At 32.9% G+C, this 113,620-nt stretch overlaps 17 protein-coding genes and 1 long non-coding RNA gene across 29 annotated transcripts; 13 read left to right on the forward strand and 5 right to left on the reverse strand.

Moving 5' to 3' along the window:
* The first annotated feature begins 1,916 nt into the window (after positions 1-1,916).
* On the forward strand, positions 1,917-5,508 carry LOC124931553 (probable inactive receptor kinase At5g58300). Of its 5 annotated transcripts, none has more exons than XM_047472045.1 (3): positions 1,917-2,089; positions 2,178-2,243; positions 2,914-4,957. In XM_047472045.1, exon 3 carries the CDS (start codon positions 2,951-2,953, stop codon positions 4,796-4,798), a length of 1,848 nt encoding a protein of 615 aa, XP_047328001.1. In that variant the 5' UTR covers positions 1,917-2,089; positions 2,178-2,243; positions 2,914-2,950; the 3' UTR covers positions 4,799-4,957. The 5 variants fall into 5 exon arrangements, with proteins under 5 accessions (XP_047328001.1, XP_047328000.1, XP_047328002.1 ...); XM_047472044.1 differs by having other exon boundaries at positions 2,178-2,236; XM_047472046.1 differs by having other exon boundaries at positions 1,917-2,083.
* Positions 5,509-8,985: 3,477 nt separating this feature from the next.
* LOC124930193 lies at positions 8,986-12,798 on the forward strand. Its single transcript, XM_047470549.1, has 3 exons — positions 8,986-9,179; positions 9,964-10,162; positions 10,276-12,798. Exons 2-3 carry the CDS (start codon positions 10,042-10,044, stop codon positions 12,477-12,479), a joined length of 2,325 nt encoding a protein of 774 aa, XP_047326505.1. The 5' UTR covers positions 8,986-9,179; positions 9,964-10,041; the 3' UTR covers positions 12,480-12,798.
* A 565-nt stretch (positions 12,799-13,363) lies between these two features.
* Positions 13,364-37,036, forward strand: LOC124931930 (E3 ubiquitin-protein ligase SHPRH). 2 transcript variants are annotated; one of them, XM_047472513.1, is made up of 20 exons: positions 13,364-13,512; positions 13,598-14,414; positions 14,512-14,718; positions 15,466-15,527; positions 16,204-16,708; positions 18,595-18,795; positions 19,623-19,878; positions 22,600-22,840; positions 22,918-23,084; positions 23,223-23,774; positions 24,547-24,713; positions 25,912-26,128; positions 26,215-26,415; positions 26,899-27,015; positions 27,388-27,630; positions 27,766-27,964; positions 34,355-34,563; positions 35,200-35,351; positions 35,811-36,075; positions 36,440-37,036. In XM_047472513.1, exons 2-20 carry the CDS (start codon positions 13,603-13,605, stop codon positions 36,719-36,721), a joined length of 5,055 nt encoding a protein of 1,684 aa, XP_047328469.1. In that variant the 5' UTR covers positions 13,364-13,512; positions 13,598-13,602; the 3' UTR covers positions 36,722-37,036. The 2 variants fall into 2 exon arrangements, with proteins under 2 accessions (XP_047328469.1, XP_047328470.1); XM_047472514.1 differs by having other exon boundaries at positions 19,668-19,878.
* A 7,445-nt stretch (positions 37,037-44,481) lies between these two features.
* LOC124931030 (protein NRT1/ PTR FAMILY 5.1) lies at positions 44,482-48,888 on the forward strand. Its single transcript, XM_047471418.1, has 4 exons — positions 44,482-44,847; positions 45,233-45,450; positions 46,513-47,069; positions 47,894-48,888. The coding sequence occupies exons 1-4, from the start codon at positions 44,742-44,744 to the stop codon at positions 48,783-48,785; spliced, it is 1,773 nt and encodes a 590-aa protein (XP_047327374.1). The 5' UTR covers positions 44,482-44,741; the 3' UTR covers positions 48,786-48,888.
* Positions 48,889-55,190: 6,302 nt separating this feature from the next.
* On the forward strand, positions 55,191-56,546 carry LOC124930864 (peroxidase P7). The gene is made up of 3 exons (XM_047471233.1): positions 55,191-55,439; positions 55,560-55,751; positions 55,820-56,546. Exons 1-3 carry the CDS (start codon positions 55,206-55,208, stop codon positions 56,378-56,380), a joined length of 987 nt encoding a protein of 328 aa, XP_047327189.1. The 5' UTR covers positions 55,191-55,205; the 3' UTR covers positions 56,381-56,546.
* Positions 56,547-57,655: 1,109 nt separating this feature from the next.
* Positions 57,656-58,367, forward strand: LOC124930866. The gene is made up of 2 exons (XR_007098683.1): positions 57,656-57,867; positions 57,969-58,367. It is a non-coding gene; the product is annotated as an uncharacterized LOC124930866 (long non-coding RNA).
* On the reverse strand, positions 58,343-60,014 carry LOC124930865 (two-component response regulator ARR17-like). The gene is made up of 5 exons (XM_047471234.1): positions 59,502-60,014; positions 59,090-59,166; positions 58,897-58,974; positions 58,737-58,807; positions 58,343-58,651 (listed from the first exon to the last, which is right to left on the reverse strand). The coding sequence occupies exons 1-5, from the start codon at positions 59,653-59,655 to the stop codon at positions 58,561-58,563; spliced, it is 471 nt and encodes a 156-aa protein (XP_047327190.1). The 5' UTR covers positions 59,656-60,014; the 3' UTR covers positions 58,343-58,560.
* A 5,438-nt stretch (positions 60,015-65,452) lies between these two features.
* On the forward strand, positions 65,453-67,838 carry LOC124932525 (U-box domain-containing protein 62). Of its 2 annotated transcripts, none has more exons than XM_047473174.1 (9): positions 65,453-66,181; positions 66,276-66,388; positions 66,469-66,581; positions 66,656-66,737; positions 66,809-66,866; positions 67,112-67,203; positions 67,272-67,370; positions 67,449-67,519; positions 67,595-67,838. In XM_047473174.1, the coding sequence occupies exons 1-9, from the start codon at positions 65,740-65,742 to the stop codon at positions 67,761-67,763; spliced, it is 1,239 nt and encodes a 412-aa protein (XP_047329130.1). In that variant the 5' UTR covers positions 65,453-65,739; the 3' UTR covers positions 67,764-67,838. The 2 variants fall into 2 exon arrangements, with proteins under 2 accessions (XP_047329130.1, XP_047329129.1); XM_047473173.1 differs by having other exon boundaries at positions 65,456-66,181; positions 66,460-66,581.
* A 57-nt stretch (positions 67,839-67,895) lies between these two features.
* LOC124932524 lies at positions 67,896-70,001 on the reverse strand. Its single transcript, XM_047473172.1, has 6 exons — positions 69,634-70,001; positions 69,508-69,553; positions 68,660-69,421; positions 68,527-68,589; positions 68,237-68,436; positions 67,896-68,161 (listed from the first exon to the last, which is right to left on the reverse strand). The coding sequence occupies exons 1-6, from the start codon at positions 69,700-69,702 to the stop codon at positions 68,003-68,005; spliced, it is 1,299 nt and encodes a 432-aa protein (XP_047329128.1). The 5' UTR covers positions 69,703-70,001; the 3' UTR covers positions 67,896-68,002.
* A 909-nt stretch (positions 70,002-70,910) lies between these two features.
* On the forward strand, positions 70,911-72,293 carry LOC124932173 (50S ribosomal protein L20-like). Its single transcript, XM_047472788.1, has 2 exons — positions 70,911-71,212; positions 71,954-72,293. Exons 1-2 carry the CDS (start codon positions 71,027-71,029, stop codon positions 72,158-72,160), a joined length of 393 nt encoding a protein of 130 aa, XP_047328744.1. The 5' UTR covers positions 70,911-71,026; the 3' UTR covers positions 72,161-72,293.
* A 2,222-nt stretch (positions 72,294-74,515) lies between these two features.
* LOC124930914 (chalcone isomerase-like protein 2) lies at positions 74,516-75,936 on the forward strand. Of its 3 annotated transcripts, none has more exons than XM_047471282.1 (5): positions 74,516-74,752; positions 74,833-74,919; positions 75,013-75,171; positions 75,279-75,514; positions 75,620-75,936. In XM_047471282.1, coding segments are annotated over exons 1-5 (645 nt in total). In that variant the 5' UTR covers positions 74,516-74,751; the 3' UTR covers positions 75,782-75,936. The 3 variants fall into 3 exon arrangements, with proteins under 3 accessions (XP_047327238.1, XP_047327239.1, XP_047327240.1); XM_047471283.1 differs by having other exon boundaries at positions 75,279-75,509; positions 75,618-75,936; XM_047471284.1 differs by having other exon boundaries at positions 75,279-75,506; positions 75,618-75,936.
* Positions 75,937-76,374: 438 nt separating this feature from the next.
* On the reverse strand, positions 76,375-77,565 carry LOC124928609 (RING-H2 finger protein ATL74). Its single transcript, XM_047468849.1, has one exon. The coding sequence runs from the start codon at positions 77,036-77,038 to the stop codon at positions 76,484-76,486; it is 555 nt and encodes a 184-aa protein (XP_047324805.1). The 5' UTR covers positions 77,039-77,565; the 3' UTR covers positions 76,375-76,483.
* A 9,695-nt stretch (positions 77,566-87,260) lies between these two features.
* LOC124929200 (expansin-A8) lies at positions 87,261-88,566 on the forward strand. The gene is made up of 3 exons (XM_047469501.1): positions 87,261-87,429; positions 87,557-87,869; positions 87,967-88,566. Exons 1-3 carry the CDS (start codon positions 87,297-87,299, stop codon positions 88,268-88,270), a joined length of 750 nt encoding a protein of 249 aa, XP_047325457.1. The 5' UTR covers positions 87,261-87,296; the 3' UTR covers positions 88,271-88,566.
* A 135-nt stretch (positions 88,567-88,701) lies between these two features.
* Positions 88,702-90,909, forward strand: LOC124929199 (macro domain-containing protein VPA0103-like). Its single transcript, XM_047469498.1, has 7 exons — positions 88,702-89,067; positions 89,170-89,218; positions 89,297-89,399; positions 89,471-89,566; positions 89,644-89,718; positions 90,282-90,351; positions 90,628-90,909. The coding sequence occupies exons 1-7, from the start codon at positions 88,708-88,710 to the stop codon at positions 90,703-90,705; spliced, it is 831 nt and encodes a 276-aa protein (XP_047325454.1). The 5' UTR covers positions 88,702-88,707; the 3' UTR covers positions 90,706-90,909.
* Positions 90,910-91,864: 955 nt separating this feature from the next.
* LOC124929201 (superoxide dismutase [Mn], mitochondrial) lies at positions 91,865-93,964 on the forward strand. Its single transcript, XM_047469502.1, has 6 exons — positions 91,865-92,252; positions 92,667-92,713; positions 92,792-92,917; positions 92,987-93,043; positions 93,456-93,533; positions 93,678-93,964. The coding sequence occupies exons 1-6, from the start codon at positions 91,967-91,969 to the stop codon at positions 93,771-93,773; spliced, it is 690 nt and encodes a 229-aa protein (XP_047325458.1). The 5' UTR covers positions 91,865-91,966; the 3' UTR covers positions 93,774-93,964.
* Positions 93,965-94,060: 96 nt separating this feature from the next.
* Positions 94,061-98,493, reverse strand: LOC124929198 (alpha-galactosidase 3). Of its 2 annotated transcripts, none has more exons than XM_047469496.1 (15): positions 98,210-98,493; positions 97,831-97,889; positions 97,514-97,618; positions 97,386-97,420; positions 97,076-97,179; positions 96,903-96,975; positions 96,585-96,643; positions 96,409-96,474; positions 96,232-96,315; positions 95,937-96,001; positions 95,761-95,843; positions 94,890-94,980; positions 94,641-94,699; positions 94,403-94,543; positions 94,061-94,331 (listed from the first exon to the last, which is right to left on the reverse strand). In XM_047469496.1, exons 1-15 carry the CDS (start codon positions 98,413-98,415, stop codon positions 94,227-94,229), a joined length of 1,335 nt encoding a protein of 444 aa, XP_047325452.1. In that variant the 5' UTR covers positions 98,416-98,493; the 3' UTR covers positions 94,061-94,226. The 2 variants fall into 2 exon arrangements, with proteins under 2 accessions (XP_047325452.1, XP_047325453.1); XM_047469497.1 differs by having other exon boundaries at positions 97,514-97,570; positions 98,210-98,490.
* Positions 98,494-103,453: 4,960 nt separating this feature from the next.
* LOC124931696 lies at positions 103,454-109,155 on the forward strand. Of its 3 annotated transcripts, XR_007098704.1 has the most exons (14): positions 103,454-103,697; positions 103,811-103,975; positions 104,529-104,627; positions 104,716-104,850; positions 104,943-105,011; positions 105,084-105,180; positions 105,308-105,410; positions 106,615-106,825; positions 107,110-107,223; positions 107,934-108,065; positions 108,250-108,330; positions 108,637-108,753; positions 108,902-109,085; positions 109,124-109,155. XR_007098704.1 is itself a non-coding variant. In XM_047472223.1 (13 exons), the coding sequence occupies exons 1-13, from the start codon at positions 103,587-103,589 to the stop codon at positions 108,983-108,985; spliced, it is 1,518 nt and encodes a 505-aa protein (XP_047328179.1). In that variant the 5' UTR covers positions 103,454-103,586; the 3' UTR covers positions 108,986-109,155. The 3 variants fall into 3 exon arrangements, 2 of the variants coding, with proteins under 2 accessions (XP_047328179.1, XP_047328181.1); XM_047472223.1 differs by having other exon boundaries at positions 108,902-109,155; XM_047472225.1 differs by lacking the exons at positions 108,902-109,085; positions 109,124-109,155 and having other exon boundaries at positions 108,625-108,759.
* Positions 109,082-110,858, reverse strand: LOC124931697 (phosphoglucan phosphatase LSF2, chloroplastic). Its single transcript, XM_047472226.1, has 4 exons — positions 110,590-110,858; positions 110,308-110,513; positions 109,595-109,765; positions 109,082-109,489 (listed from the first exon to the last, which is right to left on the reverse strand). Exons 1-4 carry the CDS (start codon positions 110,807-110,809, stop codon positions 109,292-109,294), a joined length of 795 nt encoding a protein of 264 aa, XP_047328182.1. The 5' UTR covers positions 110,810-110,858; the 3' UTR covers positions 109,082-109,291.
* Positions 110,859-113,620: the final 2,762 nt, after the last annotated feature.

Consider the following 113,620-nt stretch of genomic DNA (forward strand, 5'->3'; position numbering starts at 1 on the left):
TATAAGTTCAACTTTTTAACTAACTAATCTATATATATATAATGATGCTTAATTTTGAAAGTGTCCGGATTACCGGATTGAGAGTTGTGGTTAATTTGAATATATATGTGAGAGTAAATGGATACTTGGGTCGGATTGTGGGTTGACCCGTCCATAAATTTAAAACGGTTAAAAATAAAATTAAAAATACTATCACATTTTTACCGTAATATTTTTTTCACGGTTTTTTATATTATTAATCGTGCGCTAGTTAATAATAATGTTTGTATTTTCAAACATTAACATGAATATGAATGCTCTTTAATTTGCATTAATGAACAGGCAGATCAATGACAATATGCAAATGGAGAGTCTAATAATAAGGTTGACATGCTTTTAGTTAATAATAATGTTTGTATTTTCAAACATTAGCATGAATATGAATGCTCTTTAATTTGCATTAATGAACAGGCAGATGAATGACAATATGCAAATGGAGTCTATGGAGAGTCTAATAATAAGGTTGACATGCTTTTATTGTGTTTTTAGTAGGATGTCAAATGACTAATTATTCTTCTTCATTTTAAATTTTTATTTCTTTAATAATCTAAAATAAATATGTTTTTGAAAATATTCATTATTGTAAATTATTGTAAGGTTGAACTTTTATTCATCATAATCTTTTTTTTGAGAAATGATTAAGTAAGAGAATTTAGTGGCATAATCTTATGCTGAAAAAATCAAATAATTTCTCTTTTTTCTCAATCCCTCACCAAATTCTCTCATCAAATTCCCTCTCTCTATTGCTCCTTTTTTTTATCATTTATTACTGTGAATTTCATATTTTATAATGAAAAATTAGTTCTTAGTGGGATTAATTAGTGTGATAAGCAGGTTGTGCAATCTATGCATAGGTCTTATTTTTTAATATTTAATAATTTTATATTATTTTTTATTTTTTATTTTTTTTCTCTTTTAATATTAACTATATATATATATAACTATAATAGTATTATAATATATTAACCATTATATCTCATTTTATATTATTAAAATTTAATTTTTATTATTTTAAATATATTAAAGGCCCCAAAATTTAAATTTGCATTGAACCGAAATTCTTAGAGTCGACCCTAGTGATAACATGAGAGTAAATTTTATATAATTTAAAATATATATCTGTATATAATAAAAATATAAAATTAAAAAAAATAAAACAATCCACTAATTCAATAATAAGAGTTAGTTTAAGAAACCAAAATGTCTGGTTCAATTTCTATCTATTATATTTTATGTTAGAGTGAGAGTGTGAATGTCATGTTATATATATATATATATATATTATCATGGTGTGGAGTAAACTAACAAAGCTGAAAATTAACCAACTCCACTAATTAACTAAATTTCACTGCTAACACTTCTTAAAAGGACGGTCACAAATAATGGATTATGTAAAAACGAGTTAGGGTAAAAAAAATTAAAATATAAAGTATTATAATATTTTATGATGTGAATATGAATAGATCTAACATAAGAATATATAGTGAGGGATTTAAGATTAGTTATAAAAACAAAAAAATGAAAAGGCATTAAAATGAGAACGGCAGGCCTTACTCATTAAAACTATTTTCCTTGAATCAATCAAACAAAATGATTGAAATGGTATAATAATAAAATAAGATGAATTTAATATATTAATTAATATTGTAAACCAAACAAAATGATTGAAATGAAACCTTGGGCCTTGTGTGGTAGTGTAGGTCAAAATGAAGAATGATGTTCATTTGAAATAGTTGATGACTCTATAGAAATGGAAATGATGATGCTCTTTTTACCCACCTCCTTTATTTCCCTCTCTTCACTTTTGAAATTTTGGAATTATTTATTTTTTTATTTTTATTTGTTATGCAACGGTTAGTACGAATTGGCGCACTAATTCTGCATTCTGTTTCTTCATCTTCTTCCTCCAATTTCTTTCTGGTTTCCTCCGTTTCTCTCTCTCTCTCTCTCTATATATATATATATATATCACTCTATCATGTACGCAGTACGTTGTCCGGCACCGGCGGCGCGTTTGTTTTCAAATCTCAATGCGAGACAGAATGTATTTGTATATATTCAGCCTTCTTCACATCAGTAAATCATTCATTTCTTCGTTAATTTGACCTTTTTTTACTTCTTCTTCTTCTTCTTATCAGAGCAAGTTGAATCTGGAATCCTGCTGTTGTTGATGTTGATTACAGTATAGTTCACACTTGTAAGTTGTAAGCGCCTCTCTTCATACTTTTATTTGCTGTTTGATATGAATATCATATGAGAGCAATAAGGTCAATTCTAATGAAATTAAGTGGAGATGATTGGCCTGTCCGCTTTCTAGCCTCGAATTTTCTTTTACTTTTCGGAAGAACAAAGGGAGCGAATTAATGGAGTTTTTTTTGCCTTTATTTTTTAACCCCACCAATAATATCTATCTATCTTTTATTATACTGTGTAATGGCTCTTTTCTTCTTCTTCTTCTTCTTTTTTGGCCTGGATTCTCTTTATCCCTTTGTGAGAAGAAGTGGATAAGCTTTTTCTAAGTGGATCACATTTATTTATATGTTTCGTGAAAGTGTGATCTCTCAAATCTATAATGGAAAATTCAGTCAACATGCACTTTTCTTCTGCATTAAGTTTTTGGTTAATTTGAACTCTCTACTTTTCCTGCAAACCATATTACTTACTACTATAAGACCACAAAGATCAGTTGAAGTTACTCTCAAATCCGTTGTCATTAAAGTAGAATTCAGAATATGTAACCAAAGATTTTGCTATAATAATAATGCCAATTGAATTGAGAAGGGATGGATGGATGGATGCCCTTTTTATTGTAATTGTTTCATCTTCTTTTAATACGTTTGAGTCTGGACTGGCTAAGTGCATTTGTTTTTGCAGCAAAACAGGGCTTCTTCTGGTTCAAATACGAATTCCAATGAAGCGAAAAAACTTCAGTTTTGTCTTCTTGATCATTCTCCTCCTAGTCTCAGTAACGCAGCAAGCTGATTCTGATTCTGATTCTGATCTGAATTCTGATAGGCAAGCTCTTATCAACTTTGCTACCTCCGTCCCACATGCCAGAAAACTCAACTGGAACTCAAGTATCCCAATCTGTAGCTCTTGGATCGGTATTACCTGCGATGAAAATGGGACGAGAGTGATTTCCATTCATCTCCCAGGTATAGGTCTCTTTGGTCCAATCCCAAATAATACTATTGGGAAGTTAGATTCTCTTAGAATTCTAAGCCTCCGTTCTAACTACCTTAATGGAACATTCCCCTTTGAAATAGCTTCTCTTCCATCCCTCCAAGCCATTTATCTTGAACATAACAACTTCTCTGGTGAAATTCCAACTTCCTTTTCTTCCTCTCATCTGAATGTACTAGATTTGTCTTTCAACTCATTTACCGGTTCTCTTCAACCCACAACTATCAATAGTCTAAACCATCTAACCGTCTTGAACCTCCAGTTCAATTCCTTTTCGGGTTCCATCCCAAACATGATCAATCTCCCAAGGCTCAAGCAACTCAACTTGAGCTATAACATGCTCAACGGCTCTGTTCCACTTTCTCTAGCAAAATTCCCGACATCTTCATTCATTGGAAACAATTTTCTATCTGGGAATTCGAAGAAGAAGCTTGGGAAAAAAGGTGTTATCATTGCAGTTATAGTTGCAGTCTCTTCCGTTATAGTACTTCTGGTTTTGGCACTTCTATTGGTCTGCTACTGCTGCTGCTTAAAGAAAAATGGGGAACCAAAAGATCAGAAGCCCGCGAATGGGAAAGGAAACGAGAGGTCTGAAGAGTACTTTGGTAGCGGAGTAGAAGCAGCCGAGAGAAACAAACTGATTTTCTTTGAAGGATGCTCGTTTAACTTCGATCTAGAGGATCTATTGAGAGCATCAGCCGAAGTTCTTGGTAAGGACAGTTATGGAACATTGTATAAAGCAATTCTGGATGAGGGTATTACAGTTGTGGTTAAAAGACTACGAGAAGTTTGCTTAAACAAGAAAGAGTTTGAGCAACAAATGGAGATCATAGGGAGGTTAGGCCAGCAGCAGCACCCGAATCTATCGCCTCTTCGTGCTTATTACTATTCAAAAGACGAGAAACTTCTAGTCTATGATTATACTAGCGTTGGCAGCTTGTCTAGCCTCTTACACAACAATAGGGGATCATCTGAAAGAACTCCTCTAGATTGGGAATCAAGGATGAACATCTCTATAGGAATTGCTGCAGGAATTTTCCATTTACATTTGGAAGGTGGTGTTAAATTTATCCATGGGAATATAAGGTCTGCTAATGTTTTTCTTAAGGAAGATCTTACTCCATGCTTAATGGATTTCGGGTTGGCTGGTTTGGTGACATTTCCAGGGTCATCTACATTGCGAAGCCCCGGTTATGATCCTCCTGAAGTGATTAGTTTGAGGAAATTTAGTCAAAAGTCAGATGTGTATAGCTTTGGAGTAGTGATTCTGGAGATGCTGACCGGAAAGTCTCCGGTGAAGGTTTTGGGAGGAGGAGAAGAGGCGGTTGATCTTCCGAGATGGGTGCGGTCGGTTGTGAGGGAGGAATGGACGGCGGAAGTATTTGACACTGAGCTGATGCAGTATAGGAATGTGGAGGAAGAGATGGTTCAGTTGCTGCAGATTGGTCTTGCCTGCGTGGTTAAGGCGGCGGAGTTACGTCCTAGTATGGATGAAGTTGTAAGGATGATGGAGGATATCCGGCAGCCGGAGATTGATGTAGACCAAACATCGTCTGAGGACAGTAAACCATCCTAGAGTAGAAGGTTTGTTGTTCCTTAATTTCCATGTAGTTTGGAAATTAGTTAATACTGTTAATTGATTTACTTGCTATCATATGAATTGTCCATTTCTTTTATTCCAATTGTAATTTTAAATAACTTCATGTTAATTATGATAGAGTAAACATTTTATTTATTTATTTTTGTCACCCGAGATTTATTTAGACGCGTTTTAAATTAGAAGGTTCTTCCTCAGAAATATATAAGTTTAATGAAATACCGTCATGGCCTCTTGTTCAACCATGGTGGTATCTTGTTGGCGAAGACAATGACTGTTTGAGCCTGGATTGTGTGGATTAAACATGGTGGCCTAGTTTTCAAGCTAACCATATGGAATTAGTGATGTGATGTAGACTGTAATAATATTGTATAATTTGAGAGTCAAGGTTAGATATAGATGGCTATATAAAATGGTAAATATTCTTGGTTGTATCCAATTGATGATTTAACTCAATCCCATATCCAAACTGCTACGCGTATACAATCTCATAAAAATAATATTCATCTTTTTTTCTAAATTATAATAATCTCCCCAGATGTGATGGTTTTAATTAATTTTTTTGGGTGGCTAGGGCATGATGATGATAATTGGTTTGGCAAGAGTGTGGCTCTTCTGGTGGATCGGCGATCTCGTAGATATGGGAATATTTGAGGTAGCTAGGGTTTGACTTGACCAATTCTGGAATTAGGGTTCGAGTATTTGAGAGGTTTGACATTGACTAATTCTTTCATAGACCTTTAACTATTTGTCTTGAATCCATTTTTAGTTTTAAATTAATCTCACCAAGAAATTTGTTTGGTTGACTTTTGGGATTATGGTTATAATTACTTTCTAGACACTTTAATTTGATTATTGAGAAATATAATAATCTTCTTTTATGACTTGGAGGTTGGAGCTTGTTTGATGTTTTTAAAAAAACAAATTGTTAGATGAAAATATGAGATTTTATTCTTAGTATAATATTATGAGGCAATGAGTTATATGTATCTTATTACTTATATGATCAAAGGTTGTTTTTACATTTAAAATAATCATTCATTTTAAATGTTAACTCTAAACAATATTTTATTTATTTAACTTAATATTTTTTATACGGATTAATAAATCATATATTATATCTAAATAACCTTCAACCCTCTAGGATTGCAGCTCAAAACCCCATTACATGCAGAAGATTTTCTAATATTTTTTTTTTACAAACTAATCATACAAAAAAACTGATTAGTTTCCCTACCAACGTCACCTATCTTTCTGAAAGAATCTTAAAAATGTAATAATAATATTATGAATAATACGAATCAAACAACTATGATCATTAAAAATTCAACAATTTTTTTTCATCTAGATAATCTACCAAAACATAATTAGAGTAAGTGCCTAAAATTTAGGTATGACATATCCGTCGTCTCAATTCAAACCTCTCAATAATAATCTCGATTAATGATCGTAGATTCTCAACAAGGATGATTAGCTCCCGAACGAAATCACAAATTTTTTCAAATAAATCTTATAAATCGTCGTAATAATACGTATCAAATTATTACTATCATTGAAGATTCATAGAATTTTTTCAACAAATAATCTGTACCCAAAGATATAAGTATATCATATATGTCTTTAAATTTTTCAACAAAACTATCTATATTTAATATATATATATATAATTTTTTTTATAAAGATAAAATAGAAACATTTCACCAAATTTGTTTGTTTAATTATGTAGATAGAGTGATAGACTCTTCATCAAATAATGTCTAAAAATTGAACTAATAGTTTAATTTATTTAAATTTTTTTAATGAACACCTTTTCATTTTCAACCTTTTACTTTACATACCATCGTATTTTAAAAACATTTTCGTTGAATATGTATCAGCTTGTTTGATTGGGGTTAGTTGAGGAAGTTCAGTTTGATTTTAAAATATGGATCTGTTCTTATTTGGCTTCATATGATCAACTAAATTATTGTTTATTAAATTAGTGAAATTATTCCATTTTTCATTAAACAATAATTTCTAAAAAAATTACATAAAAAAAAAAAGAAGCCATTAAATTGGTGTGTGATGGCGTCACATAGACGTCAAGATGACTATATGAGGTTATTGTTGACGTGGGACCCATAAGGGTCGTTATTTTCCTTGGGCTGCACTCTCTCTCTCATATTTATTTTCCTTTCCTGCCCTTTACGCTGGGGAATTGGGTAGCTGGAGTGGGACCCGCCTTCATTAAATGCCGACATAGTCTCCGCTGTCTTCATCATCCGGTCAACAGCTGACACGTGCTCTGATCCCTGCCTTACCCTCGTTTGGTGCACACGCGCCGATTTTCTTTTTGTTTGATTTTTTATATTTTACATTTTTTTATTAAATTAAAAAAAAAACATTTTAATAATTTGTCATATAGAATTTCAAACAATCTAATCTTTTTATTATTTAAAAAAAAATATCTATAAAAACCCAAAAGATCAAACAAGCTTCACAAAACCCATACCCCGGCTAGAAAAACTTGAACCTATAATTAAATTACAAATCTAATTATTTGTTTCAAAGAATCATTAAATTAAAAAAATAGGCTGACAAAAATTATAAATTATTATTATTTTTATAAAATGAAAATTTGAAGTTGACTGGAATGGATTAATCATTCGCCACGCAATATAAGAAACAAAAAATAAGCTCAACAAGAACAATGTGTTGTTGATTGATATTAGTGCAATTAGTTCTTACCTATATTCCTCTAGGACCATCAAACTGGTCCAAAAACATGTATGATAATAAGGATATGTTTGATTATATATAATTAATATCTAAATAATTGTTCTTAGTATTTTTTAGCAATGAAATTTGGTAGTAATTTATATGGGGTTAGAACATCAATCTTGTTTGATATAGAGTTATATGAAAACAAAATTTTGAATTATGATTTGAAATTTGTTTTCAATGAAAAAATGGATTGTTTTATAATTAATATTATAATTTCTTAAATAAAAACAAAAGTAATTTAGATTAAAACGAGTTTGTTTCAATTCCTTTATCCAAGGTTTGTTTGATGCTGTTTATTTAAGAGTTTTATTAGATTAAAAAAATATACTGTTTGATGAAGAAGTATGTTAATTTGGTTTTTAATTAATTAATTATTATAATACTTGTTTGTATTTTAAATTTAAATATTGTAAGAATAAAATAAATGTGTTTTAATATTTTTGATTGATTAAAAAATTATTTGATGATTGAAAAGTAATACAATAGAATAAATGCATTTTAATTAAAAATCCTAAAAATAACATTTAAATGATGGATTAATATATATATATATATATATATATATATAATTATAAAGTTAACACAATATTTCAACCTAAGAGGTTGTTAATATAAATTGAACCGGAAAGTATTCAATTTTAAATAAAATTCTTGTATTTTAGCGAGTTTTTATTATTTTTTAATAAAAATCCACAAAATATCAACAAACAGAAACATTAAAAATTATTTAGGTTAAAAAATCATAAGAACAGCTCAAATGATTTTTTAAATAAAAATCCATAAAAATATCAACAAACAAAACATTAAAAAAAATTAAATTAAAAAATCATAAGAATAGCTCAAATAAAAAAAAAGATGTATTATATGATATAAACATTCATATTGTGTAGTTAGGGTTTAAGGTACTATCATTAATTTTTTTTAATACGAGAGATACAATCAATTGGCTATTAATAACAAATAGTTAACAATTTTTAATAAGATTATTGTCACAAAAATAATAAATTAAAATGGGAGTGAATGTTTGATGTAAGCTATTAAGAAGTCCTTTATATAAGAGTTATTTAGGTAAAAAAAATCTTAGATATAAATATATAATATATTTATTTAAAGAAACAAATAATACTTTACTACTCTAAATAGTATTAATACAATCTACATGTTACAAAATTACAACAATATAAACTCACTTACTTCAAGTTTAAACTTAAAATTCATTCATTGTCATATTATATATTAATTTAATAATTAAATTGTTTAAATAAAATATTCTTATTAACTCAAATTCAAATTTTAAAATAGAAATAATTTGAAATAATCCAAAATCAAACTAGGTTTTATTTACTCAATTAATGTATTTAATGAAACACGCTCTTGACTAATGTGATATCGCTCATTTTTCTTCTGTGTGTGTGTGTGAGAGAGAAAGGAGATTTCAGTGAGTTGAAGAAGTCTCGCATGTTAATATTGAGAAGCTTTTTTCACACGGAAATTGAGAGATAAAAACAGAGGCGGGAGACTGAAGATAGAGAGAGAAAGAGAAGGATCGAGGAGAAGAAGTTCGTCGTCGTCGTGAAATTCCTTCAACCAAGCTAGGGTATTCTTTCTAAACTACATTATTAGCTTCATTTCTTATCTGTTTTGTCTTGTAATTATACAGAACCACTGCACATTTGTGCTAAATCTTTCATCAGTACCAGTTTTTCCATTGTATACATCTGTAATCGTCGATCTTGCCTTCTTTAGGCTTGTCAAAAACCAGCTTACATGTTTAATTTCGCCACTGAGCTTCAAACTGATTCAAAATCTTGAGTAATTTCATCTATCTCGCTTCGTTTTGTTTGGAAACCGCCCCCTTGATTACTTAATTTGACATATTAAGCTGTTAAAACCTAGCGAGTCTGAATTGCTATTACTATTGTTTATTTCTGTGATCCATTTCTCTTAAATCCTATGGTAATCTAGAATCTCTTTATGTGCTTGCAACCGATTGGTGGTAGTTCGCCTCTAATTCATGAATTTGATGCTTAATTGGATATGTAACACTAACATAACAATCAATTTAGGGCTAGAACCATTAACTATTTGATAAAAGCCATATTAGGTTTTGGTGATAACAGTCAGAGCTTTAGTAATCCTAGTGGCTTCTTATTGGTCATTCTGCATTGGAAGTTCTCAGAATTTTCATTGCACACATAAATTTTGACCGTCCATTGATGAAACATTTTGAAGAGATATTTCACATATAAACGGTTCTTTCTGGTATTCACTAGAATGGTTGATTTGGGGATTCAGCGTCCAAAGAGTCTAGACTTATTTTAGGTTATTTCCTTTACATCTGATCTGACATGTGACCCTTTTGAACTCATTATTATTTTCAGATTTGGAGAAAGTTCCAGTTTTTGCATGAAGTAAGCATATATCAACAGTTTAAACTTATCCCATTCAATTTATCAAGCATGACGAATCAGACTGCTCAAAAAGTTCGACTGGTTAAATGTCCCAAATGCAAAGAAATTCTTCCGGAGTTGGCAGCTATTCCTGTATACCAGTGTGGAGGATGTGGGGCTTTTCTACAAGGTAGGACGATTTGTTTTGTAATTGCTGCTCATTTGACAAGCAAAATGTGATGTTTCGGTTTCAACTGATGGATACACTTGTTTATGATGATATTTTTTTTCCGTATCATTCAGCTAAAAGACCGAATCACATGATCAGGGAAAGACCACGCAAAGATGAAGCCAATACAATCTCCGAGAACGAATTGGAGTTGTCGAATGACAAAGAGGCTCAGAGTTCGAGTCAAGCTGCGATTTCCACAGGAAGAATGATACATCCTACGGAGATTGAGAACCATGGTATTGAAGAGTCATCATTTGACCCCGAACCTGAAAAGGTAGTAGATCAAGAACATACAGTTGATAATGAAAAACTACTAGCAAATATCAACCATCCCGAGGAAGTTGTTCCTACAAATCAGCAAAAAGAGGGTAACGAGTTCCCAGATGTGGCCAGCAATCAAAACGAGAAGCAACTTGAAGATGTAAAATGTGAAGTTGCTAAGTCAGCTGAGTTTGTTCAGCAAGAAAGCGAAGAATCATCGCCGCCATCGGAGAATTACGATGAAAGTTCGGCCACTGACGAGAATGATGAATTATCACCGAATATTGGAATTACTGTCAATGAAGAGGAGGAAATTGATGTGCTATCGAAAGATCTTATATTAAAGCCTAGTGGAGATAGTAACTGCACTTTTGAAGTTTCTCCACCAATTAAGTTATCACAAGAAACTGGTTATGATGAGTTTGGAAGAGAATGTGATAGAGATGCAAACCCTTCTGTCATAATTGCCTCCTCTGAAGATCCATCTCCAACACATGGAACAAATACTGATCTTGACCAACATCCAAGCTCGAGTGACTCATCCCTTTCTGTTTTCAGGCTTTCAACTGATACCAACCTTGAACCTCCCTACGGTCTCTTGAACGATCAGCCTGGGACAATTGCTCTCCGTAGTGTACATAGCATAAGCTCAGATGAGACAATAGGAGATACAAAAATCCCTCCATTAGATGCTCCTGCAGCCTATTTTTCTTACGAAGGCAGTGTATCATCCTTCGATGGAATTGAGGATCAAGCTCCTCCCCTTTATCCTCAGAGACGACTGCATGATCAGATGAGGAATTTCTCATCACTTGAAAAAGATCACGCCATGGAATGCAAGAAGTTGCATCAGTATGAATTGCCTGAAGATAGAAGATATGGCTATCCTGTGAGAATCCCGTATCGAAAAACTGAGCATCGTTCTGGACTCTCTACTCATCCAAACAACTACCGTTCTTTTGACTATGGAAGCACATCCACTTGTGGATGCAACGACTTGAACCACAATCGGAGGAACTTTGATGTAGTCAACCGAGTCCAGTATGCTGAAGACAAAAAAATGGAACTCCTTGAAATGATCAATGAACTGCAAGATCAGCTTAATGATATTCACGTACCAATGGAAAATGTAAGAGGGAAGTTAACAAACGGAGGATGTAATACAAATAGAGAGCGTAGACCCCCATTTTACGATCCCATATTAGCTGCAGAAACATATTCTAGATGTGAAGTCCATTCTCGCAAGTGCCAGATCTCGCGAACGGCCTTTTCAGCCGAGTCCCCTTACAGTAGACATCAAGCTGATCCTCGGACTAGGAATTATTCTGCTGAGTTACCTCCATGCCAAATGGGTCGCAACTATCGTCGGCCTAGCCGTTCAGGCCCCCAGAATTTCTACAGGTCCGATTCTTCGCTATTGAGCTCTGATTGGAAATATGACGACATTTGTCATAAAAATAATAATGTCATGAAGAATCTCATTAAGGACAGGCTTCACTCGGGTAAGAAGCAGGTTCGACCGACAGTTGGAGGAGCCCCTTTCGTTGTTTGTTATCATTGCACAAAGTTGCTACAATTGCCCACAGATTTTGTGGTTTTCAAGAATAAGAAATCTCATCGGCTGAGATGCGGTTCTTGCTCGCATGTACTGAGGTTTTCCTTTGAGAATGATAATTGCATGCTTCCTAAGATCCAGAGCCCTTCCGGTGTGGTTGCACCACCACCTAGTGAAGTTAATGTGCAAAGTGGGGTTCGCTCTTATGCAGAATCCACACGTATTCGTATTCGGGCAACCAAAAAATTCTCAACTGGCGCTGAGTTTGAAGAGTCGAGAGCAATTTCGCCAGTGGTGGAAAGATCCAGAAATGTAAACGAAAAAGGAGTGCCATCGACCAATATTGAGAAAGCAAAGCCAGCATCAAGCTCGACTCTTCATAAACTCATGGGATATTCTTCTCCAAGCCAAGTGTTCTTCCGTGGAAAGAGTACTCGTCTGAAACAAACCCTTTCATAATCGTCGTCCCCCATCATTTTATAACGATTCCTCCTGCAACTTCTTTTCTCTCATCTCTGTTAGTTTGAAGAACGCAGGAGGCATCAACTGCAGTACCAAGTCATTAAGTGGTTACTTTATATCCAGTTCAAGAATTAAGGCTTACTTTGTAATTTCACTTCATATGCACCCTTGTTTTTATATGTTCATATTCATATATTTCAGAATTTTGTGATAAAGTTGAAACCAAATTGTTAATTAGTTGTTTGATCTAGGTATTGAAATTATATGATATACTTTGGAACCTGCCAATTTACTCTATAAATTGAAGTATTTTGTGAAAGGCTTTGTCATAATCTTTGTTTATATATATTGTCTGCATAATGTTACAGATACGATTTTCTTTTGAAAAAAATGTTAACTTTTAGCCAATAAACTGATTTTTATAATAAAAGTTTCTTTTGAGTATTATTACTTATTTTTTTTAAAAAAATTAAATAATCCCGTTTCTCAACCCTTAATTTAAGGGTAGCTTTTCTTCCGTAACAATAATAAGAGCGGATATCCTCGGCCTTCTGAGTGAGTTCCGTTAAGAAGTAGAATTAAATTCAACTTTCTAAAAGAAAATAAAAATTAAGGTTTGAAAAGAAAATAAAAATTAAGGGTTTCTTTGATCTTGGTTATCTGATGTTATATTAATTATTATTTTTTTATATAAAAAATAAATTATTTAAGTTCTTAATTATCATAATGTTATTTTTTGATTTAATATTTAAAATTTGTAAAAATAAAATAAAATGCATTTTAATATTTTGTTTGATTAGTTTAATGATTAGATAATTTAAAGCAATAATGAGATTTGGGGTAAAAATATACAGTTTTTAGTTCCGACTTCCGAGGGCCGAATCGGTTTTGAGCAGTAAGACAGGGTGTGGAAGAGTAGCTCCGAAGAGGGACAGACCGATTTCGTTCTACATTTGACGCTCGAACGTGCTGTAAATCCAACTTAGGTTTTCGATGCAGCCTGGGCAATCCTCTAATTAACATTATCAAGGTTGGAATTTTCAGAAACTATCTTCCATGAAATTGTAATGTTATTTATATCGCATATTAGTAATTCTGTATGTTTTCTGCTGCAGTTATAATGGGTAGAAGAAAACAGCCCAGGCCTCATCATTCTGTTGGAACTTTAAGTCGAGAGGCTGCCGGTTTAGTTTCAAAAGACCAAACTGAGGATATTATCACGTCAAGTGATGAACTTGGTGGTACTATTGACAAGCTCTTATACGTGGAGGTTGATAGAACTACTTGGGACTCGTGCGAACATTTGGATATCTCCGAGGTTCTTTTGTCAAATTTGAGTTTTTCTCCAGGAATTTCAAACTTCAGCTATGATGGAAGCTTTTATCAAGATTCAAAGCATTCTTTAAGGTTTAGGTTGAGTAACCTACCACAGTTTTCTAACTGTACGAAGTTAGGACGCTGGCCTCTCTTGTCTGCTAGTGATATTAGGTTGGAGTTGATGGAGAATAGCATAGTTGATGATACAGAGACAGTTTTGGAGATTTTCTCTGGGAATCTTGATGGACCTGATGAGGGCATTTCAAGTCTTGTTCATCTAGTCAATATGAAGTTTTTTACTTTGAGACCAGTTTTGGGATGTGAGGTGTCGGATGGCATGCAATCAATTAGATTGAGAGTAGAAATACTAAAGAGTGCTTTTGAGGTTTGTGGTTCACTTCTAGATAATACAAGGGAACTTTGGAAAAGGAGTATGATGAATGTCATGGCTTGGTTGCGTCCTGAAGTTATGACTTCAGAGGCTAGATATGGATCATCATTATCAATAGACACGGGAAATGATTTACATGGGAAGACAGTGAACAATTTAACTATCCCAGGGAAACCAACCGGGTTTGATGCTGCTGGGTTTTATGAAGCCATCAAGCCGTCGAAGTAAGTTTTGTCTTCTAACAAAATCTTATCCTCGTTGAAGCAGCTGGAAATGTTTGGTTTATAGTTATTTATTTGAATTTGGTCAATATTGATTTAGGGATGATCCACAATTGGAAGATGAATTACTTGACTTGATTCCAGAGCTCAGACCATATCAACGTCGAGCGGTTCTCTGGATGGTTCAGCGAGAGAAAGGAGCTTCTGGATATGTGAGTGAAAGTTCAAGAAGTCAGATCTTGTCTCCTTTATGCATGCCAGTGAATTTGATAGACACATGTTCAACAATTTTTTATAATCCCTTTAGGTATGAATTTTTTTTATCGAAGATTTGGTCATTTTTCAAGTGTCTTAAACCCGAAAAAAGCCAAAAGGTAAATGGCAGTAGATTTACATCATACATGTCTTGGTCCTCCATTTACAGTAGTAATTCTTTTTCCCATTGTGTGTATAGAAAAAGCCACAAGTGCTTATTTTAATATTTCTGCTCTTTAGAGAATGTTCTCAAGCAAGTTTGTACGATTTGATTTATTACATGTATACTTAGCACATATGCCATTTGGTAATAAAAATCTCATTAATTACTGAATTTTGAGAGGTTCTCACTACACCTACCTGCATGTTTTACTTGAATTGTACATCTCTTAATATAAAATTATCTCCCCCTCTCTTGTACCATGTTCCCAGCTTATATTATGACATAGAAAGGAATATGTGCACGAACTTGTTAAGAATTACCTGCATTTCTTTTCCCCTACCCCCTTTCTTGTATCTTTACCATGATTTGTCGTTGATCCAGTCTTGGTTATGAGATGGAAACTATAAATTCTTAGCAAGAAGTAGAACAACCTTGTCTGTAATCCTGTCAATCTTGATGGTCTAAACCTTGTTTGACGTGTGCAATTAGATGACCAGCATACTGCAAATTTTCTCCTGATCTCACCTTTATAGTAGTTTATTTGATCATTTGGTGTTTTTGAATGATCTCAAGTGCACTAAATTTTTCTGTCCTCATTATTGAGTAATGAATTGGGTCCCTGTCTACTATTTCCAGCGGAAGTGTTTCATTGCATCAGGAATATGATGTATCACATGTCTTTGGTGGTATCCTTGCGGGTAAGTCTAAATACAACTTGCATTGGATGTGTCTTGTGATTAAGCGCCATATCTTCTTTAGTTGGATATGCCAATCTGTTTCTGCACATTTTTAGTGCTTCAAATGTTTGGTTTTTGAAATCTGTTGCTATTGTGACAATTGCATGTGGTCGGTGATGTAAAGTTGAAAGAGGTTGTGGGAGATTTTCCCATGATTGACTTTATTGTAAGCAGTAGTAGCATACAATTTAATTTGTCTAAAGATATAACATGGTTTTTAGTCAAATTGTTTTTCAAAGTCTAAGTTACATTAAAATGCTAAACATGCATATTCCCTCCATCCCATTTTATAGAAGCCTTTAGTATTTGGGGTGAGTTTTAAGGAAGGAAGGTGTATAATTTCTTTTTGAATAAAATATCCTTGAAAAGGGCAAGACTATTGGTAGGAATCGGAGTTGTGATGTCCCACATTAAGAAATCACTAGAAGAAGAAAGATATAAATTTCGGATCTGTCCCAACCTTTACGACAAACCTTTAATAAACTGTTTTATTTAAAAGGAATATATTTAAATGCTAATGAGAGGAGATATTGTTCCCCACGAATAAAATGAGTTTGGTATTAGACATTTCTATGAAAAATGTTATCGTTGTGCATACCTGTTTTCAATTGACATGAATTATTGACTGCACTAATAGATGAGATGGGCCTGGGGAAGACAGTTGAGCTGATTGCTTGCATCTTTGCACATCGAAAAACAACATCTGAGACAGACAACCTGTTGGTTACTAAGAAACCAGTTGCATCATACCAGAGAATAAACCTCAAAAGGCTGAAGAGAGAGCGGGTTGAGTGCATTTGTGGGGCTGTGAGTGAAAATTCTCGATACAAAGGGCTGTGGGTGCAATGCGATATCTGTGATGCTTGGCAACATGCGGATTGTGTGGACTACTCAAGTAAGGAAACTTTGTCAAAGCATAGAGAAGTCTCCAGTGGACAAAAATATAAGGAAAAAAGTGCTGGGAGCAAAAGAAAGCGCGCAAGAAAGAAAAATGAGCCAGAAATTGCATTGACAGATGGGGAACACATATGTCAGATGTGCTCAGAGCTGATTCAAGCTACTGAGGATCCAGTGACCACGGGAGCTACTCTTATAGTATGTCCAGCTCCTATATTGTCTCAGTGGTATGCTGAAATAATTCGGTAAGGTACTGATTTGATTTCTTTATATAGGTTCTTTTGGTCTTGTTATAATATGTTATTGTTTTCTGTTTCATCATTTGACAAATCATCTCTAAAAAAATGGATATGTTCATGAAGGTTTAGCTTAATAAAGACTTTTGACATAGCCTTTTGTGTATTGGATTAGACATGAATTTTTTTCCCTGAGTGCTAACAATCATAGTTTTCTAGAACCATTCTGTTACGAGAGACAATCTCAGGTTAGGGTTTACTCTACAATCAATGACTAAGATGGAACCGCAAAGAGAAGTAACAATCAAAGGCTACTCTGAAGGGATCAAGGAAAGGCTAGGATTAAAAGAAGATTCAACTGATGGGAAGCAACCACATAAGAAGGATAATTAATAATTAGATAGGTTTTATAGCAGCACATATCCACTTAGTTAGGATTCATAATATCTTTAAGAGTCATATATATATAGGTAATAGCATAGGGTTTACGGCATTCATTGATTCGTAAAGAGTCTATTCCCTTCTTAATTCTGCTGGCCTCCCCTCTCTCTCTCTCAACCTAACAATCAACTCCAATCACATTCTTAGAAATTGTAAATGACATCTAGTATAATTGTTTCATATGAAAAATGAGAAAGTATTGAGTAGGATTTGATGTTGCTCTCAACTTTCTTTTAGTTATTTATTCACTTATATGACTTGCCCAAAAATTTCTATATTTGGCGTATTTGCTCAGGAAATTATATTTGTTATATGATTTAAAACCAAACCTATACTCTTCACTTGTTTCTGTTTGTCAAGTTGAATCTTCAGAGTTCATGAAATCTTCCATAGTAAAGAGTTCTTATTGTTAGCTTTTATGTATGTGTTAGACAGTGTAATTGAACTATGCTTTTATTGAGAATAATAATGATTTTATGATGCAACATGCATGGAGCGCACATAAAGAGACAGAAGACAAGAAAAAAAAGGATAGACAAGTTTTTGGAATAAACAATCCCAAGCTCAGTAAATGATGAGAGATAAACATCATACAATTACCTCTAGTTTTGGATGATTAGAAAAAACTACCATTTCTCTCAAAATACTGTTTTGATGAGAAGGAGGATATGTTTATAATAATTCAACTTTCACCATCTCACGATTCTCAGTATGAATGGTCCACTTACCAACCAATCATGACAGTTATTGAGCTCCAGGAACTTGATTTGCCGCAAGTTGGATTAAGTCAGGCAAAGTGTTATTTTGAAGAAATGGTCCATTTTCCAATCAAAACTGACTCCTTACATACAAAAGCTCTTCGAGTTATGGTGCCTCTATGATTACTAATTATCAATCATGAAGTTATATAAATACTTATAATAGAATTTGTAAAAGTTTAAAAGGTTTTGCACCAAGCTGATTCACTAAAGCAGGCATTCCAGACAATCCCATTAAGCTTGACAATTCTGATCATAATCTTACAAAAAAGGCATGTTCCTTACTAAATAAAAGACACGTTCCTTGCTTCTTTGTTGTTCAATGCACAAAACAAATTATTAGCTATGGTGGAAACTTGGTACTTCTGTAGGTCTTTATTTTGATTGCTAAGACTTAATGGTTTGAGGTGTTTTCGCTTTGAGTTTAAGTAGGGGGCCATGACTGTGGGGTGTCAAGCTAGTTCTCCTTCATTAAAAAAAAATGGTTTGAGGTGTTTTGTTTGAAAGTATCACTGTTTAAGTGAATCTTGAAATGCTCTGGTTATTAAGTTTGAAATGATAATTTAAGAATGCCTATAAGTTTAAGGGTGGCTAAATGTGCTACATTTCCTCTGGATATTTCATGCATCATATGTGTGACATGAGATTATTATTTTATTCTTCAACTAGTTGTCTTGACTTTCCTTTCTCCTCTAGTCATACAAGGCCAGGTTCACTGAAGACCTGTATTTATGAAGGTGTCAGGAGTGCGTCCCTTCAAAATGTATATGCTGTGGACATGAGTGCTTTACTCAATGCTGATGTTGTTTTAACTACTTATGATGTACTTAAAGAGGACCTATCACATGACTCAGACAGACATGATGGGGACCGCCGCAACATGAGATTCCAGAAAAGGTATATTTACTACTGCAGGCTTAAGATAAATTTGTGTTCCTTCTCCAAACAATAGTTTCACGTCTCACTTTAGCTTTACTTAATGAAGTAATTCAACATTCTGTTTCTTAACTTATTTTTTCATGATTTTATAGTTAATCATGTGAGCCATTTCTATGTGATTTCTTTAGTCTTGTGATATGATATGCATCTTCACCTGAGTGGAAGCTTATACTTTGAACATGCAATGAGGGTTCATACAAGGTTTTAGGCTGCAAACACGAGATAGGATATTTCACCCCACAAAATTGAACTCACTACTAAATCTAGGATACTTCCATATGTGTAACGTGTACAAAGTTAAGATGTGTAGGGACTTTTAGCCTTTCCTGCAAGGAAATATTTGTTAACTAGATCTAGAATCAATGTCAATGGTATATGTAAGAATCAACATCACTTATCAAGTAATATTCAAAATCCTGCTATTTGTTATCTTATGTAAATTTCCATCTACTCTTGAGAATATCCTGCAAAATACAATCTTGTGAAAGTGAAGTTTATAGATGCCCTTTGTGAAAAGGATGAAGTGATAGGTATGATGCAATAGGCCTAAGCAGGACACGATTCAAGGAGTAACTTGAAGGATTCAAAACCAGCTTGATATTTTTTTTCATTTTAGAATCAAAGACGATGTTCGTTACTAGTCTAGAGTAGCAACCGAAATCCATATGTGCCATGATAGTAGCATTTGTTTCGACACAAATCCAAATGATCCATGGAGTTCATATTTCATAATTTATGGAACTCTTTAGGAGCATTATGGTCTCTGATTGCTCCGTTTTTGGCAGATATCCTGTTAGTCCAACTCCCCTAACTAGAATATTTTGGTGGAGGGTTTGTTTGGACGAGGCTCAAATGGTGGAAAGCAGTGTTGCTGCTGCAACAGAAATGGCTATGCGTCTCCATTGTAAGTTCTCTTGGTGTATCACTGGGACTCCCATACAACGCAAACTTGATGACTTATATGGGCTTTTGCGGTTCCTCAAAGCTAGTCCATATGATGTCCTTCGATGGTGGGTTGATGTTATACGAGATCCATATGAGGTGAGTACTTGTTTTGTGTTTCCAGGATAACCTTCAATATGTATAAATTGATGTTACATAACTTGCCCAAGAAAGACATGAGTTTCTTGTGTCTTATTTATATGTTTGTTATGTGTGCTTGTGTGCCATATGTAGATAAGTCATACAAATACAATATGCACATCTGCTGAAATTAGAGTGTATAATTCTGATAATTTTATTCCAAAGGGTAGTGCCCTTTAAATCCACAACTTACACAATGATTCTTGGGTAAATCTTCTACCCTGCAATAATGGATATTTAGGATAATTATCTCTTAACTTTTTTTTTTGAGAACGCTGGGTTCCGCTGCTCCTATGGAGTGCGACTAATCCCCGTGGGTTAAGCACATAGCCCGCAAACACACTTAACCATTTAACCAGGTGCAGAACTTGCCGCCTGACGGGCTCGAACCCAGGACCTCATGGAGGCCTGTGGGATATTCACCTCTTGTTGCTGCTAGGCTAGAAGAGGGGATGGTTGTCTCTTAACTTAGAGATAACTATTAATAAGATAATTGTCCTATTTACATTCCAATATTAGGTCAAACCTAATAATGCGGTAGCCGATAGCAAATATGTTTATGCTTATTGTATGTCTTTTCTATTCCTTTTTGCTTATGGTTGGTAGGGATATCATGTGATTATTTGTTACTTCATGATTACACTAGTAAGTGGATTTATTCCTAACTTTCTTCTTGAAAGGCAAGTTCATGATTCATCTTGAGAATTCCTTTGATCTCTTCTCTTTTATTTTGTTTGCTACTCTTACATGATGTGCTAGATTCTTTAGTTCTGGATCCACAGTGCTATATGAAGCCGTCACTGAAGTTTTTCCATTACCTAGAGTCATGTTGTTTGATCACCATACTGTAGTTGTACTTTCTTGCTTCTTTTTGTTGTGTACATGGTATGGAAATTAAAAAATTAATATGATCTTTAAGGATAAAAGTCATCACTGTGAATATAAGTGAGATAATTTGGTTGTGAAAATAACCGAACTTCTAAAGAGACCAGAAGCCCAAACAATTGAACTGTTGAAGATGTACCTGAAATGGAAGATGCTAAAATGCATGTCCTTGCCTCAGGAAGTTGGCTTGAAGATTCTTGTTGAATTATACCAGATGCTACACCGTTTTGTCAAGTTTCAAATACATTTGTCAAATTCTAGTCGTTTGTTTTCAGAAAGCTGGTTGTATGAGATTGTTTTGCTGATCTATCTAATATCTTAGCTTTTTAAACTTACAATGGAAACAGTAACAATTTCAATTAGAGGTGCATACAAAATATATCTTTGCTGTTATATTTCCTTCCATATCCCGTCATAATATCTTATATTTTAGGTTTATATATTCAATGTTAATTGATATTAGATTTCCTTTCTAGTTGAAAACTGTAGAAAACCAAAGACTACTTATATTATTGTGAATATGCTAATTTAATACCTCTAGGTAATAAAATCATAGTTAAATCCAATGACATGTCCTTATTCTTAATCATATCAGTATATTATACTACGTGATATTATTATAATCTCATAATATAATATCACATCTTATATTCCAAAACTCTCCATCAAATCCAAGTTAGTAAGCTTTATGACCGACTTGGATTTGCAATATATTTTTTTAAAAGGTCAACTTTTATTGAAAATAAAATGCTTGAACATTACAAAGAAGAAGGGTGAAGGGATGGGGAAAAAATAAAAATCAGAAATCAAAAGGATATCTTAGATGCCAATAAGATCAAAGAATTAAATAATTAATTAAACTCTAATTTTCAATTCTCTTTCCAGTTTTCTTTTTTTAAAAGCAACCAAAGCTAAGAAAGCACACAAAAAAAATTCAAAGCTAGGAAACTCTAATATATCTTTGCGGTTATATTACCTTCCATCTATTTTTTTGGATCTGCAATATAGTTTTAAGACTTTAACAATATATGTAGAAATTTAGATAGGCACACAAAAAATCTAGTTAGGAAACACTTATTAAGGAACCACACAAAATCCTTATTAAGAAAGCACATAAAAGACTAATTAGGAAATAGTCAGATAAATAATCTAATTAGCCTACACTGATATTTTCCATAGTAGTAGCAGAGTGACTTTGTCTCCAGCCCTTAGGCCTCGTATCATATAGAAGATAAACAACAAAAATATTACTTTTGATACAACCTAGTAGTTAATTTGCATTTTTCCTATTCGTGGAGTTTTTGCCATGATTATTGTGTAATTTGTGTGTTTACCTGTACCTGTATCATGAGGATGAAACTCCTGAATTATGCTGCAATTTTAAATGAATTTTCCATAAATAAAAGAGAGCATGAAACTCCCCCTTTTTCTTGTTTAGTGATTTTGGGTGATGACATGCACAACATAGAACAACACTATTCACATCTTTCTTGCTGTGTCTTGTCTTACCACATCTCCATCCTGACAGGAATAGGTGATGTATGTAAACTTACTGTGACAATATTTAACTTTTGTCTTTTCATTTATAGCTAATCCTTTATCTTGAATGTGGTTGCTAATAATAGTCTGGCCACCTTTGGTGTTCTAAACTTCAGTTCTGCCAAAATTGGTCCATTTTTGCATTAGATTTCCTTCCACACCATATTATGAAAGGTCTTTCAAGTGTCCACTTACTTTGAAGGTTTTTATTCATATTTTTCCCTGTAATTCACAATCCTAGACCTTGCTTTGCAGAAAGGTGATACTGGGGCTATGGCTTTCACACACAAACTTTTTAAGCAAATAATGTGGCGTTCTTCAAAACTTCATGTTGCAGACGAGTTACAGATTCCTCCCCAGGAGGAATGTCTCACTTGGATCACTCTCTCACCAATTGAGGAGCACTTCTATCAAAGGCAGCATGAAACTTGTTTGACCTATGCTTGTGAAGTAATTCGAAACCTCAAAGATGATATTCTCAAACAAGAAGTCACAGGTTACATTTTCTTGCAAAATTCTCCATTTACCAGAAACTGATTTGAAATCATTAAGAAAGTACAACCGTTCTTTTAGGTTCATCTCCTAATGATGCATCAAATCCTCTTATCACCCATGTTGAGGCTGAGAAATTATTGAATTCACTATTGAAGCTTCGACAAGCCTGTTGTCACCCTCAAGTTGGAGGTTCTGGTCTCCGTGCCTTACAAAAGTCTCCCATGACCATGGAGGAGATCCTATCAGTGAGTCTTCATTATTTGATCTGCATATTGCATTCTTATGCATCTTATCCCCCACATCCCCACCCAAAAGAAAGAAGACAGAGAGAGGATGCATCTCACATTGCAGGTTACACGAGGTGATAATATTTTTGTTTGTAGGTGCTTGTTGGCAAGACCAAGGTTGAAGGTGAGGAAGCTCTCAGGAAATCTGTTGTTGCGATGAATGCCCTGGCAGCTATATCTATAATCAAAGAAGATTTTGTCCAAGCAGCTTTGCTATACAAGGAATCACTAGGTCTTGCTGAGGAGCAATCTGAATCTTTTCGCTTGGACCCTTTGTTGGAAATTCACATTCGCCATAACCTTGCCGAGATTTTGCCACTAATTTCAGGATACTCAAAAGAGTTGGATGTAAATGGACAGTTGCCTAAAAAGTGCTCAAAAATACTGAATGAAAGTATGATAAGCAAGTTAGATAAATTAGCTGGAGAAGATGCTTTGGGTTCGGCAGCTAATGCTAATACTTCAATTAATCCTGTTTCCGCTTTAGCAGATGGTGACAGAGATAAGGAAACTAAAGATAACCTCACAGCTTTCACCAGTGATGAATGTTTAATAATGACATGCGAGAATCTAAAACACAAGTTTTTATCTGTTTTCAACACAAAACTAACACTTGCTCAGCAAGAATTCAGAAAATCATACACTCAGGTATGCATTTCCTATGTTTGGTGGTAAATGTGAACATGGTTATCTGATATATACACACACACACATATATATATATATATATATATATATATATATATATATATATATATATATATATATATATATATATATATATGTGTGTGTGTGTGTGTGTGTGTATATATATGTTATTCATTCTTCATGTTACATAATTTAGTAATCTGGATATTCTCTATATATCCAAATTAATTTATACTTTTCACTTTGGAGATCCTGATTGATTTTAATGTATTGTCTTTTATACTAATTTATCTAATATTCATTCATCATTTTACAGAAATCATAATGCAAGTGAAACTACTACTATAAATCTTTGACTAACAGCTAAAAATTCATTATTCACATAAGAGAATTACATACTGATAAAAATTCATTATTGACATCACATTTCCTAACTATTGTTCCATTCCTTTAGATTACAGTTTCTACAGGAGTAACAAGGAATTTTGGCCTGTAAATAATAATAGCAACAGCTTACATAATAATCTTGTTTGTCTTTTAATTTTGGTTGTCATCATACAAACTGTATACAACTTTTTATTTTCAAATACAGTAGCCAAACATATGATTCAGGAAAGCATAACTCACTAATACTTTTATTTCTCATTAGCACTATGATATTATGGGTCTAGACTCTAGCAGATGTCTTTCAAATGAAGTAGTATTGACTGTATCATGCAATGTTTTATTTCCCTGTATCAATGTTCTATTCATTTTTTTTTTCTTCATGTAGGTTTCTGATGCATTTAATGATAGAAAGAACATTGATATGGTTTGGTGGTTGGAAGCCCTTGATCATATTGAGCTCAATAAAGATCTCGAGAGTGAACTGATAAGGAAGATAGGGGAAGCTGTCTCTAGTTCGCTAAACACTTCTAGAACATCAAAGATTGCATCTTGGTATGTTTTCTTACCTTCTGATTCCACTTTGAAGTTTGTAGGTTTCATGTGTATCTATTATTCTCCATGTTGGCTTCAACTCCTTTGGTCTAGAGAAAACTAGTTTTTTCCTGGCCTCCTTTCTTATGATTCATTCCTGTTGTATTTTGATTAATGACTTGATTTGTCATGGTTTGTTATTTCCACGGCAGATGCGACTTTCACGTTTATCGTGGATCAATGGAAAAGTCTCACTTAAAAAAATATGAATTTAGTGTTCTATGATTTTTTCTTCAGAATCTCCCACTCTTATCCTTGCTATACTGGAAATCTATACAAGGCAGACATGTTTAGCATGAAGTTGTCCTCTTCTCTTAATGGGGAAAGAACTCTCTTAAAAGAGTAAAAGATCCCCTTATTGGATCCTAGTTCCTGCAGTTATTTAACTATCCTTATTCACCTCCTGGAAAAGAAGGTAATGAAGGAAAATAATAGGATGAAAGATTTTAGAGGACAATGGAGCTAGATAATATCGAGGGAAGTACAAGGTGCAAACATTCTGTAGCACCTTATGCTGGATGGCTGGCCTAGGTGCAGCATGTGAGTACTTCATATTAGCCATACAGTAGGATTGTAGGCAGGGAAGGACCTTTTTTTCTTCCATTTATCTCTTTGTTAATGACAACAGATATTTTCTGATGTTATATGGATAACTCAATGGTAGGAACAAGCAATAATTGTATATTTATCTCTTTGTTAATATGTGAGTACTTCATATTAGCCATACAGTAGGATTATAGGCAGGGAAGGACCTTTTTTTTCTTCCATTTATCTCTTTGTTAATGACAACAGATATTTTCTGATGTTATATGGATAACTCAATGGTAGGAACAAGCAGTATTTGTATACGAATATTGCACAGGTTGCTGATCATGTAGATCCCTTTTTTTGTAAGAAGATATTATGTGCTGAATATGAGACTAACAAGGAGAACTGTTTTGTTACCATTGAGCAGTATTGTATGCAAAGAAAGTCCATGGGAAATTGATATGGAGGATTGTGCCTAATTTTCAGCATTGTTAATTTAATTAGACATTTGACATTGTTTGCTTTCTAGGCAATTGATACTTCTTTGTATTCTTACCTATAAAATCCACATTACTTTAAACCACACAGTTGGTTATTACTATTCTTCTAATTTACACTGTCCTTAATCCAGCTTTCGTAGCATAACTGCACTGAAGTATTACATCCAGACTGGATTAGATTCACTAGAGGCCTCCCGTAAAACTCTACTTGATAGACTTTTGGAAATTGACAATACTTTGAGCAATCCAAAAAGGGAGGATGTTGAACGTGTTCGATATTGTCCAGTCTGCCAACCTAATGGAGATGGGTGCTTGTGTGTCCACTGTGAACTGGATGAGTTGTTTCAGGTTTATATTCAAGTAGCATTTTTGTTTGAGTTTACAATATATAATGGCAGAATATGGAAATCTTAAATCCTCTTTTTTCCCTATAGGTGTACGAGGCCCGACTCTTTCGACTTAAAAATATGCATAATGGAGGGGCCATTACATCTGCTGAAGAGGCAGTGGGTTTGCAGAAAAAGAAATCTGCACTTAACCGTTTCTACTGGAATTTGTCGAGGACTGACAAAAGCACACCCAATGTCTTAGAAGAGGATACAATTGGCAAGAGGGATGTTGGAGAAAAAGTTCTTGTAAGTCAAATTATATGTTCTGCTTCTTACATTGTTATCGAGGGGATTACATTTTATGTCTTGTCTATGGTTAATTTATATTATGAGATGAAGTGGTTCCATTTTTGTCTATAATGGTTTGATTTTTACCTCGTCCCATACCATCTTTATATATTTGCAGTCATGATGCGTTGCAACTATTTCTTTCTTACTATTTTGCTTCATGCAAAGTTTATGTAAAACTGAATAGGGAAGACGGAAAAAATTAATTCCTTTTATTGTTTGTATTATTCTACATGGATATAATCTTCTTGACAGCTGTCCCTTCCTCATCCATGGATGAATATTCTGTTATTGGTGGTTGTTAATATGTTCATATCAACCAAGAGCATTCTGGAGTTATTTAATTGTGATCAACAGAAAGGAGACAAGACCACAAGATATTTAATTGTTATTTAATTCTGGAGTTATATAATCTAACTTATTTTTGGTGAATAATTGCAGGTTTTAAAATCTTCTTCTGAAGTTGAAATTGCTATTGGGATAATAAGAAGTATCGCTAGGACTTTCTTAGATGGAAAACATATGGAAGTAGCCACAAAGCAGCTACTTCTTCTTGAGGTATAGCCAAAGAAGATAGAAACTTCTTAGTTATACCTTACTCTGATACTTGTCCCCAGGTGTATGATATTTATAATGCCCCCTTCGTTCTATATGAGGGGTTCTGTTATACATTTGACATTTGCTTCCTTCCAGTAGAAATGGTTGTTAGTCTATTATCTTTATCTTATGTAATTCAACCGACAAAAAAATCTCTTTGCTCATTTGAATTATGAGCTCATGCCAGTTTTCTTCTTTCCTTTTTCTTTTTCTTTTCTTCCCACGCCAGTTTTCTTCAAAGGTTTGTCTAGAAATGTATTTGGATTGTGATTAAATAATCTAAATCAAAAAAAATATTGTGTTTAAATAATCTGTTTCTTTTACTACTGCAAGGGCATGAGGAAGGAATATGCAACAGCAAGGTCCCTCGCCATTGCTCAAGCCCAAGTTCTCCGTGCTCACGATGAAATAGCTATGGCAATTTCCCGATTGCGCCTAAGGACAAATGACGATGACAATTCCATTGATGCCTTGAGTTCTGAAGAACTGGTTGCAGCCAGTGTTGAATATTCTGGTGAGAAATTCCTTGCAGTGGCATCAATATCAAGGATAAAAGGTCAACTTCGCTATTTGGAGGTATGTAAGGAAGGCCGTTTGGAAAAAAAATATCTAGTCTGTTTCATCTCGTGTCCACATTTTGAGCAAAAACTTGAAGGTGGGGAGAACATGATGTTTCGTTCTGCTTTTGCCTACTTGGTCATTTTCATGTAGGGTTTGGTGCAATCTCAACAAAAGCATGTAAATACTTCATGTAATCCATCAGAAGATACAGCTAGTTCGTTGACTTCAACAATAGAAACTGACAACAAATGTGCTGCAAAAGATGATCAAGATACATGCCCTATTTGCCAAGACAAGCTCAGTAGTAGAAAGATGGTTTTCCAGTGTGGGCATGTGACTTGCTGTAGATGTGAGTCTCATCTTCTGCACTTCCCAATAAGCATTCTTTTTCTTTCCTTTAAGTTATGTTATTATCTTTGGCCTTGAATTGAAGAAATACTGGATATGATGATAAATTATATTTGTCAAAATATCTATTTTTAGTAAACAGTTATAAGCTTCTTTAATAAGGGCATGTATAGGTCTACCACATGTATTTTCAAGTCCTTCCAGTGCCTAGACAACCCTGATTGAGGTCTATTACATAGATTCAAGCAGTCAAAATCAGGATTGAAGATGATCTTCTATAGGCAACTTATTTACATTTATGTTTTTGTATTTTTTCTTCTTCTTTATCTGGGTATTGTTTATTATGTTATCATTTATGTTGTACTCACTTCCCTCCTTTTGTGATGGTCACAATGTCTTTTTTTGTAATAAATTTCCCTCATTTTGGAAAAATAAAATAAACACTGCTAGTGTATAAATTTATCTGATCCAATTATATACATTTTTGGTTTGGTTTGTAGTTGATTAAACAGGTTTAACTTACACAACTTCTATGAATTTTGAACCACAGTATCCCATGCACTTATTATTTTTATCCAGAGCTCTCTTAAGGACATAGTGATATTATGAAAACTATACGTATACAATATAAAATCTAGGTTTGACAGTACCTTAGTAACTGCCGATAAGATGTGCCGATAAGATGAGAGATTAGAGGAGTAGAGAATGAGAATAATTGCAGATCTGCAATTGATAGGAAGAAGAGATTGAATTAGAAGAAGAGATTAGACAAGATGTAGAATGGGAATAGGAAGAGTTAATCAGGATTACCTGAAGAGTCAATTCATCAGTCGTAGTAGTTTCTATTCCAGTTCCGCAAGTATTTAAGGCAGAATCATTCACCTCTTTACATGACTCTCTAACTGCCTTTGCCAGCTGGCCTTGCTGTTACTGCTCATTATAACTAATGCAGTTACTCAACTCTTAGAAGACCTTTCATATGCTGTGTAACAGCTTATTCCAAACTAAAACCTGCTGTGTGAATACAGCTTATTAACAACGAAATTACCGAAATTACCGAACTTGCCGACTTCGTTAACAATCCGTCGACTTATTAAGGGTTAGAAAACCTAACCCTAAAATCCTCTCGTAACATTAGCCTCCCCATCAACACTTGTTCGCCCACGAACAAGTTGATTGAAAGAAGCTGTGTCTCCCACCGTCAACACAAATTGAGGATATTTTGTCATCAACCATGACTCTTCCTCCCAGCTAGCATCATCATCTGAAGCGTTAGACCACCTGATCAGGAATTGTCCCGTACTGACTCCATCCTTCCAAACAATTCTCTCATCTAGAATTGCCACTGGTTCCACAAGGCTGTCCTCTTGTAGGATAGGAATATGAGGATTGGCTACTGCATTTCCCACCTTTTTCTTTAGCTGAGAAATGTGAATAACATTGTGCATTTTTGCTGTGGACGGAATGTCAATCTTGTAAGCTACCTTTCCCACCCTTTCCATTATTTGAAAGGGTCCATAGAACTTAGGGCTGAGTTTGTGCATTTTTCCTCTCACCGAAGATTGTCTGTATGGTTGTAGCTTAACAAACACCCAATCCCCCACTTGGTAAACACAGTCGACCCTTCTCTTGTCTGATTGCTGCTTCATCCGATGTTGTGCCCGTTGGAGATGAAACTTCAAAAGTTTCAATGCCTCTTCCCTTGCCGACAAACTGCGGTCCACTGCCTCAATCCTTGAGTCCCCTGCTAAGTATGGATGATGAACTGGTGGAGGTTGACCATACACAATTTCATATGGTGACGATAACGCTGCCGAGTGAAAGTTTGTATTGTACCACCATTCAGCTAAAGGAAGCCACCTTACCCATGACTTAGGTTTTTGACCTGCCATACAACGCAAATAAGTTTCCAGGCTTCGATTAACCACTTCCGTCTGCCCATCGGTTTGTGGGTGATATGCTGATGACATGGCCTGCTCAATACCTTGCAATTTACACAATTCCTTCCAAAAAGTACTCACAAAGATTTTATCCCTGTCACTTACAATGGTCAACGGCATTCCATGTAATCGAAATATATTATCCATGAACACTTGAGCAATATCACTAGCAGAAAATGGATGTTTCAACCCAACAAAATGAGCCATCTTGGAGAGTCTGTCCACCACTACAAAAATAACAGAATACCCATTGGCTTTAGGCAGACCTTCAATGAAATCCATGGAAATATCACTCCAAATTGATGTAGGAATAGCCAAAGGTTGCAACAACCCTTTATACCCTTGATTCTCCCATTTCTGTTGCTGACAAATAACACAGTTTCTCACAAATTCTCTAACATCTCGTTCCATTCACCTCCAAAAATACGCTTGACGTAGTTTCTGATATGTGACCATTACTCCTGAATGCCCGCCCACTGCTGAATTATGCATTGTTGAAATAACATAAGTTCTCAGATCTCTATCACAACCCACCACCAAACGCCCTTCTTTACGCAGCTGACCTTTGATGAAGGAAAACCCTTTTACCCCTGACGGATCTGTCTCTAATGTTGAAATGATCTTCTTTAAGTTCAAATCTTGACTCCACGATTTCTCAATTTTTTTCAATAAAACTGATGAAAATTCTGATATTGCTGAGCAAAATCCCTCTTCTGAAATTCTCGATAATGCATCTGCTGCCACATTTTCTTTGCCCTTCTTATATTGTACTGAAAAATCGAATCCCACCAATTTGTATAACCACTTCTCCTGACTCGGGTGTTTAATTTTCTGCTCCAATAGATGTTTAAGCGATTCGTGATCCGTTTTAATCACGAATGGTTTAAACTGTAAGTAACTCCTCCATTTCTTAATCGCATGTAACACTGCCAACATTTCTCGTTCATATGTTGATGAGGCTTGAAGTCTTGGCCCTAACCCTTTGCTGATGAATGCAATAGGATGTCCTTGTTGTAATAAAACGGCCCCCACCCCTGTTTTACTTGCATCCGTCTCAATAACGAATTCTTCTTCGAAATTTGGCAACTTGAGCACCGGTGGTCTCATCATTAACCCTTTCAGCTCGTTAAAGGCCTTTGTTGCTGCCTCGTTCCACTCAAATTTTCCTTTTTTTAACAGCACTGTCAAGGGAACCACAATGGATCCATAATTTTTTATAAACCTTCGATAATAACCTGTGAGTCCCAAAAAACCCCTCAATTGTTTCAGATTACTCGGTTGTGGCCACGATTCAATTGCTGCGATTTTAGACATGTCCACAACCACCCCTTCTTGTGAAATCACATGGCCCAAATAGTCAATCTCCCGGCAAGCAAAAGCACATTTTGAATACTTCAAAACTAACCGTTGTTGTCTTAACAACTCAAAAACCAGCCTCAAATGCTTCACATGTTCATTCAAATTCCGGCTGTATATTAAAATGTCATCAAAGAAGACCAAAACAAACTTCCTTAGGTGAGGTTTTAAAACTTCATTCATCATCCTTTGAAATGTCGAAGGGGCATTGGTTAATCCAAATGGCATTACTACAAATTCATAATGCCCCTCATGAGTTTTAAAAGCAGTTTTACAAATATCACCTTCATGCATCCTCACTTGATGATAACCCGAACGCAAATCCAGTTTTGAAAAAATACAGCTACCATGTAATTCATCCATCAACTCCTCAATTAAAGGAATTGGAAATTTATCTTTAATGGTTACCTCATTTAATCGTCGATAATCAATGCACAATCTCCAGCTTTGATCCTTCTTCTTGACAAGTACCACCGGGGAAGAAAACGGGCTATAACTTTTTCTAATCACCCCTGCCTCTAACATTTCATTGATCATGCATTCCATTTCGTCTTTTTGAAGAGTAGGATATCTATAAGGTCTCAAGCTGACAGTCTGCGCTCCCTCTTTCAAACAAATTCGGTGATCATAGCTTCTATTAGGAGGTAAACCGGTTGGCTCTTGGAACAAATCGTTAAACTCATAAAGAAGATCCCTTATCTGATTCTCTATATCCGTCTCGGGTAATGAAGCCAGGAATGAAAACAATTCTGTATTATTATCTTCTTGATGTTTGATACTCAACATAGCCACCTTTGCTCCCTTTCTGATTGTAGTTCTCAAGGTTCGGCCTTCTAACATTTCCACTTCCTTGGTAGTATGACCGTGTAAATTCACCATTCTTCCTGATTGTTGAAAGGACATTACCAATCCATTAAAATCCCAATTTAGATTACCCAAGGTTGACAGCCATTCGATCCCCAAAATGATATCATATTTTGGTATGGACATCAGTCTTGCATTAACAACAAAATCCTCACCCTGGGAAGACCATTTCAGACCCCTGCATTCACTGCTTGTTATTAACTGATGCCCGTTCGCCACTGTTACAGTTAACGGTCTTGTAGGAGATGTGACAAACTCAGTACCTCGAATTGCCCTGGGATTCACAAAATTATGTGTGCTGCCTGAATCCACCAACACATATACAGTGTTCTTACCCACATTGCCTTTGATCTTCATTGTCTCAAATGTGGTAGCTCCTTCGAGGCTCACTGCCAATGCCTCTACTGTTATTTCTTCTGTTTCTGTTCCGTCAATATCATCCACTTGACTTTCAGCTTCCATCACTTCAATACTCATAACTACAGGCCCAGACTTACATCTATGCCCATATTCCCACCTTTCTTCACAATAGAAACATTGATTCTTCTTTCTTCGTTCATCCAAAGTTTTCTGGTCGATATTAAACCTTCGAGAACTCTGATTAGTGACTGCTGGTTTCGACACTGCTCCCTCATTAACAGCAGTAATAGAAGTACTCGTACCTGATCGATTATAGCCTCCCAAGTAGTTGCTTCTGCTGCCAAATGCAAGTTGCTTAGGATTGGGCAGTAGAGGACTCCCTTTATTTGCTAGATAGCCCCGGCGTACCAATGAATCACACACTGCCTCTTGCAATTTAATATTTGTTCTCTCTTGCAGTTTAGCCATTCCCATAGCCTCCGATAATGATCCCGGTTTTTGAATTCTGATTGGATTTGCAATCTCCTCCTTCAATCCGTTTAAATAACCTTTAATCGAGTACTCTTCCGTAAGGTGTAGTAACTTGTAGATGACGTCCAAGTAATTCTTACCAAATTCCTTAACCGAAGCTGACTGTTTAAGATCTTTCCATTCGTCTAACGGATCATCAAATTCACTCGGACCAAACTCTTTTAGTACCAGCGCCTTTAACTCCTGCCAAGTCATAGCTCTTCCCGGTAACCTGTGTTGTAGATGAGAACTGAACCAACATCGGGCTCTTCCTTTTAAGTGTGCACAAGCATATTCTAATTTTGATTCTTCCAATGTGTGATCCACCTGAAAGAACATTTCCACTTCATATATCCAGTCATCTACCTCCTCGCCATTAAATTTCGGGAAATCCATTTTTGATAGTCTCGTCGGTGGTTGATACATATAATCACGTGGTTCTCTATCTTCAGGATGTTCACCTCGATATCTTCTTTCTTCACCACGTCTGCGATCAGGTTGGCGTCCACCTCCGTATTCACCTCCACCTTCACCTCTCGGATCTGGATTATTGCTACTGGATGCTGGAGTTAGCCGTATAAGTGCATCGTTCATTGAAGTCATCATTGCCTCCATCCGATCGAAACGATTTTCTTGCGCTTGTAAGCGGTCTTCCTGTGCCTGGCTACGGCTACGTATCTCATTCAGTTCTCCTTCCATTCGCGTTTCCACCATAATGCCAAGAAAGTTGCTCTGATACCAATGATATTATGAAAACTATACGTATACAATATAAAATCTAGGTTTGACAGTACCTTAGTAACTGCCGATAAGATGTGCCGATAAGATGAGAGATTAGAGGAGTAGAGAATGAGAATAATTGCAGATCTGCAATTGATAGGAAGAAGAGATTGAATTAGAAGAAGAGATTAGACAAGATGTAGAATGGGAATAGGAAGAGTTAAGTATTTAAGGCAGAATCATTCACCTCTTTACATGACTCTCTAACTGCCTTTGCCAGCTGGCCTTGCTGTTACTGCTCATTATAACTAATGCAGTTACTCAACTCTTAGAAGACCTTTCATATGCTGTGTAACAGCTTATTCCAAACTAAAACCTGCTGTGTGAATACAGCTTATTAACAACGAAATTACCGAAATTACCGAACTTGCCGACTTCGTTAACAATCCGTCGACTTATTAAGGGTTAGAAAACCTAACCCTAAAATCCTCTCGTAACACATAGCACTTTGGGTGATGGTATTTCTGGGGATAGATTTTGTGTCTTGAAGGTGTCAACTACTTGCTATTATTATGTAGAAAGCAATACAGGTGTAGTCTTTACTCTTTACCTTGTTGGATCTTTATGTGATGTTCTTGCAGGTTTATTTGCTATGACTGAGAAGAGACTAGCTCATCCTGGAAAGTTTGAAGATAGGTGGATCATGTGTCCAACATGCCGACAACGCACTGATTACGGGAATATTGCTTATGCTGATGATGATGGGAAAAATGAGCCAAGTAGTTCTTCCATTCAAGACCGTGAAGACTCTGAAGCATCTATTACTGTCCAAGGTTCATATAGTACAAAGGTATTAATTAGCCGGAATTTATGTGCTATTGTTATTCATTATTATTATTTTTTTTAAAAGGTCAACTTTTATTACAAAGAGCGCAAAATGCGTTCAAAATTATTTTTTGTATTGTTATTCATTATAGTTGAAAAATTATTTTGGAAATAGTAGACCATTGTTACAGTTTGATCAACTTTTGTTTTCCTTTTCTTCTTTGTTTGTTTTTTTGGAATGGAAGTAGCCTATTTGTGGTCTAAATTCTTCCTATGTAAATAAAAAAATAAAAAATCTTTACCTTCTACAGAAATATAAAAAGAACAAAATAGCATACCATAGAACACCTGATGTGAATGTATCCAATTTATGCAGTGATACTTTGTTTAATGATAGGGGCAGGATATTGCATCCTTGTAACTGATGACAAATTTACTCCACATTTTTCTTTTCAATGCATGGAATGCTTGAACTTTAACTATTCAATTTGATCTCCTAGGAGGTTGACCGTAGCACTCTGAAATTGCATTATTATGTTTTTTTTTTGAAAAATGCATTATTATGTTGTGAATGCTTGACTTAATTATTGTACTAGAAATGTGAACTAACTTGATATTGCCATTTTTATTATTTGTTGCTTTTGGGGTTTATCTTCTTAAGATTGAAGCAGTTACAAGGAGAATCTTGTGGATCCATGCTAAACATGCAGAAGAAAAGGTTCTTGTTTTCTCCAGCTGGAATGACGTTCTTGATGTATTGGAGCATGCATTTTCCGCCAATAGTATAAGCTATATCAGGATGAAAGGAGGCAGGTAAATGTTAACCTATATCTATTCTTTCCATTCTGTGACATAAATATATGGATGTTACTTGTTTTGACTATTTGCACATTTGGAATTTTTTATTTTGAATTTATCATGTTAACTAGAGTACATTAATGTTGTTTATTGTCATTATAATTTGACTTTGCACTTACCTATTAAAGACGCAATAGATGGATGAAATTCCAAGATAGTTTTATGTATTGACAAAAACCCCATATTCGCACCTTTATTCCCCAATTAGAATTTTTTGCACCATTTCAGTATGGGATCAATATGAGGGAATATAAAGGCCGAAAATGACACGTGGTCGGAAATTTCGAGCAAATTAGAATATAATAATTATGTTTATTTAATTAGATAATTTTATTATAATTTATGAGTAGAAACATTCAACTCTAAATTTCTAGTTTTATCACACACCCTAAGTGTTCTTTACTGCCCTCACAGGAAAGCTGATGCAGCTATTAGCAACTTTAGAGGGCAGAGAGTCATTGCCAAGGGAAGAAGCAATACCCATGAGAAAAAAATACAGACTAATAGTTTTGAAGTTCTACTATTACTAATACAACATGGAGCCAATGGTCTCAATCTCTTGGAAGCTCAACATGTTATTCTTGCAGAACCGCTGCTCAATCCAGCGGCGGAGGCACAAGCTATCAGCCGCGTGCATCGAATTGGACAGCATAAAAAGACCCTCGTCCATCGCTTCATTGTAAGTAGCATTACATCTCAACTATTTCCTTATTTCGTATAATAAATACATCAGAATAACGAACCTAGTAGAACTATGATCCATCCCTGGTCACCATTTGGAAACACTTGTTGTTTTTGTATCTGGATTTGTTTCCAGATACAAAAACATTTGGAAACTAAATTTTGTTAGACATTCAATTTTTTTTTTATCCATATGGGTCACTATCTGTTTGAATAGGTTTTGTTGTTTCCAAAACATAAAATGACACTTTTCAGTATAGAGAAACATTAGAAAATAGGATCAATGATTTTTCTTCAACTCCGCCCATGTATGTATCTACTGTGTAAAGACACTATTTCATTTGCTTCTCCAATAACCGTAGGTAAAGAACACAGTTGAAGAGAGCATATACAAATTAAACAGTAGCAGGAGCAGAAGTTCCTTCATTAGTGGAAACACGAAAAACCAGGACCAGCCTATTCTGACCCTTAAGGATGTGGAGTCTCTATTTGCGGTTGTGCCTAGTGTTGGTCCAGAAATGGAGGAAAAAGCAACGAGAGGCTTGAGTCATCTTCCACCTTCTGTAGCTGCAGCATTAGCTGCTGAAAAGAGACTAATGGACCAATCTAAAAATAACCAGTTTGACCAAAATGAATCCTTTTAAAATGATGTATTCTTATGATGACAGTCTATGAGAATGAGCTTTGGATAATCGCTGCGGATTGAAGATAGAGACACCATTGTCATTCTTCTGTATATACAACCCAGAACTGTATTTTTATACAGATTAATTTCCAAACCATTTTTTTATTTCTGGAATATGTTTCCCCTCTTGGCGTGTAGTAGAATAAATAGCATGTAACTCTAATAGTAGGTTGTGTAGGTTTTGTTAGTTAATTGATTAATCATGTGTTATCTTCTTTTTCTTTGTAGAAATACATAACCCATAAGTAGTTATAAAGTTAATTTTTTTTTTTTCAATTTTGACATATAACCCGTAAACATTTTCATAGAAAGCTCGTTAAAATTTTGTTATATATAATAATGCAGTTTGCCGCGTTTTATCTTCTCTTCCTATCGGATATTGTGACAGTGCCGCAGTTTCCACCTGCTTAGTGTCATGCTTCCATATACCTTTGCTCACACTAGTTAGTTCAATTCACCTCCAATTGTGGTCTGTGATTGGACTCGATAGTCCTCGTCGCCCTATTCCCTCCACAAATCGTGTCTCATTTATCATTGATAGGTTCTTTAATGGGCATTCCACCATCTATTTAGTATGCATCATGACATTAGTAGAAAATGCACGAATGTAAGTATATAGCTTCTTAGGATAATAATCTTATTATATATAGACTTGCTTATTTGGTTTCTTTGAAAAATTACAAACTTATCTTATCATGATTATGGTGTGCTCATTGACATTATTTCATTGAAAATTTGTGGTTTAAATAAAATTGTTACATGTAAATAATAAGTTTTTTACTAGGGTATTACAATCAATCAAATCAATTGACTAGTGTAAAAAGTGATTGAAATCTTAAAGCCAACTTGCGCCAATGGTATGTGCAACTAGGCCACTTCTTCTCGACATCACATGATCTATCTATCTATCAGTACTGTTTGTGATATTGTGGGACCAAACCCAAATACCTACAATGAACCCTTTCATAATATAGGCGCCCTTGAACTTTGAATAAGAGTAATATAGTCCTTCTATTATTTTACAACAAAGGTTTTTCATCAACTTTTGTAACTGTGTGAATAGGTCTCGGAATAAATACAATTTTACTTCAGACGAACAAGTTTTCTCTTTTCGATTCTCTCGATTTCAAAACTAACTATATTTATCATGCGTTCCTTAAAAAGATTCAATCCCGATTTTATTAGAAAAAGATGTGAAAATCAAAATTTCATTAAAAATCTCGTTGTTTACTGTAAAGCTAGGAACAGTTTTGACATCTAACTAACGAATAAAAGAATTTCATCACCCTATTAGAATAATCATATTTCATTTTTAATTGCGAACTTGCCTCCTTCATTTTTTAGTAGGTACATCAACAATGTCATTTAACTTCTTCTAGATTAAATAGATAGAAAAGATCTATAAAAACAATATCACATACAACTAAAAACTAATTCGCTTCGTCATATGGCGAACGATTTGAATAAAAAAATACCAAGTTTTCGAAAAAAATATTAATATTTTTTTACACTCGTCTCTTAAAGGATTAATGTTATACGTGTTCATGAAGAATCTCGAAAAAGAAGATGTTTAAATAATAATAATAATAAATACAATTTTACTTGCATCTTTGTCGCCATGCCATGTCTGCTAGCTTCTTCCGCGATCCTCCTTACGTGGAAGCGTCAATCTCATCATTGAACATGGCCGGCATTCTTGCACCTTATTAGGTATTTTATTATGGAAAACTCACTTTATACTTTATACGTACGTTTGGCATACGCTCTTTTCCGTCAACTCTCTCACGTTTCGATTTCAGTTCAAATTTCATTTTCATCAACCTAAACCTAAACCAAAGCATGTAAACTCGATTCCCGGATCCAAAAACTTCCATTCAAACTGTCATCGTCCTCCTCCGGCATCCAACTTTAGGTCGGCCAGGTTAATGCAGGTATACTATACATGCAAAAAAAGAATTATTGTTGATTTACTCTTGCAAAAAATCAATGCTGTAGTTTGATTTATTTACTCTTGTAAATTCTGCAATTCAGTATGTCCTTGTTTCTGCCTCTCCAAGTTTAGAAGAGCTATCTGTTGCTGCAAAAGAATAGTTGACTGACTATTTATTCTACACCACATAAAATTCATGATTACTCTTGCCACCAGATAAATTTTATAATTGTCTGCTTAAGTGTTTTCATTATAAACCAACATATACTGTATCTGGTTATTTTGAAACTTTCTTTTTTGATTGCTCTGTTTTCATCCAATATACCTTCTGATTAGACTCATCATTGCTACTTCATTTGCCTGAAAATATGTTTGCATTATTGCTTGACTAAAATTATTAGCTGTCTCAAAATAAATGATAGGACATGAGAGATCATAGCTGTGGAAAGGAAAGTAACAGTATTGACTAACGAAATTTGGTTGCACCTAAAACCGTCTTTCCTGTACAATTGTCATGTAGTGTTGTTATAGGAACCATACATGGTTAACTTCTGAAACTTGATGTTGCTTTAAAAATTTGTACTCAGATTCTTTAAGTTGATAAACGTAAGAACAACTTTCTTTTGGAACAAAAGGAAATAAGGATCCAATGGAACTCAAGGATGAAACCATGAACTAAGAAATACTGGAGATAGCGGGTCATGGAGTTCCTAATCAATTATGATGAATCTGCAGAACCTGTAGCAGAAAGTCTTTGCCAAGTTGTAGGAGGCTTTTGATTTCTATCTTTTTTTTTCTGAGCTTAATTTCTTTTGTAGCTGAATTTGGATATTGACATATTTGAGAAGGTGAAAGGTTTTGCAAGGGGTAATCAACTTGATTCCCTACTTTCTTTATTATTTCATTCTTATTATTTTGAATGAATAAACTATACATTGGTAGGCCACATTATACACATTCCCCCTCATCAAATAAGGAAATGAATACAATTACAATCAAATCATATCCTAGGAACTTAAATAAAATCATCTCATAATTATATCCATAACCAAAATCTTCCCTGTGAGGAGATTTGTTGACTTTTTTTCATATTTTCTACAACATACACGATGAATCTATTAAATAAAACACAAAATCTTGTAACACAGTACCAAGTGCTCCTAGTAAAACCATTTACACAATCAGCATTTATTGATCAACATTTTTCTTGAACTATAATTTTTACTCCTGTGTCAACATTGCTTTATTTGTAAATTTCATTGCATGAAGAGCACTATTTATTTATTTATTTAATCCAAATAATACATATTCCACTATTTATTTGCTACTGACTACCTTAATATCCTTATATTACGTTACACACCCTTGTTGGTTTTATGTGTAATGGCCAACCTACCAATCTAGGTCTGTACATTATTCATTAGGAAACATCCTAAGAAATTGGCTGCTATGCTGTGATATCCTTGAGGTCATAATGAAACTCTCAAATAGCTATGTAAGGCAGGCAACATGCAGATTTGATGGATTTTAGTCATATGTTTCTGGGGAACCCTTTTTGAGTCTTCTATTTTATTTATTTATACCAGGAACACACCGTTACTGTAGCCTTTCCCCCAGACTAGAAAGCTGCCTTCCATATTTTTGTCCCAGACCTTGCATTTTATGGTCATCCACCCCCTCATAAATTTTCTGCCCATCATAAATTTTCTGCATGATTATAAAGTTCTAAGCTCCGATTCTGACTTCATACCTTCAATCATGTTATCATGGATTTATTAGTGCTATTACTAATTTGACCGTGATTGGTGAATTTGCACAAAATTCACCTACAAAAGAGTTTTCATCCTTTATGTGAATTTATTTATTTTTTGAATAAGTTCAACTTTTATATATTAGAAAAGAGAAAGAACGCAAGATGCGTTCTAGGGTTCATTCTCTATATGAATTGCTTGCATTGGTGAAAAGTGAAAACAAATGGAATACATTAATATTCTTTAAAATAAAATAAAAAGATAAGGTTTTACTTTTAGAATATAATCATGCAATTGTTGATTTTGAGCACTGGACCTTATGAATTATTTGAAAAGTTACTTTAATTGCAATTCCAAAACATTTTCATATAGAATGTTCTCTCCTTTTTAAAGTACTTAAATTGATTTTAAAATCAATGATCTTTGATTAAAGGTATCATGTTACTTGATATATATAAGCTAATTATATATATTTTTTTAAAAATGATCTATTTGAAAAAAATTTTAAAAAAAAAATTGTTTAAGCACACAACAACCAGACAAGAGCATAACATGAGAGTAAAAATTAATTACAGAATAAGGTTTCTACAAGGTATATAAGCTAATTATGTAAGCATTTGTCAGAGAAATTTGATGTTAATTAATAAAAAACTACTTTCCAATTATAATTACTGACATTTTATTAGGTTCATTTGGCAGACTAGAGTTTTGTGAATTTTGTTCTCAAAATCATACTTATTACTAATATTATAACCTCCACGTATGTATCTGATTTCTTCTGAGAAGAGAAGGATGTCAGTGAAATGAGATTCCTTCCCTTAAACTTGGAATGAATCTTTGCTGGGTAAGAAAGTGAGATATCACTTGCAGTGTTGCAGACATTAATGGTGGGCCTGAAAACTAAGATACAATATTTTATTGTTTCTTTCTCCATATTAACAAATTCATTTGGTTAGTTTTTTTTTTCTCATTCTAACATTTTTCTCTTGCCAACATTTCGATGATATTAGTACAGAATTTCCAAGGCTGTTTACACACAATTTTTTTTTTTTCTTTCTATTTTTCAGTCTCTCTATTCAAGGCTTAACTAGAAGAAATCCGAGTGAATAAGCTAGAATGTGGACCTGAGTGGTAGTCATAACCTATAAATGTTAAGTTGATGTGTGCTAATGACATTGCCCTCTTTCACATGCAACTGTTCTCCTTGTATCTCTATGTGATTCGCAGGGGCCAATCCCCAACTCCAAGATTGATTCCTTTTACAACCATCACTTTCTCTATATGAAATTTTATTTCATCTTTGACTGTTTGCATCACTTGATGGAATAATAAAAGATCAACATATTTTTTCACTCAAAGAACTTATTGTAACAGAGTCTGGGGATTGCATTGAAAACTAAGGAAAAACTGAATGATTAAAATCCAAGAATTTTAGTCCATTCCTTTTTATTCTCAAAGTTATGTTTTCCTAGTTTTCAAATGAAAATTGAGTAAATATTCATGAACTATTTGTCCTTCTCAAGGATTCTGCTGTAAAAGGAATCTTCCAAATCATAGTAATATCCATCACTAGTTAATCGCAAGATATGGTTGTTCATATTGCTCATGTGGTCCATTCACTGGACTACTACTGGTACTTAGGGAAAGGGGGGCATCCACTTAATTAGATTGTCATTGAAATGTTATTTTCTGTGACCAATATGCATTAACCTTGTTGTTCACGTTCTGCAGTCCTTTTCAAGACTGATATATTTTAAAAACAGCGACAAGAGCTAATAGAGCTATATATAGTGTAACAATGATTTTAGTGTATCAACATTCTTGTAACAAGTCTTGAATACATAAACTAAACCAAGTTTATTTGGGAACTTCGTAGATAATAAAGATCGCACTAAAAATGTGGTCAAATGTTGTATTATGGAAATTCTGACTGGTGTTTTCTCTTCAAAATAATGAATCAATGTATATACTCTGTAACATTGACCTTAACTTTCTAGTGGAAAAATGTGGCTCGCATTTTAGAATCAGACAAGGGCTGCTTTTTAGGGGATTTCATTGTTTTTTTAAGTAGAAGTTATCCTTATTATAAGTGGATTCTTCTGTATGATAATACAGATCATGGGGTGACGCCCAATTGAAAAGATTATAAGTTGGACTGGTGGGTTGGTAAGTGTAAGGTAATTAAGGCATGATGTAGGGCACAAAAATTGAGTGGATGCTTGAATATTGCTTCGAGAAAACTTTGTTCTTTTCTTTTTTCAATTTGGATGCTCCAAAACGCATTTGGTGTTTCACTGTTTAATTAATTGGGACATTTCTTTATCTTTCTATTTTTAGTATGCAATTTTCATTGCTTTTCTCCTCTGTTGATTCATCACTCTCACTCTCTCACTTTTTTTTTTGAGAAAACTCACTCTCTCACTTTAATTTATGGAAAATAGTGTATTTACTGAACCTAGCTTCATGGTCCCATTGAGAACAGTGGATCTTGCCTCTTTGTTGTTTTGAGGAGATAGATGGGATACAGCATGGATACTTAGATAGTTCCTCTATTATTGTCCTTTTGTGTTTCATATATGGGGAATTCTATGGTCTACCGTTGGGGTGGAATTGGTTATGCCTGGTATGATTATGGGATGCGGGGGAGGCTTGGATCGGGATGTGTAAAGATATGAGACTCAACACAAAATGGTTTTCCATAACTGTGATTTCCTAGTGGATTATATAGATTGAACGTAATATAAGTTCTTTTTTCCATCAGGGCTCGCCCACTTACCATTAGCTCTATCTTCATGGCATTGACAGAGGTTAGGAGTGGCACCATGTGCTCATCCTCAGGGGATATCGTGGACTTGATCACGGATCTGAGGGTACTTATATAGAATTTTATCCCTTTCATTCGCATGCGGAATCCAATCGGGATCGAGGCTTGTATCCCGACTTGTGTTTGGTCTGGGAAATGATCGTAGTTGTGCTAAAACGATTTTTATTTAAATATACCTTGTGACCTTTTTTAATAAAAATGTTCCCCACTTAGTTGAGTAAACAAATGAAGGACAGTGCAGAGGAATCAGGTGCTTTACAATTCCACATGTCAATTCTCTTTCCCACTAAATGTTCATAAGACTTTCACAGAGCCTTAGTACCAAAATTCTTGTGACCATAATACATGTTTCCTGGTAGAATTTCACTGAGCCTTAGTAACATGTGACCTGGATTGAAGAATTAAAGTCTTTCTGAATTCCTTTACCCATTAAATGGTGGAAATATGCAATAGAAAAGTTATTTTGAGAAAATAGTCATTAGTCAATGTTTTGAATGGAAGAAGCTACTTTTTTTTTGAAATATCTGTAGTTATTGATAGCCCAAAAATCAGAATATTGGAATCAATCAAAGGTCTATTTATTTATTTATTTATTTTTGTTTGTCTTTTGCCAAATCATATTAAAAATAGATATAATGGCAATGATCCATTCTTTTGGTCAACTTGTATTTCAGTTGGGACATGGTGATGGGGCCATCTTCCAATTGTAGTTTCTATAACCTTTCTGACAGGAAGGCGTCTTAATTAGGATCATATATGGATCTTCAGCATCCTTCAATCAGTTTCATAGAACAAGAATAACTATAGCTCACTTATTGAAAAGTCTGGTTATTTTCTTTGAATATTTACAAGGATAAAAGTTCAGTTACCCATTTAACTTGCTCTAAAATATGACCTCCCACAATGGGTCAATTTGGTCATCAAGTTGGATAATAAGTTTGAAATAAGTAAGTCACTTAAAATGAAATCAAACGCATTGAACATGTGAATGACTTTGGATTTTCTTTCATGTTATCGACTTTAATTTCACAGTTTGCTTATTGATCTAATAATTTGAAGATCGAGCCCATGAAAGTTCAGTGGGTAATTTGATCTTTCGATAAAAGTTCAGTAGGCTATTTGAACTTTTGTTGTATTTATAATGAAGAAATATGTTGTCAGTTGTCATAATGACTAAATAATAAGTAACCTTGTGTTTCTCAGAGTGAAATAGACCTAGACTTATTACCAGATAATGTGCATCCAATCAAGCAAGACCATTAAGTAGGAAAGTTTTGAATGGATATCCTACTAAGCAAAGTGGGTTCACCACCTTTATTTATATATTTGCTATTCTTTCATCCATTTCTCACTTGGAAGACTCTGTTTCTGCTTTACTTTTATAAAAGCTCATATATGTTCTCACAATTTTGTGTCAACCCTTAGCATTGTCTGACTAGCCAAATAAATTTTCTTTCAATAACCTGTCCTTCTAATGGAAGCCAAAGATGACTACACCAAGGATGGTACTGTTGATCTTCGTGGACAGCCTGTTCTTGCTTCCAAAACTGGCAAATGGAAAGCCTGCTCTTTTCTTGTTGGTGAGCTTATCTTCAATCTCTTATCCCCCTTCTTCCTCTTAGAGTGAGTCTTGTTTATTGAATATTTCCAACTGCTTTTTACTTTCAACTTTCAACCACTATATTTGATTTACATCTTTTTCCCTTGACATGATTTTCTTTGGATGATACCAGAACTCATCAGGAGTAAGTTGGATTTGTGTAACTTTAAGAAAATATAATGAAACCGAGCCTTTTGATTATTATCCTTTTCTTGTATTACGTTTGGGGCAAAAGATGCATTGAAATGTTCAATAACCTGCATGAATTATATTTTGAACCATCAGTGATTGTCAGGTGTTATATTATTTACCAAGACCAGTGTATTCATATATATAAATTTATTCATGTAAAATGAATGATTCAGGGTACGAAGCATTTGAGAGAATGGCCTTTTATGGAATAGCTTCCAACCTAGTGGTGTATTTGACCACTCAACTCCATGAAGACACAGTTTCATCTGTGACAAATGTCAACAACTGGTCAGGTGCTGTTTGGATGACGCCTATCATTGGTGCTTACATTGCAGATTCTTACTTGGGTCGGTTCTGGACCTTCACATTGTCATCTCTTATCTATGTCGTGGTATGCCAATTCATTTTTCTTCATAATTACCTTTGTGCTAATTTGATATTGTGTAAAATGGAATCTAATCGCCATTAACAAATAGATAATATATGTAATTAGCTATAGTCCCATAATCTTCTAGAAATACTTGTAGTTAGATAACTTTTTTTATGGAAGTTACCCTTAAGCCTGATAAGTTTTATTTAGTTTAACTGGAATCTGAAAACCAAGTAAGAATTAGTAAACTAATTTCTCTCAAAAAAATAAAATAAAATGTTCCCTTTAGCATGATTATAATTGAATATATTCGAGATTTTCACCTTGAAAATGCCACATGGCTCTCTAAATTTTGGGATCACCTACTTCTGGAGGCCAACTAAATCATCTCAATTTTCTAGAGGGGACCTAAAAAATGGTCCATTACTGTCAATAAAAATAATGGATATCTCATATATTAAAAATAAACAAAAAAATCAGTGCCCATTGTCGACATCTCTAAGGTATATTCTCCTTTTGGTATTCAAAAATGATTTTTCATCTTTTGCTGTCTTTTTGTTCAGGAGACATAGGTTTGAATCTCAATGTGAGTCATAACCCCATAAATTATAGAGGAAGACCACCAATAGAACTGCTTTTTTTTTAGATTATAATTTAAGATGGGAGAAGTTCAATTCTTTCCTGATGTGTACTGATTCTTCCGTGGGTCTCTTATATTGGTGCGTACAGTTCAATTCAGGTTGCAATTCGCGATAACTTTATTAATACAAACTTTACTATTTAAAAAAAGTTAAATATATGGAAGAACATTTTCCACCTCATGTAAATTATTTCACGAAAAAGATTTTGCAAGTTGTTGCTAAATGGTGTCTAATCAAGGTTGGAGAGTTTTCTGTAGCAAATTTCTTTCTTGCTTTGTATTATTGCTCCAGTCATTCCTAATAAATTTTTAGTTAGGAGTGACTTCAAATGTGACCAGAATCTTATAACCATTCATCTGCTTTTTTTTTTTTTATCTGAATATGGTTTACTGAGGTAGAATGAATTGAATTGACTCATCATTAACTAATGATGAAAAAACAGGGTATGGTGCTTCTGACAATGGCAGTGTCCATAAAATTCTTAAAGCCAACATGCAGTAATGGAATCTGCAACAAGGCCACTTCTTCTCAGACATCATTCTTTTATGCAGCTCTGTACATCATTGCTATTGGTGCTGGTGGTACCAAACCAAATATCTCCACATTTGGTGCTGACCAGTTCGATGACTTCAACCCTCATGAGAAGAAGCTCAAGATCTCTTTCTTCAACTGGTGGATGTTCAGTGCCTTTATTGGTGGCCTCTTAGCCACACTAGGCCTTGTCTATATTCAGGAGAATCTGGGATGGGCCTTAGGCTACGGAATCCCCACTGTGGGTCTCCTTTTATCACTTTTTGTCTTCTACTTGGGTACTCCTCGTTACAGGCACAAGTTCAGGAAATGCAAGAGCCCTGCCAGATCCCTGCTCCGGGTCCCAGCTGCTGCATTCGCTAACCGCAAACTTGACTTACCCCAAGACCCCTCCAAGCTTCATGAGCTCGATGTTCAACATTATATTACCACTGGGGAACGCCAAGTTCATCATACTCCCGTATTTAGGTAAGAAAAAACTGGTTTTTTCTACATCAATATGAAAATACCCTTTATTTCATTTCATCCAAATAATACACTTTTTCATCAAACAAGCTCTTGGTTGGTTTCAGGAAATTAGACATATTATACTGTATAGTCTACATAGCTAGCTAACTATATGGTTGACCGGGAAATGATATTTACTGATTATAAAATTTTGAATGGAGATTCAAGAATTCTAATCATTACTTTTGAATTGGCTACAAATGCTCCCTATTAGTCTTGACCCTTGTTTGATATTGGGTTATTGAGTAATGATTATTTAGAAGAAAATAAATATAAAGTACAGTATTCTTAATATTATTATTACTTCATCATATAATAAAAAGAAGAAGAAGAAGATCATGATGGGTAGTATGGGTAAGGCCCACTTATATTTGAAGATAAGCCTTCTCCTATATTGTCCTAAGCCAAATGACAACACTCACTGGTTATCTAATTTGCATATATTCACCAATCACAACTTATATTTATGGTTTGGTTGTCAGAATTAGGACCCACACGTCTCATGGTCGGTCGCCCATTTTGTAAATGGTTTGACATTTTCTTCCATTACCCACTTTCTGGTTTCAGTGGTTGAACAATTGATGCTTCTTTTTTTTAACTTTCTTTCTTTTTGTAATATACCTAATAATCATTTCTTCTAGATTTTGCTTGCTCAATGATGCCATATGAATTAGTTTTGCTTATTATGTTGGTCAAACATGATGATAATACACTAGATATGATTGAGCCATCTAGAAACAATAGATATGAACTTGTTCTAATTAGAAACATTGATCTACGTCCAGGTTTTTGGACAAGGCAGCAATCAAAGACACGAGAAGAATCCCATGCACAGTAACCCAAGTGGAAGCGGCAAAGCTAGTCCTGGGAATGTCAATGATATGGCTAGTAACCTTAATCCCCAGCACCATATGGGCCCAAATCAACACCCTCTTCGTAAAACAAGGCACCACTCTGGACCGTCGTCTCAGCTCCAACTTCCAAATACCAGCAGCCTCACTTAGCAGCTTCGTGATCATCTCCATGTTAATCTCAGTCCCCATTTACGACCGTTACTTCGTCCCATTCATGAGCCGCAAGACAGGGAACCCACACGGGATCACCCTCCTGCAGCGTCTGGGCATCGGCTTCGTCCTCCAAATCGCTGCCATTGCGGCAGCATACGCAGTGGAGGTGAGGAGAATGCGGGTGATAAGGACGAACGGGATAGTAGGTCCTACAGAGGAGGTGCCCATGAGCATATTCTGGTTGATGCCACAATACGTTCTGTTGGGAGTGGGAGATGTGTTCAATGCGATCGGTCTGATGGAATTCTTTTACTACCAGTCACCGGAGGATATGCAGAGCATAGGAACGACGTTTTTCACTAGTGGAATTGGAGTGGGGAACTTCTTGAATAGCTTGTTGGTGATAATGGTGGATAAGGTGACTGGAAGAGGCGGTGGAGGGAAGAGTTGGATTGGGAAGAATCTGAATGATTCTCACTTGGATTACTATTATGGGTTTTTGTTGGTTATATCTTCACTTAACATATGTGCATTTGTGTGGGCGTCAAGCAAGTATGTTTATAAGAGAGAATCGACATTGGGTATTGGATTTGAGAGGATGATGATGGAACAAGGCAGTTCCAGTTCTAGTTCGGCCATGGATACATCTAAGCTAGATCTACAAGTATGATTTCTCTTCTAATATGGCTACTGTAATTCATGTATAGCCGATGCTATTTGGATTGGATTGGATTGGTGCATAATATATAATAAGACTATAACTCTAGTTGCACGAAATATTATATCAATATGTTTGAAAAAAATATGTAGAATAGGGTGAAGTTGAGTTTGAATTAAAAAAAAGGTTATTAAATTTGTTAAATGTATATAACTAAGATATATTTTAAAATATTATATTTTTTTATAAGGAATTAATTTTTAAATTTAAATGGAAGTTATATATAAAAAATTAATTAGTAAATAATAGAATATAACATTTATAAAATAATTGATGATCTAGATATTAAATTATATAAATAATTTATAAAAATAAAACTCTCAATTAAGAAGATCCAACAATTGTTCAATTTGTGTTCTTTCAAATACGAAATATAGAAAATCCAATGAAACAGTGTCGGAAGAATCTCTACCAAATATTTTGAACGACAGTTAGACTTATTTTTTAGCTCATGGTTGATAAGTAACGTCGAACAATGTTCTGCCAAATGAAAATTCACCATATATATATATATTCGAAATAGTGAGAAATTGAGAGGATACACGTAGATTGGGTCCTCCATATGAAAAATGAAAAATAATTCTAGATTCAATTATTTTGTCTCTTTTACAGTTAAGAATGGGACGACTCGAGAAAGGATTACAAACACAATCGAATGGTACGAGGAGTAAACGACTTATCAACGATTGAAAATATTATTCAGATTATAAAAATTCAAGAAAAAATCGATCTAACTAAACATAAGGTTGGACCGAACAAAACTTAACACGATGAAAAAAGAAACGAGATACCTATGTTAAAAATGTATCGAATTGGCCAAGAACGATTGAGAGATACCTATGTTAAAAATGTATTGAATTGGCCCAGAAAGATTGATCTTTTAACTTCTCTCGGGTTTATTTTTGTAGAGAGATAAATGAAATTTATTTTATTCATATTAAAATTAATTTATAAATAAATATATATATTTCAAATCCAAATTTATTTATAAGAAATCTTGAATTCTACTATCTAATCAATTGCGGGCCAAAAAGAACATGGACTGCTAGAAGGCCCAAAACTAAAAGAAAATTGCTGGCAGCTGCTAGCTAAAGTTTGTTATAGAAAATTTGTTTTTGCTAAGAAGTTTGTTTGAGATTAATTTAGAGCTTGTTTGATCTAAGATTGATTAATTAGAATTCTAAATAACTCATTATATAATCAACTATCAGCAATGAATATTACTTTTTAAACTAACATTTAAAATATTAAATACTATATAATATTTTGTTCTAAATAAATTATTTATTTACATAAGAAAAAAAAGATTATTTCTTAATAATTATAAATCAAACAAATTTAATTCTTACTTAAAACGTCTTAAATTAAATTAAAGTCAAAAAAATTAAAATTCTACTCAATCAAACTCTCAAAATCTTAGATTCTAGTTCACTTTTCACTTGGTTGATGGAGTTGTGTCCCCTTATTTTACAAATAAATGTTTTACCATTTATCATTTTAAAGAATAAATGATACCGGGTCAATTCAGAGTTGGAAGTCGATGTTATAGGACGGATGATCGATTCAGATGTTGCGGCCCTTCTATGTGGTACCTTGATCCTTCAAATCATTGTTGGTTTTTTGTTATTATTAGTTTTGTTTTGTCTTGATACTTCATTTGAGTGTATTTTGATTAATTATATAAATAAAAATTGAACATTTAAAAAATAATTAATATTTTGCCATTTTTCTAGTAAGTAATTGGTAAAGATATGAGTAGCCAACAAAAAAAATGTCAAGAATGTGGGCCTTTTCTAAAGGCTCTTTGCTTATTATTTAAGAATTTTGTGCATTTGTTTACCAACCACTTTGAAATATCATTAGAAATGTGACACTAATTTAATCAATTAAATGAGCTAAGGAAGAACAAGTCATTATCTTTTAAATATAAATTAATTGGACGAACTGACCTTTTTATCTATCTTTGACTATGACCATAACTGCCACTCAATATTGATGTGATACATTTCTTGATAAATTTGAAAAGTAACTTTCTGCCATGCATATAACAAATATCTACTGATATAAACCCTTTTTCCTTTTTATTTAAGGAAGAATCATTTCTCTAACTCATATATTTTGCAAAGATTATAAACTTGTGTTGAAAATCACAACAAAATATTAAAGGAGAAGTTAATTAGGACATTATTACATTTGTAATGTTTTAGTATTCTCCTTGTTGAAGGCATAGAGTTGTTTTTTATTTTTTTTCTCAACCGTCATAATAATATTTGTCAAATCTGACTTTGTCAAAGAAATATAAGAAAAAGATCTTTGGACTAGATAATGAATCATGATAGAAATCCATCTCTTATCTTTAAATTATTTGTCATCTAAGCAAAAATAAAATGAATTTACCATCTAATTATATTTTTCTATCAAACAATTTTTTTAAATATATTTTTTTAAAACATTATTGCGCGAATGTTACGTATTTTATGGGGGAAAGTGGAATTATGATTGAGTTTCAACGTTATTTTAATTTATTTATGAAGTTGTGATATGTCACAAGTTTATATTTTTCATCAAACCTACAAAAATCTAGTATATCACAAATTTAACAATTTTTTCAAAAAATATCTATAAAATATAGTTCTTGAGTGGGTTCAATATTTTTTTTCCCTTTATAGATATAAAACTATGTAGATCATATTAATTTTAAAAAAAATCATAAGAAAAATTATAAATTTATGTTTTGGTTGACGAATTGAAATTAAAATTAACCAAGCTAGCTAGTATTAAAAGAATATATTCAAACACTTAGGAAGAATCTTCTAGGGTTAGGGTTGATTAAGGATGACAATTTGAAAGTTGAAACTGTTCCGCGAAAACCGAACCGAATTGTCCCGTTTGGGACAGTTTTTTCCCGAAACCAAATGAGGATGGGGCGGGGATGGTATTTGTGTCCCCGCCCCGATCTCACCCCGATTATGTCCCGAGCACTATAAAATATAATTAAATATATTAATCACCAATATATTTATTTATTCATTATATTTTATAGGAGTTATAAGTATTTTTTTATAATAATATAAAATTTTAATATATACAATATAAATTATATTAAAAAAATCGTTTATATAATATTATTTTATAATTTTTTTTTAAAAATATTTTATTAACGGTGCCCCGCGGGGATTCTTGAAATCGAACAAAATCGAACGGGACGGGAATGATATTAAAAAAATTCCTAAAATAAAAACGGAGCAGAATTATAAATGCATTCTTCGTCCCGAACCGTTCCATTGTGATCACTTAGAGGTCTATCAAAATTCATACTAAATTCCTCCTATTTCTGAAAGATAAGATTGGACTGGGTGAGCCTGGAGATCGAGTTGGAGTAGTTGTACTTCATAAAAGAAAATTATAAGTAACTTAATTAGACTTTGACAATTGTGGTTGCAATTTCTTCATTTTCATCTCCAAATCCCATTTTTCCTTCTGAAATCACAAATTTCCAAATATAATATTTATTAACCATCAAACTTTTTTTTACCTAACTAATCCAATAAGTCAATAACAGAAAAAGGAAGTATGATGAAAAAATATATACTTTTATTCGTGTAACTTTAATTTGACTGGTCTTGTGGGGGAGACCGTGGACTTGATTGGAGAAATTTGTGTGTTAATCTGACATTTATTATCCCATAATTATTTTTTGGCATAGAAATTTTGCTCCAAGTAATATTTTTTAATATCATTTTACTTTTTTTGGGTGGAATCACTTTACATGTTAATAAAATTGAACTTGGTTGACAATTATTACTTTATAAATATAATGTATATTTTTTTAACTTGCCTTTGTTTGCTTTGAATTGTAGTTATAGAGAAGAGAATCATAATCAAATGATGTTATTTTGACTAAATGATACTAAAATAGTTTTTTGAAAAACACAACATATGTCATATCTTAGTTAGCATCAATAAATGTAATTAAATTTTCAATAATTCATACAAACACAACAAAACACTAAAATTTCTCAATCCACATAAAATCTAAATTACAAATTTAATCATTCAAATATACTCAAGTCTAACAATAACAAAATTTAAAGACACTTATTGTTTATCAATCTAAGTTGATCCAATAAATACTACTACTAAATGTCTTATATTTAATATATATTTTTAAAAAATCAATCTAAAAATTTCAATAATTACTTCTCTTCAAATTTCTAATACAAACCGCCCTCTTAAAATAAATTATAAATTTTAAGATACACATTTGTTTTCCTTTTTATTTTGGTTTTACATATTTCTTGTTCAATGTAATTTCTTGACAAGTCATTCAACAGCTTGTACTAAATTATTTATATTTTGTTTGATTACATATATAATTCTTAAACTCGAGAATTAATATAAAATGTTGCATCTTCTTAAATTAATTAATAATAAAGTGTGTATGGAAATTAGAACCATACTTTGTGGTAAATAAATAGTAATTTTAAATGTATTTCTATTCACATCTTCAAATAAAATAAAATATCAATCTTTCAATAGTCTTATTTTGTAAAGAATATTCTTATTTCTTAAAGATGCTTTAATATTATTGTTTTGTTACTCTCTTTTGACTATTATTTGTCTTTTTTAAAAGGTGAGCAAAAAAGAAAGGATTCAAATAGTCCAATTCTAACTTATAAGAAGAATCCAAAAGGCTTATGTTATGTAATGTATGCATTCAAATTGAAGCCATTTTATATGAATTAATTAGATGCAAAAATCCAATCTTTTTACAATTTTATATTTTGTATTTCATCTCAGACTTTGTTTATATGCTCACATCATGATACACACTTTTATCCCGTAGATTTCACAATTGAGATCGATAAATCCTTTACTTTTATCCACACTGGAAATTAATTACTTTTATCAACTAATTAATTAAGATTATGGTTAATTTGTAATTACCTTATAAATTGAAAGAGACTTTAATTTGAATTCAACCTAGTTAATTAATTATATAGGGTTGGTTGGTTACGACTTAGGACGTACGTCTAGATGGGGCTCCAATAGTCCGACTGATTTCTCTAGAAGTTAGTTTAATGTGGATTATTATTTTTTTTTAACCTGGTTATGTTTTGGTTTATTTAAATATATATGATGAAGGTGATTTTGAGGAGATATATATATTTTTAAATATTTAAAGGATATTAATAAATAATAAAATATATTATTATTTGTTAAATAGATAATATTTTAATCAAACCGAATAAATATCCCTACTTTAATTAAGCGAAAAATGGAATGAAATAATGTTTGATTATTATTTTTTTTAATCCAACCGAATAAATATCCCTACTTTAATTTTTATTGAATTTAAATTTTAATTATAAAAAATATTTTATTAGTTAAACCAATATAAAAATATATAATATTCACATGTAATGCTTTATCCCTTTTTTTCAAACATTAATTAAATCACTCAAATAATCAAATAAAATATTAAAATATTTTATAAATTTTAAATACAAAATAACAACGTATTAGTTCAACTAATTAAAACTCAAATAACTTTTAAATAAGATAGGTGAATACACAACTCATATACTTGTGTTGATAAAAAGAGACTAGTAAATGAAGTTTCATGGAGTATTAGTTGAAAAGTTTAGATTGAAAGTTTAAAACGAATAATAATATGATATATCTACATATTTGGGTTATCATCTCAATTATTTTATATGGACTAATAAGTTTTAGAGAAATTGTTGACCTTAAATTATTGTAGACGTCTAATGTGTATTATTCATAATAATATTATTACAACTTTTTCTAAAATTCGTTATGAAAAGTCGGTGGAGTCGGTCAGGGAGTTAATCGTTCTTCTCGATGACCTAGTTAAGACCCCAATAACCTATTGTGCTAATGTCATGATTTGTCGTTGTGCTTAAAAGATTTTATCATTTTTAATATATATGGACCAATTTTTAAAATAAAAAAAAAAAACTGAGATAACTTTCTTTTACTCAAACAATTTTTTTTAGAAAAAAACCTATTAAATAACCTAAATCAAACAAGCTACTAAGATCCTAATTTCTGGTTTTTCACCAATAATTATTATTATTATTATTATTATCTCTCAATTTGAAACGTTGACACTGATCAACCTATGGATGCATGTAATGTCGGTCAACAATCAACATTATTGTTCATTTGAAGTTAGGTTACCTGCCCATGGACAACACAACACAGCACCTCCTACTATAATCTCATTTCATGCAGCCCCTCTCTTCCTATAAATACTCTCCATTTGTAAGACATATATTTCATCAACCCAGCTCCCTAGCTAGCTAACTCCTCTTTACAGATCAAAACCATTCATTGATCTTCAAAGAAATGGGTTCTAATCTTCGTCTTTCTTCTTCTCTAATTACATTTACATTATGGGTAATATTGTTGATCACCATTACTACTACTACTACTTCAGCTCAGCTCTCAACCAATTTCTACTCTAAATCTTGCCCAGACCTCTTCCCTACTGTCAAATCCGTTGTTCACTCTGCCATTGCTAAAGAGGCCAGGATGGGCGCTTCTCTCCTTCGTCTCTTTTTCCACGACTGTTTTGTCAATGTAAGTACTACCACCACATCAATGTTTTTCAGTCCCGTGTTTTAAGTGAGAATCGAATCGTAAACCATTTTTACACTTGAATTAAGTTAGAACGTTGCATATTAATTTCTTGACCTTCAGGGATGTGATGGGTCCATCCTACTCGACGACACATCAAGCTTCACCGGAGAAAAGAGAGCCGCTCCAAATGCTAACTCCGTTAGAGGATTTGACGTAATTGACCAAATCAAATCCGCCGTCGAGAAGGCTTGCCCAGGTGTCGTCTCTTGCGCCGATGTGCTTGCCGTTACCGCCAGAGATTCCGTCTCCATTGTAAGTAAACTAATTACTTGTTCATTCATGATTCATGTATAATAAATATGATCTATTGAATATATTAGCTTGGAGGGCCATATTGGAATGTTAAATTGGGAAGAAGAGACGCAAGAACAGCTAGCCAAGCAGCTGCAAATTCAAGTATTCCACCACCAACCTCTAACCTCAACGCCCTCATCTCCAGCTTTAACGCCGTCGGCCTCTCCGCTAAGGAGATGGTTGTTCTCTCCGGTTCTCACACAATTGGACAAGCAAGGTGCACCTCTTTTAGACCAAGAATATACAACGAAACCAACATCGACGCTTCTTTCGCCCAAACCAGGAAGAACAATTGCCCCTCCAGGACTGGATCAGGGGACAACAATCTCGCACCGTTGGATCTTCAATCCCCAACATTTTTTGACAACAATTACTACAAGAATCTCATCGCTAATAAGGGTTTGCTTCACTCAGATCAACAGCTCTTTAACGGCGGCTCTACCGACTCAAACGTAAAGGCATATGCTAACAGCCAGAGTAGCTTCGCGGCTGATTTTGTGGCGGCTATGATCAAGATGGGTGATATTCGTCCTCTTACCGGTTCGAATGGAGAGACCAGGAAGAATTGCAGGAGGGTTAATAATTAATTAATCAATCAAATCAATCAATCAATCGTAATCCGGGCAGCAGTAATTATATATGCATCTTTATATTTCATCATATTCAGGGTTTAAGGAATGTGTGTTTTTTCTAAATCATGTCATTATTGTATCTTTCTTTTTGAATAATAAAACTAAGAAATGAAGAAACCTATTCTCTTCACGTGTCCTTCATTATCAAAGCAACAAGATCCTCGTTCTTGGTAATTCGAATTGAAGAAAAATGAAATGAATAGAGATGCAAAGCAATATATCTAATGTATTAAAATGGATCGTTTCATAGTGATCCTAAAAAACATGGTTTATAACGCTAGAGTGAGATTAGGTTGGAGGTCTCTGAGTGGTGTAGTAGTAGCCAGCAGAGGATCATTCTCCTTGTTGGATTCAAGAAGTGGCCACATCCAAAAATTTAGAGGTGGAAGTTTGATTAAGATGACAATCCGCCAGTTTAAAGAAGAAGAAGGCAAGCCCTTGTGAATGCATTCGTTCTTAAGGCGTTGGGCCAAGTCCCCGGCGACACTGTATTCCTCCATGGTCCATGGGACATGGCCAAACAGATCAGCACAAAAGTTATATTGAGTCTTGAATCCGATGAGTTCTCCTTGGCTGTTGAGAATGTGAGAGTTCCCGGCGGCAAGACTCGGAGTCTTCAACCACCCTCCTATCGATTTATTAAGACCATCAAAAGTTCCTTCTTCATGGCCTCGAACCGCGTTCTTGAACGTGTAGAACAACCGATGCTCTGAATATTTATGTAGCTGTTGTTCCTCGCAAATAGAGGTTGAAATAAGGACACTGCCATGGAATATGTTACATGGTTCTTCAGAGTTGGGATCACCGATTGCTCTGATCTGCTCATGTACGGGATTATACTCATGCAGTATCTTCGACTCCAGATAATAGGTAATCAGTTCTTGATCTGTCGGGCGAAGAAATAGATGAAAGGTGGGTTGTACTACTTGTCCTGCCATTGCCGCACTTATTCGTGAAATCTGATCCTTATTCATTCATTCATTCATTCATTCATTCATTCATTCATTAATGCAAGAGGATCAGGAATCATCATGATACCTCCTTTTATACCCTTCTAAATCTAATAATGATGAAATTAATTGGGTCAATTTTGTAAGTTAGAGAACTTAATTAGAGTATATATAAATAGAGGTACTCAATTGAAACTTTTTCGACAAGTTCTAATGAAGGAAGAAAAGGACCTTCTCTTACCCATTAAGTATCTGAGCTGGCTATAGATTAAACCAATAAACGTGTTCCACGGGTCAGTAGGTGTGAACATCAATCTATTTGAATACGCGTTTGGATCTTATCTGTCTTTCTCTTCCTCTGACTATATAAACATCTATTTGCATAAAGACACCCAACAAAAGTAATCGACGACGCCAAAACCCTCTCAAGTTATAGCCATTAAACACTCAGAAAAGGAGAAGAGAAAAGGATTTCAGTCCACCTAGATTCAGGTAATTCTCGGCCGTTTTTACTCTTTTGATTAGGTTTCTCATCTGGGTTTTCTTGATTTGACCAATTGGACATCTGGGTATGTTTCAATTTTTATGATCAGGTAAAATTAAAAAGAAAATGGGTCATCATCATGATTATCACCACCATCATCATCACCATGATGATCCATGCTTGGCTCTCTGCTGTTGCCCCTGTTTACTTGTCTCCTCTATAATAAGTGGGATAGGGAGGTGTTTGTTTATGGCTTGTTACCCTCTTCTTCATTGTCTTGGATTGGATGATCATCACCATCATCATCACCACCATTGTTGATTGCTGTAGCCTGTAAATCCCCATATTTCTTTCTATCATTTTGCTGGGATTTGGAAAGATTATGCTTTTGGTTAAGATTTTCCTATTTGTCTTGTATGTTGGCATTGTTGTATTATATCTTTGTTGTTGTTGTTTTGACTTAAATTGATTGAAACCATTGAGAAATTTGAAGTAATTTTGCATACAATATCTAATTCACTTACAATAAGTAGTAGATATTTCCATTTGAATTGAAATTGTTCTCAAAACTTTAAGCTAAACTTAGGGGAGGAGGAGAGAGATGATGACTAAAATGGCCAAGGAAAACGAACAGTAGACTAACTGCTGAGCATACTCTTGTGTTCTTCTTGAGTTAACTTTCACATATTTTAGGATGGGCTTCAGCATTTCATCACTTGACATGTCATTTTCTTGACATCAGATAGTTTCAGAGGCTTTAGCATAAACATTTGAGCTCCTTCTTCAAGGCATCTGCAATTTTGAATGAGATTAGTGAGAAAAATAAGTACAAAAACAAAAATGCAGAATAACAAAGATAGTGTTGGCTGGCCGTAACTTGTTAATCCGTGTAGGTACATTCTCGGATGACATAACGATGACAGGAACCTCCTTCATTGCGTTTGATTCCTGAAGTTTTCACAAGAGTATGTGTTAAAGAAGAATGACTAAGTTTAATTAACTAATTAATCATACATGTGAATAATCTCTGCAATTACCTTAACCTTCTTAAGTAGTTCATAGCCTGTCATTCCTGGCATGCAATAGTCTGTAATTATCATGTTCACCTTTGAATCCTGTGTTGAAATAAAATAGATTTTGATCTTAATAATTGGGTCTATCTGTTTGTTCTTGATCTTTTGCTTAATCTTAGTTTCTAATAATAAGAAGAAGAAGAATCGGTTGTTTGACCTGCAAATTGCTGCTATTCTGATGCTCCCCCAATCCTAAATACTCCAACGCCCTCAACCCATTTTCGGCTGTGGTCACTGAAACGAAAAAAAAAAAGAAACATTGATTTCAACTTTAACCCATAGAGCCATTTCCTCAAATACTTAGAAGGCAGTCAAATTTTAACTTAAATAATCCTACTTTTGCAAAATTATCATCGATCCTTATAAAACCCAACACTGATTTTGAACGAACTGCTAGCATAGGATACCATACCACTATAAATATTTCCACATGTCCCCAATAAATCCCCAATAAATGCATGCAACTAGTTTGTACAGTGAGTAAAAAAAGCCAACAGACCCAATGAAAAATGAATTACGAAAGTGACATCTGATATGAAACAAAGAAGATGAATCACGAAATTAATTACCTTTGCAACATGAGTTTCGGAGTAATTTTTCAATAAGTTTCCGATCGATGAGATTATCATCAACTGCTAAGACATGAGGCTGATGATGATGCCCGCATTCGATTATTGCTTTAGTTGATAGAGAAATCGAAGAAGAAGAAGAACCAGGATCCATTTCTCTCAGAGATAGAGAGGGAGGGGAGAGATGGGTTGGAGGAGAGACAATGGTTTGATGAAAGAAGTTGTGGGTATTATTTAAAAAGAAGAGAGGATCATTAAATGCTCGATTATGAAATATAATTCCTAGAGAGGAAAGCCAAGAGCGACAGAGGTAGGATTTGAATCAAAGCAGATTCACTGATATATCGTGATCCCTTTCGGTACTCTGGATTTGCTGCAGTGCTTCACTCTCTTTCTCTCTCTCTCTCTCTGGTGCATGCATAGAATTGCAAACTCATCATCGAAATCAGCACAAGTGTCAAAATATCAACATCAGAATCTGCCTTTTGCTCGTCAGGATCTTGTGACCCAGCTCTCCTCTCTGTCGCTCTTTTTCTTCCTTTTTTTTTATTTATTTATTATAAATGGACCAGCTTTACACTAATTACAATTACCCTTTTCATCCAAATTAATAATTATTCAAATCAAATCAAAATATCATAAGATAAAAAAAAAAAAAAATGAGATTATTTGCTTATTTAGGTTTGTTTGAATCTTGGGCACCTTAAAACCATGAATAATATTATTCCCTATGTTTCATGATTCAATCTCTAGAAAATAATTTAAATGGGTGTAAATCAATTATATATGTTAGAACCATTAATATAATAAAATAGCATATGCTTGAGTGGTGGTCCATTGCCTAAAAATCATATCTTATAACAAATAAAATAGAGATCCCAGAGATTTCATCATTATTGTTGGAATTGTCCTTCTTTATTTTTTTGTGAAATTGAAGATTGGGAATTTGGATATATATTATTGTCACACACAAAATAATGTTTCTTTTAGTATAAGATTTTGGTGGGATAAATGATATGGGATTTACAATATTATGGTCATATTAGGAAGTATATATCAACTTGATGGGATAATGATATTTTGTTTATAATTCTTGAGTTAAGATATTCTATACTATTAATCTTGGCAAGGTTGATTTAATATTTATTACCTTCACAATTGATATGTAAAATATTAATGTCACAAGTACTAGTTTTTAGATCTGACACGTATGAAATGTTGCAACATTTTCATTCACCAATGTTGATTCAATTTGATTGTGACCCGTGATAGTATAAACTTTTTAGCAAAAGTTATTTAATAAATAAATACTCTAATTTTATTTTTGTGAGGTTAAAAAAAATTTATTTTTCAACTTAGAAAGGGCAAGCGTGGAGTGCATTTACCATCCCGTTTCGTTCTACATTAATTTTTTTTTACTATTTTCGCTCGGTTCGATTTCAGAGAATCTTAGCTGGGCACCATATATCATATTTTTAATTTTTTTTTATAAAATAATTATTTTATATATATATTGAAATTTATAATATTATAAAAATAACCTTAAACTCTTATAAATTATTAAAAATAAATAAATATATTGGTAATGTTATATATTTAATTGTGTTTATTAATATTCGAGAACTGTAAGACACAAATATTATTATTACAATTATGGTATGTTTATGGTATACAATTTTAATATAAAAAAAAATAATATATTCAACCAAAGAAAACTATATCTTTTAAAATATAATCTTATATAAGGAAATAAGATTAACACAAAAGGAAATTAAATTTTTTGTTATAAAAATATAATTATTAAAATATGGTAAAAATATTTTTAAAACACTATGAGAGTTTTGGACAAGATATTAATATTAATTTAATTAAAATTTATTTAAAGATGAAATTTGACACTTTAGAAAGTCAAGTCTTTGTCTTGAAAACATCGTTTTCTTATGAGTTGTGTGTGAGTTTTTTATTATAAGAGAATAATTGTAATACTCTTATAAAATTCTTGATAATAAAGTTAAGAGTCTATTGTGCTTCGAAAGTGAATGTAAGCATGTTTTTGGTCGAACCACTGTAAATCTCGTGTATGCGTTCTTTAGTTGTTTTCTTTCGTTTCTGCAATTATTCGGTGTTGTTGTTGTTCTTGCATTAAATGATAATTCATAATTCATATCTTGATATTCCAACAAATATTTATTAATTTTCGAGCTGGAAAACACAAATATCATTTTCGTCCTATCTCATATCAACTCCCGATCAAATCAGAAAAAAATGGTTCAAAACAAGACAATTTAAATGGAAAACTGTTGACGGATAATAATTGTCCTACTTAATTTAAAGTTATCATAAAATATTCAACAAAATAGCTTATTTATTTTTTTGAATATAAACAAATAAAGATAAAGACAAAGACAAAGACGGGGTTAATATATAATAATAAACTAGAGTTTACTAGATGTTTTAAATAGGTTTGGTTCGAATTTGAATTATTTAAAAACCTTAAATAATTAAAAATTACTTCACTCCCCTCTTATTCATTAAATCATTTAATTCATTCACTAAAATATTTACTATTTTAAATTATTATTTTTTATTTTATTTATATATATTAATACATATTAAAATTTTTATCAAAAAACATCGTCTTTTTAAAATTTTCCCATGGTCTTATTTTTCTCTTTTCAGATTATTTAAATAATCTGTACGAAACAAAAGGAGGATGAACAATAATGAATGGTAAAAAAAACAGTGATTTGTCTTGATTTTTGTAAGGTGACTGTCTGCCTGCCTGGCTGGCTCAAGTTTCATTGACAATAAATGAAAATCTTCACTTGGATTCACCTCCCCACATCGTTTTCAACCATTATATCATTTCCATACTTTGTCTTATTTGCAAGGTAATTTCATTTCATTTTTACTTTTTTTTACAAGTCAATATATATATATATATATATAGACCAGTCATGTCTAATAATTACCTTAAATTGAAAATCGATCACATGTTTTTCATATGGATAAAATAAGTCATTCCATTTTCTTCTAGATGAAAGCATTTTTTTTTTTTTAAATAATTACTTAAGGTTTATTTTAAAAGTTAAAAAGAAAAAATAAATAAATATAGGAGACTAGCTAGTGGTAATTAATGTTATGATGATGGGTACATTATCCTTTTTTTGTTTAGTCGTTGTCCTGTAGATCATAGTCATAATTAAATTAAGATTGTTTGTTATATTAATTATGATTTATTTATTTTGAATATATTCATTCTCATAACCCTTAGAATTGGATGAAATCATGTGTCTTTATCATAATCATGTAAATAAAAAGTTATGATAATCATAACACAAGAAGAATTGGCCGGACATTGTTAATTATTTAAATATCCAAGGTAAGTACGGCCTCATCCATATCATATATAACACTATTTAATTAAGAAGATGAAGATTACGATTTGAGCCAAGGAAACACTGATCACAATGAATTAATTAAGTAAGATATGATATGATAGGAACAAGTGTATATTCAAGATGATTTTGAAATTAAAGTTGTTAGTTTAGGCCAACAAATCAAACCAAGCCAGCGAATCATCATCATCATCATTTCAACCCATTAATATTAATTGACCATACATACCCGCATGTGCCTGTCCATGTCCACTTTCATATTATTTTTCAGAAGATAAATGAGACATAGGGGTTGTTTTCTTTAGAACTATTTACTAGTTTTGTTATTTTTAACTCTCTATTTGTATTCTTTTCTCTAATTTTAATAGAAAGTTATCTGAAATTTGACTTTCTTTTCGAACTTTTGGAAGACCTTAATTTTACATTTAGAACTTTTCTATTATAGTTGTAAGAGACATGTTTTAAATAAATGGAGTTAAAATGTTATCTGGTTGACATAACATTCTTAACTGGTTTTTATTACATTGTATCAACCAAAATGCGAACTTTAATTTTGAATTTGGGGCATTTTGGTGTATTTGAATAAGTTTTGGGTTAAAATTGAACATACTTAAAGTTAAGACTTCATGTTAGAAAATATTACTAATTGTTCACCCATCATCTTCCTTAAAGGGGGGGCCTCCCCTGTTGTTTTCAGTCACTGGAGATTTGGCTGTTTTTATATTATTATTCTTACTATTGTATGATGTTTTATATTATTCATACTTGATTCAATTTTATAAATAAGCTGGAATAAGATGTTACAGAATACAGAATCATATAATTCATTCATAAAATAAAATATTGTGTTGAAATATTATTCAATACTCCCATAATATTATTGTCTTCTTTTGAATATATTAAAAAAAAACTAAAGTTCAACTATTCACATCCCTTTCAATACTTTTTTAATTATCTTAATTTTTTTCACAAAAACATTCATTATGTGTGAATATATTGTGTTTTAAAAAATATACATTTACCTGTGTTTACAAAATACTCAAAAGATACATTGGGTTTACCTCTCACCAAATTTTTGTCCGCCGTCAAAAAATAATATTACAATTTCGAAGATAAGAAAATAATGTCAAACACAAAAAAAAAAATTGTTTTAAGAGCACTAAGCAACGAAAAATTCACTTCATTCGGTGACTAAAAAAAATTCAGATTGACAAAGACTATAGTGAGCATGAGTGCTTCACCGAATATGGAAGAAATATCAAATAATGTCGTCGGAATCTCACTTCATGGGTTTATCAATTATTTTTGAAATTTCAGAGAACAAATTATTAATTGTCTAGCAAATAAACAAATAAGAAACTAGCTGACTGATTACGAATCCGGTGGTAGAAAACTACTTAAAAGAAGAAACTAGCTAGATTTAAAACATACCCCTTGTTTGGGTTAATATTAATTTCACATTTCATGGTATATAATAGAGTTTCAACTCAAATAATTTGTAGATGTTATAAACTCTACCTAAAGGAAGGGAAATTGGAATAGCTAGGGTCATCATTGGAAATTTGGCCGACGTAAACACAGATTATTTTAAGAATTTTTTAAACACAAGAGGTAAATGTCTACTCTTTAAAACACATTTTACTCAAGTATTTTTATCCCTAACTGAGTTTCTAAAATGCTTATCAAATTATTCTCAGTAAGAATTGAATTAGAGAGATTTAATCTTTTATAGATAAAACTGATTGTTTTAGGTAATATTGTAAGACCTTTCATTCCAATAGAAATATATATAGATAATTTTCATTTTCTAATTGCATCTCCATTTTCTCTCCCTGTATTTAAATTATAATTTTATGGAGAATGAATCTCTAAATGATACATAATATGCACATCACTTGAAACATTATTATATATTTTATTAATTTAAATATATTAATAAAATTATTTAGTAACATTTTTTTTTAAAAAAATAATAACATAATTAAACAAGTAGCATATCTTTATTTATGTATAAGTTATAACCAATTAATAATATTCAAATAATATAAATTATAGATAAAAATCTCATTATATATTAAATTATAATATTTAAAAAAAATAAAAATTGTAAAGAAAATTGAATAAAACAAAGAAAATAATTTCAAAAGAAAAAATAAAAACCAAATTAATATTATTAGTGAGAAATAAATTGATTTGATTTTTTAATATATATTAATAAAAAAAATTCTCATATTACTTTCTTATACTTGATACAAATTATAAAATTTATTTATTTTTATTTCAAATTAAACAACAATATATATATATACCTTTTATATATTTTTTACAAATTTGTATCTTATACAGTTCAATCTAACATAAATATTTATCCCTAACCAATATGTAGGTGTATCTGATTTAACACCTGATCACTGAACTGAACTGGGTGAAGAGATTCTTGTTCTTGTCTTCTTCTTTCTTTTTTCTGTTTTTTTTTTTGCTAAGATGATTCTTGTTTTGGTGTGTGTGTGTTGTGTGTGCAGAGTAGATGATTCTTGGTCGAATGCGGTTTGGATGTTGTCTCTTCTTGTCCTTCTAGAGAGAGAGAGAGAGTACGACGTCGTATGCTCTCTTTTTCGTCTTCCCAAAATCTTTTTCTTTGCTTTCCCCCTCCCTCTCACTGTCAAAACAGGAGCTGCAGAGAGAAACCAACATCGTTTGTTTGTAGGGTTCAATGTTTTGTTTTGCTACGTATCTCTCTCTATATCCCTTTTCACCCATATCTCCATTTGAAGCATCTCACCTGCTATTATTATTATTATTAATAAATTTTGCTTATTTCGGTTCAAGAGGCTTCATTTATGACGTCTGATGAAATGGGTTTGGTCTTCCAAAACGAGGGCTTTCGGTTCAATCCACCGCCGCGAGGAGGAGGAGGAGTCGTCTCTGTTGCCGACCCGGGTCCGAAGACCCGAGAGCTTAGCGTCTTCACTGGCGATCACCACCGCTTCTTTCGGCCGCAGGAGGCGGCGGAGCTACGTCACACTATGTACGTCGACGATCGGCCGGAAATCCACCGCCAGCAGGATTGGAACGTTAATGGAAGTCTGCCGGGTTCTACAAGAAGGATCGACGGATCCGAGGATGAAGAAGACGAGGAGGAAGAAGATTGCGACGAAGATGATCAGGATGTCGTCGGTAGAGATGGAAATGTTAAAGCAATCGACGGCGCCGGTGAAAGAAACAACGGCAGCAATATCACCACTGAACGTAGTACTAACACTGATATTACTATTGTTAACGGTAGCTGCGCGCCTCCTCCTCTTCCATTATCCAAATTTCATAGTTCAGTTTGTTGATTCCATCATTTAAAGTTTGTTATTTGATATCTTGTCAGTTGGATCCAATAGGGAATTTTTCGGAAAGTATGATAATGTGATGCTCCTTGGAAATGGGAATGATAACAGTAATTCAAGAGGCAGCAATCCAAGTGAGAGTAACCATTCCCTGGTAAGAATCAATCAGAACCATAATCCTTTACAAATTGCTAAAATTCTTTTAGTAATTATAGTTATTTCCAGTATCTGCAGGGGGCTGAAGGTTCTGGCAGTAGGAAAAAGCAATTGACTGAAGATGGCTGTGGGTTTAGTGGGTCAAGAGATTACTCAGAGTTCTTGAGAAGGATTTTTTCTGATCCATTAACGTAAGTCTTTCTACTTCGTATAGATGATATGTTTCTTCCTAGTTTAATGCATCAATAGAACAATGATGATTCAGTGGGGAAATCATGAATGATGGTGTAATACTGCCTTGTGGACATTCATTTGGAGGTGGTGGAATACAACATGTTCTTAGAATGGTGAGTTCTTCTATTACCAAGATTTCTCAATTATCATCGCTAGTTTTGTCATCTCGCCATTGTTTATGCAGAAAGCATGCTACACATGTTCCAGACCGATATCAGAAGAGGCGGTGACGCCAAATTTATGTGAGATGTTTTTTTATCTTCTTTTAGATATCTTTTGTCATTAATGTGTGCAAATGTGCTTGTAAGCAGAAGTCAGGCATTAATGTAGCAAATTAGGAAGGAATGATAAATATCTTGTATGTCTTAGTGAGTAATTTTGTTGATTAGGATAAGTTTGTTTGTTCAATGTTGCATTTTGTCGAAGGAGGAGGAGACTTTATTGGGCGAGAATTTGATCAATCGTTCTTCCTTTTGTGTGTGTATAGCTCTAAGGGCTGCTGTACAGGCTTTCCTAAGGGAAGAAGAACTGCAGATTCACCGCCCATCTAAAAGAAGAAGAGGAGAAAGATTTGAACAGGTTTGCCCTGTTCAGACATATTTATCCTGTTATTTTTGTTACAAACTTTTTGGTTTGATATGTAACAGGATAGAGGAGTTCATCCTATTGATTCATTATCTATGGACCAACCAAGGGGCAGAGGTGTTCAGTTTCCTTTTTCTGTGATGGACCGGGTGATTATACAGGTATTGATTGCAATGAACAGAATAATCATCAACTTGAATTTTACTCGTATTTATGGTTATAAAATGAACGAGAGACAGGGTAACAAGAGGACACCACAGCGATTTGTTGGACGCAAAGCTATTGTAACAGCACAGTGCCTAAATGGATGGTTAGTCAAGTTTCTAGTCTACTAACATAATACATAAAAGTTTTTAGCATCTTGCATGATTATTTTTCTATTCAGGTATGTGGTTAAGACCTTGGATAATGCAGAGAGTGTTAAGTTACAATATAGGTCCCTTGCCAAAGCACCCGATGATCATCAGTCGTCATCGCTAGGGCAAGTTCCGAACAAGATGGCGCCAAACTGGCTATTTTCTAGCTCGAAAGAACCTGCCAGATACACAAACTAGTATTTCTTCTTCTAAACCACTATTATCATCACAATTAGGATTGTTTTTCAAATCCTTAATGCAGTAATTATTATCCACTTTTCTTTTTGTTTTCCTGTGTTTAAAATATTACTTAAAATAGAAAGAAAATTTAAAAAAAAAGTTGAATCATTAAAGGAAAAACAAATCCTATGTCAAAGATACAGAGGAGGTTATATCAGTTGAAATATGAAGTTACAAATTCAATAAGAAGGTTTTGGTTAGTTGTCCGTGGAAGATGTCTTTGACTGTAAGAAGTTGCATGTCGAGTATATGGAAGCTGCAGCTGCCCGGAGGGCTAACTCCTTCTCCACCGATGTTAATCTATTACTTTTATCACAGTGAAGGTGCATTTCTGTAACCTGGTTCAGCCTATTTTCCTGAAATGATAATGAAAAACATCCACAAGATTAGAAATTTCATTTTAGGAAAGATTTGTTTCTGAACTAACTAACCAATTGTCGTTCTTCTTCACATAGCGTTTGTTCCATCTGATCAAATAGAACGTGCCATCTCGATCGATGTGCATTAGCCTTCACAGAATTTTTCATGAAAAACGCTTTGATTTCTTGATTAGATGAAAATTCTCTTGACAACATCAAAGGTAATTCTGTACGGATAACATCTCTAACTCTCTTCCTGCTTTGTTGAAGTGCTGCAATTATCAAAGAACATTTTTTTTCACTATACATATCTTTGTAACCTTCCTTGTGAATCTGCGATTATGGGTAAGATAGTAATTTACCTGATAGCCTTCCATTGATATCACGACGAAGAAGGTCCAGCCATTGCGAAGCAACATCAGCAGCTGAAAAACAGAGATTCATCATTAATCAAACATTTTTTTTGTTCTTTCAGAAGTTAAGACACCAACCAACCTTTGACAGTAAGGTTAGAAACATCTGTGTCATTGGATAAAGAAGAAGTTTTTTCTGATTCCTTAGTTATGATTGATGAGCATAGCTTCAATGTCAAATCATCGTCTTCACTTCCTTGATTGTTCTCCAAAACCATTTCAACCGTTGTCCCACTTGTCTCAGAATCTCTAGCAGCAATCTGATCAACAATTTCCGGGTCCTTCCTGTCATTAGTTTCTCTCTTGACAGTAGTCTTTGTTTGTTCCTTTTTTTCAGACCGGACCAACGCCTCAATTATTGAATGAACCTGTTTACTGTTCCTGACATGGTTTATAATCCCAGGATTTAACCCGTTCAGCAATCCACTTGGGGCTGCAATCCTAGCAAACCTGTCCACTTGTTCTTTCTTGGCAATCTCTATTTTCTGTTTAAGCCCGTCAATTTTATTACTCTTCCTTCCACGTTTCTTTGGCATTGGTATACCACCATGGGAAGAAGAAGACAGAAACCCATTTTGCTTAATCTGTTTCAATACTTCCACTGAATCTCCTTCCAACGATCCTGTAGTGCTTCCACATTCGGATTCCTCCGTCAATTTGAAATTATTACAATTATTTAAAGAGCTTGAAACGTCTTCCTCGTTAAGATCCCATTCAAATCCCTTCAAGTTTGAACCGTGTTCCTTTTCAGGCTTCTCAAATGAACAAACAACCTTATTGAGATCAAGTGGTGTGGAAGAGGAGGAACCTCGTTTGATTCTCTTTGAATCTCCTCTAGAATCATCTGAATAGAAAATATGCTATTATTATTCATTAATTAAATTCAGTTAATTGTTTTGAACTTTCATGAAATCAACAAAAAGTACCCACCTTGAAGAGATTTCACCGGATTTGGTCCGAATGCCGATCTTCCCAACTAAAAAACAGAGAAATCAAGAAAGCTTTTATTTTTATTTTTAAAAGTCTGTGTGTGGTAAGAAGAATGAAAATGCAAACCTCGTCCGATCTGGATCTGGGATTCTGATACGAGTGACTGTGAGCATCATAATGGTCGTCCTTGTCCATAATAATAACGGGAGTTTTAAGCTGGATATGGTTTTGAAACTAGGGCAATGGAAATCTGCGCTTTTGAAGGGAGAAAGTGAAGGAGATGTGTTTATTTGAATTGGAAGAAAGGCGCGGCATCTTTCTATCTATCTATCTCTGAAGAATAAAAATAAATAAATAAAATATTTGAGGATTTTATTTATGCATATACATATATACGTTGTTGTCGTTCTTGTCGAATGTTTTCAAATTCAAATGGGAGAGAGAGAGAGTAGGAACCAACGGGAGAATCTTTGAGCGTGGATCGGACCACCCACGTGACACAACCTCTCTCTCTCTCTCTTCTCTCTAAATCTCCTATTTCCGCGCCACTCTCTCTCTAACCAATTATCTCATAATTTCATATTTTCTTATTTAAAATAAAATTTCATATTATTAGGGTTAGGTTACTTCTTTTCCCTGGATCACCTCTCAGATTCTTTTTATAATATATTTAACTTGTTTGGATTAAAATTAAAAAATTAAAATTATTAATCAATTAAAAAGTTTACTAAAAAATTCTACAAAGAATTCATAATTATAAAATTAAAATAATTTTTAATTTCTAAAATTTTAAGATAATAAATTTAAAATAACAAGAATTTAAATAGCGTTATATGAAATTTTTTTATCCATATTACTGTATCAATTTATTTTTATATAAAAAATCATAATTTTACTATATTTAAATTTCGGTATATCAAAATTGGTATATCAAAATCAGGTTATAATACCAGTAACATACAAATATTTTGTTATTATACCTTTCATATCAAAAAAATATTCTAAAAAATTTTAGGAGAGTTGAGTATTAATAGGTTAAGAGAAGAAAATGAATATGTTAAATTAAAAAAACAAATACCCTGAATTGAGTATCAGCTTGTTTGATCTCTAGTATGTTAGGTTTTATCGAGGCTGTAAAAAAATGTATCTGATTTTTTTTTTATCAAATATAAGTAACACCAAAAATAAGTTTTGTCAAGTGAAAATGAACCATTACCACCTAAAAAAAACTGAGTTTATTTTTGAGAGAGTCAGATAATTTTATAAATTGATATTAAAATTAATAAAATTAAAATGAATTTATTTGAAATCCAAATTCAGCTGAATTTATTTTAATTAATGAATTGCAGGCCGAAAAGAACATGGACTGCTAGAAGCCTAGAAGGCCCAAAAGTAAAAGAAAATGGCTGGCTGGCTCGCCGGCGAAATAATAGAGAGAGTTTGAGTTCTTTACATTTCACAGTTCATCGGCGGCGGCGGAGGCGGAGGAAGGAAGCCAGCGAGAGAGAGAGAGAGAAAGATGAACAAAAAGGAAATATTCAAGCTTGCCAAGGGTTTCAGGGGGAGGGCAAAGAACTGCATAAGGATTGCTAGGGAGAGAGTTGAGAAGGCACTTCAGTATTCTTACAGAGACCGACGTACCAAAAAGCGTGATATGCGCTCCCTCTGGATCGAACGCATCAACGCTGGTACTCGTCTCCACGGTGTAATTTCTCTAACTCTAACTCTCTCAGTCAGTCAGTCAGTCAGTCTTGCTTGTTTTTATATTGATTAGAGCCTAATCCATTGCTGCATCAATTATTATTATGTTATCAATTAGAAACCACCTGTGACTGTGAGTGAAAAAGAAGAAAAGAAAATTGGGGAACAAGAGAGATAACAGGGGATAATAAGGAAATATTGAGAGAATCATAAGGGATTTGGAAAAGCAATATCAAGGAAGGAAGGAAGGAAGGAAAGACACCATATTTTCTTGAAATCCTTGATCAAATAGAATAATAATTAATTGGGTATCAAAAATCTTATTAGGTTTATAATTCCCCATTCTTTAGTAGTTGGTGTTTGCTCTATATTCTAGTTAGTCTCTATTATTCATTTGTTTCCATACTAGTATAGAATTGCATGAATCCATTCCAGGCTTAACTGGAAGAACTGGAAATTTGTGTTGGGAGTGGATGATTAATGGAACCTTTATGAGTATGTATCAATCAACTTGGCTAGATCTGATATTGAACTTTTTTTTCTTTCTTTCTTTCAAGAAAACTTAATTGCTGCTGTGGAACTTATTATTATACTATACCATCTCCAATATCTCCTGCCTGCATTTAGGAAATCTAATGATAGTTTCTATTGTTGTTGTATGTTGGTTCTAATAATATATAGTCCACACAAAGCTTCTTTTCTCATTTGTCAATCTCCATTTATGTTTGATTTTTATATTTGACAGGTTAAGTATGGTAACTTTATGCATGGGTTGTTGAAAGAGAACATCCAGGTTAATAGGAAAGTCCTATCAGAGCTGTCAATGCATGAGCCTCATAGCTTCAAGGCCTTAGTTGACATATCTCACAATGCATTTCCTGGAAACAAGAAAATAATTGCATCTTCTATTCCTCCTGCAAAGAAGGAAGGTCTTTCCATCTTACTTGACTAATTAATTATTCCGATTCATCCTCTTCCCATTTCTTTTTATCTACTAGCTAGTAAGCCAGACATTGAACTACAAACAAAACAAACCGGCTAATCCAATCCATAAATATAAATGGTTTTCATAAATAGGTTCGGCATTTTGTTTGTTTTGGGTGTTCTGTTGTTTGTAATAGTTAATGCGGAAAATCTTACTTGTTATAATGTTCATTGTTGTTTGAACTATAGACAATAAGGCTAACCAAAAACATTCTAACTCAAATACATAATTGAGATATTTTCAAGTCACCTTCGGTCCCTCCTCATACCCAATGACATTTCATGGATAATATTTTATCACTTTTCTTGACTCAACTAGCTGAAACCATTCTCAATATTCAAGTGCGAGGATCAGGAATTCAGGAGCTAACCTTCAGATGATCTTAGTACTAAGAATGTGTATAGATTTGTTTGTAGGGACATACATGGATCACAAACTTCCATCAATGAAAAATTGAACTTCTCTCAAAATGTAAATTTCTATGTGGGGACACGGATCACAAACATCAATCAATTGAAAATTAAACTTCTTTCTATAAGCTTAAATTTCATAAGAAATTTTACCCTTATGCGTAATCATCTAATGTTCATTCATTTTAATTACGATTTTTTTTTTTTCTTTTGACGTGATAAACCTGAAACTACTCACTTATTTCTCGACTTCTCATTTGCACATGCATTTAGTTTGCGTCTCCATCGAGTTTCGAACATCAACAACAACTCAAATGCCACTAATAATTCGAGCATGATCTACTACTAAGTAAGCCATTAATATCAAAAGAAGCTCCGAACACATTAAAGTGAAGATGAATAGACAAGTAACCATATATGCTATACAGATGAGATAAAACAAGGACAGCAACATAACCATAACATATACACACAAAATCCCACTATTTAATCAACTAAAAAAAATGCAACTCTGAAAAAAGTTTCAACCGAAAACGAGCTATGGCAACAATATTATGAATTTCGACACCTCTAGGCATTATCAAATAATATCATATATTTATTTTGTTGACATATTTTAAATAGTTAATAAATATTATTTATTTTAATTTTAATATTATTGTTTAACAACAAACTAATTATATTACTTTAAAAATATATATACTATTAAATTTAATATTAATAAAAAAAATTAAAACTAAAACTAAAATTAAATTTAAAAATCAAACAATGAAAAATAATTTATGATCCGTTTGATTGAGTTCGGGTATAATAAGTTGAAAGAAACTTACCCTAAATTAAAAATAAAATATATATAATTAATTAATTTAACTTTTTAAATTAGTGAAGTATACTTTGGATAGTTATTTATTAGTAATAAAAATATATACTATTTAATTTAAATAACAATAAGAGAATTACCACAAAGTTTTAACCAATTATTCTATTAAAAATCCAAATTACCTAAAATTTTCATCTAACATTTTAGTCTTAAATCTAATAAAAATCATAAATAATTCAACATCAAACATGTATCTTTTAAAGTTTGTTTTCTATTGATTTATATTATTTTATTTTTTTTAAAAAAGAGTGATCAATAAAAAAAAATGGATTTTTTTTGTAAGATGGATCATTATATTTAATTAATTTATAATTATTAAAAGTAAAACAGAATTACTAAAATGCATAATATTGTTATTATGAATAAAGCTCTGATACTCCACGTAATCCTCTATAGGAGAAACATTATTTTTTAAGAATGAAAAATAAATAAAATATTATTTAATTAGATTTTGAATTATCAAACATTTGTGATCTAACAAGTTAGGTACAAGAGAAAGGGGTAGTTGAAAGAGGTGGTACATAACGAATCCACGTGGGTGGGTTTGTAGGTCTTTCAATGCTATTATTATATAATATAATACTTGTTTGGAAATATTTACCTTCTCTTTTATTAGTTTTTTTTTTTCTATTTTCTTAAAAATTGTTCATATATAATCAAAATTATAAAATAACACAAAAATGATAAAATAAAATAAATTACAAACATAAAAATAAGATAAAAAAAACATAAAGAGTAACCAATCGTTTTATACCCTTTGATTATAAAATCGTCTCAACAAAACAACACAAATGATTATTCTTACCCTTTGATTTTCTTGTATTATGTGATATTGGATTATTTTGTTTTTCAAAAGAATTCATTATTATATTAAATGTAAGGTAAAATTACTCCATTAATTCATTAAAATATTTATTCTTTTTTTTTTTATAAAATTTAAAATTTTAATAATTTATTTTTCCATAAATAAAATTTAAATTAATAATATTGATTTTTTTCTAATAAAAAAAGATGAAAATTCTTTGTAAAACGGTGAATCACGAGTACACCTAACTCCGTCTGTCTTCATCATCATCATCTTCTTCATCTTCCTTCTTCTTCTTCTACTGATCAAACTCTGCGTGGTAGCTGAAATAAGCAATCTTTTATCAAATTACTTACTTGGGTGGGTACCATTTATATACACTCCCACCCCTCTTCCCATTTCATATCTACTTTCATCTCTCAGCTTCATCTCATCTGCATCATCATCATCATCATCATCTGCAAGTAAGTTCTCTCATAACAAGATTATATCATTGCATTTAGGTTATAGCCTGATGATAAATTGATCATGTTCATACATACAGTGGCTACGGAATTGGTGATGGTGGATGGGATTCCTTTCGCTTCTCAGCTCACCACAGAAAACCACCCACTTTCTTTACTCGGACACGGTAACCCACCACTTATCAAACATTAGTTTAATTTCTTTCTTTAATTTCTTTCTTGCTTATGTTCATTTTGAATAATATATATATATATAACAGGAATAACAGACATTGAGATACACTTTCTCCAAATTAAGTTCACTGCCATTGGAGTATACCTTGACCCTGAACAAGTTGTGCAACACTTGCAGAAATGGAAGGGTAAAACAGGAAAAGAGCTAGCAGAAGATGATGATTTCTTTGAAGCCCTCGTTTCTGGTTAGAAGACCCTTCAATCATTAGATGATATAAACAAAAAATAAGTCTACAAAAATTCTTTTATTTATTTGATATAATAAAATGAAATGCAATGCAATGCAATGCAGCACCGGTGGAGAAATTATTGCGGGTGGTGGTGATTAAGGAGATAAAGGGATCACAGTATGGTGTTCAGCTGGAGAGTGCAGTAAGGGACCGTTTGGCTGCAGATGATAAGTATGAAGAAGAAGAGGAAGAAGCCTTGGAGAAAGTTGTTGAGTTCTTTCAGTCCAAGTACATGAAGAAAGACTCTGTCATCTCTTTTCACTTCACTACTTCTCCTTCCATTGCAGCAGCAGCAGAGGTGACTTTTTGACTAAAGATCCCATTTTTTTAATTAGTAATAGCAGATTCTTGTATGTTTGTTTGTTTGTTTGTTTGATCATAAAATATTGAAATGAAATTGCAGATTTCGTTTACATCAGAGGGGAAAGAGGAATCAAAGATTAAAGTGGAGAATGGAAATGTTGTGGAGACGATCAAGAAATGGTATCTGGGTGGGACTAGAGGTGTTTCTCAGACACTCATCTCTTCCTTGGCCAACACCCTCTCTGCTCACCTTTCCAAATGATCTTTCTTTCTAGACTTTCTCTTCTTAAGTAAATCATTTGTATTTTCATCTAAATGTCACTTGTGTTTCAAAACTTTGGGATTTTAAGGTGTCCTTTTCTATGATCTATGAGACTATGATACAAATGACAAATAAAGTTATTGGAGTTTTTGACATAGCTATGTATGTTTGGTTTGGTTTGGTTTGGTACTTGTTCCGAATTGAAATACACAGAAAGACAAACCCTAACTATCACAAATGCATTGCATATGAATCCATTATTATGCACAACATCAAGATGTCCTAATAACTCTTGTCCTTTTGCCTGTTCAATTAATGATACAGATAAAACCAATGCATATGATTCCAAAACCTCCATCAATCCAAACATATGATTTATGTCGGCAGAGGGACAAAAGTCTGTCCATTGAATGATATGGTCTTAATCCATATATATAAACCCTAATTATAATCAAATTATCCAATTATGAATGAATTAAAGTGAGAGCAACTATAATAATATCTCTTGATCTTGATCTTGATTCGATTCAGTCACAGATTGATAAAATATGGGATACCCATTTATTTGTTTCATGCTCATTGTGATCCCTATGTACAAAGCTAATATATATATATATAATAAACAAGTGCTAATAGAACAACAAAAAGGTCTAATTCCATACAATACAATACATACATATAATATTTGTGTATGTTTTGAATTTAATCAATTTCATCACCGGCGGCGGATGCATCACCTTGCCCGGCCGACAGATTTACCGGCAACAGCAACGACTGACGACAAGTGGGACACGAGGCATGAGAAGTCAGCCATACATCAATACACCTCATATGAAATCCATGGTGACATATTGGCAAAACCCTAACTTTCTCGCCCTCGGCAAACTCGCTCAGGCAAATCGGACACTCGGTCGCCGGAATATAAGCCCCCGAGGCACCGTAGACGGCAACTGGAATCTGCTGCAGCTCACTTTTCTTCAGCCCTTTTGATGCCAGCCGCTCGTTTTGGGGATTCAAATTGAACCTCCTGCTGCATCTTAAAGCGCACCGGACTATCGCATTTAGCCCTAAAGCACCGATTAGTGCACAGAGGAGAGCTGCTAAGATGATGACCATGTTTGTGTCGAAATTTGCCTCGCGACTGGTCGGAGAATCTCTAGTTCTGCTACCGTCTGTCACTGTCAGAGGTGGTCCGGGCGGTGCCCTCGTGTCAAGGAGGAGACGGCGAGCATGTTGGTGAAGAAGAAGAAGACCCATACTTGAAAAATCTTTCTTTTCAGAACTGCTTAAATCGTTAGTGGGTTTGTTGGGTTCTTGATTGATGCTGCCTTTATCTATACTATCAGAGATAAACCAAAAAAAGTCAGCTTGTAATTACACAATCATGGAGGACATCTCACGGCTCCAAGGTAATTGAAGATCGAATCGGACCACAAATGAGGCTGAAAGTAGACCACAGTTCATGTCACCTGAAAAGAAGATGAACCTTCTTCTTCTTCCTTCTAGTATGTTGAGGATTTTAAATTATTGTGATTTGTAGGAGAACTGATAGAGAGAAGATGCAGGTAGATAATGGATAATGGAGATGATTACTTTATGTTTGGTCTGGAGAGTATGGAAATTTCTGAAATGATTCCAAACTAGATAAAGACATCAAGGAAGGAAGGAAGGAAGCCATACTTGTAAAAACAGGGGCCATGGCTGGTAAATTGGTAATTCTTTCAAACTTTAAGAACTTCCTTTTTTTCTCTTTTATTTTCACAGAAAAACAGAGTACTACTACTAGAAAGGTTTAAATCTTTGTGAATCATATTAATTGTCCGCACATGAAGCTATATGTAAATACTGAAGTAGTTTTAATGTGTAGTTCCCAACTGCCACTATCTATCTACCTTGTTTTAGTGGAAGTGGTTGCAGTTAATTTTCTCAACTACAACAACTTATGAATAAGAAATTGACCAATTGTTTGATTCCGATAACCCTCAAAGCCACACTTAAATTTCAGTTTAATGTTAGGTTTTGATCTCTTTAATACATTTTAGATTTCTTTTCCTGCTCTATGTTGGGTTGGCCGGTTTGGGGGAGGCCGGAGGCGAATAGCAACTTTTGTTGAAATAGTATAATTTGGATACGCAGGTTTGTGGATGCATCATGTTTAGTTTAGTGTTTTGCATATAGATGATGAAGAACAACCAAACAGGAATGTGGGTAGTTAGTTTAACTATATAGCCACTAGAATACCCAAATGGATAAATATAATTGTTGAAGAAAATGCATGGTGGGTGATTCAGATCAAGTCAAAATCAACTCTTGCGTATGTATGAATGTAATGACTAATCATAGTGGACAAGTGGTTTGATTAAATTGGCTGATGTTTATACGTGACAGGGATTTAATAGACATATGTGGAAATTTCTTTAAATTTTGGGAGTAAATAAAATAAAGACTCATGTGGTCTGTCTGTAACTGGCAATGAGGGGATTGGATTGGTCACATGGGCATTCTGTGGTTTTAGACAATTGCTTCCAGTGGCAACTCCGAAACACTGATTGGTCCACGCTTGTCTTCACTGAGATGGACACTTGTTAATTTCCTGGCTGGTCCCAAGCTCAATCTATGGATACAGGTACTAGTACTACTTAATGTCCTCAACAACTTATGTTGAAAGTTCTAGCAAAAGATGAGTAATATGAAGCAGCAATTCACTTCTTAAAATGGAAGTTTGTGTGTAAATATATGGTTACTTTTTTGTTAGGTGATTGAGAAGAATCCAGAAAAAGGTTTTGAACTTTTGCTTTAGATGTCTCCAGGCTTTAGAAAAGACACAAAACATTCCAAAATGTTATTAGAAATGTACAAATTATCATTTGAAACATGGGTTTTGAGTTGGGAAAATAATGATTTGACAATAATATTGATGATTTGAGGATTGATTTGAGTTAATTACTTCATGTGTATATATATTAGGAGCTTGTTTGATGCAGATTTTATTTATTTAAATTAAACCGATTTTTGGAAGAAAAAAACTTGTTTGATAGAAAAGTCAGTGGGATTATTTGGGTTAAATTAACTAACATGTTTTTTTGTATTTACTATTTAATATGTTATAAGAAATAAAGTAATTGTATTTTGGTTGATAACTGGAATGAGATCCAAATAATCCATCAAACAATCCTTGAAGTTGAGAAAATAGTGATTTATCAATGATTACAAAAGGAGACTACTTTGTGCAAGAAGACAAATGTTTTAAATGTCTAGATTCTAAGACCTTATTTGATCTTGGATTATTTGGATAACCAGTAAGTTAATTCAAAATAACCTTGCTAAGGGATGTTTTGGTAAAAAGATATTGAGGTATTTTGGTTGATGATACAAATGATAAGAGGATTGATGATGGGATAGTGGGATATTTGAAATTAAATTCTGATAGCCCATATTAATTTTGAACTATTTTGTACATTTTCAAAGGATGATTTAAATCTTCAATCTAAATTTAGGAGCCTTTTTTTGGTCATATTTCCTAGATGAATGTATACAATTTTGGACTTTGCAAATGTACCTTATCCGCGACACATGCAAATCAACGAACTAAGTCGTCGGCTCTCCATATCCGGATCTCTCTTGGGCCTTTTTAGATGAGTGTTACAACAGGACAGGACTATCCCTTGGATGTATTTGCGATTATCTAATCACTAATCAGGTCATGGGGATTGGGGGCTCGAATCATACAGAATTTGAATATTGTGGTAAGCAGCTGGATAGGTCTTGACCCATAAAAAATGGTTATTGTCAATTGGAGTGGTGCTATGGCCATTGTACTCCATTTTAACTTGTAATTTTCTTCTTCATTTTCCTGGTACTTGTTCATCTTTGTTTCTTAGATTCATAGAAATGAAGCAAATTCTTTTGAGAAGTGGATATTGTTTTATTCTCAAACAATCTGTTAAGAAACCCTTTCACGTTTTGCTACATCATAAAAAAACCATTGGAGTTGTGTCAATATTCTAATCAAAGGTTGGAAAGCGGCCAAAAAAAGAAAAAGGAAAGAGCCGCTTAGTATTGGGGGGTCCCCCAGAAGAAACAGGTAACATGTCACCTTAAATAGACAGACAGAGGAAGGGGGCCGGCGGCCCTATCTATCAAATCAAGTGTAATCTTCCTGGTTGAGACTCGACTCTTGATCAGACAGACATTGCACATGCATACTGACCCTCCATGTCTGCCTCATACTTGTACTGCTAGGCCCCGTCATTTAGAGTCGCCCTTGTCTCATCTACTACATTTATTTGTTCACATTGTTCGAAGACTCGAACTCATAACCATGATAACATATATTTTTGTGTTATACCACTAAATTATTATGAGTCTTTCATTAACGTAGAAATATTAAGTTTAAGTTGGGTACATTCTCTTTTTAGACCTGAACATCAACAATAATGTAACACTTCCTTTTAAACATGCCATGGGTTAGGAATTAGCTAAGGTAGGATGACACTTTGGATTATTGCATTTTCTAATGGGTAGGGTCACAACATCTTCAATATCATAATTGCTTCTCTCTTTATTAGTTTTGTGGATGTGGATTGAAGTCCTATCAGCCAACATGTGTGTACTTTCCTTGTTTCTCATTCATCATGGCCATGGCCATGGCCATTACATTGAATTTGCAGCTTACAAACAAACAAACCAAAACATACATTCACATTAATTAATGTTTGATCCTCTTAACCATATTATATTCTTATCTTTCTCTATGATCCAAAAACATCTTATAGAATCCATTTTTTGTTGCATTTTTTTCATATTGTGATCAATATGAAGATTTCAAGTGTCCATTTGCTTGCCATGTTTTTGCTGCGTTCTAACACCGCCCATTGCATCGATTAATTTTCTCGATTTTTCACACATAACATGTTAAATTAAAAGAAAATGGGTATGGATCTCGTATTTAATTCACCAACTACCATTGAAAATGGCATGAGTTTACTACTACCACAAAAACGTAACATTTTTTGCTTCGTAACATTTATGTACCAAACAAACATTGAAATTTATTATTTATGTTTGGTGGACCGAGCGCGGTGTCCGGGACTGCCATGTGCGGCTAACATGGTAGGGTAAGGCCTTTCTACAATTAATTATTAATTTATTAACATCTATTAATTAATTATTGTTATGCTTGTCTTTAATGTTGTATAGTCTAACAATTGTACATACAAATCTTCCATAATCCATTCTCTCCATTTTTTATGTGTAATTTGTTGCTTCATATGTCATTTTTTTCACATTTTTAACTTTAAAAATTAATAATAGTAACATCATGTATGACATGTATAATTTAATCATTTGAAGTCTAGTAAATAGTGCAGAATGCTTTTATCATTGAATGAGATCATGTACTTATATATTTTCATTGTTTTATGTATTTTTATAATAATCAATTTAATGTAACTTAAAATATAAGTGTATATAAAATAAATAATTCCCAAGGCCTTGATGAGTGATGACCTTTGAAAAGTTTATGAGCCTTTTAAAATTATTATAAGTGTCATTCATCCAGAATTTCTGACATTTAAAAAAGATTTTTATTAAGAGCATTTATGATGGCATTTATTAATGGCTTTCAAATTATGCAAACTATTTTATAATAACTGTGTTTGAAATAAATCATTATTCAACTCAAAAGAGCTAAAAAAAAAAATAAAAAAAAATAAAAACTCAAACTCAGAGTCTAAATGATTATAGTTAACAATTAAAATATTTAAAAGAAGAATAATTAAAAAGTTATTTCCTGTTAAAAAAATAAGTAAAAAATTATAAAATATATTATCTAGACATGAGGAGTATTTAATATTCATTTTTATTACACCGCCACTGACCAACTAAAACCACATAATAAATTTAAGGGTTCAAATTAAATTATTGTTTTATAGTCCAAAAAGTCATTGGCCAAAGATAAACTAAAATAATTAATTAATTAAACTTTTGAAAAAGTGATTATGAAGTTTTTGGTTTTGTCTCGATTAAATTATTCAATTAATCTCAAATCATCAAACACAATTATTATTATTTTTTTCTTTTAACATTTGAAGAAGGAAATTAAATTTGAGATCTTGAAAATAAACAAACTCAATATTAATAAATAAATAAATAAATAAATAAAAGGATATTATACATTCTAAGTGAGAATTAATTCATTGTATTTTATTTTTAGTAATTATTTTTTGTCATTTGAATTATCTTAGTGCGTTGAAGCAAATCTACTTTACTAATATTTTTTAATTTTGGTTCTCAATTATTACTTTATCAAATAATTCAAATGTCATTTTCTATTTAATATTTATCTCAATATAAATATTATAAATATCAAAATTATGCACATTCAAATTTATAATTCATTTATCTACTAACTACAAATAATTTAATTTAAATAACCCTAAGACAAACAACCCTAATTAATTATGAAATTAGTCGGTCACTCTTATCCTCACATCTTAATTTATTAAGTGTTAATTTGTTTTTAAAGGATAATTTATTAGCGTTGTCCACACAAAGTACATATTTTTAGTATATAATTTTTAAAATATTTTATAAGTAAAAAATAATTGTTATGGGCTACGTTAGGATCGAGATCAACGATAAAAATTGGGGTCTGTTTACGTTGAATGCTTATACACACTTCGTTTGATATTAACTCTCTTAGAAGTTAATATCGGTTTCTATTTACACAAGTCGTCACAAACTCTTGAACCGAGTTCAAGTGTTGAAGTGTTTGTTTTCGACTTGATGCAATACAGAAGGATGAGATAGTGCGAAAAGAACACAAGACACAAGAGATATTTATGGATGTTCGGAGTAACTCTCCTACGTCACTCATTCTTCTCGACTTCGAGAAGGATATTAACCTTGAGAAAAATATTCACTAGAAGACTTTGTTTTGAATACAACGCTTATACAAACCAGTCGGAAAACCGGGACTTAGACACTGTCTATTTCTGAACTCCTAGTACACAACACTTGTTGAATAGATAATATTTATTTAACTTACAAACAATCACACAAATGTAAAGATTAATACAATTCTTGGTATGAGTTGCCTCTCACAGAAAACGCTAAGGCAATAGCTTGAATATGTATTTGTAGAGAGTCTAATTAACAAGAAAGCCTAGAACTTCAAGTGGCTTATCTGTTTTTCCTTTAATCTTTTTTATATATTCAAAGCACAACAACAATCATATTTGCTTTAGAAAACATCAGTCCTAACTTGATTGATTAGATACGTCTCATTAAATGCAATACCGGATATGCCCTTGCAAACTATCGGACTTGCCTACGTGGCAATTTCAGTATTTTCTCAACCGGATGCGCAACTTCCCTGAAATAATAAACAGGCAGGAGTACTAACCACTGAACTATAACACCTAGTTGTTATCTTTAAAATTATTAATATACTTGATATGACTTAACAAATATATATATATATATATATATATATATATATATATATATATATATATATATAATTGAACTTATAATTATTATATTATTCATTGTGATCAAAACCATTTCGTAAATTATGATCTAACAATTTTTCCCTTTTTATTTTTTTTAATTAAATATTTAAAACTTAATAATTTTATAATCGTTGACTAATTATCCTAAGTTAATTAGTTACTTTAATCTAACATGCTTAAACATAACATAAATTATTTTTATTAAATAAAATTTGAACTTTGTAAACATATCTAAGATTATCGTTTATTTAAAACATTAAATTTTATTTATTAACTAATTTGTGACATCCATTGATGAAAATATATTTAGATTAAACAAATGAAATTGTTTTTTCACTTTCGCAATTTTCCTTTCAACTCACATACATTCGCAATTTTGATCCCTACCAATTGTTGCGACCTACAATTTCATTTTCAACTCTACGACTGAACTATCAACCTCCCCAAATAATTGGTTATAGTCAAAGTAGTGAGAAGTTAACAAATTAGGGTTAAGTTGTTCGGAGTTAAAAATAAAATCGTTAGGTCGCGACAATTTGCATGTCATGTAATCGTGAATGTAATTATGGGGATAATACCAATTTCATTTTTATAATCTAAATATCTTTACATTTACTGGTTTTTGTGAGAATTTGCTTTTAAAAAAATATAGTAACAAAGTGAATATATTTTCCGGAGGGCATATACACAAGTCTGTAAAAAATAGAAAATCCACTAACTATAATATAAGTTATTTTATTTAAAATGTTAAAATTTTAATTCTCACTAAAAATATATATATATATAATTTTTATTTAAAAAAAAGCTAGAGTATTATAGTAACCTCCTCCAATAATAATAAACATTTGTCAAAAAAGTCATACTAGTATTTTTATTTTAAAATATTTTATCAAACAACAATATATATATATATATATATATATATATATGAATCCCTAACCAAACTTATCAATAAAAAAAATGTTTTGACTTCATAATAATTATTAATATTATATAGGACCTTAAATAAATAATAATGCGATTACCTATATATTATTAATTTTCTATTAAAAAATGTTCTAAAGTACGTACCTTTTTATTAATGAGTTGGAAATTAGAATAAATTAAATATGAGGGGTTTAATTTGACAGAATTGTATTGCTGGGCACGTCAAAATTTAAGAGCAGATCTCAATGCACTTTGAGTTAATATATGATTTTAAGTATTAGTTACTAAATAATATATATCAATTTCTCCAAACATGGTCATTAATTTCATCTGATCATGTTTCCCATGTTAAAATCCATTAATTGTACATACTGTACCACTTTGTTGACCCACATGGCAATTGGCAAAATAAATAAATATACATATTAAAAAAAAAAAGTCAAATTTGGTGAATTTTTTAAATATTAATTAGTAAAATAAATAACAGGGTAAAAGTTAGTACATGACATATTACAATATTAAGTGACAAATATCTTAACTAAAAATTTGAAAGTTTTATGCTCTCATTTAAAGGTGTTATAATTGTGTGAGTTCATATTAACCATTAAAAAAAAAAAAATTGGATAAACAAATACATTCAAAGTTGAGATCATTGTAGTTGTGGATGTTGACTTTTATAATAATATACTTATTTTAAATTACGAGGGTCCTCGAGCGGTAAAAATTGTGTAAAAAATAATTGAGATCTATAAATTAATGTGAGAAGTCCCACTAACTTTTTAAATTAAAAAAAAAGGTCAAAACAATATTATTCTATCCTTTATATATATATATTAGACTTGTTTCTTTTAATTATTTTTTCAATACATATAATCAATATACTAACTTTATTTTTACTAATCTTCAGTTGTTTCTAATTAGGTATCACTCTCATAATATTTAACTTAGTCTTCATACATAAATGTGAATGGTTACGTTAATCAACCTACAAATAAACTCAAGTAAAAAAACACATTTCAAGTTGAGATAATTGTATTTGTGAAGGTTGCTTTGTACAATATTATCTTTTAGTTTTTTTTTCTTTTTTTTTTTCATATAATCAATTGAGAATAATCTGTTTGTTTTATAGACTATTCAATTTGAAGTTGTTTTATGGTTATTTGTCTCTATTATAATAATTAACTAGTTTCAGTCACGACTAAGGTCATAACTCTTAATTATGTTTTTAAATTAAATATAATATATATAGATTATAACAGAAATGATAGCAAGCTATGGTGTATGTGAATAGGTACTATAGCCATTATCGGGGTATAGAGATTTATAGGTGTAGACATTAAGATCATAACCATGTGAACTAATGATTGGCCATTTTGATAATAAAAAAAGGTCAATACAATAAACAAGGTTTGAAATATTTTAAATTCTAATTAGTTCATTCAGTTTAATAGTTACTTAAAAAAAATATAAAAAAATCAATCTTATTCTAACTTAAACTTAAAGAATTTTAAATATATCTTTAATATATATATATAAGAAGGTAACACGAACTCTTAATGATATTTCCATTTCAATTTAGACGTCATAAGACGGACTAAACATGTAATTATTTTTTATATAAGAAGTTAACACAATTTACACTGATATGACCTCTTAAGACATTATAAATATGAATTGAACTCGTGATTAGACGAAACTTAATAATTGAAAGCCTGTTCAAAAGAAAAAAATTGAAGTTGTGCTAATTATTTTTTTTAATAAATATAATATATATAAAAATAAATGTGTATTATGTAAAAACTTTATAATATATATTCAAAATATTATAATATTATTAATAATAAAAAAATTAATTAATTCATAATATATATCTATTAATTAATAATTAAATTAGGACCCTTAAAGGGTAGGGCCTAGGGACTATGCCTATGCAACTTTTATCCTTTGAAAATAACAATAAACTGCATATAAGTCGATTAATAATATTTTAAATGATGTAGTTCAATTGTAAAAAAAAAAACAATTGAGTTATTAAGACATACACGTATCAACCCTTCATTGTAATCAAATTATATTTCTTTTAAGTTATAGATTTAAAACGGTTAACATCTAGTTTAACTCGATTTGATTTAAATTGATTTATTTTGTTTTGAATAATTAGATTGATTTTTGTTTACGTTGGGCTAATTTCAAATTTTTTGAATAACTTTATTAAAATTTATTTATATATATATATATATTAAAATTATTTAAATATTTTTTTCATATAAGTCATGTAAGTTATTATTTAAAAGAAAAAACTAAATACATTTTATCTAAGAAGAGAAAAAGAAACTCTTAGAAATTGGAATTTGGTCAAATATTGAGGATCTCTCAATTAGTTTATCCACACAATATTATTTATTGTGTGGGGAAAAGGGACCGGCTTTATTTTCCTTCCAAGTTGCTCACATGCGCCTGAAAACGGCGTCGACTTGGACGTTTCCAACCGTAAATGTTTAATTAGACCCATCAACTAATTTAATTCAAAATTCACCCCATTTACTTAAAATCATGTATACAAATTGAAAAATCTCAAAATTTGATTTTAAACTAGCAATTGAAGAAAAAACTTAAAAGTAGAACTAAATACTCAATAATTGTAATTAATTGTGACATAGATATTTATAAAAATGTATTATTAGAAATTAATAAGTATGATTATTTTGTACCCTTTTACCAAACAAGATTCGGTGAAGATCACGAGAGAAATGTATGAGTTATATGCATGTGCGGGGATGGGTCCCCCTTTGATTAACGGTTGGGAGGTTGTTTTAGAGTTTAGTTGTGCATGTGCGCCCCTATCACCTTTTTATTTATTATTATTAAAAAACTAATCAAACGTAATTATTTAATCTAAATTAAATAAATTATAATTTGTGCCTTTTAAACTATGTTAATTAAAACTCTGGTAACTTATCTCCCCTCTCCTATTTAAAGACCACCATTCTTCTCCATTTTCTGTATCCCAAGCTCTCCCATTCCCAACAACAAATTAACCTTTCTTTTCAAATCCTTCTCACTAAATAAATAATATGGCTCCTATTTCCATTGTCTCTCTTTCATCAGTACTGTTCTTGCTCTTTCTCTCCTTCAATGGCAGCCATGGACAGTGGGAAAACGCCCATGCAACCTTCTATGGCGGTGGTGATGCTTCTGGCACAATGGGTATATTATTATTATTAACTTATCATTATAGCAATTCCACTATTTGATGAAACTTCCCCAAACAGTAAATTAAAGAAGAAGGGACCACTACTAATTAATTAATTATTAATTCTTTTGGTACGTATAGGAGGAGCTTGTGGATATGGAAACCTCTACAGTCAGGGGTACGGCACGGCCACGGCGGCCCTGAGCACAGCTTTGTTTAACAATGGACTAAGCTGCGGTTCTTGTTACCAGATCCGCTGTAACGACGACCCTAGATGGTGTCTACCGGGAACCATTACGGTCACCGCTACCAACTTCTGCCCACCAAACCCATCTCAGTCAAATGATAATGGAGGCTGGTGCAACCCTCCTCTCCAGCATTTTGACCTAGCTGAACCAGCTTTCCTTCAAATTGCTCAATACAGAGCCGGGATTGTCCCCGTCTCTTTCCAGAGGTAATTCATTCATTCATTCATTCATTAATAGATCTAATTAACAATATCTGGGTTCGACGAATTAAATGTTTTTGTGCGCTTGGTTGGTTGGTTGCAGGGTGTCTTGTGTGAAGAAAGGAGGAATAAGGTTCACAATCAATGGACATTCATACTTTAACTTGGTTCTGATCACCAACGTTGGCGGCGCCGGCGACGTCCGTTCTGTTTCCATTAAGGGATCCAACTCCGGTTGGCAACCCATGTCCAGGAATTGGGGGCAGAACTGGCAGAGTAACTCATACCTTAACGGTCAGACCCTTTCGTTTCAGGTTACCACCAGTGACGGAAAAATGCTCACCAGCAATAACGTGGCGTCTTCTAATTGGCAGTTTGGACAAACTTACGAAGGAGGCCAATTCTAGGGTCTTGTTTGTTTGGGGGAGAGAAGGAATGAAGGATAGAGAGAGAGAGATAGTGAGTTGATCTTATAATTCACTATTTTGCTGTGGTGGTTAGAAAAATTAACACCCGCTTAGGCGTAGTAGTTTATACGTGTTTGGTTTCATTTTTAGTTTGGTCTCAAGTCATACACTATTTACTAAGTAGACTTGTGATTTTCTATTGTACTATTTACACATCTATAGTCAAATGTCATATGCCCTATTGACTTGACAGATGTTCAAAGCAGCTTTGAAATGTATGTATTTCTATTATATTATTGAAATATATTGAAATTCCTCCTCTTTTATTGTTACAAAAAAAAATGCTATCCAAACGGGGTCTTGTATTAATGATTATTTGAAAACAGACACGTGGAATTTGCATTTGCCCTAGCGTTGTACTAGATCACTACCCGTCAATGAGTTCTTCACTCTCCCAAGCATCAAACATGGGAATGACAAGCATTTCTTCTAGATTGTTCTTATCCAGATTACGAATTCGGTCTCGATTTTCAACTCTCTTCAACCAGAAGCCAAAGAATATTCACGGTTCTGCCGCACGATCTAGTCGGTCAATCCGTGATCGATCTCGGCCCTTGTTCAAAATGGAAGGAATCAATGGAGGATCGAGCGCCTCTAGGGTTTCGACGGTGTCGAAAGGTCGGATCAGCGACGACGGCAGTCTGTCTGTTCAATTCCAGTTGTCTTCATCCAGTGCCTTTGTAATCCAGAAGGGAGATATCACGAAGTGGTTCGTCGACGGCTCCACCGACGCCATCGTAAGTTCTTCCAATAGTTTTGATTCGTATGAACTCTTGGCTTATTTGATTCTATTTTCGGATGGATTAATATTGTGAGTGGTTATCATACTATACTAAAAGGTAAATCCAGCAAATGAGCGAATGCTTGGAGGTGGTGGTGCTGATGGAGGTAATTTGTTTTGTTATCATTGTCACATGAGTGAGGCTCGATCTCCATTAGACAGAAGTCTTATTTTTTTTTTTCCAGCCATTCACGATGCAGCTGGCCCTGAGCTCCGAGCGGCGTGCTATGAGTATCCAGAAGTTCGACGCGGCGTCCGTTGCCCAACAGGAGAAGCGAGAATCACTCGGTTAGAGATCTATCTAGGTTTACATTTATTTCACAACAGGCATCTAACATGTTTAATTTTCCTGCATGCAGAGGCTTTAGATTACCTGTTTCTCATGTAATTCACACTGTTGGACCTATATATGACATGGCTAGTAATCCTCAAGCATCTTTAAGGAATTCATACAAGTAGGCCAACTTCCATTGTTGATTATATCTGCTTATCTTTCTTCAATATTAACCTTGATTTTTATGCAATCTCACAGAAATAGCTTGCAAACTGCAAAAGAGAACAACATTCAGTATATTGCTTTTCCTGCTATATCGTGTGGTGTTTACAGGTAATTCTGCTACTAAGAAGAAGAAGGAACTGTTGTTAGATTGATTCTTCATGTTTGTTTTTTTTGTTTAGTTTGAAAATTTTATGCTCTTTTTGTTATTGTTTGGCCAGGTCTTATATAAGAGAACATAGACTAAACCATTTCCAATCATGCCTATGAAATGGGAATCCTATTCACTTGTATAAGACCTAGCCTAACAACTTACTTGCAAGATCTTTACAATTAACAATAAAAGAGGATCTAACAATTATCGTACAAGCTTGGAGGTGGTTTTACAGTTGCTAGGGTTAGATCCTCTGCCCCTATTGCCTTTCCCAACCCATTTGTCATACGAGAACACAACTCTATCTCGCCTTTCCCGATTCTTATACTCCTATAGATATAATGCATCAATGGCCAGCATATAGACAAATAGGACCCTTATGAGTGGCCAATCCCCATCTTTAATTCCAAACTTTGCCTTAATAACACTCTCGCGCTTACTGTCATATGGCACACTTTTGGAATCAATGAAAAAAGTGATAATTGTAATGTAATTTCTTTCCTTGATGTGGTTTGCTCAGGTATCCTTATGATGAAGCAGCTACAATAGCCATAAATACTGTGAAAGAGTTTGCCAATGACTTCAAAGAGGTAGCAGATTTTCCTGAAACTTCTTTGTTGTGTTGTAAAGAGCTTGGATTATGTTTTGGGGGAAAATCCATCCTTCCTTCCTTCCTCAACTTAAGCCTACAAACAAAAATAAATGAATGAAAGAGGGGAAACACTGCTGGTGCAAGTGTTAAATCCTATTCTGAAATCCATTTGTGGCTTAATTTACAGTTGATGTTTGATATATATATGAGTTTTATATAAAACCATAATTACCCATTGTTGGCTTAAAAAATGAACACTCTAAACTTTGGGCAGGTTCACTTTGTGCTCTTCTCAGATGACATATACAATGCTTGGCTCAGCAAGGCCAAAAACTTGTTCCAGGATCAGTGAACCATAATCAAGATTCAAGATCCACGATGATTATAGTGGTTAACCTCCCCCAGAAATCTGCTTTACTATTTTTTTTTTTTGTGGTCATGTTTTTCCAAGCATTAAGTCTTCAATGTAGTGAGAATCCTCTTGTCATGTGTATGTGTTATGCTTTGACTACTTTGTATTAAGATGTGTATAACATAACAGATTGGTTTAAATGACATATTTCAGTCTCTTTTATTGGAGAGATGTTTGAATGGTGGAATTAGAAGAGAATTGTTGGTTCGTTCATTTTTTTTTTGAAAACGGCACTAAATTCTAAAAAAAGAAAGCTAGACAGTTCATAATTTTTTTGAAAACACTAATTTGAACATTCATTTCATGAGCGGGTGTGGTAATCATAAACAATATCATCCTAAATTTTTTCTTAAACTATCGCTCTTAGCATTTTTCTTTACAAACTCTATGATTTTGATCCATGTACTGGAAAGTTAGTGATATTCATTTTCTGAACAAAATTGATCTACAATTTGGATACAAACGCGCACCCCAAATAGGTGGTCAATAATTTTCTTTTTTACGTGGTCAATAATTTTCTTTTTTACTGCGCGATTGTGCAATTGCCGTATGAAATATTCATATACAGATTGGTTCATTATTTTTTTTTCTATATTGTCATAAGTTGTAATTGTCTATAGTCAGAGCCAGCCCTGTGGTAAGCCCGACAAACCCTCGGGTTATGACAGTCCACTTCTTCTTCAATTTATTACAAATAGTAAGAAATTTTGTTAAATTTGTTGTAATTTTAACATAAAGTGGTGTAGCTTAGTGATTTGAGATAATAATTTTGAATTTTATTTGATTATGAGTTCGAATTTCACTCAAAACTATTTATTTTTTATCAATTTTTTAAATTAGACTTAGGAAAAAAATAAAAAATAAAAAAACTATTAGACATTTTTTCTATTTCAAAATTCAGGACCCTATAGGTGAAATTAAAGAATTATTACAAATGATGAGTTAATTTATAATGAGTTGAGATGAAGTATAAAGTTTATAAATTATAATGGAAAGCACGAAATAAAATTATCTTCTTCCAACTTAAAAAGGGTAAGGAATTTGTCACGTAAATGGGGGATAGAATAGATGATGGATATAAACTCTACAGACTTCCAAACTCTATTGACCTACCACCCATTCAGAGAGAGAGAGAGAGAATTACAGTTCGTCTTCTTCTTCTTCTACTTTTTCCTTTACTTGACCGATAGAAGCAGCAGCGATGGCTCTGCGGACATTGCTGAGCAGGAAATCCCTAGGAAATGTCGGATTGGGGCTTCAGAGCGTACGCGGCTTGCAGACCTTCTCTCTTCCCGATCTTCCCTACGACTATAGCGCCTTGGAGCCGGTCATCAGCGCCGAGATTATGCAGCTCCACCACAAAAAACATCACCAGACCTACGTTACCAACTATAATAACTCCCTTGAGCAGCTCCACGACGCTATCAACAAGGGCGATACTCCGAAAGTCCTCAAGTTGCAGAGTGCCATCAAGTTTAATGGCGGAGGTTCGTTCCCCCATCTATTTCTTTATCAATTTCTTATATCTTTATTCACATCGACTCGATTGAGACAATAATGTATAGTATCCAGAACACCGTGGTTTGAATCTAAGAGTATAAATATTGAAACGGAAACCCTAAACCTTTTCAACCTCAATTTCTATATCTTATATTGTATACTACACTACTCACAAATGATTCATTTTCTAGACTTCCTCATTAGGTTGGATTGGTGGAGAGGATGATCCATTGTTCTTAAAAAGATTAAATTTCTCGTATTTATTTATCACCTGATGTGAAGATATTCTGGCATTGTCCTTAACTATTCCTCTTTGTGGATGTTTATGAAGAACCTTTATCTCTCTCTACTCACAAACTCAGTGTTAGTTTGTCTAAATTGCATGCTGTTCTTAATCTCAGGTCATGTCAATCATTCAGTTTTCTGGAAAAACTTGGCTCCAGTTCGTGTAAGATCTTAACTGAGTTTCCATGTACCTTAGCTTGTTTATTTAGGTGTATTCTTATCTGTATGGGCTCTGTTTCAGGAAGGTGGTGGTGAGCCTCCCAAGGGTTCTTTAGATTTGGCAATTGATGCAGATTTTGGTTCACTTGAAGATCTCATCAAGAAAATGAATGCTGAAGGTGCTGCTTTACAGGGTTCTGGATGGGTCGTAAGTAGCTCCAAACTCCTTGCTATTTTTATTTTTCTATCATCCACTTACTTTAATCCGTAATAACAGTGGCTTGGGTTGAACAAGGAGCTGAAAAGGCTTGTGGTTGACACCACTCCAAATCAGGTACTGTAATCAAGTTCTCAGGCTAAAACAATTCTTCTACTTTAGCAGCAGCTCAGTATAACTTTTGGTAGCTGCAGTATTATCCATTCTTCATGTTACATTCATGGTGGACTTTAATTAATTTATTTATTTTTTGCAAATGTATCATTATGAAAGGAACTAAGTTTTTCTTCTTCTTTCTAATGACCCTTGTTTGATGTAGGTCATTGAAAATTAGTTTTTTTTGTTGGGTAAAAAGATATCAGGGGTATAAATTTATAATGAAAATAGATTATTTTTAAAAGAAAAATATTAGAGTGTTTTGGTATTCATGTATTGATGAGGTAGATTGTTAATTATATAGTGTGGATTACCTGGAATTAATCTCCATTAACCATATCAAACAAGGCCTAAGTTAATCTGTATTGTGCAGGACCCTTTGGTGAGTAAAGGGGCAAATCTGGTTCCATTGCTTGGCATAGATGTTTGGGAACATGCATATTACTTACAGGTATTCATCTTAAGATTCATCACTGACTGATAGCTGCATGCCTTTGAACATAAATTTCATTTGATTCTCTCGTTGTTTCCAATCCTTGGGCGCTGGCTTCCATTCTCATTATGGTTTGATATTTATTTTATCTCGATGATGCAGTACAAGAATGTGAGGCCCGATTACCTTAAGAACATATGGAATGTTATTAACTGGAAATACGCAAGTGAAGTTTATGAAGCAGAGTCTGCTGCCTGAAGTGGGGAACTATATGGCCACCTCTTGACTGTCTTCTTAAAGTGATAGTCAACCAATCTTTGTGTTCAATAAGGCATTATCATGTCAACTGTTTAACTTTTGGAGATGCTCTTATTACCAACATGTTTTTTTTTCTGTATCAGAGTTTGAAGTTTGTCTGAAAACTTGAAAATAAAATGTTTTTCAATCTTCATGCAAATTCTAACAACTAGTTACTTGAATGTTCTTTCAATATGAAGTCATGTATTGAATGTTTCCCTTAACTACTATGTGTGTAAGCATATACAAATGTGAGAGTTTTGCTTTAAATTGAAGATTCTAAAGATACAAATGTTCCCAAAATGAGGCAGAGATTATTATTTATTACACAACACCCAAAGTAATTCATAACAGCGTGATAAAACCTGGCTGCCCTAAAATGTGCACCAAAGCCACTAAACCAAAAATCTGACCTTATATGAAAGAGTGTGTTGTCTCAGTACTGAATATATACATCTCGCAGCCGTGAGATTTTACTTTGGCACTAAATGAGCCCACTGCATCTCCTATGTCCTCGCGCTGCATAATGGTAAAAAATTACACGAAATGTCAAAACTTATAAAATAAACGTGAAAAATTAGTTATCTTACCTTCCACAAATCTCTCACTGACACAATAGAAGCTGATTCAAGTCCAAGTGCGCTCCAAACTGCGGTGATGGTTGCAGCCTCGGGACACCTATTCCAGAGACCAACAACCAGACGATGTCTGGTCAAAGGTCCTGCCCATACCTTATAATGACACCACCAAATCATATCTATCTTTATTATTGTTATTAACTAAATCGACCATTTTTAAGTTTCAGAAAACTGTAAGTCCAATTTTCACCTGAATGCAGTCATCATTCCCTGAAACTTGAACTTTCCTTCCTTGAATACCAAGTGGGTCTGAGGAAGAAAGATTACTCAAGCTATTAGTTAGTATTTTATTTATTTAAACATGGAACAAGTCAAAAACAGGCTAATTAAAAGCTATAATCTTTTCTCCCTCACAAATAGATCATTCATTCCTAAAAGAGAAGGTAGGAAGGAAAATATTGTAAGTTTTACGAAAAGAGAAGCAACACATGTTCTCTACCTTGGTTCACAGCAATGACCTCTGTATTGGTAAGTAGTTCCACCGTTTCTGCACTCATGTTTCTAACATCGCAACCAATCAAAAGAGGAGCCTGCACATATATATATTTTTACAGGTAATTGAAATACTGAGACGAGAAAACATAAAACAAATTAAAATCAAAATGATTCCAGAGCCAGGCATAGCATGAGACCAGCTTCAAATACAAACTAAGGATGACAAGCCTAATGAAATTATGAATGTGTAATCATGATCAGTTATGTGTTCAAAAGATCCAGAATAAATAGTCACAACTATACTTCACAGCCTTAAAAAAGGGATAAAAAGGGTATGATTTTTTCATAAAGTTTCAAGTATTTACATGAACGCATAAAAGAGAATGTACCCATCTGGCTTCTTTCCTTTAATAATTTCTATTATTAATAATAATAAAATTAACCTTACAAACAATATAGTTAAAGAGGGGAGGCTGGCCGTGGGTATATATTTTTGCTCTTTTAGTTATTCATGTATATATTTGTTCATTTTGAAAAAAATAATCTTATATATATGCCTTTTTATCTAAATAATATATTGAAAATTGCAATAGGTTTCATCATCCATAATTGAAGTATGTACCAGCATGATTATGCCATCTTTGGTATGTAAGAAGACGACTCAGTCCATACTGTTTTTTTCGAAATTGTAAAAATAGGTTCATCTGATCTAAAGATAATGCAAGTTTGTGATAGAATTATTGATATGACACAGTTGGTGAATAATGGATTAAGGTTCCATAGCAAAAGAACCAAATCACTAAAATGGGAAACCTTTCCAACAAAACAATAATAAAAAAACATGGAAAAATATAGAAGAGTTGAATGATGAATACCTTCATTAGAGCCCATATGCTAAAATGAGCTTGATACTCATCATAAGTCATGCCTCCATTGCCAACTTCTAACATGTCTGGATCTATAAACCAATTATTATGCAGGAAAAATGTTAGATCCAGACGGTATTCTTGCGTAAATATTGCAGCTGTGATAATAAAGGTAGAATGACTACCATTCCATCCACCAGGTCCGGCATAGGAAGCCCACTTGTCATTGAGATCAGCAATGGTGGTCATGCTACAAACCGAAGGAAGATATTACTTTCTAAAATGTGTGATTTTTTTTTTCTAAAATGATGCACTTTACAAGGTGGGATCTCATAACATTTCATTTTTATGTTCAAGTTAAAATTCTCTGGTAAAAGAATATATACCAGCCAGTTTATTTTGATTGCCAATCAATTAGAGAGACAACTATTGTGCATCCGAGGCATAACGAAAAGAATTCAGAATTAGTAGAGTTAGAACCTCTCCCAAGAATCCTTGATGTCGCCTGTTGTTCGCCAACTGTTCCCCACCTGACCAGCCCATATGGCAGGGTCATCAACGCCCCTGAAATATTCAGAAAGAAGAATTACAACAATTAGATGCAACTAGTGACTTGGCTTTCCAATGAAGAGCAAATTAAGAAGATTGAATTAGTACCATTCACATATCGAATAGAAGATTGAGCGTCCAGTTGCATTTAGTGCGTCACGCATAGGCGGGTACCTGAGTACAGGGATATCACACTTATATAATAGTACCAACTAATTTCAGAAGCATTAAAACTATGTAGTCAGTCAGACCAAAAGAAAAATCAGAATCGGTCAGGTCTGAACCTTTTCTTTGGTTCGATTCCGTTGTTGAAGCAGTTGTCATATTTCAAATAATCAACACCCTAACATAAACATAAACACAAGACCTCTCATAGACAAGAAATTTAGAAGTTTTGATATAAAGAAACAAAAATTTGTCTCAACATAACCCAAATTTAGAGCTGATTTTCAGAATCTTGACATAAAAAAAGTATTGGTCACATTTTTCGTCATATTTCTCTTTCGGATGTGGATACAGATGGGATCACATTTGAAAATTGAACTTAACCAGTCCCTGACATAAGAGTTTCCAAATAGGGTTATATACTATCAGAAACTAACCCATGATGCAAAAAGCTCAGCATCGTCGTTTTCATGGTTCAGTGATCCAGGGCGTACTTCACAGGTAAATACCCTAAACAAATAAATGCATTGCGAAAGATTTCAAGAAAATAAATCGCCGAATAATATGAAGGTAATGGAACTTGCAATCTATTGAAATTAATGTATCATACCCAGCATCAGAATAAATACCAAGCTTGAGGCCCTTGTCATGTACATAATCTGCAAGGGCTTTAATTCCTGAAGGGAAGGTTTTAGGATCAGCAACCAATTGTCCCTAAAAAAACATGAAAATGGAAACTGAAATAAAGATTTTGGTTTCAATTTTGAACACATATTATTATTTTTTAACATGTGAACTTCTAAGATCTTAGTTGCAGATTCATTTTTCGAAAAAAAAGATTTCATAAACGGCGTCTATTGAAATTAGATTAAATAAGATGAACAAGAGTTGCTGATAAACAACAAAACAAAGATTTTTACCGCTGAATCTCTGCTTGGAGAAGACCAGCAATCATCTGCATATGATCATATTAGCAAGGGTTAAATTTTCAAACACAATTTACAAGCGAATCCCAATCAAATAAAAGTTGTTCGAAAGAATTGAGTACCTATGTTGACATAAACATAACCTAAATTGGACAAGCCCGTTGAGACAAGGGCATCAGCTGCAAAAGAAACCCCAAAGTGGCCAAATGTAAGGCTTTTTTTTTTTTTTTTTTTTTCTGGAAACACATTTCAGACATATTTCAAACAAAAGTGTATCTAGGTCTATATATAGAAACAAAAGTATTTTCTAATAAGGTCTTAATTCTTAATCCTCTCCCATATGCATAAGCAGAGATAATGTGCTTTCATATTCATTCATTTTTCTAGCTTTCATTGACTTAACACAATCATTTATTAGCAATAAGAGGCAAACATATACCTGTTTCTTTGATAACCGTTTCGTTAATGTTACATGCAAAGAAGTTCCAGCTGTTCCATCTGTGGACCGAACATATCATTACATGTCTAATGTCAAATAAAAAGAAAACATGATAAACCCAAACATCCTCCTCCTCTCTTCACAACTTCAATATTAAAATCATCACAGAGTCTGTTCAGCTACGAACTAACTTATGAAGTATATTAGAAATTAACCTCAAACAAGCCGACAGAGTCCTTTTAATGAATTCCACTCAATACTTGCAAAAAACAGAAATTGAAGATTGAACGAACCGATTGGCTTCAAACTCATACAGAAACCCCAATGTAAGTGAGAAGTTAGAGATTAAGAGAGAGAGAGGGAGAGGAGCAAAACATACCCCATCTGAGGAGTTAAGGCCAATCCATTATTGATTTTGAGATTACCAAACATGGAATGATCAAAGATACTGGAAATGGGTTTTTGGTAATTAAGGGGCAAAGGCACCACTCGGGCAGAGGCGGCGGGCAAAAGAATCGGCGATGAACAACAGAGTGTGAATACAAGTAAAAACCCCATGGTGCCCGCCTTCTTCTCCATTGCCATCGAAGAAGAAGAAGAAGAGGAAGAAGAAGAGATGAGTAAATGAATGAGAGAGACCCTTTTGATGATCAAATCAAATCATGAAAGCATATTCGCATGTATGTAGTAGACAGATATTATCTGTCCTGAATCCTGATTGATGTACACTTGTACATATATATCCTTGATAATTTATTTATTTTTTTAATAAAAAATTCATTTAGGTATTTTCTGACTTTAGCAGGAAAAAAAACACCTAATCATAATAGAGAAGAAGATGATAAATGCATGACACAAAATGGTTGATATATATATTTGATAAAAGATAAATCACATACATGGGTGTAATCTTTATATTAAAAATGGTAGTTTAAAGAAGAAAATGATATCATCACCATCAATCAAGCATATGATGAGGTTAAATTGGTGCATGAGATTGAGATGTAATTAATTAAAAAAGGGAAGAAAAACAAGATGAGATTTAACTATATATATATATATTTCATAATTAATGTTTACACATGACATTGACATGGAAATTGAAACTGATGGATCTTAGTTTGTATAATTAATTAATTAATTAACTAAGCAGAGAAAAAAGAATGAACAAACTGATGATGGATGATCTAGATTCTAGAGGAGTGTGTTTATGGTAGATCTAAGATCATAATTAAGTATTGAGATTGTCTGTCCCTTTGCTTGGTCCGGACGGTGGAACTCGTCCCTTGGGAAGCATGGAAAGAAACATCCCTCCTCGGGTAGCAGTAGCGTACTTCCCCGATTCAATTCTCTCATCATCTTTGCCGCCGGCAACTGTAACTGGAATTGGAATGATAATATTGTTGTCGTTGTGTCTGTAGAAAAGGCAATTATTATTCCCCGATGATGATGATGATGATGATGATGGTATTGGTCTGGCTGAAGCTAGTTGAGATTGATGAATCAATACAACAACCATAATCAACATAATTATAATCATAACTTGAGATTTCTTCTTCTTCGCTGCTGCTGCTGCCGCCATTTATATATAATGATCGATGCTCCTCTCCCCTTAGCTTAGCTACTACTTTCTTACTGGTACTTGTTCGAAATGAATGTCTTATTCTTCTTCTTCTATAGGAGAGAGAGATAGAGATAGAGATAGAGAGAAGTTTATATCACTTGGAATGAAGAAAACAGAGTATCTGAGGCCTTTTGTAAAGGAAAGATGAAGAAGAAGAAGAAACAGAGTGGCAATTTCTAAAGAAGAAGAAGAAGAAATAAAGAAACATATTTGAAATAGTCAGAAATGCGAAACCCCCACGCGCAGTACACCAAACTCCTTTCACATTTCACCCGCAAGGCTACTTACTAATTAAATAACTCGGACCCAATTAATTCAAACTCAAACAATCTCTCTCTATATAAATATAAATAGTTTCAAATTTTAACAATCATTGTTTATTTTTGTTACATATATATACACATTCAATTGTTGGAGCTAATTGTGTGCGTTCCATATATATATATATATATATATATATATATATATATATATGCTGCAACATTAATTTGGAGCTAAATGACCAAATAGTTAAATATATGAAATGACTATTTAGTAGTAAGAAGATGTAATAAAAATTATTGAGGTACGTAGCGCGCGTGTAAAAGAAGATGACGTGTATAATAATAATAGTATAGCAGGCAGCCGTGGTGGATGGAAATAGTCAAAGTTGATGATCAGTGGACCCAACTTAGGATTTGGGGGAGGAAACATTTGACTTACAAGTAGGACCCCTCGACATCCGACTTTTCTTGCACGATACTCCCATTTCCTTTCCTTTCCTTTCATTTCTTTTCTACGCGTAGACAGATACGTCGTCGGTGCCCACTGTCAAAAATTACATACACTCTCATTCTAAAACAAAATATATCAACTAATTTTAGAAAAATTTATATCAATTAAGCTTTGAGTGAGTCATTGTCTTTAATCTCTATATAAGATCTTAGGTTAGGCCATCTATGCTTATGCTTATGTAAAATTAAAATAAATTACAATGTCATATTATGTCTTCTAGAATACTCTTCTTTCCTTTTTCATTGCTTTGCTTGAGTAACCACCCTAGCCCGGAAAATACAGTTTATTAGCATCCATTTTATAATGAGTTTATATTTAATGTCATCTCCCCAAATTAAAATTTAAACTATAATTACCCCTACCTTGAGCAAACTACTGGCTACGACAACTCAAACTAAAAAATAAATAAATATATAGTCTATTAGTCCCACTCTTTTAAGAAGTTCATATTTAATGTGATTTCTTAAGGTAACATTTCAGTTAATTTAATAGTTACTTATAATTAGTTTTAATAGGTTCAACTTTTGTAATAGTATATTGATCCTCGTCTCCAAAGTCAAGCCAGTCTCCAAATGATAATGTTAATAAATTTATTTTTCCTTAAGATAGAGACAGGCAAGGGTTTGACTTCAGTGGACATATATATATATATATAGGAAGAGTAGTAATATTTAAGACTGATTTTGTGAGACTTTTTGGTTTATTTATTTTATTAAGAAAAGCAAGTGATCAACCATATATAAAAACAAATAATAAAATATCTGAATTTTTTTGACAAGTAATTACAATAGGCCCATACCCTAGAAATAGGGGTACACGATTTGATGAATAATCCGGCCTAACTACTATAAATATATAATGTCCTTCAATGAAGCAAAAAGATAAAACAATCTTCTTCCCATCAACCAAAAACAGGTGTGCTTTGTATTAAACTCAATAAATTAAAACTCTCTTAATTAATTATATCTAGTAACTAATTAATTAATAAATCACTCATTACTAACTAGGTGATTATGACAACGGGATGACGTAATACATGAGTGTTGCTTACTCAATCACGGAAGGCAAAAAAAAAAAAAAAAACTAAACTTTTTTAACAGTTGTGTATTATTAATATATATAGTCACAAATACAATTGGAATTTTTAAACATATTAATTTGACCATTCATAAATAAACTATATATTTAACTATTTCCAGGGTAATTGAGGATTTCCAGAAATTAATTGTAAGGGAATCAATATTTCCAAGAATCGGTCATGTAAGACTGTTCTAGACTTTTCTTGATGAAGTTGTTGCAATGAAAATGATGATCACTAACAAGAATTTGGCATTGTCTTTTTATTTTATTTGTTATTATTGTATCTTGATTGTAACATCTATTTTTGTTAGCTTGTTAATTTTCACAATAATTTGTGACCTTCTTAACAATTAATATACATAAACTATGTTATAATATAGAAATTTGTATTGAATGTTATATAGAATTATATAATTTATGTCATTGATAATATTTTACAAATGTATAATTTTTATGATAATATATCAAATGAAATTGTTTTGTGAGATAAAAGTTAAAAAACCCACCAACCACAAATAGTTGAGATCGATTATGAAATCTCAACTTCCATTGCATATTATATTTTTTTTAATTATTTTTTACAGGTTGAGTCAGATTGCATAATCAAGATTTGAAATAAGGAATAAGTGGCATGCAATGATGACATGCATGCTAACCATAATGACAAAAAATACTTTTGAATATTTAATTTATTGTTGTCGATTTATGATTGAAGACATATGATTTAATTTGGTCTCTAGCTAACTAGCTATTATAAATCAAAGTGATCACTCTTCTAAATTTAAATCTAAATCTAAATCTAAACCCTAGCTAGCTCCTTTGATGAGATATGAAATTGGTCCCCAAAATAAGCATAATCCTCTTGCTTAATGGCTTAGCCATTTTGTTAAGTTCTCTTCTTGTTGCCGCAACTAGGTTAATGGGCATGAACCAGGTTCATCCTCCACCTCCAGAAGGATCCTTGGTATTTGGGAAGCCCATGGTGGTGCAGCATCAACATCAACATCAACAAAGCAGAATCAATGAATCCAAGCTTGAAGATGATGATGATGAACACCAAGATTACTATTACCATGATTTCTACCGAAGGCATAAAGATATTCCCAGCCCTGGAATCGGTCACTAATCCGCATGAACAGCCTCGCTCGCTCGCTCGCATATATAAACAATATAGAATTTTATTTCAGGTCCACTTTCTTGTCCTTGTAAAATATATACACATATGTATGATAATATGATATTGAATGCATGTTACCAATTGTTGAATTTTGTTTAATTTGTTCTTGAGACTGTACTTTAATTAGCACCCACTTTAATATATAAAAAAATATATATTTGTAAAAAATCAAGTTATTAGAAAAAAATATTATATTGGACTATAATTTAAAAATAAAAAGTTACAATTTAAAGTGTTTTTAAAAGATAATCAAGTCAAATTTTAGTTAGTAAGAAGACTCTTTCTCACTTAATATGTTATAAAATCATATGTTAATTTATGAAATGCATAATATATGAATATTTACTTCATCTTTATTTAATATTTTATAAATAGCTGATTATTAAAATAAAAATTCAATTCATTCCAAAATAATCACGTCTAAAGTTATGTTAATAAAGTTATTTACCGAACTAGTTTCGTATAAGTTTTTTTAAGATTTTTTAAAACAATTTATTCAATTTTTTTTATAATTTTTGTTTTCTATTACGTTGCTATCATTTTAACTATCAAATCACTTGTTTCATTAACTAAAATATTAAAATACATTTACTTTATCTTTAAAAATAAATAAATTTAATATTATAAGAATTTAACAAATTAAAAACTCAAATAACTTCACTTTTTATCAAATAATTTTTTTTAAACAAAATTTTAAAAATCTTTAAAAAAATCTAATATAAAACTAGCCAAATTTAAAGACATAATTCAAATATGTGTGAAGGTAGTATAACTGAATAATGTAAATCTATATATAAATATTTTAATTTAATTTTGAGAAAATAAATTATTGTATGATCTTAAGATATAAAATTTAATTTAAAATAAAAATAAATAAATAAATTGTTTTGGAGGTAAAATAATATAATTAATTGAAGAACAGTTAAATACGTAACAGTTGGTCATACTGTTAAACCTCCGTCACTTGATCAATTAGACGTTCGTTCAGGGGGGAGAAGATTCATCGGACGATCTGAATCGCTCTTTTGTTTCTCCGGCCGTTGAATCGAAAGCTGTACAATCTCCGGTGTGTGTTATAAGAAGAAGAAGAAGAAGAAGGAGATGACCAGCAGCAATAGCAGGTCTCGATTGGAAGCATTTCTATCGTTATTCGTTAATGTCCATCCTCACGAGGCCTCCGCTTTGTTCTACTCCTCATCCTGCTTCTTCTTCGTAAGCTGCAATTTCTTCAAGTTATCAGAATGAATCAGAATCTAAATTTCTCTCTACTTCGATAATGGAATCCATATCTCGTAAATTGCACTAATTTGGGTCTTTTCGTGTAGGTATTAAGTGCATATTTCGTGGTTCTTCCTCTGCGAGACGAGGGGGCTATATCTTTAGGATTGGGCAACCTTCCAGGTCTTTTTGCTGGTTCATTGGCTTTAACTCTGGTTGCTGCACCTCTCTCCACCCTTATTTTCTCACTGCCTAATCTTTCCAAACGAAAGGTGAGAATTTTATGCTAAGAGGAAACATTGCATCACTTTCTCTGAATTTTGAGTGGTGGGTTTGCTCAAAATGTTCATATAACCTCAGTCTTTAACGTTCTTCTGCAAATGAGCCAAATTGTGCATAGCTCATTACTGAAGATCTTGAAGAGATGCTTAGTTGGTTAATCATGAGATTCACTCTTTGGAAACTCAATAAAATATACAATTAAAAGGTGCTCAAATTGGTAAAATAGGCGCACATAGATCTAATTATATACTTCTACCTGGAGGAAGTGAAATTGAATTAATTTTAGCTTGAAAAGGAAGCAAACTGATATTCAAGTTTAGTTAATAAGATGGTCACCTCAAGCTCGAGAGATTGTTTATGAGCTTACAAGCTAAAATTGAGCACCATAAAGCTTTTGATTCTTATCTTACCAAGATAAAATATACAAGCTTAACTAGACTAGAGCTAGACCACTACCCTTTGATATTATCAAGTGTTTCTTTCAACCTATAAGCAAATAACTTTTCTCTTAGTTTAATCTCTAATGGTGTTTGAGTATTTCAGGCATTGGTCTATATACACAGGTTTTTCAGCCTGTCACTTGTTTTGTTCTTCATTTTATGGCATTTTTCCTCACCTGGACATTTACATACTGGAGTAAAGGTACTCAAGAATAATATAATGAATGTCTTTTTAGTAACATTTCAATTTTGTTATAATCTTACTCTGAATTTTGTGACTTCTTTTTTAGGATGTAGTTTACAAGTCATCTACCATAAAAGAAGAGCTAAAGGTGAAGGTGAATCAAACTGGTAATGCATATTCTGGAAGCTGGGATAACCATGGATGGTTTTATGTATCCGTAAGAATTGCATTGTTCCTTTGGGTATGATGGAATTTATGTCCTGTTACTGGCAATTTATCATTTCTACCTGCTGTTGGGTATTGGAGCCAAAGAACCTCAAATATTTTTTGCAGGTTGCTTTGTTGAATCTTATTACAATCTCTTCAACATGGGCTAGAGTAATTGATGTTATGGACAGCGAGGTATGCACATTCTTTGTTGTGTTTAGACACAGAAGTGAATTGAACATTATTTAATTTTCATTTCATATCCAGTCAGGTTCTAGATTGTTTGGATTTATAGGTGCTGGTGCTACTTTGGGTCAACTAGTTGGTTCATTGTTCACTACAGGAATGGCTTGGATGGGACCATGTATGTTGTTTCCCTTTATCCCCATACCCCCTCATTGATGTTGTCTTGCCTCACCAAAGTCATGATTGTCAATTTTATGAATTTATATTTGTATTTCCTTCTGGAAACACTGGTTTGAATGTTTCAGATTTACTTCTTGTTTCTGCTTTGCTAATGGAATTTGCTGCACAGTCATCAAAAATGATTTATAGAGATGATCATCTCACTGAAGAGGAGAACATTCCCATGAGGTCAGTTGATGCTTCTTATTCAATATATTATACCTTCCGAAAGTCTTTTTGAGCTTAGTTCAGTTGTCTCTCTTTTGGTCTGCTTATATCAGTTTTTCTTTAGGACTGTGTTTAGATTAAGTCACCACTCTCCTTATCATTATAATCCTACAAGTTGACATTTTATCTTATGGTACTCAATCTACATCAACAAACTCTGTTTTTATTAATTTTGTCTTGTAACATGTTACTAGAATGTTTGGTTATTGCCTTTTAGTTCTTTCATCAAAAGTTTTGCCCCATTTTTATGATGCCAACTACCCATAAATTTGTTGAAACCACCCTCTAAGTTGTTGCTGTTATGTACCTTACATAGTATTGCAATCTAAGTTGTCAGGACTTACACCAACCCAGATATTAGGGTATGCCTTTGAATGTTTAAAATGCTTTGTTCACCCCTTTTAGCTGTTGTTGATTCAATATTTATGGATCTGTGCTTTGCTATAACTAAGTTGTTTTCATGTGTATCAAGTTAGATTTGATGGTGTATTCACATGTTTTACCAGCATGTTAATTTCTTATCATGTGGAGATTTATGTCCTTATCAACGCAGATCTACAAATAGGGTATAATGGGAATATAAGGGCCTGACGTTGGGGTTTAGGTGGAAAAAAATTGCATGTGCATTTTCTCTCAATATGTCTACTATCATTTTTACTAACAGTATTTATAACTTGAACTATCATATACGTCATCTTTCATTTGATGGACCTATTACTGAAGAATCTTGTTAAATTACTGGACTTTTGGAAGTGATTAGCAATCTCAGGATCACAAGCCAACAGTAGTACAAGAGATGCTTCTTATATGGTTAAAGAGAAGAATACTTGTTTCTTGATGATGTTGGCAAAAAAAAAACCTGTTCGCTTGATCATCTCTACAAAACAGGCTACCCCAAAATACTCTGAAGTGCAGTATTAAATAACAATTTAGATAAATTGTTTCCTATTAGCATTTGTCTCATGTGTTATCTTATGGTCAGAGTATTAAGAATCTGTGACTTGATGATCATCAAAGATTTGCTCATTGAACAATTTCCCATTAGTTGTTCATATTGTACTGTATATGGCTGTGACCTTTCTACTGTACCTATTTTATTGAGTTCCCAATACTTAAAAAAAAAATTATTGGCTAAAAATGTGTATTGATATGTTTATGCAACTAGAGTTGCCGATGTTGATCAAAGAAACAAGGTTGACGAGCAGATGAAACCAGATTCAAGAGAATCTTCCCCAAAGTTGTCTACTCCAAGGGCAAAACCTCAATTTTGGGCAGTTTTAGATGGACTTCAGCTAATTTTATCGTCAAGTTATTTGTTACACGTATCATTGTTCCTATGGTTGGGTGCCATCGTCTCTTCATTCTTCTACTTGCAGGTAGAGCAATTTTATTATTGTCTCTTCATTCTTCTATACTACTTTCTGTTAGAGTGACTATTTAGAAGCTTCTATTTGGGATTTTATCAGTATTTTCCTTCATTATGACAGTATTAGATTTTTGTTCGTGTGGGATTATGAAGTTATATTTAAAACTTTAACAAAAAAAATCGAACTGCTTTAGATTGTATAACTTATAATAGTAGTCGAGTTTTTCTTTGAGCAATGTTGTGTTAGTTTCAATTCTTGTCCCTTATGACTGTTAATTTCTTCTTCAACTGCAGAAAGTAACTGTGATAGCAATGACTGTTCTGAGCCCAGTTGGCAGAAGAAAACTATTTGCCCAGATAAATAGTTTTATCGCTGTTTTCATCCTTGCCGGACAACTTACTTTAACGGTATATACTACATAGACTCTATGAAAACCCAAACCATCTAGAATTGTTTTTTCAATACCTACTTGATAGAGAATGGAGTTGTCTTGTCTTGATTTCATTTACTTACCTTATGGGATGCTCAGAGGGGGGCTAGTTGAATTAGATTTAAGATTGTGATTTACGTGTGAATCTCTAGCTTGAGGTTTATCATCCAAAATATATATTATTCAGTTTGTCTGTAAACTCATTCTCAAGCAGTTGTTCTACTTTTGCCTTTGCCCACAGTAATCTAGTCTCTTCAATCATGTTAATGATAAGTTAGGATTTATTTTCAGGAGTTGATGTGACTGCAATTATGTAGTGATTATCCATACCATCCTTGTGAATTGTAGGGAAAATAATAAAGGCTAGTTGTAACATGAAATGATTGATGTGGTATAAAGATAGTGCAGGTATATTATGGAAAATGGTTGATCCAAGTGTACAACGGACAATGAAAGTAAAACCTTTTTCCAATGGGGCCTTATTGATATATGCCTTTTATTATGTTAAATCCTTAATGGAGCGCTATAATGTTTGAGTAATAATCCCAGTAGCAACATGTTTGTTTCTGCTGATTTTTCCACATTGTGTGATGAAAAAATTAAACAGAAAATGATGTTTATCTTGGAGAGTTTTTTAAGGTCTGCCTTGTAAAACTACAATATAAAGTGTTTATATTTTCTGGACAGGGGCGCATCCTTACTTTTGCTGGCATTACTGTTGCTATATCTTCTGCACCAGTTGTAGCATTGCTTAATTTGGTTGCCCTAGGCTTCTGGCCAACTTGGCTGACTGTTGCTGTTTCAGAGACCTTACGCAAGGTTCCTTCGCTAAGCATTAATCTCTCATTGTTATGTTTAAAAGAGGATTTTCTTTCCCGGAGGACTTAATTTACATATTTTCTATAGAAAGGGAGAGCCGTTGCTCATGGCTGGCCTGAATCAAGCTACTCTACCATGATTGACTGAAGGGAATCTTACAATGGCTAATCTTATGATATTGCAGGTGGTGACTTACGTCATAACTAGACCAGGGAGAGAAATCCTTTTTACAGTTGTTTCACAGGATGAGAAATATAAAGCAAAGGTGTGTATGATCTTTTTTGCTCGCCAAAGTTTAAATGGAAATAGATATATGTGATGTTTACTTAATTCATATATGTTAAATATTTATCTTCCATCGGCCCCATTTAGAAACACCTGGTTACAACAATTTTGGATCTACCTACGTATTTAGAGAGATTATGTTTGGAAACTAAACTTAGTCAGAAACAGATTCAGAAATTTATTGGTTGTTTTTCGTCATGATCCGAATACATAAACAAATATTAAAAAGTGTTTCTAAATGGGGTTATTCGTTCATGTTGTTTGATCAAAGAAGAGGATACTGTAGGTATGCATAGATGTGATAGTTCAAAGACTTGGTGATGCCACAGCAGCAGGATTGTACAAGCTCCTTTTTAGCACCCTCAATGGGCAAGCATCAACAGTTTCTCTCTATGCCCTACCTGTATGTCTATTATGATTTATCATAGCTTTTTTATAATTTGCAGAATTCCCCTTTCACCAAAAACAAACTGTTGAATTTTGTGAACTGTAAGCCTTTGAAGTTTGAGTTTGATAGATGATTCCGTTCTCTTGTCATGGCTTTGAATCAGGTTTGTGTAATATGGATACTGACAGCATTTTATTTGGGGCGTCGCCAAACAGAACTAGCAAAGATTCAGTCTGCCTCTCCATAGAAACATCATCTGCCCGACCTGATTGGAATACATTGGACTCCAGATCAACACTCTTTATCTTATAGATACAGTATTGTAAGTAAATTCTACCAAAAGGAAGAGACATAAATCACTTGAACAGAAAAAAAAAATCCTTGTAACAGTGAAATGCAATGAAGAGAATTCTCATTAGAACTCCTAGAAATTTATTCATTTTAAAAGAGAACAAAAAAAAGTGGTGAAAGTATATGCTTATTCTTATCTAATGGCTCTCCAGAAAACTCAATCCTATTTGAGTACAAAGTTGTAATTAATACAATATCTTGGTTAAGGAAGGGTTCGAACACGATCCTGAATCAATTTCCTTTCCGATTCTGATATATCCTCAAACGCATATTCTGGAAGGCTCTCAAAAGGCTCCTTCCACGGATCATTCTTGGCTAAATCGTAGGTGGCTCCTCGTATAGCTCTTTTGTTGGGTCCGCAAGGCCTCTTTGAAGTAAGCGTGTCATAAGCCTGGTTCAGCTGCAACACAATTTCCAAATAAAAATGTGACAAAAAAAAAGAAAAAAATGGATTCAAGGTAATTAATTATCTTAAGGGTTGGTTGAAGAAGATAGTGAAACTCACATTCATGGGAAGAAACCAGAACATATAAGCAATTGTAACAGCAGGTGCCCTCCCTAAACCAGCAGTGCAGTGCACATATACTTTTCCTTTACCTTCTGAGATTGCCCTTTCAAGAGAGGAAACAGCTTTAGGTAATCCAGTCCTCAATGAATCTGGATCAAAATCTCTTGCCTGCATGAACAAGATCATCATGACTGCTTGCTTCATGGGCTTAAATTTTAATTTCCTTTTTGTTTTGTTTTTGGTGGGTGACCTAGAATCTAGGACAAAAAGGTGGTTCCTGTAAAGCCTAGAACTTTAATTCTCTTTATTTCAATTCCCTTAGGAATCACTTGACCCCACCCAACCCAACATATTGCACACTCTCCATAGTGCTAAAAGAGAGATACCTATAACTTTGGAGCATAATTAAAAGATTGGGTCATTGAGAAAGCTCAGGAAACAAATACATTGCTAGAGTTTTTTGAGAAGAATTGATGGCCGAATCTGAAAAGCTATTGTGATTTGTTAGAATCTTCAAAGCAGAAACTAAAGCAAGTTCTCAACTAATGTTCTCCACAGTACAAAACTAAATTCGATTTCTGATTGGTGCAAATGTAAAGAAAATATCTACTACCCGAACACGACCAAACCCGAGGTAGCTAAAGTGGTAATAATGTCGAACAAAATACATGGGCTAGCATAGCAGTTAGTGAAGAAAGAAATTGGCTTACAGGCCTTCTCATATGGTGTATGTCAAGTTCTTGACATCTTTTTAAGATAGATTGAAAGTCTATTCCCCAATACTCAATGTCTTTGTCCTGTTGCAAATTGAGGATGTAAGCAACATCTTCTTCTACCTTTAGATGGTCTATGTCCTCTGCCTTCTGCGGCTGAGATCCCACAATCACATTTTCAGTGATTAAGGTATAATTCATGCCTGAAATTAGGAAATAGGATAAAATTACAAATTTGCATAACCCATTTGATTAGATTTAGAAAGGGAGAAAACTTACCCAGATCGTGATGATACTCATAAGGGTTCCTCATCATCTTCTTCATTGCCACGTTGTAGTCTTCCATCTTGTTACTACTAGAGCGAGATAAGCATAATTTGGAAATCCGGTGAGGGTAGATTTTGGTGAGGAAAAGTGGAGATTTTCCGACGGAATTCGTTCTGGGTGATTTGAAGAGAGGGGAAGAAAGGAAGTAGCTATTACCCAATATTGCTGCCATATCTTTAGACCCTCCTCCTCTGCTTTCTCATAATAGATTTTTCTATACAAGGTTTGTGTAGAAAACTTCCAAAAATCTCGATATGTGAAAAATTCCTCGCACATGGTGCCAAAGGATTAATTTATTTTTAGTGGGATTTATTTTTGGAAGAAATTAATTACTAATTCATGGGAAAATTTGACGAGATATTCTAATAATTACATCATTTTGGAAAATGACCAGGCCCTATAAAGTTGGTAAAATTGACTCTTTCGGACGAAAATACTTTTTGCGGTCGCGACACGTTGGGTTATTACGTGCTGCGTGACGCGACAGAGTATTTTCGTCTTTACACAGATTGAAAAGGTCATTTTTACAACGAATACATTATTAGGGTCATTTCATCAAATTTTCCAATTAATGCACATGTAAAATAAAATAAAAAGAAAAAGGTTGAATACTTTTTTGAGAAGTAAAAAGAAAAGTTATATTTAGAACAAATTGTTTTATTGCATTAATACTAAGGTGTAAAATAAAGGGACAAATATAACGTGGGCTTGTTTGTTGTTGATTCAGTTTGTCTGCAAACCAAATCATGAACAAACGACAAGTGTCTCAGTGTGACACTATCCTCTTTTAATTAATGGGGTTTCTAGCAATGCCATTAATTAATTAATAAATATTCACAATAATATAAATTCCTGGAATAATTTTATCCAAATCCAAATTACCCCGAAAGCAGCATCATACGGTGGTTTTCCATACAAAACCATTACTAATTGTGGCTATCCATTTTTTTATTATTTTTTTTCATGATTTTTGATATACTGCCACATCACAAGAATAAGATTCTTCTAATTAAATGTTCTTTGATAAGACACTAATTAAATAAGTATCATCATTCCTTTTAATTCTTTTGAGATATTATAAGACATCTTAAAAAAAAAGGTTTAGGTTAACGCAAAAGACAAAATGTTGTTGTTTAATTTGGGTCGGTCAACTCATAGTCTTATTATCCTTTATTTGCCTCATAGTGGTTAGTATTCTTTTAATGCAAAAATTACACTTTTATAAATTGTGAATGTTATAAATTTTATCTAAAACATTAAAGATTTTATATTTAATTTCTACTTAGAAATATTTTAAATTAAAATGTGAGGTGCTAACTTTCAGATAAACAATTGGGTTAACTTAGAAGGACAGATGAATATACTAAGCCTGAGAAAATTTGTAAGAATAAAACTGGTTCTGATTATGTGGATTTGAATGAAGTTCATAACGGGTAGACATTACCAATATTAGCTATGGGCTCGGTTAGAAAACGACGAGGATTATGAGGCGTGGAAAAAAAGTTCGCAAAGAAAGTGAAATCTCGACCAAGAAAAAGAGATTGTGTATAACCAAGGCCGCCCTGAGAAGCCCTGAGATTTTGGGGCCTATGCAAATTTAAATTTTGGGGCCCTAAAATAGTAAAAATTGTTTTTTTTAATTTTAATTAATAAAATAAAATATAAATAATTAATATATTATAATACGAGACTAAAAAGGAGATAAAAAATTATTTTTATAATATATATTTAATATTAAAAGAGAAAAAAGAAGAAAAAATAATATTAATAATAAAATATTATTAAATATAAAAAATGGGACCCTATGCAAGTGCATTGGTTGCCTTACCCCAGAGTGACCGGCCCTGTGTATAACTTTTAAAGTTATGTGAATTTTAATGGTCGGGCTAAATAATTCTGTTAACAATCTTTTGAAGGTGTTGAGGTTAGTGTAGAGTGTGGATTAGTTTATACAAGTTTTAACTTGAATTTGTTATGATTGATAATTTAAATTTAACTATTATGTTATAATTTGTTTGTATTTGGTTCTGATTTATCTTTGTGCATATAATTTTTAGTACCGAATGAAAAATCATCTCATTTAAGATTATTCTTACTCTTACTCCCTTTTATTTAGAAAACAAAATTATTGTTCATATAAAATCATTATTTATTTATTAAAAATATATGATTATAAGTAATAATAGATGTATTTCTCTATTATGATGGTTGGATCTACTGGGTTAATATTTCTTATATGGGTATTTTCATTTTGTGAATGTTGTTTTGTAAAATATATAGTTTGCTTATGTTTTTATTAAATTAGGTGTTCTGTATTTGTTTTTGTTTTATTAAGGAATGACATAGACAAGAGAACATATAAGAAGTTAATGTGGCCTTACCTAGCTACCTACCATTAATAAATTTCTTGTTACTTCTTCACTATGGAAAAATCTCTCAATCTTTATCCATCGTGAATTGTCCTTTTCCCGGTCCTGTTCATCACACTTATTTAAGATCTCTATTCAAATAATTATGTATGTAGAATGAATGAAATCCTGATCTATTTATTATTCAAGAATATTATTCAATAACTTTAGAGTGTTTAATCTCTCAAATCTCAATAGTATAGTAAAGTTGCATTTTATAAGGAATAAGTGGTGCTCTAGTATATATGCATGCATGTAAGTCAAAAGTCTTATTATATAATATGAATAATGATCTAAAAGGTAATATATATATATATATCAAATAAAGTCAATATTAATCCCACTATATTTTGAATTACTAGCTACCCAAAACAATCAAATTTAACTTTAATATAATTGTGATTATACTATTTATAAAAAAAAATAAAAAAAATTCAAAACAATCTAGCTAGTAGTTGAGTTGGTGGGTTACCGCATCATAAGTCAAGAAAAACTGCGAAAGCATCATATATATTAATACACACCATTACGAATTAATCTTAAATAATTGTTGTTATTAGTTGAAGATATGTTTC

Source organism: Impatiens glandulifera, chromosome 3 (genome assembly GCF_907164915.1).
Source record: "Impatiens glandulifera chromosome 3, dImpGla2.1, whole genome shotgun sequence".
Taxonomy (NCBI): Eukaryota; Viridiplantae; Streptophyta; class Magnoliopsida; order Ericales; family Balsaminaceae; genus Impatiens; species Impatiens glandulifera.

Bases quoted from the DNA above. Each gene is read 5' to 3' on its own strand.
- LOC124931553 (XM_047472043.1), top strand. From the start codon at position 2,801: ATGCCAATTGAATTGAGAAGGGATGGATGGATGGATGCCCTTTTTATT.
- LOC124930193 (XM_047470549.1), top strand. From the start codon at position 10,042: ATGACGAATCAGACTGCTCAAAAAGTTCGACTGGTTAAATGTCCCAAA. The intron at 10,163-10,275 runs GTAGGACGATTT...CGTATCATTCAG, and splicing joins ATGTGGGGCTTTTCTACAAG to CTAAAAGACCGAATCACATG.
- LOC124931930 (XM_047472513.1), top strand. From the start codon at position 13,603: ATGGGTAGAAGAAAACAGCCCAGGCCTCATCATTCTGTTGGAACTTTA. The intron at 14,719-15,465 runs GTATGAATTTTT...TACTATTTCCAG, and splicing joins ATTTTTTATAATCCCTTTAG to CGGAAGTGTTTCATTGCATC. The intron at 26,129-26,214 runs GTTTATATTCAA...TTTTCCCTATAG, and splicing joins AACTGGATGAGTTGTTTCAG to GTGTACGAGGCCCGACTCTT.
- LOC124931030 (XM_047471418.1), top strand. From the start codon at position 44,742: ATGGAAGCCAAAGATGACTACACCAAGGATGGTACTGTTGATCTTCGT. The intron at 44,848-45,232 runs GTGAGCTTATCT...TGAATGATTCAG, and splicing joins AGCCTGCTCTTTTCTTGTTG to GGTACGAAGCATTTGAGAGA. The intron at 47,070-47,893 runs GTAAGAAAAAAC...ATCTACGTCCAG, and splicing joins CATCATACTCCCGTATTTAG to GTTTTTGGACAAGGCAGCAA.
- LOC124930864 (XM_047471233.1), top strand. From the start codon at position 55,206: ATGGGTTCTAATCTTCGTCTTTCTTCTTCTCTAATTACATTTACATTA. The intron at 55,440-55,559 runs GTAAGTACTACC...CTTGACCTTCAG, and splicing joins TCCACGACTGTTTTGTCAAT to GGATGTGATGGGTCCATCCT. The intron at 55,752-55,819 runs GTAAGTAAACTA...TGAATATATTAG, and splicing joins CCAGAGATTCCGTCTCCATT to CTTGGAGGGCCATATTGGAA.
- LOC124930865 (XM_047471234.1), bottom strand. From the start codon at position 59,655: ATGGATCCTGGTTCTTCTTCTTCTTCGATTTCTCTATCAACTAAAGCA. The intron at 59,167-59,501 runs GTAATTAATTTC...TTTTCGTTTCAG, and splicing joins CCGAAACTCATGTTGCAAAG to TGACCACAGCCGAAAATGGG. The intron at 58,808-58,896 runs GTAATTGCAGAG...TGAAAACTTCAG, and splicing joins AACTACTTAAGAAGGTTAAG to GAATCAAACGCAATGAAGGA.
- LOC124932525 (XM_047473173.1), top strand. From the start codon at position 65,740: ATGACGTCTGATGAAATGGGTTTGGTCTTCCAAAACGAGGGCTTTCGG. The intron at 67,204-67,271 runs GTTTGCCCTGTT...GATATGTAACAG, and splicing joins GAGGAGAAAGATTTGAACAG to GATAGAGGAGTTCATCCTAT. The intron at 67,520-67,594 runs GTTAGTCAAGTT...TTTTCTATTCAG, and splicing joins GCACAGTGCCTAAATGGATG to GTATGTGGTTAAGACCTTGG.
- LOC124932524 (XM_047473172.1), bottom strand. From the start codon at position 69,702: ATGGACAAGGACGACCATTATGATGCTCACAGTCACTCGTATCAGAAT. The intron at 68,590-68,659 runs GTTGGTTGGTGT...TCTGTTTTTCAG, and splicing joins TTCTAACCTTACTGTCAAAG to CTGCTGATGTTGCTTCGCAA. The intron at 68,437-68,526 runs GTAAATTACTAT...TGATAATTGCAG, and splicing joins TATCAATGGAAGGCTATCAG to CACTTCAACAAAGCAGGAAG.
- LOC124932173 (XM_047472788.1), top strand. From the start codon at position 71,027: ATGAACAAAAAGGAAATATTCAAGCTTGCCAAGGGTTTCAGGGGGAGG. The intron at 71,213-71,953 runs GTAATTTCTCTA...TATATTTGACAG, and splicing joins CTGGTACTCGTCTCCACGGT to GTTAAGTATGGTAACTTTAT.
- LOC124930914 (XM_047471282.1), top strand. The intron at 74,920-75,012 runs GTAACCCACCAC...TATATATAACAG, and splicing joins ACTTTCTTTACTCGGACACG to GAATAACAGACATTGAGATA. The intron at 75,515-75,619 runs GTGACTTTTTGA...ATGAAATTGCAG, and splicing joins CCATTGCAGCAGCAGCAGAG to ATTTCGTTTACATCAGAGGG.
- LOC124928609 (XM_047468849.1), bottom strand. From the start codon at position 77,038: ATGGGTCTTCTTCTTCTTCACCAACATGCTCGCCGTCTCCTCCTTGAC.
- LOC124929200 (XM_047469501.1), top strand. From the start codon at position 87,297: ATGGCTCCTATTTCCATTGTCTCTCTTTCATCAGTACTGTTCTTGCTC. The intron at 87,430-87,556 runs GTATATTATTAT...TGGTACGTATAG, and splicing joins TGATGCTTCTGGCACAATGG to GAGGAGCTTGTGGATATGGA. The intron at 87,870-87,966 runs GTAATTCATTCA...GGTTGGTTGCAG, and splicing joins GTCCCCGTCTCTTTCCAGAG to GGTGTCTTGTGTGAAGAAAG.
- LOC124929199 (XM_047469498.1), top strand. From the start codon at position 88,708: ATGAGTTCTTCACTCTCCCAAGCATCAAACATGGGAATGACAAGCATT. The intron at 89,068-89,169 runs GTAAGTTCTTCC...CTATACTAAAAG, and splicing joins ACGGCTCCACCGACGCCATC to GTAAATCCAGCAAATGAGCG. The intron at 89,400-89,470 runs GTTAGAGATCTA...TCCTGCATGCAG, and splicing joins GGAGAAGCGAGAATCACTCG to AGGCTTTAGATTACCTGTTT.
- LOC124929201 (XM_047469502.1), top strand. From the start codon at position 91,967: ATGGCTCTGCGGACATTGCTGAGCAGGAAATCCCTAGGAAATGTCGGA. The intron at 92,918-92,986 runs GTAAGTAGCTCC...CCGTAATAACAG, and splicing joins TACAGGGTTCTGGATGGGTC to TGGCTTGGGTTGAACAAGGA. The intron at 93,534-93,677 runs GTATTCATCTTA...TCGATGATGCAG, and splicing joins AACATGCATATTACTTACAG to TACAAGAATGTGAGGCCCGA.
- LOC124929198 (XM_047469496.1), bottom strand. From the start codon at position 98,415: ATGGCAATGGAGAAGAAGGCGGGCACCATGGGGTTTTTACTTGTATTC. The intron at 97,619-97,830 runs GTATATGTTTGC...CAGAAAAAAAAA, and splicing joins AACGGTTATCAAAGAAACAG to AAAAAAAAAAAAGCCTTACA. The intron at 96,644-96,902 runs GTTAGTTTCTGA...TGTTTATGTTAG, and splicing joins CTGAGCTTTTTGCATCATGG to GGTGTTGATTATTTGAAATA.
- LOC124931696 (XM_047472223.1), top strand. From the start codon at position 103,587: ATGACCAGCAGCAATAGCAGGTCTCGATTGGAAGCATTTCTATCGTTA. The intron at 104,851-104,942 runs GTATGATGGAAT...TATTTTTTGCAG, and splicing joins GAATTGCATTGTTCCTTTGG to GTTGCTTTGTTGAATCTTAT. The intron at 107,224-107,933 runs GTATATACTACA...TTTTCTGGACAG, and splicing joins CCGGACAACTTACTTTAACG to GGGCGCATCCTTACTTTTGC.
- LOC124931697 (XM_047472226.1), bottom strand. From the start codon at position 110,809: ATGGCAGCAATATTGGGTAATAGCTACTTCCTTTCTTCCCCTCTCTTC. The intron at 110,514-110,589 runs GTAAGTTTTCTC...TCCTAATTTCAG, and splicing joins TGAGTATCATCACGATCTGG to GCATGAATTATACCTTAATC. The intron at 109,490-109,594 runs GTGAGTTTCACT...ATTGTGTTGCAG, and splicing joins TCTGGTTTCTTCCCATGAAT to CTGAACCAGGCTTATGACAC.